We start from the raw sequence: 144,179 nt of genomic DNA, 5'->3' as shown, positions 1-144,179 counted from the left end.
AATATCACAGGTCACTGGTACAGAGTTTCCAAAACCTCACCGGCCTCTTCTTTATGTGCACAGAGATTACCAAACGTCAATTGTCTCTTACTCATTTGTACAGACCTTTCCAAACCTTGTCGATCTCTTCTTCATCTGTACATAGCATTTCAACTCTTACAAGTCTCTTCTTCATTTGTACAACGTTTTCCAAACCTCGCAAGTCTCTACATCATGTGTACAGAACATTCTAAACCTCACATGTCGCTTGTCCATGTGCCCAGCTTTCTAAGGCCTGGGACATAGTTGTTTTAAGCTCGCTGAGGCGGGCTGAGCCGCGCTGAGCAGATGCACAAAGCCCCTGCATCTGTCATCAGCGCGGCTCTAGTTTCTGCCTCCGCATGCGCGCTGATGCGGGCGGAGGCTGAGAAACTTTCCCGAGACAGGCAGTTTTGAAATTTGCCGCTCGGGGAAGCGGAGGAGCGGTCACGTGACCGCTCCCATCCAATGGGAGCGGGAGACTAGCCCCGCCTCCCATCCCGCCTCCTGGCACGCCTCCGCTCTGCCCCTGCCCCGCCCCCAGAGCGCGCTCACTGCCTCACCTGCAAGGACAGGGAAAAGCCCCATTTTGGAGCAGGCGAGGCAGAGCAGGAGCGCGGCTCAGCGCTGTTTGCTCCTCTATGCCCCAGGCCTAAACCTCACAGGTCCCTTCTTTTTTTCAGTGGATCCATCCACATCCATTCAGTCTTTCCTGTCTCATGGCTGGCAATTTACAAACATGAAAAAGTTGGCATTCTTCTGATTCCCATTGAAGCTATCAAGTTGTGACAAGTCTAAATTAATTAGCTTAATTTGCTAATACTACCTTATTGCTGCAGCTCTAAAGTGAGCTGTGGATTTGTCACCATTCCAACAGGTTCCTGAACTATTCCCTAACTAATTTTTAAATCACTTTCTACCTAAAACAAAGTGACAACCCATTAAACTTTTCTTTTCTCTTTTGTGCGGGTTTGACAGCAGCACACGCGCTGGTGTCTGAGCCAATTTAATTTACACTCCTAAATTAGGCATTGCAAGAAAATATTAAACGGCACGTACCATGAATCCTAAAGACAATGGGGTTTTAATGATGACTCATAACAATCCATGTACTGCAATAGCATTGCTGCTAGCCTACAGACTGTGCTGCCAATCATAAGACATCATACAATCATGTGCTATTCAATATTTCTGCTGCTCTTAATCACTTCCAATTAGGGCTCTGTATCCTTTCTTTTCCTTCTTGGAGGAAAAAGGAGTCAAGAAAATATAATTTCAAACTTTGAGCTAAAAATTCAATTTTCTCTGTAAGGTCATGGCACGGATGTACTCTATTGTATGTATTATTCCCTTTGTATTTTAGGCTAGCATGTACAAATGTGGTAGTTTTGCCCTAGATATCATGGGCACCACTGGATGTTCTGGGTTTTTACTGTACTATACAAAATCAGGATCATTATTTAAAAATACAGAATTCCCAATTCCACTACACATTGGGGTCTATTTATCAGTCTCCCAGCTGCAAAACTGGGGCAAAAGTAGTGAAAACAGCATATGATAATTCAAACCCATTTGAAAAAAAGGGGGTACAGTATTCCTCTCTGATAAGACTAGTGCTGTTGTTTCTGTATTGTGCATGTTTTGTACAGTAGCTGTGAGACTTTGATAAATAACTATCAAAGGGAAAAGCAGAACCGAAAGAGACAATAAGGGTCATTTGATGATCACAGAGTAATCATAGTGATAGGCAGCACTTGTCTGTAAGATACTGTAGGGCTACAAATGCATGTTGTCACAAAGTAACCTCAGCTCATGTCTTGCTACCTTCTGCTGTCAAGATCTGTCATTTTTAAATGACTCCCAAAGTTTTTAAATATCAGGGTAAATCCCATTCAAATGTATAATAATTACCAGCTGACAGACAACCCTTTAAAATGATATCACCTTTGCCTTGGATTGAAAGGTTAAGGCTACCAAAGTGTTCATGATCATTGGGATTGATTGAGCCAGACCTTGTGGTTCATTATCAAAGTCTTTAAAATGCAAAACAGGGAGGGGGGAGATTTGTGCAATAGACCTGCATCAGCTCTATGAAAACAAAAGAAGAGGAAGAAGTCGCAGAATGGGTTCATCGGCCCTAGGAGGGCTACGTGCCTCAGAAAGATGTCATTTGGGTGGCTGTCCCCATCCGCCTCCCACGAGGCTATTCACTAGGCTTGCAGGGGAGTGTAACACAGGTGGGCCTTTGGGTTTAAATACCCGGGTCCCTGTAGAAACAAAAATATCAACACTCTAAATGTCTCTTTCAGGCATACCTGCTTCTCGTTCCTGCATCAATGGAACCCGCAACCTCATCCGTTGAAGAGGAGCCAGCTTTCCCAATGCCTTCTCTGGCTCATGATGATGGATGTCTCCACAACAGCCCTCCCAGACCCACTCTTCACCTCCCGGGACCCCTGATGCTAGATCCCCCAGGGAGCACAGCACCCGCCGACCCTTCCAGCCCTTGAATCTGCTGCAAACTGTAGCCTCAGCCATATTCTGTGAGCCCCCTGCAGGATTAGGTGCCTCCATCCCTCCATCGCTATCTGGCTCACGGACCCGCACCACATTGAAGCCCCCTGTTTCCCAACATAAGCAGGCCTGACATGCGTGTGTCTCCCGAGCCCTCCCCCCACATGTTGCCATTTCCTCCCGGCCTCATCTGTCAATTCCGATATCCCTGTCACTTACAATTTTGGTGACACAAACGCAAAACGCCAAGGCCCTTGCCCCCTTCCCCGGTCCAGCCCGCAGGAGTCCCCCTCACCTCATTGTGATGGAATTCTGGCCTGCACGAGGACCCCGCAGCATCTTGATGCCAGTCCTCTCCTCCGCTGCTGCCAATCACCCTCCACTCTACTGCCCCACTGCCATACCCTTTCCCACACCCACCGTCATGCCCTCACCCACCCCCATCCTGTCCACATCAACTGGGCAAGCATGGGCTCCCCCCACCAGGTCCTACCTTCCCCTCATTTCACCTGCCCCATGTGGTACATGCCCCAGTACTCCGAAGCCACCTGGGGTTGCCCTCCAGCGGGTTACGTGTGGGCAGCTCCCAACTCCTCCTACCACTGCAGGCCACACTTGGGCCATGCTGTAAATACAATGTATGATTCTGGGTCCCAGGGTTCAAGTGAGAGGGAGAGTTCAGAGATAGATTTGGGTAGCCTATCAGAGTGAGGACACCTTAATGTTTAGGTTAATGAGGAAACTGTTAGCATCCATTAACCAGTCTGTAAAAACATTTAAAGCTAGCAAAGACAGGGAGGCGCAAAGACAGCCAGCAACAGCCATGCACACAGGGACAAGGGGGTCATTATGGCCTGGAGTGGCATATACACATATGTGTGCGCAACCAGCTTCCTTTGCTCACACCTGTCCAGCAAAAGCATGTGAGCCATAATAAAAGGCAAATATATCGACAAGTTTGAGATGTCTAAAGAGGGTATGGATGATAAAAGGTGAGCACATATGACGAGCGAAAGAAGACCAACAGGTGAGTGTAGATATAAGACAATGGATAGCTGGTTATGGGGCTTCTTTGTATTTGGGAGCTGTCTATTAGAAAATTTGAAAAAATGGAGAAGGGCAGCGCGTTGCCAGAAAAACAGGAGGAGGCTCACAATAAAATTAATTCTTTATTCTTGCCGGGGATGCTGTACTAATACCCTATACAGTGGAATGGTCCAAGCGGAGACTTATACTTTATTAAAAGGACTCAATCTATTTCTGATGCGCTGGTCATCTATATCTATTAGAAAATGTACCTGACCAAGGGGTCAACCTTATGAAATACATGTAGTAAGTTTATAGAATACATAAACAGAGTGACAGAAATATGACAAACAATTTAGACGTAAATTACCAGGGAACGACATCTTAAACTTTGGTTCCAAAGTATAAGGGATCTGTCTGTATACCAAGATGACCGATGGACCAGGTCATATCATGCCCCAACTAAGATGGCTGCTGACAAGAAGTCAGCCTCTCTCTGGTCCTCTATTACTAGCAGCTGCTCCCAGCCTTTAAATAGCAGGCAGTTGCTCCCTGTCATTGCTCATGCAACGTGTCCAGTACCTTGTTCCTGCTTTGCTCTGCCTTTGTGCCTGTGTTTACCTTGGCTGTATTCAGATTCCTGCTTGGACGTGACTACCCTTGCCTGCCACCTGCCTTGACCCCGGAACTGGACTTGATTCCCCTTGCCTGCCATCTGCCTTGAACCTGGAACTGAGTGACCTTATTAAATATGAGAATATCATGAGACGTCCTCTGCGGAATATGATAAAAAGTACATGGGTGTATCGGTGGGACCAAATCGCACATGATGGTTACAGACATGTGAGGTCTAGCAGGTCCTAAGAGACAGATATTAATATTTCCCTATGGGGGTCTGCAGAAGTTTATGCTCAGCCAACTTCTTGGTGGAAGAGGCGGAGCCTAAATAGCAGGGTCGACAAATCAGATGCAGGATTACGCCTGCAGGCAGGAGGGAAGCTAGAACCAATCAAGCAACTAGAGCTTGACGGGGGTAGAGCCTGCGCCTGATCCTCACAATATGTGCCCAAACAAAGGTTCCTCGAACGCTGCCTTGGGGGCTTCTGCAGCCGCTGCCGATACCCTTGGACACACCTATCCATGCAATTCGGGTAGGTGAACAAAGTTCAATAATAGTGCTCTAATGACCGTGATGGTTATACATCTATGATGCAATAAATGCTTGATTGAAGATGGCTAGGTGCAGGCATAAAGGTGAGTAATGTGGTATATATGGGTGAGCATGAGTGTCTGTACCCAAATATAATGTCCTGGTGAGTGTGGGTGATGGAGATATATGAGCCCCACCCCCTCACTACCAATGTGGACTGGGTTTGACAACTGCCTGGTAACACCAATAAAATACCCCCAAGTACAATTAAAGTACCAACTCACGTGACCATGCCCTTGTAGCCTTCCAGGGTGCGTGCTTCTGCAGGTAGGAAAGGATATGGTAGCCACAGATGCAGGTGATGCAGAGCACAGCAAAGGTACAGGATACACTGGAACAGCAGCAGTAAAATAAAAGTCCTTTATTATAACTTCATGGTGCAGACAGGGATGGGTGCAAAAAGCCTCCTTCTCTTACGCGTTTCACTCTCTGACGAAGCGCCTTATAGGCGTGAAACGCGTAAGAGAAGGAGGCTTTTTGCACCCATCCCTGTCTGCACCATGAAGTTATAATAAAGGACTTTTATTTTACTGCTGCTGTTCCAGTGTATCCTGTACCTTTGCTGTGCTCTGCATCACCTGCATCTGTGGCTACCATATCCATGCACTTCATTGTGGAGCTTGTTCCTCTCACGATATGACAACCATTCTCGTTGTCATCGAACGCTTCTCAAAACAGGCTGATTTTGTGCCCTTAAAGAAACTTCCCTCTTCATCTGAACTCGCACACATCGTCCTCAAGGAGGTATTTCGTCTGTATAGTCTGCCATTACAGATTCTATCAGACAGGGTGTCTCAGTTCATATCAACATTTTGGAAGTCGTTCTGCAGGCGATTGATCTTAATTTCACAAACTAATGGGCAAACTAAATGCACCAACCAATCCCTGGAACAATACCTCAGGTGCTTCGTCAATGAATGACAGAATGATTGGGCAGAGCTCCTACCACTGGCGGAGTTTGCCTGCAACTGCCTATCACATGAGTCCCTGGGCTGTTCTCCCTTCTTCACAGCATTGGGTTACCATCACCGTACCTTTCCCATCCACTCCCCTGCAGTGTGTGTTTCAGCAGCTGATACCATGGACAGACTCTGCAGAACCTTTGGAAGGGGATTCAGGCTACTCTTTGCTTGGCTACAAAATAACAGAAAAATTCAGCTGACAAACACCGGTAGGCCATCAGATCCTTACGCCATTGGAGATAAGGTATGTATGTCTCTCTATGCAAAACATCCGTTTACTCCAGCCTGCCGTAAAACACACATAATCCCTCCCCCCTGCATAATAACCATAGAATTTCTCCCCCCCCCCCAAATATCTACACAATTTGTACACTCTCCGGCACAATACCAACACAATTTCTGCTGTTTCGAAACATGATAACATGAACTGTTTTTTTGCTGTATAGTAGCTTCATCCTACTCCTTTTATTTTTTTATTAAAGAAATAAAAATACAAGACGAGGCTCAAGCTGTCCCAAAGATTTCTTCTGCTGTGTGTTAGTCTCCAGGATTTATTTCTTCAGAAATCTGGTGCTGTTTTCAGACCAGGTTTGCAGGTGGTAGACCTTAATTTAAAAAATACCCATTAGATAACTTATTTTAGCTTTAGGTATGGTGTTCTTTAAAACAAATCCTGCAGGGATTTATTCACAGAGATATACATTGGAGTCTCAGTACTGTACTTTATATCTCAATATTCTGTTGTCTTGCTAGTGGTAAAACGCACTTGTAGAATAAAGAAAGCTATATTTCAATTTATTGTGATGTTGAACTTATATCATTGCTAACAAAGTATCCGGACGTTCCTCCTTCTCTTACCGTGCACCCCAAAACTGGAACAACCTACCAGAGACTCTCACATCCACCACCAGTTTAAGTTCTTTCAAATCTAAGGCTGTCACATTTTAATCTGGTCTGTAACTGTTACATACGCCTATAATATATATTATCTTTAACTGTGCACGCAATGTCTTGTATATAATGTATACACTGTTCATTTATGTAACTATTTGTAACCATGTATTATTTGTCTTAACTCTATGCCCAGGACATACTTGAAAACGAGAGGTAACTCTCAATGTATTACTTCCTGGTAAAATATTTTATAAATAAATAAATAAGTAATTACCCTTATTGACTAAGAAGAATATAAAGGCGCAGAGGTCAGATCTGCATAGCACAGGAAGCAGCTGCATTGAGGTATTTTTTCTTTTGAAGTAGTATTCAATTATAGATGCCTAGAAAACTCACTCAAGTTGCAGCCCTCACATGCATTGATGCCAGCGTCTACTTCTATTTATAAATCTACCTCTTAGTTCCGGTTTTAAAATTAATTAGGATCACGGTATCCCAAATACATTTAGTGATTTTTTTTTATATAATGAGCAGTCAAAGGCAATACGATATTCAAAGGAAAGAGCAGTGAAATCAGCGATAAAGCTATTGATATAAAACAGTGACAATATAAGTGACAGAAGTTAATAAAATAAACTTTAAACTTAAAGTAGGGGCTGCCTAGGCAAAATATGGTTAACACAGAACAATACAAACAATAAATACAAAGAACCGGCACCTCCAAGGTGAGAATGTATAAATCTAACCCAAATGTAAAGTCCAATACGAATGGCAGGCAATCCTGAGGGGAATCTTCAATGAAGTCACATGGAAGGACAAATAAACAAGTAAAACAAAAACAAAAGAGACAAAAGAAAAATATCATAGTGTAACTCAAATAACAAAACAAAAGACTACAAACAAAACACTGAAAAGATTGGCAAAAGGATAATTACAGATTTAATGCAATTTATAAAAATATGTTAATGAAACAACAAACAAATGTCCTTTGGGCTAATGACGCTAATGAAGCTATATCATCCGGAAGGAGTAAAATTAGAATCCTACTTACAGTAAAGCTGAAAAGTAAAACCCATAGAACAGCTGTCCTGGAAATCAGACCGGAACCTCTGCAAAGAGATGGAACAGCACAACCTCCAAGATTCCACACTGCTGGGACAACCACTGCTGCCACACACGCAGACCTTCAAGGTAGGTGAGAGGTGCCACAAGGAGGAACCGAAACTCCACGCTGCTGGGAGAATCACTGACGCCGCACACACAGACCCACTGGTCGCGTAGTGTGCCGGTGACGTCACAAAACAGCGCGAGGGCAGGGGGAGCGCCTGAACAGGCAATGGAGCTCAGAGAGCTAAGAGGCAAAGTCTGATAAGGGAATGGTATAAAATAAAGGGATACGGGGATGAATAGTGTTTAGTATATGATTTTTTAAACACTATTCATCCCCGTATCCCTTTATTTTATACCATTCCCAAAATTCATAAGAATCTACAAACTCCACCAGGTAGACCCATCATATCTGGAATTGGTTCACTTACCTCCAATTTATCACAATTTATTGATTTTTATTTGCAACCTCACGTTTCACTTTTAAAGTCCTATCTGCGTGATACCACCCACGTGCTACAAAAATTGTGCGATTTGGAGTGGCACCCGGGGTATGTGTGGGTCACCGCTGATGTAACATCTCTGTACACGGTGATTGACCATACCCTCGGGTGTCTAGCCATACGTCACACGCTAGATATGGACAGTAGTATGTCACCAGCTTTAAAAGATTTCATCTTAGATTCCATTCATTTTATTTTAACACATAATTATTTTTTGTTTAATTCCAAGTTTTATTTGCAGATTTGTTGCACGGCCATGGGGACCAGGTTTGCACCAAGTTATGCCAACTTATTTATGGGGCAATGGGAGGAGAGTTCTATTTGGAACAATTGCCCCCTTGGTGCAAACCTGGTGCTCTGGCTTCGCTACATAAATGATATTCTGTTTGTGTGGAACGGCAGCATTGACTCATTAAATTATTTTATTTCTCATCTCAATAACAATCAGATGAATCTTAAATTCACTTGTCATTTTGATTCTAGTTCAATCGACTTTTTGGACTTGAATATCAATTCTACAGATAACTATATACACACCAAAACATATTTTAAGTCTGTGCAGGCCAACAATTATGTGTTGGCTAATAGCCAGCACAACCCCCAGTGGTTGCGTAATATTCCCAAAGGCCAGTTCATTCGCCTGAGGCGCAACTGCTCAAGTGATGAGGTGTTTGCTTCTCAGGCGAGTGAACTTAAAAATACATTTTTGAATAGACAATACCCCGAGGAGTTACTCTCCCAAACCCTGTTACAAGTACAGGATATTGAGAGATCTAGCCTTTTGGAGTATAAAAAGGATATGGTTGATCCTAATTTGAAAAATACTGTGTCTTTCATCACACAATACAACTCCATGGCACCCGATATTAGGCGAGTCTTGTATAAATACTGGCCAATTCTTTTGAGAGATCCAGCTTTGGCCCAAATTCTTCCCCCTAAACCTTCAATTGTCTTAAAAAATTTACAATCCAGGCTGGCCCCTAGCTGCCCCAATTTAAATAAGACACTAGGTGTGGAACCCCGCCAAAAAGGTTTTTTTATTTGTACGAATTGTACAGCCTGCAAATATAGTTCTAATCGAGCTACTTTTATTTCCAATGTTACTGGTCGGTTATATAATATTCGCTCTTATATTGACTGCCACTCTGTGTTTGTCATCTACCTACTACAGTGCCCCTGTGGGCTACAATACGTTGGCCGCACGGGGAGGTCCTATCAGAGACGCATTTATGAACATGTGTACAACATTAGGAAAGGGTTAACTACCCATAGTGTATCACATCATTTTTTAATCCATCACCAGCAAAACCCCAAAGGCCTCAAATGTCAAGCAATTGAAATATATCCGGGCAATTGGAGAGGGGGAGATAAAATAAATGGTATCAGCAAACGTGAGTCATATTTGATATATGAACTAAAAACGCTATCTCCCAATGGTCTTAACATCGATTTTGACCTCTCAGCTTTCTTGGTTAAATAATTATAAAAACTAGTAAGTATATATTCTAAATAATATGTGTCTCACATTTAAACATTTATACCTTTCCGCTGTTTGTTGGTACTGGCAGTTTTAGTAGTTTGTATATTTCATCCACAGATTGAATATGTTCAGAGTCTTTGTTAATACATTCATTTTCAAATACTGTTCCTTTAAGATAGGTTTGATAAGCCCTGATGGGTTCTATGAGGTCTCAGCTTTATTGTTTTTAATTGTTTTACTATTGTTGTTATTACTTTCACCTATGTCTTTATGTATATTAGTTTGATGTTGTCTTTGTAGTTTTATCACTGTTAAGATTGGCTTGTATTGATTTTTATACTATTATGCTATTATTCCAGTTATTGGTTTTAATTAGTGCTGTAGTATATATATGCCAGAATGTTTTCATTCCCATCATTTCCCTGATGAAGTGACTTCCGTCACGAAATGCGTAGGGTGGTTTTTCTTTGGCTTCTGACACTTATCATCCTCCCCCATTTGAACGTTGCCCTTATCAGACTTTGCCTCTTAGCTCTCTGAGCTCCATTGCCTGTCCAGGCGCTCCCCCTGCCCTCGTGCTATTTTGTGACATCACCGGCACACCACGCGACCAGAGGGTCTGTGTGTATGGAGTCGGTGATTCTCCCAGCAGCGTGGAGTTTCAGTTCCTCATTGTGGCACCTCTCACCTACCTTGAAGGTCTGCGTGTGTGGCAGCAGTGGTCGTCCCGGCAGTGTGGAATCTTGGAGGTCGTGCTGTTCCATCTCTTTGCAGAGGTTACGGTCTGATTTCCAGGACAGCTGTTCTATGGGTTTTACTTTTCAGCTTTGCTGTAAGTAGGATTCTAATTTTACTCCTACCAGATGATATAGCTTCATTAGCGTCATTAGCCCAATGGACACTTGTTTGTTGTTTTATTAACATATTTTTATTAATTGCATTAAATCTGTAATTATCCTTTTGCCAATCTTTTCAGTGTTTTGTTTGTAGTCTTTTGTTTTGTTATTTGAGTTACACTATGATCTTTTTCTTTTGTCTCTTTTGTTTTTGTTTTACATGTTTGTTTGTCCTTCCATGAGACTTCATTGAAGATTCCCCTCAGGATTGCCTGCCATTCGTATTGGACTTTACATTTGGTTAGATTTATACACTCACCTTGGAGGCGCCGGTTCTTTGTATTTATGAATAAGATATTCAAGTTACATTATTGCTCTAAGTAGTTCTGATGAAAACAACAAAAAAACAAATAAAGATGCCCAAAGCTACTTCCAATGTGACAAAAATACACAGTGCATACCTATAAATTCTCTTGAAAAGGGGTAATTTAGTTTAACCCTTTTTTGGGAGGTTAGTGGCCCCTAACCCCCTAAGATTTAAGCTCACCCCTCCCCACTTTCCAAGTTGGCAGGTCAGTTTCATTTTGCTGGGTTACGACAGATCCAATGCAGATCATTCTTCCTGTAATTATACAGGTAAATAAGAATTTTAACTCGGGTTGGGTTAGCAGCTGCTAACGGTCATGCCTTGAAGTGAAAGCAAGCTTAAGACGATTTGCCCATAGGGTTAAACAAAATGACCATTTTCAAGAGAATATATAGGTATTGCACTGTGTATTTTTGTCACATTGGAAGTAGCTTTTGGCATCTTTGTTTGTTTTTTGTTGTATATGTAACGTGCTTCCCCCACCCAATTGCAGATAGGGGCCATTGCAAGGTGTGTGGTGCATATACCTGTGGGCAACAGGAGGGCTGAGTTGTCCGCCGATGGTAGTGGGGACACAAGAACAGGCTTCTGGGGTTCATACCCCACATATATGCTTAGCAGTGCAGCGCCTCCATCTGCAGTAGGCTCCAGGAACTGAAGGTGATCTCCCACGGTACAACTTATTACCTCTTCCCCCCAGTAAGGTCACGCACCAGGCAGGAGGTATATTGCAAAACAGGAACGGGTTTATTACTACCCTCTGCAGTAACAGTTACACAGCAGTCTTCTGCCTGATACAGTCTGTCAGCTCAGCTCTCACTGAAGATGGTCCCTGGACCGCCAGGGACCGCCACACTATCTGTGTGTTTAGTTCTGATGAAAACCATATTCAAAATGGTATCTCTGATTAACCTAAACATAAATGTTTGCATACAAACAAAAAAACAAAAAATAGTGGTGCCTATCGGTCCCTTACTGTATTGAATTTGGTGTCGACCATAAGTGTTAGAAGTCAATATGTGCTGTAAAAATTAAAATAAATAAAATAAAATAAATTTATATAATAAAAAATAATGAATTAAATAAAATAAAGTAGAACAATACAATACAATGGATAGTCCAATCCCAAACACTGTCCTTCAGAGTCTTTGCTGCCTGTATCAAGGGACCACCAATCCCTTAATGGTATCTATGGAAAAAACAAAAGAACAACAGGCGCACTCATAGTCTAGTAGGTATCAAACTTTATGTGGACTGGTAAAATATAAAATTTGCGCACTCACAAACATCACAGAATTGAAAGCATGTATGAGTCTATGCTCAATCGCCAACCAAGTTGACTGTGGGGTCTCAGCAGTGTGTCATGTATTCCTCCAAGGGTTTCACCATGTGTTGTAGGAACCGGTACCTGGGTAGATGGCTTCCGTGTACTGAGTGCCCCGTGCACTTCCCCGCTTCCTGTGAGGTCCCAGCAGTGTGACAGATATTAATCCGGGGGCTCCACCATGTGTTGCATGAGCCGGTACCTGGGTAGATGGACTCCATGTACCGAGTGCTCACTGCACCTAGCCGCTAACGTGTCTCTGCTCTTCAGGATCTCGCGTGAACTGCAGCGTCACAGGGAAGCTCCTGAATGGACCGTCACTCCACCCAGTGGTGACTCGATGAATAGTTTGGCATAAATTCAAGACTGTGCTATTGCTAAAATTCTGTATGAATGATCGTGCAAAAAATAAAACGGTAATAATCAGGGGTACTAGCACATGTACTTCAAAACACACCCTACGCGTTTCGTCCTTAAGACTTCATCAGGGGGTATATATAAAAACAATGGTCTGCACACCTTTTTATAGGAGAATTCTCCAATCAAAGCTAGACATGTATTAATTACATAGTAGGTACCAGGTGAAGATTTCAAAATTAGGATTTAACCCATTAACTGCTGGCATACATAGAGCGCCTTAGAAATAACATAATCTGAATACAATATTGCAGTGAACTAAAACCATCAAAAATATGGGACATGAGATGAATGAATCAATCGGAGATGATAAATGTTTGCATATTCGTTGTTTAAAAAAAATGTTTAAAAACAAATGTGTCATACAATAAAATAAAAGATGAAAACAAAATGATGCACTAGTTATGCTAAAATAATTCTTGTGTATCCCTCATTGGTTATGCAACAGTATGAATTCAGGTGACTGATGCCTGTAGTATGTGACAGAATGGCTGCATAGGCACTCACAATGAAAGGATACAAGCTGCTTTGAACAGGCTATTACAAATGAAAGCTCCTGTTAGAAGGAAATGAAAATGTGAAATTGAAAGGTTTCAAATGCATCCATCTTAGTGGAAATGTATTCTTTGAAAATGGGCTGCTCGTGACTTGCTCGGTTTGTATAAAATAATATGACATTGGTCGTGGCTGCTATTTAATCTGAGAAAGGGAAAGGAAATGCAAAGCAAAAATCTGTATGTATGAAATCACACTGCTCATGATAAAATATGCAGAGGTGTGCTCTGCCTAAAGCACAACGTAGCTTGCAGTATGTATCAAGCAAAAGACATTGAAAAGCAGAGTGCCAGTCTCAGGCTATCGTCTGCTTGTTTATCACTTCTCACTACATTTTATGCGAATGTGATGTTTATAGTATTCACATCAGACCTGGCAGTTAAATTAGGGAGCAATTCCCAACCCCACCTACCCACCCCCCACCCCACCTATTTGTTTTTATTATTATTGGAACCAGAATATCCTCCACAGCTGAATCGCGCTATTTTGACCTCCAGGGACCATTCCGTCTCCGAGATACTTACTGGTGAAGTTACTGGTATTTCTTCCTGGGTTTTTTTTGGGGGGGGGGGGTGAGGGTTTTAAATGGCTTTCCAATATGAAGCCACAACCAATGATGTTTTACGGCTTCCTATTGGCCAGAGATTTGGCAGCCATTTTATTTCCCCTGTAGGGAGATTTAAGCTTATTAGGTAAATATCTCAGGAACTGGGGGATCCCTGGAGCTGAATCTAGTGGTGTTTTGCTCGGGTGACTCCCCAGTTCCTGTCATACAAAAAATTAGGTGTACAAACAAAACTAGTAGGGGAAAAATCTGCTACACACACAGACAGAAGTTGTAGCAGGAGTTGAAAAGGTTTGATTCATTATTATATTTGTCATAGAAACACTACATTTGGTAGCATATAAAGTCCAGCTGGCCCACCTGTCCTGACAATTTTTGCTGAGCTGCTGTGAAGCTTTAGATCCCATGTAATCCATAGCTTTGTTCTCCAATATTTAGGATATTCTTCTGTATTTCTAAAGCAGTTTTGAATCTTTTACTGCACTAACATCCACCACCTCTCCTGGGAGGATATTCAATAAATCCCCTGCCCTTTCAGAGAGTAATGATACCTTACATTTACGCTGAGCCTCATTGATAGCAAAAACTATTCTAGACGACATGACGATACAACCTTGTTTGTTTTGCTTTTCAACATAGACATCACAGATTACATTTATAATTGTGATCTACGGGACAATATCTATGATATATGTTTTCTTTTGTGTTACAGCACAGGAACATAAGGCTACGATTATACCAGCTCCGGCTGGGGGCGCGCGCGCAATCTGGTGATGTCAGCAATGCGATCCGGCAGAGCGGCATATGCACTGCAGGCAGGAGGCAGCCGGAGGAGACAGGGAAGCGTGACGGAGGCGTGGCCGTGAGCGGTACGTACTCATTGGCTGAACCGCTCACGTGACGTGGCCGTCGCCGTCGCCTGAAGAAAACAAATTCCCAAGTTTACTCTCCTGTCTGTCGCCTTGCTGTTCATTTCTGCGCATGCATCGTGCGTATGTACACTATAATTGTCTTGTTGCAATTTGATTTTGAGCTGCGCTGTGGCCCGCCAGCCGCTTTTGGCGTAATCACGGCCTAACCCTGTTTTCTTTGCATTTTTCTGTCTTCCAAATATGTATCTCTATCAGTTCTAGGAAGATGTTAGTAATTCTCCAAACCAAAACTAATATAATGAACCTGTCAGCTGTTGCTGCTGGTCACCCCTGGATAATTTGTCTTTATTTTATTATCTCTTCATTATACCTGTTCGTACTTGGAAACAGATGGGGAAGTCACATCTGTTTTACTTCTTTTTACATTGTTTCCTTGAGAAAACATTGTGTATACAGGATACGACATCAAAACTTTATGTAGAAGTGTAGGACCAGTCCTGGGATTTAACTCTATGTATCCTATGTATACTGGCATTTTCAGCATTGATTTTCCATATGCAAAAACATAGCATCCTGACTCTTGCGTTCTCCTCAAGGATGTCTTCTCTCTACCCCTTATGTGTCTAATGCTCTTTCCCACCTTAAACCTTTCTCACTGACTGCCCCACACCTCTGGAATGCCCTTCCCCTCAATATCCGACTAGCACCCTCTCTATCCACCTTTAAGACCCATCGTAAAATCCACCTCCTTAACGAAGCATACGAGTAGCTCCGTCGCTGATACTTTACACCTCATACATCGACCATGACCCCTTGCAGACACACTTACCTGAACACCTCCCTACTCTGTACATTATTCCTACTTACCAAATAGATTGTAAGCTCTTCGGGGCTGGGACTCCTTTTCCTAAATGTAACATTTATGTCAGAAGCACTTCTTCCCATGATGTATTATTTGTGTATGTTATTAATATGATTATGTCACGTGTATTACTGCTGTGAAGCGCTGTGTACATTAATGGTGCTATAGAAATAAAGATATACATACATACAAAAAGCAGAACTAATAATTATTACTACAGCAACAATAATAACAGCATAACAATAATAATATACATTACTATTCCTACTAGGATTAGGCTTCCACTGCTCCTAAACTGAGGTCAAATGTATCCTGTGTTATATTCTGCAGTTCACTGCAACAATGTATGAAACCTCTGGGTGCCCAGGATGTAGTCACTACACCATGGGGTCTGGAACTCCGGGTGCCCCTTGATGTTCTGGTTACTGCCTTGTGCTTGTTATCCAGGGGGGATCACGGCCTGTGCCCCCACGGAGCACAGAGCCGAATCTGAAATGCAGGGAAATGGAAGCGGAGGAGGACACCTGCTCTTCCATTTCCCGGATTAAGCGACGCCGCAATCACGTGACCGCTATTTGCAAGCGGGTCTGTGGCATCCAAAGGGCTAATATGTTGTGTACCAGTCTTGGCTGCCGGGGGTGATTACATTGAGAACAGAGGGAGTTATGGAAGGAGACGCTTTAGGGCTTGACCCCGCTGCCTACTACAGCGTCCGCCACACCACGGACGAGAGCCCTCCCCTCAATGGCGCCGGGCCCGCTGGGAGGGGGGGCCGCAGCGCTGAGGCGAGAGCTGCTCCTGCTCTCAATTGAATTGAGAGCAGGACTCGCGTCGAGCGATACGGCACGCCCCCCGGCGGTTCAGCCAATGAGAGCGAACCTGCCGGGTGACGTCATGGCCGCGCCCCCGTCACTCCCCCGCCACGCCCCCCGGTCTCTCTTCATGCAGCTCCCTGCAGACCAGGTAATCGGCTGCACGCGCCGCCAATCTCGCGGGCACGCGTTGCAGCTGAGTTACCGGGGCCTTAGCCTTAGACATATTAGAATACAATGGGTGCTGCAGATTGAATTTTGATCGTAAATTGACAGACCGAAATCACAAATGATATTGCTCTTGCGTGCATCTATCTATTAACCTCGGTGTGCGCCTTATGCGTCAAAAATGTTTTTAGTCAAGTATATTGATGCAAATAAATAGGATGTGTATGGCACAGATGTAAAATGGAATGTACTAAAAAATATTGTATCTGTGTCCCAATAAAAATATATGAACCTGTGTCAAAATCATCCACCAATTTGAGCCTAAACGCCTGTTTATATTGTTAGCTCAGAATAAAATTGGTATGCATCAACCAAAAATATGTTTGACGCAACATGAATGTATCATTATATAGGTTAACAAAATGTCTTATTTTCACAGTAGGGCTTATATAAACAATATTTACACCAATCATTTATAGTTACTGATACTGTACTAGTTATAAATAAAATAGTCATTTTAAACAACGAACTACAGTATGTGTCATTATGTATTAAGTCACATAAGGTTTATACATCCATTGCACAGTTTATGAAGATTTGTACTGCTTTAAAAAACTATAATCTTGCAGCACAAAAAAAAATACAACCATGGTCTTAGTACATAGATAAATTCCCTCCCTTCTTTCCTTCCAACGACTTTCTAAGCAGCAATTTCTCCCAATGTTTTTTTTTTTCATATACATTTTGAAGTGATGGTTCCCATGGACCTGAAACATGCTATTTTGTAGCTGGGGATACCACAGATTCCTTAAATATCCAACTATGGAAAATAAAAAGGGTCAGAATCTGTGTTCAAGATACTTACGTCAGATGCACAAACTCAAATAACAATCTTCATGCATTTGACAGCACGGCAAACTAACACCAGAGAACACTCTTACAGTGCTCAGTGGAACAGATGGATTCCTAATGAATACAACACTTCTGCTATTGCTTTCAGTAGGATAAATGAGTGACTTTGATAAATAATTGCTACTGTATGGTGTCAGGTTATCTTCTTGAGCCTTATGTGATGCGGTAAGATTGTAAGCTCTGCAGTACAGCTGCAGTCCTGCCTTCATACAGCAGCAGTGTGTTCTAAATAAAAGAAGCATATTTCAGACTGCAGGTTCATCGCTCTCTCTTTCTCCTTTGAGCGTGCTCTTTCTTCAGCTATGACACCGAGTGCATTAGAGATCCCCACAGGACCGCAGTGCCGCTCTGAAGACAGTTTATTTTGAGACATGGCAGAATTAGAGGCCAATGATGGATCTAGTATGTGAGAGAGAAATAGGGCAGCTTGGATGCAGTTGCTGTGGCAACAAATGGCATTGTTTCTCCTAAAGAAAAAAAAAACCCTCATCTAAGGGCAGAGTTCAGTTCCACCACACTGGTACATTGTGTGCGGAGATTCATCCAGCAGAAAAGAGGTTAAAAATGTAACAGAACCTAGTCATTATTTTATTATTCCCCGTGTAAAAAAAATATAGATCAATGGGTGGGAGTTTTCCCTCTCTGAATTTGTTCAATAACTAGATAAACATGTAACTTCAATTTGCGTACAGGTCTTTGGGGGGAGCAGTTTCTAAACGGCAAGATTCAGAACATCTTAAATTGCTTTTCCAATTAAACTGGGAAAACAGGGAGGATAGAAACACAGAGATCTGCGATAAAAAATTAATGGAACAGAAATTGTACTAAACACAATTTTGTGGGAAATCTAGAGATGCGGAGAACAAGAGTGCAGTGTTGCGCTGTGGTATTATTTAATTTATTACTGTGCAATCACACTCCTGTCTGTAGAGAAAAAGGATAAAGGATGCTTTCAAAATGGGTCATTCTCAGCATCCTATTTTGTCACCAGCTGCAATGAATTCAAAGAAAGAGCTGTAAAGCATGTTATGGGATCTGTGTATTTAAAAATGTCTGGTTGTGGCTGCTTCAAGAGCAATACGCTTTTGTATCATGTTTTTTATGTAACCCTCCTTGCCCGGCTTCTAGAGAGAATACATTGGTGTGTTGTGTATGGGTTACCTTGACTCAGGTAGCTGGATTCAGGTGGCAGGGCGATGAGGTAGCCAGGTTGTGGAATAATAGCCACCAGGAACTTGCACAAATGTCTTTTATCCATGTCCTGAAGCACAGGGACCACTCATACGCATTTTTACAATGTTGCACTGTATTTTATATCAGACATACATGAATATGGTTCTTCCATTAGTGCTTAACACTCGAATGGAGGTACATTTACTTAGTTGCTCTACGTAGATATGGGACCATATGGAAAATATCATCAGTATTAATTCGATCTCAATAGGGCCCAACGGGTGTCCCGATGGGCCTTTTTCACATGACCGATACCTTTTGGCCTGTTTGTGAACTGCCACTTCCATACAAACTGATAAGGAATCTTAGTGCAGGTCCGCGGTTAGGCGCAGAAGCTCTCTTTTCAGAGGCACTCTGTGGCATGCCATATTCCCTTTCCTGTAATATTCAGGACTCCATTTTTTCTTTTGGGATCCTCACTTAAAAGGTACTCTCACTATCTACAACATAATAAACAGGGGGGCCTGGTCTGTACTATTACTTTATAAATATTACGTATCTACTCTTCCGAGGCTCCTCTCCTCTTGTCCTCCTGGAACCTAAACTTCTCGAACTTTGCCCTCCCCTTATATACGATCTGTGATGTCATGACCCCATGACAACACAGGGTGGTGTCCGGAAAACCCTAACCCTACAATAACCCTATAGAGTGGGGTTACATTTACATTTTAGCTAGATTGTTGGCTAGACAGGCTTACATCACTTTAGACTTTTCTGTCCTTTTGACGGAAAGAGGAAGAAAGATGACAGAGACACACAAATAAGAAACATACCTTAGAACCAGTGTATCCTAATTCCTGCTGACACCTTCTAAATTAAGCTGATATATGACAATGTGCAAAACATCTAGAAAGTTCCAGGACAGAGAGGAGTCTAATTATACAAGTCTCCCGGCTGCAAAACTGGGGCAAAACCATGAAAACCAGAGCAAACACACTTCCAGATTTGTCAAAGAAAAGGAATCCTATTGAACGCTATGGGAGTTTTCCTTTGCTTAATGTTGTGCAATTCATTCTAAGGGCCTTCTTTTATATCTGCCGAAGCAGCCGTTCGGGATGTTTGTGGTGGAAAATCCCCATAGACTTCAATGGTGATTTGTGACCGAAAACGGCTTTAACAGCCGCTTTGGCAGATATAAAATAAGGGCCTAAGAGGTAAAGGCTGAAAATAACTTTATTTTCTTCAGTTTAATGCCTGTACTGCCTTGATATATTAAGCTCTGAAAGGATGGCACCCTGAAGATTTCAGCAGAAAATAAACTACCATAATAAAAGAGGCTAAAGGTTGCTTCCTCTTTGCCACTAATTGCAGCATTATAAAATCAGGTATGGTTATGTTGGTTAGCTTAGTCCAAGTCTCCGCCCAGGACATTTCTGAGTGATGTGTTACACTGCAGTGAATGTCACGTGGGTAAAGAGGGGGTCAGTCTACTGTATGTATTCCTGTAACGTGTGATCTGTGTTCCTAGGGACAGAGAGAGATAACATTCTCCCCGAAGCACATGATTTCAGCTGGCACTGCTGCTAGATCAGAGGAAGAGACAGGCAAGGGCAAGAACTCAGGAAACACCCAAAGGCATTATTTTTAGCCATTGCACCTTCATAAGATGACTGAGGTTTCCCTAAAGATGGGGCATCTTCATTAGCGTTTAAAAAATATTCAAATAAATACCGACGTGAAAGACTTTAGCTCTATCCACACATTGTTTTTATGTTGCATTTCATCCTGACTGCAACATTCATTGTGTAACTGCACGGTATTTTTCTATGTTGGATAAAAATCAGGGCAATAAAACGTTTTGCTGGTCCTGCTAAATTTAAATCTTTTTTCAAACCTGCTTTATTACTCAATCGGGATGAGTGCAACTTTGTAAATGCTGTTGCATTCTTTTCTCATTTATGTAGAAATGTCTAATTAGCCTTTGATGGAGGCTGTATATCAATAATATTTTTGTATTGTTATTATTGTTATTTTTTTTATTATCATCATTATTATCATTTATTTAGTTGGTAGGTAATGTTTATTTAATTTTTTTGCCTTCCATTAATACAGTGGTTTACATTAAGAGAATATACTTGATATAAAAAAACAACAACAACAACAGATTACAGTACATATACTGTACTTGTAATATTTAGTATTGTGCTTTTCGCTGTTAACCTTTCTTGTCAAGGTTTACAAAGTTTTAAAACACATTTTAAATTGGGGGAAAACAGTGGTACTAGTAGAGAAGGTGTTGCATGGGTGATTGCTATTATTTTTGTAGCAATTCCAATACATGGAATGGAATTGGGGCTTCAAGAGCCTCCCGGCACCTGCAGCTAGGGACAAGGGAGACTGAAAGACAGGCCTGTGATAGCACAGCTGCAAATGAGCAGGATGGAGAAGAGAGAGAGAGATAGGGAAGCTGGTGGATATTGCTTTTTATCATTTGTCCTTTACAGATAAAATTGTCGTGCTTTGCCAGAGAAATACTCAGAAGTGGTTTGCTGTTGTAATCCATCTTTCTAAAAAAAAAAGCTAATCCAGGACTGTTTATCTGTGGTCCTCACATTCCTTAAAGACCCCTGATCAGGATTTTTTTTCTTTCTCCTCAGTATACTGTCAGTTTTCCATTATATTTATTTTTTTATTGTAATTTTTTTTATTATTCGTTTGATGTCATTTTTATACAGCACACAGCATGCATGCAGCACCTTACAATACAAATATGCAGACCCTTTACAATGCAGGAAAATAATTGCAGTAAAGACAGTTGTAGAAAAGACAATAACATTCAGTACTAGAGGGGCCTGCAATCTATTGCTTTGCATATGGAGATATATTTGCTTTGCAATGTCTGCCTTTGGCAGTGAAGGTTTTGCTAAATAAGTGGGTGCTTGAAGAAGCAGAACACAAAGCAATTTACACAGCATTATTCTGCAAACCTCACTGATCTGCAGTCAGCTCGCTGATTCTTAATATCAGCAGTGCAATGCGTTGTAGGGCCTTTGGCATTGAAAGGGTTAAGCAAGTAAGTATTCAAGGTTGCTTACATCCAGCACATAACATGCATCTTGTCATCGTTGTTGTTCCTGCCACCCCCCACCCCAGCATAGTCTTTTGTCAATGGATGATGAATTTTCTTGGCATGGCTGGTCTGCCTAACACTGAAAAGGTTATTGATTAATTGTACTACACTTTAGCGTATGCTGGAATCTTCTGAACACACAACACAATGCATACAGCGGCATACAGCGGCCCCCCTTACAGTAGCGTAGCGACCTTAGCCTTTCTTAACCAGCCTGTTTTCTGAAGGTTGTTGTGCTGAAATATTTAATTAGAGGAGCTCTCTGCCGCCTCATGTCTCCGTGTGTTTTCCTGATTCCTTTTTAATTAAAGTAATGAGACGTCAAAACACAAAACAATTTACAGTAACGCATTGCAGAATCTTCCACTGCTATTTTTTTTTTCGTTGCCAGATCTGCATGTGTGCACCAATCTATTCTAATTATGTATGTGTGTATATAAATACTGTATATATATATAGATATATATATATATATATATATAGAGAGAGAGAGAGAGAGAGAGAGAGAGACCATCCTGAATTATGTGATTAATTCTAATTTCTTCATTATGGGAGATATTTATTGTGCCATTTTTTTTTATATCTGTGGTGATCTATTTGAGACACCATTGGGCACTATTCTTCCCAGAATATATATATATATATATTACATTTATTCTCTGGAAAGGAAGTTCTGGGTGTCATATTACTTATTCATACTGCTGACAGAGCGAGTTGTGTCTGAGCACCGGATCTGTTTGGATACTTATTCCGGTTACTTGACACGGAGCATTACGTAGGGAAGGAGGTAAATCCTCTATCGCTTTTCATGCCTCCATTGGCCCTTTGCCAAAGCGCCAAGCGAGGCACAAAACGCATTCGAGGATTTACCTCCTTCCCTACGTAATGCTAAGTGCCAAATACATTGATATTTTTATCAGATTTTTTGCACTTTAGCCCTCCATTATTGTGCTGTGCACCGCTATCTCTCTTCGTTTACATATTTATATTACTTCCTCTTCAAAAGCCATGCAGGCTCAACTTTACAGATTAACAGATGTGCAAAGGAAAACATTGCCAGACGGTTTACAAATCCCTCTGCTCCCTATTATCCAGAGGAGGATGTACCGTCGTTGCAGTAATGTATATATGCAGATACGCAGGCACATCTCCACTCTGCAAATCAGAGGAATTCAAATCAAAGAGGTGAAGGTCAAAAGGTAGGCGAGATAAGATATATGTTGCCTTCTAAAGAAACAGACTCAATTGGGCCTATTTATCAAGTTCAGGATGTCTGTGGTCTGCAGTGTTTTTATATTGCTAGTGTAACATGGTATGTCCATAAGTACCTCTCTTTCCCCCACAGTGTGCCTGCGATGTAAGTCCCTAGTAAGTTCATGTCCTTCATGGGTTAATCTATAGGCCACTGTCCCCCCCTTTTTAGCCCACGTGTCAGTGATGGAAGTAAGGTGGTGACTCTTGTACCAGTGATGGGTACAGTCCATGAGCCCGCCCCTTCCTGAAGCTAGTGAGTGGGTGTTGCAAAGTTAGAGCAGTCTGGTTCTGCTTTTCAAGAGCAAAATACTGGCAATAAGCCAAACGACACTGCACCACTTCGTATGAGACAGTGAAGATTGTGAAAAAACGATTTATTTGCAGCAAAAAAAAACTCTGCAATGAGCGAGATCCTCTACAAGATTAATGCTCTAGAATGGACTTATCATAGATTTGCATAGTGTGTATCTTATATTGCATATATCTCTAATTCTGAGTGAACATATTGGAAGAATTATCTATCCTTAAGTGTTTTTCTCATTTAATTAGTGCATCCCATACCTTTGAGCCCCATTTTCTCCCTGCTGGAAGTTTCTATTGGTTCTGCTTTTCAAGGTATGAGCATGGGCTGTCAGACTCTCCCATGGCGCGGATGAGCTGGCCCACCTCAGGCCTAAGGGCCTGAGGGTCATCAAGACTCAAGGCCCCATACTATCGGGGCAGCACCCTTCTGAAGTCCTGGGTCGTTGGACCCTAACATCTATGCTATAAGAAGAGATGTGCAGCATGTCCAATAAAGCTACCTGTTCACTATACCTCTGCCTGGGTGTCAGTTCCTGGGCAGGAGGGGTAAGGAGTGCAGTGGTGGGGACTGACATCCATACAACAAAGATCCCATCACAGCTGGAGGCGCTGACACCATGAACATCAACCCAGAGACCATCCAAAAGCCTGTCCTGTTGCCCCTTACCACCACGGCAGACTCAGCTCTCCTGAACCAGCAGGTACGCCTCAGCACCACACTAGACAGTAATTCAGTTCTTCTTCCAGAGGGGGTGGGAACATGGTTTACACTAGTCTGTGGTGGCTGTCAATGTTTTCTTTTTTAAACATTAATTGAGTATAACAAAATCACAGAGGACACAGCATTTGATAAATATGATAGATTGATGATGCAACTCCTCCCTGATTCCTCCTTTTGCTCCATGTAATCACTCCCAAAATCTCAAGATGAAGCAGAACAGGATAAAAGTGCATTGGTCACGCTCAGTATTAGGGCTGTCATGGGAAGAGTGAAATGTCTTTGGATCCAGGCTAAGGGTCTGTTTCTGTACTGGTTCACAGTTATACGTTTGTGTGTTTGCTGTTCTTGGCGTTGGACATTGGGGGAACTCACCAGTCATAGTTAAACTTTGCAAGTCAACAGACCCCAGCAGGTCACTTGGAACAGCACAGAGTGCCCACAATGTGGAATGCAACACCCCACACACCTCCGCTTCCAGCCCTCTTGGTCAGAAGTGGAAATGTGCAGCGGAGTGTCTGTCCTGGGAAAATACACAAAACAATTTGTATTTCTTTTACACGCTATATGGCCTGTCACATTTATTTTGCCTGCAGATTGAGAAAAGGGGGTGACAGTGCATGCAAAAGGATTTAGGCAAGTATTATCTATCACTACATATTTACAGTGGGCCCTGATTATGCTGTTCTGATGAGGCTAGGGCTGAAGTTGTTACTGGGATTAATTCATTTTGATCAGTGCACAGTTCCCTCTTGTGGCTAGCACTGTGTACCTCTAGTGAGTTACTGCTAAGTAAAATTCAGGAACATCGCATTTGTGAAGAGAATTTGTTACGAAGCTGGCAGGTTAAAAAAGACATTGCAATTAACAACCAAATGTCAAATAGATTTTGTCTGAGTAGAGGGACCCGCCAGGGGTGCCCGCTGTCTCCTTTGCTGTTTATATTGGCCCTGGAACCACTGTCCGTATACTTCTCAAACATTAATGATTTTGAGGGGATAAAAATGGGAAACTGCGAGAGTAGAATCTCATTATTCGTGGACGATATGTTTCTGTCTGTATCTAATCCAAAACAGTCAGTACCAAATATTATAAAAGCTATAGAGAATTTTGGATCCTTCTCGGGATACACTATCAATTTCAGTAAATCAGAGGTACTTACAAGTCTGCCATGATCTGTCTAAACCTAATGTCAGAAACACCGTCCCTTTCAGATGGGCCCCCAGATATATTAAATAGCTAGGTATAACGATACCAAATAATATGAACAAATTATATCCGCTTAATTTCACCCCTATAATTGGGGAAATTATGGAAACATTTGTATTGTGGAATAAACTACCCCTGTCCTTCTGGGGAAAAGGAAATTTGATTAAAATGTCAATATTCCCCAAGTTACTCTACCCAATGATGATGCTCCCTATCACGCTAAGCAACAAAGAAAGTACATAGTATGTTCACAGTGTTTATATGGGGAGGCCATAAAAAGAGAATAAGCGGCACAAAACTACAAATGGACAAGTTGGAGGGAGGAATACCCATGCCAGATGTGAAGAATTATGGGCAGACCTGCCTATTTACATATATAAGAGATTGGGCTAACCATACATACGGGTTTGTCATCCCAGAAATGGAAAAAGTATATATGGAGGGTTACAACCCGATAGCAATACTACACGCAAAAGAATAAAAACTCCCAACCTACATAAACAATTCATTACTAATACACCACACAAAAAAGTCATGGAGAACGATAAGGAAGCAGCTAGATAGTGAAATATCCCAATTTATCCCAATACAGGGGAACCCAGAATTCCCGGAAGGCTCCACGAGCCAACCCTTCTTTAATTGGAGGGAGCAAGGGATTAATGAACATAACACAACTAATTGAAAAGAAGGGAAAGCAATGCAAATCCTTCCAGGAACTAAAGAACAAATTCAGTATAGACAATAGAGGGTTCTTTGCTTATCTTCAAGCTAGGCATTATATAAATGGGCTTATTACACAGAATCCACGTGGTTTGGAGGACAATGTCCTGGACTCAATACTAAAAATGACAAAAAACAAAAAACGTAATATTAATAAGATCTACAAATTGACAACTGCCAAGGCAGAGGATCCTATCATGGCAGGGACGTGGGCCCAGTGGAAACAAGATGTTCCAGAAATAGGAAATCACTAAATAATAATTATGGGATTCAAAAATATCTTCAAACGCACCCAATCTCTATATTGGAGAGAAACACAAATCAAAATTATACACCGGGCATATATTGCACCTGGAATACAAACTAAGTTTTCAGATAAGTGTGAGGGTGACTGTCCAAAGTGTTTTGGGAAGGATGCCCGCTTTTTCCCTACACTACGACACACTTTATTCGAGTGTGGCCGGTACCGCAAGCCGGGAGATTTCCCGGCTTGCTAGTGGCCGCCCCTCGGCGTGCCGCGCGTCATAGACGCGCGGTCACGCGTCATCGGGAGCGTGCGCCCCCTGCACGCGTGTCCAGGGGCTCCCCGAGGGAGCCCTGGTGTCCCGCGATCGCGGGACAGCGGCAGGGGGTTCCGGGGGACCCGGCGGACCCGGCAGCGGTAGGGAGAGCGCCCCGATCGGAGGGCGCTCTTCCGCTGCTTCGGCGCGCGCCCGTCACACTCGGGCGCGCGCCAGGCTACTGCTGCGGCACAGAACGGGCAAATGCTCGAATAAACTGTGCCGCAGCAGTATGTCTTGGACATGCCCCAAATACAAGACTTCTGGAATAAAATAGGTGATTTTATAGACAATATATACCAAATAAAATATAGCAGAGATCCTATAAGCCTGCCATTGGGAGCAGAACAGGGGGGAGTAGCTGACAAAACAAGATACCCTAGGCTTATTCAAACAATTCTGTTGATAGCCAAGAGATGCATTGCGCTAAAGTGGATAGACAAAGAACCACCAACTTTGGATCTAGTAGTGCGCAAAATGCTGGACCTGTTCAAATTGGACAGGTTGGATGTATGGTTAGAAGGGCCATCTTCAAAAAATAGGATGATTGAGCATTGGAAACAGTTTCTGACAAACACCCAATTTATCAATAGGAAAATCTGGGAGAAAATACTAGAAACTAATATATAAGGTACTCAAGAATTCACCAGGATAAAGTGTTTAAATGAAAGGAACTAGAGAGATATGTCGATTCAGTTAGAGTGACTTTTAGTTGAGATTTAGAATAGGATTTTATTTCTTTTTTGTATTTTCTATGTATGTTTTATGTGGAGTTGGGCCTTCCTCCTATATAACAAAAATGTTAAGGACCGGAGTAAATTGTATCTTCTGAAGGAGGAGAAAGGGCCGAAAGAAAAAGGGAAGAAAATAAAAGATCACAACCAGGTATGAAGCACTTTCAAGATCGAAAGCTAAGCATACTGTAGACAGAGAATTGGGGGCAACAGTAATGGGTATAAATTATACTATGAGTACTGTATAACCAAAAGCTGTATAAGTAGCAAATGTAACAATATAAGATATGATCAATGCTGTACTGTGAAAGTTGATATTCTATGTATCTGTGTGATCAGAATAAATAAAGTTTAAAAAAAAGACATTGCACTTAGGACTGTGGTTGGTTTTTCAAAGTCTCATATCGAAGCCTCCTCAGCAAAAGATTTTATGTATGAAAGAAAAAAAATGATACTGCCTCCTTATGTCTTGAAACATAAGGGAAAGGGTAAGGGAGTGATCAACTGAACCATACTAATTGTGATAATGAATAGTAATTAAACAAATCGATAATTGTGAAATGGGTGCAAACTGTGAACTGAAAAGTGAATCAGTAAAAATGAAGAGTACAAAGTGATTGTACCCCAAAGAAAATTCACTTAAATGCACACCACTAAAATATAACTTTTATTATTATTATTTACTTAAAATATATATTACCGAGAGTGTGTGTAATGAAAATAAAAATGAGTTAAATCAAGTAACACATGCACCAAGATCTCCTCTCATATATAAACACTCCTACATACAATTGAAAATAGGGTGATAGAGGCTAAATTGTGCAAACAGCCAGGGTGAGAAAAAAGGCCACCAAACCAGTGAAACCATAACACTGATAAACAGATTGGAGAACACTGTTTATCACGTGAAGTTGTCATCAGCCTCCGTTATGGGGCTGTTTTAAAACAGTGTTCTCCAGTCAGTTTATCAGTGTTATAGCCTTATATACTACAATATTCTAACAGTTAGGGAAGTGCTCCCTTGATACATTGGTGTTGACAATATGCCACTCATGCATTGATATTGTGCAAGGGGCACACAAAACGTTCTGTCCAGCTGTGGAAATGATCATATCTGTGCTGAACTATATGTATACTTGCATCTACCATCTATTGTAGGATAGTATAGTGAGCACTAACTAACCCTAATGGGATACCCATGTGTTTAGGGATAGTCCCATTTCAACTGTTGGCAATATTTACTCATAACTTGAGCTATTCACTGGTTTGGTGGACTTTTTTCTCACCCTGGCTGTTTGCACCATTTAGCCTCCATCACCCTATTTTCAATTGTATGTAGGAGTGTGTATATATGAGAGGAGATCTTGGTGCATGTGTTACTTGATTTAACTCATTTTTATTTTCATTATACACACTCTCGGTAATATATGTTTTAAGTAAATAATAATAATAAAAGTTATATTTTAATTAGTGGTGTGCATTTAAGTGAAACATTTTTGGGGTACAATCACTTTGTACTCTTCATTTTTACTCCTTATGTCTTAATCTGATAAATCAAGTGTTGCAGTTGGGTAACTATGATAAAGCTCCTCCGTGTGAGCACACCACATTTTTTTGCCGCTCTCAGCCTGCATACACGGTTTTTCTGTGTCTTTTACATAATAACGTCGCACATTTACATGGCTCCTTTCAGTTGCACAGTAGAACTACAGAACCACGGCCATCCTTGAAGCCAGCTCTGGGGTAAAATGATGGCTGTGTGTTTTTGGTGCACTGCTGTGCATGCCAGGCATCAGAACATAAAAACATGCATTATAACAGAACAGAAAAAGTGGTGTAGAAGAAGATACTGTATTACTGATGTAAAGAGCTATGTACATGGATGGCGCTATATAAATAAAGATATACATACATACTGCTGCGGCCAAGTTTATTCGAGCATTTGCCCGTTCTTGGCCGCAGCAGTAGCCTGGCGCGCGCCCGAGGATGACGGGCGCGCGCAGAAGCAGCGGAAGAGCGCCCTCCGATCGGGGCGCTCTCCCTACCGCTGCCGGGTCCCCCGGAACCCCCTGCCGCTGTCCCCCACATCGCAGGACACCAGGGCTCCCTCGGGGAGCCCTGGACGCGCGTGCTGGGGGCGCAGGCTCCCGAAGACGCATGACGCGCGGCACGCCGAGGGGCGGCCACTAGCAAGCCGGGAAATCTCCCGGCTTGCGGATCTGGCCGATGCGCAATAAAGCGTGTCGGTAGTGTACATAGTGTCATATGCACAACATCACGATATGCCAATCGAAAACCTTGCGCACTGAAGTCTATCACTGTCATAATTTTTGCTGCCAATGATAGCTGGGATACGTTACTGGAATATCTGACAGTGAAGGGGTTAATCACGGTGCCAGTGCCCTTGCCACGCTTTCTCTGCTTGCTCCCCGTGCATGAGGCTGCGGCCCAGAGGACTACAGGTGGTGCTATGCTTTGCAGTTGCAATGCTCTGTAGTGCAACTGAGAAATGACGAGGAACCGGCATCCTTGGCCCTGATTTCCCATCATCTCCTCACTCTGCTCCTTGTTACAGCTGCTGGAGGGAAGAGCTGTATAAATGTCAGCGCGTGCGGTTTTTAGGGGTTGCTGTGGTGAGGCTGCTGTACCTGTTCCAGCTTGTTACCCCCACAGAGAATGGGGCTTCACATGAGAGAGGAGCAAATGAGCCTGTGTGTCGAGTGATTAAGTCCCAGGCAGCGGTGACTGTGTGCGGAATAAGTGTCACCAGATCCGAAGGACGGTCCATGTGCAGATTATACGAACAGCCAGTGCTAGTCATTCATAGCGTAAACCAGGGCTCATCAATTATTTTTCCCAAAAGGCTGGAAAATAAAGGATTTAGTAGTAGAAGACCCACGCAGTATTGTTATGTAATTATGCATACATTTAAAGACTGGGTTGTCTAGGTACTTGCCGTGGTTCAGTGTTGGAGAGGTGAGAGTGGTGGTTGTCTGTAAGCCGTGGTCCGGGAGCAGGGAGAGTAGAATGGTCGAGGCACATAGCCGGGGTCAAAGGGTTGGAGAAAGTAGGAATCCGCAGTGAAGCCAAGTTCAGGGCTGGAGACAGGACTGGTCCAAGCAAGCTAGGGTCAAAGCACAAACAAAACAGGAACAAGCGAACAGCAGCGAGCACACGCATAAACAGAAGTTTATTTATTTATAAAATATTTTACCAGGAAGTAATACATTGAGAGTTACCTCTCGTTTTCAAGTATGTCCTGGGCACAGAGTTAAGACAAATAATACATGGTTACAAATACAGTTACATAATGAGCAGGGTATACATTATATACAAGACATTGTGTGCACAGTTAGAGATAATATATATTATGGGCGAATGAAACAGTTACAGACCAGATTAAAGTGTGAGACAGCCTTAGATTTGAAAGAACTTAAACTGGTGGTGGATGTGAGAGTCTCTGGTAGGTTGTTCCAGTTTTGGGGTGCACGGTAAGAGAAGGAGCAATGGCCGGATACTTTGTTGAGTATTGGGACCATGAACAGTCTTTTGGAGTCTGATCTCAGGTGATAAGTTTGTGCTCAGCAATGAGGAAGAGAGGGAGCCCAGTTAAAGAAGGGAAGGGAGCCAATCAAAGGACAGGGGTGTGAGGGAATTCCTCCAATGGCGGAGCACAGAGAGAGAAGTAGAGAATCTGCATCAGGTGTGTGCATTCCGGCGATCAGTTGATTGCTGGTTCAGTGACGAGCGAATGGGGGTGCGCGTCGCGGCCTGATGACTTTGATTTAAGAAGGTTATCATGGAAAACTATGGATTTTAAGTATCATGTTTTTGTGTCATTTGTTTGATCATGTTATTTGTATCTATTATTAGCACCTAGATTAACATCTGATAATATTTTAACTTTGAAATATGTGAAAATCTTAAGGAGTTCACAAACTTTTTCTCACCACTGTACAGATGCAGTGTTTGGTTTCTATCAGCCTCCAAGAATGCTCCGTGAGCAGTCCATTCCTGTTCTGCAGAGAAATGTGTACCTCCCCACATTTTTCTGTCCCCCGCTATGACTTTTAAACTTACCGGTGAATCGCTTGTGAAATTTGAATGTGAGCGGCGCGGAGGGGGATGCCGTGCGGGACCCGCGAGGCAAAAGTGACCTAACACAGGGCTCCATCTGTATGTGTTTATGCAACGGTACGTGTATGCATGAGTGAATGCTTGTATGAGCCTGTGCATATTTACAGCAGAGCAAGCCCTTTGATATTTTGTTTTGCCCATTTATAGCCCTGTAACTTTGACAAATAGACTCGTGTTACAGGCAAGAAAACCCTTTTCCACATCTTAAGTATAGCTTGGCCTTCGGCAGCTATTGCTAATTCTGGGCCTTTCCTCTGTCAGTCCTGTTAGTACAGGCAGTGGAAAGGTTAATTCCTTCAGTTAGCCTGTTAGCATTTCAGCTCTGAGTATTGTAGCAATATTCAGGGGCAGGCTTAAGCAACCTTTGAGCATGTTAATCCAAAGGGTGAATATGGGTTGGAACACCCCCTAATGTGTGTGAGCCAATCGGTATCCAGCTTTGAGTTGTAATGATTCAAAGCTAGAGACACTCCCTGAGGATATTCAAATTGAGACATGTTTCCTAAAATAAGTGGTCAGTTAGGATGAGGAGTGATTCTGAGAGGAGATATTGAGCAGAGCTGACAGGGAATCGTTCTCTCCCTCTTACCTCACCTGGGTAAGGAGGGAGGGGAGTTATGCTGCCATTAGCAGAATGGCAGAGAAGGAAGATCAGGCCTATGCTGTGATGCTGTACTATGCTGTGTACAGTATGCTTCTCTGCCAATAAAGAACCACAGAAAGAAGCTGCTGTGTGTGTATCACTCTTCCTGGTGTGAGAAGGAGAGAGTGTCAGTGGGGGTCCCTCCTCTGGAGACCCCAGACGATCCCTACTGGCTGGAGGCACTGCACCACCCAGGGAGAACAAGAGCAAGGTAACCTGTCCCACACTACCTCCTGTCCCTGTCCTGGTTCTCCCCACAACACCGCAGAGCCCTCAGCCCTCCTGTTTGCCAGCAGGTCACAGCACCGAGACCGTGTACAGTAACCAGAAGGAGTGTACCCCACCCAATCTCATGTAGGGGGGGGCGGGATAACAGGGTTACATAAGCATGCACACAACTGTTATTTTATGTCTTTCACATATTAACCACAAGCATTCACATAGCTCCTTTGAGTTATAAAGTACTACACAACCAAGGGCATCCACGCAGCCAGCTCTGGGGTGGAATCGTGACAGCATGTGGATGGTGCACTGCTCTGCATGACAAGCCCCAGAATGTAAACAATAAATTATACCAGAATGAAAAGAGTGGTGTAGAGGAAGATAGTGTGATATGCAAAATATTATAATATCCTCTTCTTGTATACTGGTCTATCACCTTCATCCTTTTTGCTGCCAGTAGTACCTACAATACATTGCTGGAAGATCTGACAGTAAAGGGAATAATCACACCAATGCCATTCACAGCCAATGCAATTTCCACAGCTAAACACATACAGGAGGTGTTATGCTTTTCAACTGAAAACATTGGCAGCCATGGCGCTGATTTTCATATTCTCACACTCCCTCTGTTCCTTGTTACAGCCGCTGGAGGAGATAGCTGTATAAATGTCTAAACGGAGGCATCATATCAGAATTAAGAGGAATGTAACAAAAGTTGCAAAATGGCAATCAAATTAGCAAAAATAGATAATGAAAAAAGGATTGCATTAGAAAGTAAGATCAACCCTAACAAGTTCTCTAAGTACCCTAAGAACAAAAAAATTAGAAAAGAAAATATAGGACCCTTTCATTGTGAGATGGGCAGGCAAATTATTGGAGATAAGGAAAAAGCAGAGGTATTAAAACATTCTTTGCCTCTGTGTTTACCAAGGAAGGATCAATTACAATAGTAGTACTGCAGGAGGAAGCCACAACTTCTATATTAACGAATAATTGTGTAACAGTGTATGTCCCATTATACCTTTCTTTCCCCCTGTTATCCCTGTTATGCAGTCCTGTTAGCTGCAGGCAGTAACAGGTTAAATCTATGGGCTCTTGACCCCCCTTATGCCCCTCTTATGAGAGATAGAAGTAAGGTGGTGACTCATGGCCTGTGTAAGCCTATCAGGGATAGGTATAGACCATGAGCCCGCCCCTTCTTGAGTCTCCTAGGAGGGCATGACCAAGTTAGTCAGAGTCCTGCTTGAGCTCTTGAAGACAGAAGAGGCAGAGAGCTGTGAGTCTCTCCTATGGCAGGATGAACGTGCTCACCCCCAGCCTCTGGGCTGGGGGAACATCAGATTCAGCCTAAGGCCCTATACTATCAGGGCAAAGCACCATCCAGAGGAATGGAACCTCTGAGATCATGAACCGCTGTGAGGAAGAACTGCAGTGAGTGCCAGCTGAGTATCAATCCTTGGGCAGGGGAAGAAAGAGTGCAATAGTGGGGGCTGACCTCTGAACATCCTGAAGCCCACTACTGCTGGAGGCGCTAAGCACCATGAGAAGAACCAGAGGAAGAACCTAAGCCTGTCCTGATCTCCACACTACCGCAGATCAGATCAGCTCTCCCGACCCTAACAGTTATCGCACGACACACACTAGGTATCATAGGCTGTGTAATCTCCCAGAGGGGAAGGGGGGGGGGGGGGACAGTGCTACAATTGGTTAACTGACAAAGAAGTTCTTGATACTTGAAGTTGGCTTGATACTGTATAATAGAAGGAAATAAGTCACTTGGCCCCAATGGCATACATACATCCTTCTATAAGGACTAAGTGGGCTGTGGGCTATGCACTAAGCTGGGAGTTTTGCGCCGATTGGGAATTTTTGACTCGCCCGTTATAAAGTGAAGCCAAACGCAGGATTCACTAACAAGTGAAGCGCATTGTGGTCCGTGCGGCCAAAAATCTGCCCGATCGCGCGAGCTGATTTTTTTCCCCCTGCTATCGCGCTTAAACTTGTAAAGCGCGATAGCTGATAGGAAAAAAAGCAGCCTGTAAGAACTGCATGGAGACGCTGCGTCTCCATGCACGGCTCTTACAGGCGACCGTACAGTATACATATACATTATAATAATAGTGTACATGTGCAGGGGGTCTCCTGAGCTGAACCGCATTGGTTAGAGCCTCGGGGACCCCCTACTTCATAAGATACAGGCCCTGTTATGGGGTGCCGGTATCCCCTGTGCTTTTGTTTCAAATATTTTTATTAGGCAATTATACAACAACACACATCATACACAAAATACAGCCTAATACCGGAACATTTTGTTTTTGGGGAGGAAAAAAGCTTGACAACCTTAATTGTCGTACAGGAGAGGCCTTCACAGAGGGAAGGCGAGGAAAGAAGGACAAGATGGGGGGGGGGGGGTACCCTCCCCAGCCGCCGGGCATATGGCTTTGACAGTTTTAGCTTTTAGAAACGGGATGTCCTGGTTCTCCTTGCCTGGGTAAACTATTTTCCTGTGTGGCATGTGTGGGTAACCTTTATCTTATAAAGATTAACCAGGGCTCCCATATTCTGTAAAATGTAGTTAATTTTTGCTTAAGGAGAGCCGTTAACTTCTCCATGAGCATCACCTCGTTGATCCTCTTTTTATGGTTCTTTTGGAGGGGGTGGATATTTTCTTCCAAGAGGCCGCTATCTCACATCTTGCCGCTGTAAGAATGAAGGAGATTAATTTCCTAGCTGGACGGTCAATTTCGTTCATTGGCCTGGCCAGTAGGTAGGTCAGTGGATCAATGGGTATCTCAAGGTCGATGACCTCTTTAATTAAACTTTGGACCCCAGACCAATATTTCACAATTTCTGGACAAGTCCACCAGATGTGGGCCATGTCCCCCCGTTGTCCACAGCCTCTCCAACAGAGATCGGATACCAGAGGGTATATTTGTTGCAATCTCACTGGAGTAAGATACCAGCAAAAAAGAATTTCATATATGTTCTCCTTCGTTGTGGTACATATGGAAGTTCCTGAGGCTGCTTCCCAAATTTCTTCCCAGTCCTCTCTGTCAATACTCATGTTCAGATCTGCTGCCCATTTGAGCATGTAATCATGGTTTGGGGGGTCCAACGACTTCTCTAATTCAGCATAGATTTCTGAAATTAGACCTTTTTGGTGGGTATTGACTCTACATAGGCGCTCGAACTTGGTGAGAGAGGGAAATTCTGGTTTTGGGGATATTTTTTGAATAAAATGTCGGATTTGAAGATATTTAAATGTGTCCAATTCTGCAATTTCATATTTAGGCCGTAAATCTTGGCAGCTCAGGAGCCTCCCCAGACTTAAGATCCCCTGTGCTTTTTTTAAATCCTGCAGGGTGATGGTATATTATAATTGGGTGATGGACTGCACTGTACAGTGTATGTTATGTTTGTTTAAAGAGTCAGATTGATCACACCACCCTGTGGTGTAGCAGTTAGAGAATTACACTAGCATATGAAGTATCAGGGGTTCAATTCCTGCATTGTGTAGTATAATAATAATAATAATAATAATAATAATAAATATTATTATATGATATACTTTATATAATACACCATGCTGGAATTGTAAAAATAAGGAAATGTACAGTAAATCTACAGTACATAACAAAAAAAATCAGCTGACATTAAATATTTTCTTTCAAAAAAGCCTACTGTATTTATTTTGGTTACAAATGCGTTATTTACATCAGTTATGCCCGTATATGACGATTGCAGTACAGTGCATGCATCGTAAAGTGGAATAAGGGTAGTGCTTCACTTTAAGTACATTTTCACTTTACATACATGCTCCAGACCCATTGCTTACGTTAATGCGGGGTATGCCTGTGTAACACACTTTCCCGCCCCCCCCCCCCCCCCCCCAATCGCAGATAGGGACCCTGTGGGGAAATCTACAGGTGTTACCAGGTGTGGTGCAATACCTGTTATTCTCACAGGAGTGCTGAGCCTCTGCCAGTGAGAGCCTGGGGTGTATCCTGAAACGTACTTACATGCACAGCGCCTCCACCTGTGCAGGATCCTAGTATATAGAACAGTGTTTCCCAACTCCAGTCCTCAGGGAACCCCAACAGGTCAGGTCTTAAGGATATCCCTGCTCCAGCACAGGTGGGTCAATCAGCGGCTCAGTCATTTTGACACAGCCACCTGTGCTGGAGCAGGGATATCCTTAAGATCTGACCTGTTGGGGTTCCCTGAGGACTGGAGTTGGGAAACACTGATATAGAATAACCCCTGACACAGGACATCATACACAGTAACCACATACACCAAAGTATATGTAGCCATGCATGTAAAATGGTCTGCAGTTGTCTCCCCTAATGGCAGTAAACCTGGTAAGTTACAGGGATGCCAGCAGTAATCATGGAGGTTTGCCCTCACACCCTGGTGAGGTGCCCTATGTATGAGTGGGAGTGGCTACATGCTCTGAGTCCAGAGTTAGTGACATCAGAGCTGTGACAGTTCCTGAAGTATATAAGGCACAGCACTGCCCAAAGTTAGGTTGTTGCTGAGTTGTTGGAGTGCGTTGGGAAGGAAGGATCCACTAGTGCAGTAACTAGTGGTCCATTTCTACATCAGACTTTATAAGAGCCACACTGTGTCCTGGGACCTGGCACAGGGGTGATCTCCCTCCGGGGAGAGGGGATCCCACTCCATTGGAAGGGCGTACCTATCAAAGGGACAGCAAATCAATATGTGCGGCTGAGACAGCTGGCTGTGAAGGGCAGCTTGCCCATACGAGATCAATAAAGATGCCCTGTTCAAAGATACCCCCACTGTGTGAGTGTGAAGTTACTCTCCAGTGGACGGCACCATCAAGAAGAAGTTCTTCATCAGGACCATCTCCCTGCGGACGCATAGAGCCTGATGAGGTAGAGGCGCTGCACGTGATATAGGTAGGACTCGCACACACTACCTCAGCTGCCTGTCTGGATTGACAATCCCCGAATACCATCATGCGGGAGACTCAGGAGTCCTGTTGCATACAGGTGCACCACCAGACACGACCATGTAATGGGGGCTGGTTAGTCCACACGAGCCAATATGAGATTGGGTGGGTCAGACCAAAGGGAATACCCGTTACATATATATAAACAGTTTACTGTATATGTAGAACAGAACCATAACATATCTTCAATAGTACATTAGTGTCACCCTGTAACCCTGACCTCCTAGGGCCATACCAGGTACCCAAGAGTCCCAAGAGTCCCACAATCCCACCCCTTAGGCGTGATCAGCGCCGTACTAGATGAGGTGTATAGTTGGTGCACTTGGTGACTGATACCTGCCGGGGGCTCCTGCACCCGGGTACAGCAGAACAACAGGAAGAGGATCGGTCTGCATCCAGCGCCGAAGCATCAGTGATGGCGTCCTCTGGATGATCTCACCATACAGATAGGCTCTAATCTGTAGTCAGATAGGTCTGGTCCCAGACCTCACTAGTCAGGGCCGCTCAGCACTTCAGCTGTGTTCCTGAACTAACCCACTGCTAAAGGGGCAAAGTTCCTAACTGAAGGGGCTTTCCCTAAAGCAGTCACAAGCTAGGATGAGTCAGGGCCTAGCTGGTAACCTGGCCTAGTGCAGGAGCCACTTGCTCCCTGCACACTGTCATGATAGGCTTGCCAGGCGTGTAATAAAGGGGTCAACCCCCAGTTGGCAGCCCCTACAATCGTGCAGGATATGAGGGGTTAATGGAATCGTATACATGAATTTCTGCAGTCCCCTGCTTCAGCACAAAATGTATTCCCCTTTGTTTTATGTGTTCCCGCCCTGTGACGTGATTTCACCAAACATCTACACTGGGATCAGGCCGGGAGGGAAGGGGTTAACTGTGTTTGAATGTTTATGGCCCTTTGTTCCCCATCCCACCTTTTTGGCCACCATTTGCAGTGACATACAGAATGCCATGTATTCCTATGCAGAGTTTACAGGGCTGTTGCAATTACTGCTGTTTTTGAAATGAGGTTTCGGACCTAAAAACATTATCTCTGATATCACAATACCTGGAGGGCTGAAATTTGGCCACGAGACAGAGACCCCTAAGTCAGGATTGCATGGCAGGTTTCAGCCCTCTCAGATTAACCGAACGGAGTATTTTTGATATATATAAATTGTGATATATTTCTGTATAGTCAGGGCTACTACCCAATTAGCCCACGAAAGTTCCTGGCCATTTGGAATTGTAATGAGCCATCGGGCGCCGGTGTGCCTGCGTGCTTTGTCCAGATCAAGGCTTCACCTCCCAGATTAAGTATGCAGGGGGGAGAGATAGCAGGATCTGGTTGTTTATGTTTATGTTCAAGGGCCACAAATCACATCTCCAGTCAGCGTTTCCTCTGTGAAGAAATACAGATGGTAGACTCAGAGGCACCAGGCTTAAGGGTGGGGTGCACTAAATGGGACTCTGACTGACAGTATGTGCACATGTCCCACCTACCAGGGAGCATGTACCAGCTTGCTCCCACGTGAGCTGGCAAAAGTTAATTGGGTCCAGATAATTGTTCTCCAATACCTGGGTCCCAATGTTAAGGAGTAGAGGCTATAATCTATTTAAGTGACTGTAAGCCCTCTATCCAGGGTCTTCGTTTGTATCCTGTATTGCTGAATGAATTGCTAGCCTGAATCCTGGCTACTTCATGGTCCCCTTCCTAAGTAAGTGTAAATATTCCGTTTGTTATTTGTCCAACATTGTGTGTCCACCTTATTTGAAGGAATAAAATCTCTTTATCATATCACAGTCGTATTCAATTCAACCCAGTAATTAGGTGTATATTATAACCCTGTAAGCTATCGTGACACACACACAACCTCCCCCTACCTTGTCCCAGCACCTACTGACTTCCTGACTCCAGCGCGCGACAATGTATCTCCTTTGCAGCAAGAGAATCTGTAAGCCCTATTGGCTGTAATGCAGCAGGTGATAGAGGTGAAAGGGCAGTCCCCAGAGGCTTCTGGGTACTGTAGTCCCTGGTAGAGCCCTTTACTATTGAGGCCACGTGCGCTACCTGTACTGCTCATGCGCAACCCTGTAATGGCCGCCACTACTCCTCTGACACTCCACTGCTCCAGCACTAATTGTAATGGCCGCCGCTCTCGCATCTGCGCATGCGCGACATCCTGTACAGGCGCAATCTCTCGCGCCAACCCTAACATGGCCGCCGGATACCTTCTGCGCCTGCGCGAGCCGGGTAAACATGGCGGCGCCCTGCAGCTAATGCCGCCGGGAGCCCCCGGCGACGCGATAGTCTCTGCAGCTTCCCGACATGCCAGGGGGTCCCCGCAACAGAGCGGAGGTTAGGGGGCACAGGGGGACCCCGCTACACCTGTATACTGTACTTCAATATTTTGCAAACATGTATAATTTCTTTACCATATATATATTTATATTACCTGTCTCCCGCGAGCTTCATTTGAGTGCCTGAGCAAATACATTGAAATTAAATGGAGCTTACAATCCAAGGGCCTTTGTGGGTCGTATTTATTGAAAAAGATTCAGGGAGCTTGCTTATTAAACAGGGACTGTTGGCCATGATGTGTAAGGCTGGTGCAAAAAAAAAAACCAGCACTGAATTATTGAAAGTATGGTATTTCCCTTTACCCTGGTAAATCTGTTGCTGAGGTTTTGCAGCCAGGAGACTTTCAATAATAAACTGCCTCCTATCCCTAATACATTTAGCCTTCTCTCTCTCCTTGAAAATAAATCTACTGTGATATTAATGTATGATAGAGCTATACCTTTTCAACTATGAAAAATTTATTTATTTCGGAGTGCAAAATATATTAACTGGTTCCCATCAATAATTGTAGTTTATGACTCCACTCCACTGTGTTGCAGGAATCTCCCGTTTATCATTGTGGATTAGTACGCAACTGGGGAATCCCACGATACCAATATTTATTCCATGCTAATGATTTGCAGATGTTGTAAGATATATCTTCTCGAGGAATAAGAAGCTCTGTGAAGAGCTGGATGTTCATTGCTTTTTTTTAAACCCCTTCAGGGCTAACAGGGATTAAACAAGTAGCCAGCAATCACTGTTCAGAGAGGCTCTGGCTGAGTCTTTGTCTTTATTATTAAAATAGTTACAAAACTCAATGTGGTGACACACACCATATTCTCAGTCCAGCTCAGCGAAAGAAAGCCAGCTTCTCCTTCAGCCATTCCTCTGTGAGGTCAGTCGTGTTTCTGATCTCAAATACCTGGTTAAAAATCAAAACAGAGAGAGACACAAGCAATGAGCCACACTTCACATTAACTAGCAATAATAGTAACTTGTACTGTAATACAGTAACAGTCGGTCTAGGACATTTTTACGCAGTCGTTTCACTGCCATTGTTCAGCTGCCGCCACTGCACCACCTGGATAGTTGGCCACAGGAACTGTTCACCGCCGCAGGTAATACGTCCTCTAAGCCCTTACCCTAAAAACCTTAACCCGGTAACTCCTTACCCTAAAAACAGTTTACCCCTTACCCTAAAAATCCTAGCCTGAACTCCTTACCCTAAAAACCTTAAGCCGTTAACCCCTTAACCTAAAAACCTTAACCTGTTAACAACCCCTTACCATAAAGACCTTAACCCCTTAACCTAAAAACACTAACTTTAACTCCTAATTGTGACGTAAATCACCTACCTCAGGGCCAAAATGGCCAGTGGCTAAATGGCGATGGCCAACTGTCTCTCGGTGGCAGAGGCAAACGGCTGCATCTAAGCGGTAGCAGCAGTCGGGAGTCTATTCATTAACGACTCTCGGCAGCAAAACAAGTGCAAAAATACTGCACAGAATATATCAAAGAAAGAAATCTCAATGGTTTTAAAGGAAGTGTTTTTTCCTTGATAAATATGGTATTTTTGGGGGCCCAGTTGGCAACATCCAAGGAGAAAAACTGAAGAAAATAGTATCATTTTCTTCTTGTGTCTCTTGTTGCTAAGGATATTTTCTCTATTTTTTTTCTCCATGCTTATCATCTTGTGATTTGGGGGTGTCAGGATGTGTAGCTAGGGGGAAGTTAGGTGATACATGGATTATAATGTGATGTGTGCGCTGCACAAGGGGTTAGAAAAACATGGCCAGATCATATTAGAAGGTCAGTCACATTTCTCTGCACTGTGAGGTCTCAGCACCTTGGTTAGCTCAGCAGTCTGCACCAGCCTGTTTTTGCTCCCTGCGTACATCATTTGCTGTTCTGGTTTGCAACCTGCGCAGAACACAAAAACACCTTGGAATGGGGAGCAAGAGTAGACATTGGAAACCTCCCTTCCTGACACTCACTCCTTTCTGTAGCTTGTACCCAGTTCTATCTTGAGGGTGCAAGGTGGCCCTAAATAAACAAACTCTAATTTGCGGGAGAGTCTGCTCTGGGAGGTTTAACATCGCTAAAATAGGGAGTGTTTCTAACCAAATGAACGTTATGCTGTTATTGCTGAATTGTCTGCATTGTTCCTGTTTTCTTATTCAATCTTGAGTAAGATTAAATAAGGCCATTTTTAACTCAGGAGACTGGCTGGATCTCACATGGCTGTCTGTGTGTGAGTGTGGATGCAGGGAGAACCATTCTGCTCTATGTCTATCGGTGTATGTATGTGTTTATGCAAAGGTGTGTGTATGCATGAGTTAATGCTTGTAAAAATCTGTGCATATTTACAGGAGTGATGAGTGCAAGCAATATGATATTTGTTTTGCCTATTACTGCTCTGTAACTGGCCCCTGACATCTGTTTCCCCCCTGTGGACAAAGGATACCCCAGCCCCACTAGTATTTATATATAGAAGGAAGGGTTTGTTGCCATTTCCATCTGTATTCTTTGATTTTTATGCAATGGATGACAAAGTAGTTTGGTTAACAATAGCTGTACAGTATGTATAGTAAAGAGGCCTGAAGGAGACTAGAGACTTGGGTAGTGACCATGTGACAGCTGTGCCCATGGCCACGTGTGTGACACAAATCCATCTCTAGAGCAGGCAACTTCACCCAGGTGGAAAAGTCACTCACCCACTGGGCTAGAGAAGATGAAGCAGAGGGGATATGAGATCCTCCCGTCTCCATGTACATACTTATAACTGTACACCAGGAATGTGAACGGAAGTCAAGGAAGATACTGAGTTGAGCACAGCCTGCCTAGTCCATATATAAGAAAAAATGTGCTTCGTGTCCTCCGTACCCCCCATTCCTCCCACGCAAAGCCCCAGACCTACTTACGATAAAGATAGAGCACTTACCATGCAACACCTTCTCTACCTGTTACATATTTGTTTTATAAGTTACAAAGTAAAGTTTTAGCAAAGTACTGTGTTGCCTCAATTGTAATAAGGACGACAAAGGCTTAACTGGAACCTCTCTGAGAAGTGATTGTTGGTTACCAGTTTAGGTGTGAACAAGATCCCTAATCTGGGGATTTCAATCATTTGTCTTTTTTTTCTGGACCCAGACATGACAACATAATGCTGACTGTTCAGATCCTTTCAGTAACAATGTATGATGACTCAATGCAGCATGTCATGTCTAAGGAAAAAAAGTGTCATGTCAAAAATGGCCATGCAACGTGTAATGATGCTAGCCCAACTCTGGTCTGTTTTCTTACACCAAGCATACAGTATAAGAGTCCAATTCAGAGCTGGGTTTTCAATTCCATGGCCTGGTGTTCCATTGTAAATATACATTCTCTGGCCCTCGGCTCTCTCCCACCCTCAACCATTAAGGATATCTAGGCTGGCGTTCTGGGAGTTCATTCTGGAGGTCATCTGGAGAAATATCCTGCAAGACAAAAGCCCCAAACAGTCCTGTGTTTTTCTGTCCTTCTGAGTATTTCCCCTGCAACAGAGGTTCTTATTGTATACGCTGTAAAGATTTCATCTCCATTCATTAGAATGGGGAAGATAGCCTCACAGCATATTAAATAGATACCAGAGAGAGGAGTGGTGGAATCTTAAAACAGAGGAGTATCACCTACCTCATACTCTTCCTCCAGGATCACTAGCTGCTTTTCCTTGTCAATCTTCACTGGAAAGTCAGACAAGAAGATGTATATTTAGGGACCTTGACACATTGATACTGTACCTGAACATCTGTGCATATTTATATGGCTCTGCCATTGCCAGCACTGTCTTACATACCGTTGTGCCCCTAATTCTAACACTGTTGCATGGCATCCTGCTGCAACTCTCCTCTCAAAAGTACACAGAACTCCCTTACACACAACACTAAAGCTCCCTTAATTACAGCGTCTTACACTGCATTTACAGCTCCCTTAATTACAGCATCTTACACTGCCTTTACAGCTCTCTTAATTACAGCATCTTACACTGCATTTACAGCTCTCTTAATTACAGCATCTTACACTGCATTTACAGCTCTCTTAATTACAGCATCTTACACTGCATTTACAGCTCTCTTAATTACAGCATCTTACACTGCATTTACAGCTCTCTTAATTACAGCATCTTACACTGCCTTTACAGCTCTCTTAATTACAGCAACTTACACTGCATTTACAGCTCTCTTAATTACAGCATCTTACACTGCATTTACAGCTCTCTTAATTACAGCATCTTACACTGCATTTACAGCTCTCTTAATTACAGCATCTTACACTGCATTTACAGCTCTCTTAATTACAGCATCTTACACTGCATTTACAGCTCTCTTAATTACAGCATCTTACACTGCCTTTACAGCTCTCTTAATTACAGCATCTTACACTGCATTTACAGCTCTCTTAATTACAGCATCTTACACTGCATTTACAGCTCTCTTAATTACAGCATCTTACACTGCATTTACAGCTCTCTTAATTACAGCATCTTACACTGCATTTACAGCTCTCTTAATTACAGTATCTTAAACTGTGCCCCATTACCAACCTAAGCTCGGAGCTCACAAAATATTTCTTAGGCCGTGATTATACAGAAAACTGCAGACCGTGTGACGCTGTGTGGCTCAATAACAAATTGGTACAATACAATGAATGTGTACATACCTAGCTCGACACACACACAGACTGGAACTGCAGGGCAGGAGACAGGAGAAAAAACATGGGATTTTGTTCTCAGCAGGCGACGGCCGCCTCACGTGAGCGGTTCAGCCAATGAAGGCAAACCGCTCAATGCCACGCCTCCGCCATGCCTCCCTGCCTCCTGCCTGCAGTTCACATGCCGCTTTGTCGGATCACATTTATGACATGGTGGATTGCGCACACGCCCATCCGGAGCTGGTGTAATCGTAGCCCTACTCTTGCCATGAATATGGCAGGATGTCTCTTTCCATGTTCCCCAACAGACAGCACATAGAGTGGCCTGTGTATGCATGTGTGTGACTCTCTGGCACATGCAATCTAAACGTCTGCCACTTACTCAGAATGGCTGCATTGTTTGTCTCTTTACGAAAACGAAATTTCCTTAACTTCTCCTTCAGTTCTGGATCCACATCACACACCACCAGGGAGTCTGACTGCAGAAATGAGTGATGGAAAGAAAGTGGGAGATGGAATGAGAGGGTGGAATATGAAAAGGGCACCTACTGATATTACAGATACAGCTTGTTAGAGGTGAAGGGCCCCAGCTTATGTAAATATGACAGAATCATATTTAGATACTTGCTTTTCCTAAATAGATACAATTTTATTTTATGTATAAAGGGACACTGATTCTTAGTGATTCTCTGAGCATCAGTATATCAAGTACATTCTCTGCTCTCTTGTCCCATGTGAGTAAGCATACAATTTACAGGGAAGTTACCAGAAGATTAAGCAGTTATCAGACTCATGTTATGATGGAATGTATCCAAATCTGTGTCAATTTATGTTTTAACCATATTCCATACACTGTATGTGAAAACTCGACACCAAGTCCAGCTTGGCACAAACTCCTCTGGCTAACGATTTGAGTAAGTTGTTACACCAATGGTTTGGAAACTTTTTTTGGTTTCTTCTGTCACTCTACTACTAAATCTCTAATGCTTGCCAGCATTCTCTCCCTTCTTGACTACTGTAACCTTCTACTGTCCGGCCTTCCTGCCTGTCACTTGTCTCCCCTTCTATCTATCCTAAACGCTGATGCTAGAATCACTTTACTCTCTCCTAAATCTGTCTCAGTGTCTCTCCTGCTGAAATCCCTCTCCTGGCTTCCTATCAATTCCCGTATTACACACAAAATTATCCTCTTCACTTTTAAGGCTATATACACTTCTGCCCCTCCTTAAAACTCAGCCCTAATTTTTCTCTATACACCGTCCCGACTCTTGCGTTCTACTCAAGGATGTCTTCTGTCTATCCCTTTTGTATCTAAAGCCCTCCCCCACCTAAAACCTCTCTCAGTTACTTCCCCATACTTCTGGAATGCCCTTCCCCTCACTATCCGACTAGCACCCTCTCTCCACCTTTAAAGCTGCAGTTCAAAAATGTTCATTCAATATGTGCATCAATACAACCTACACACTGACAAGTGATTAGCTACATTGCTGATCAATCCGTCCTCCTGTAATCGATCGCTGAAATTCGGCTGGGGGTTCCCTAAATGCATTTTGGGTAATCTTAGGCTGCACTGACAGTCAAAGTTCTGTGAGGAAGATCATGTGACCAGGCAGGCACAAGATTCGATCGGTTCACTGCTAGAGAGGGCTGGGCTCAAAAAGGTGATGCTGTTTCATAAGAGGGAGTGTGACTTTGTATATGGTCGCTATCGGAACAAAAATGCCTGTTACATTAGAATACATTAAAAATGTATTTTAAATTGTTTATTTTTAAAAAAATTTAAATGCTACAAGTATTTTTTCATAGTACAGAACTGATTTATTAAAAAAAAAATACACATGGAGGATATTGCTTGAACTGCAGCTTTAAGATCCATCTTAAAATACACCTCTTTAACTAAGCATATGGGTTTCTCCATGGCTGATACTATACACCTCATACATAAACCTTGGCCCCTTATAGATGCACTTGCCAGAACACCCTCCTACTGTCTCTTACATTCTTCCTACTTACCACTTAGATTGTAAGCTCTTCGGAGCAGGGACTCCTTTTTCCTAATGTTTCTTTTGTCTCAAGTGCTTTTTCCGATTATGTGTTATATTATTATGTCACATGTATTAATGCTGTGAAGCGCTATGTACATAGATGGTGCTATATATTTAAAAAAAAAGATATTCATACATTAAGGAACTTATAATTATATTGTGAAATTCTGGGGACCCAACCCTCTCTAATAGCGTGTCTGAAAACAGATGTATTATAAATTCTTCTGTATTTGGTGCAATTTTCAAATGACATGAAAATTGCAAGAACCCCTATAGGGATGCCCACGTGAAAAACACTGTTACACATATGCTCATTATGTTATTACCCAGAATTCCTGGCTGCAGTGGAGGCATTGTATGCTAAGTCCTCGTTCAGGGTGCCTGCTTCGCGACGTGCGCGCGCACGTTCGAAACAAAGTATTTAAAGTCAATATCAGTTGTCAGGGTAGAAGCTACCCTGTCGCCGAAGTATGGAGTTGACGCTTGCTAGTTTGCATAAACAACTCAAGTTGTTTTTTCAAGCTGCAGCAGCGTCACTGGTACTTCGGCAGCCAATGAAATCATTCTTGAAAATGGTTTGAAAAGAGCAACACCCATCCCTAAGCTGAGTTCTGTGGACCCACCTCCTCAACGCTAGCAAAGGTCTGCTGGGGATGATGTGCACACATCGCCCAGCAGACTGACGCACGCACACGCTGACACGTGCCCTCCACCTCCTGTCTCTGCCACCCTGAACGAGGCCTTAGAGATAATGGTGAAAGGCAGAGTTGCAGATCTGTCTGAGACATGTGAATGTGCTCACAAATGTGGTACAGCTATTTTACAAAATTCTTATAGATGTAAAAAAAAAGAACATTTTGTTCTATCTTCACATTTCCCCTGTAGTCCACAACTGATTACAAAATAAATGAGATGCACAAGACACTGCACTCAAGCACTGAAAAAGCACAAAGACAAGATTCCTCTTACCATCCTGCAGGGCGTCTCCTTTGTGACTGTGTTCCTAGTTTTTTATGTGTGTACCTCCTGCCTCAGATGACAGCAGGATGTGAATCTGCACTAAGATACAGCAACTTCTTTTGGGGGATGGGGTGGCTAGGAAGTACAGAAGGAGTGGAGAGGTTGTTTTAGGTTCTGCATGATGATACTCAGCCACCAATGCTGTATCAGGAATGAGCTTTCAAGTGAGGGCCTGAACAGAGAAACTGCTCTTTGAAACTGTTTCACCACCACATCCTGTTATGAAAGTGCTGAGTGAACAGATTGTAATTCAGCTGAAAAGGAACATGAGACAGAGAGCAGGTACTGTATCTGAAGAAGGAATCACACGATGACAGGCACAACAGCATGAACATTTATACCCACTATGGGATCCTGATCTTGACGGAAACTTTAATCTCTAATAAACCATGTTTTGTTTTCATAGTATGTCACATTTTTGGTGTCACACTGGGCAGTTTCACAATAAAAAAACACTCGAGTTTAAGCCATGAAATTCATCCCTAAATCCTCAGTCCACTTACTAATATATATGTATATATATTAGTAAGTGGACTGAGGATTTAGGGATGAATTTCATGGCTTATATATATATATAGCAAATGGAAATATTACTGTATGCTCATTTGCATGTCTTAGACGGGTCTGCAACCCGCCTTTCACCATTATCACCAGGCACACAGCACTTCCACTGCAGCAAGGGATTCTGGGAAATGACATGCAAATGACAATATATATATATTGGTAGATGTGTCAACTTTCAGGGACCAATATAATCAGTGAGATTTGGGGGTTCAGGACTAATTGTGACATGTTTTATGGAAAAGTGCTGATTTTTATCTGTGAGACTTCATTGAATTCTATTAGGCAGCTGATACTAAACATAAGTGAGACTGACGCCAAATTCGTGAGAGATTTCCAACAACATTGCGAGAGGTAACATATCTATATTAACTGGGTGTACTTTAAAGCAAAAGTGGCAAAGTTTTCCCTCTGTGCCCCCCTGCCTGCTCTCCTCCCGTGCTCGTGCCCCCTCCCCAGCTCTGGAGTCAAATGATGCCACAGGTCATGTGATGTCACGGTGCCATGGCAACGCGACATCACGTGACCCCGCGGCGTCATTTGACGGCGAGTTACCATGGAGTCGCGTCGCCGAAGACCAGGTAGGAGAAGTTACAGAGGTCTCGTGCGACCCCCCATCATTTAATGTAAATGCCTTGGGGGAAAGCACGGGACCTCTGCAACCACCGCACCTCCCCTGGAAAATATTGTGTCCCAGAGTTTGCGCACCCCTGCTTTAAAGGAACGATCCTCTGTAAGCTCGCTGGTCAGAAAGCGCATCACACAGCAGATGCTAATGCCAAATATAGACTATGGAGACATAGTATATAGGACAGCACCCCAAAGTCACCGTAGCAAATTAAATACCCTCTACAACTCAATATGGCGCTTTGTCCTACAATGTAATTACAACACACATCACTGTGAAATGTTCCAAAAACTATCTCTTGAGTCCAGGCGCAAAGTACATTTTTCCTATCTTGCCTTCAAATACTTTTTGGGCATGCTACCCGGCTATCTGAACAAGCTCTTCACCCCTACCACACGCAGCAATTACCACCTGAGATCCGACTCCAAAAGACCATTCACGGTCCCCAAAGTTCAACAAAGAATCTGGTCGCTTCTCCTTTTGTTACTGTGCACCTCTCGACTGGAACAACCTACCCAGTTCCCTACCCAGCTCCTCGAGTGGACCATCCCAGTTTCAGTAAATTCGTTGATGGCATGGATAAAATTGATGGGTACCTAAAGATTTTTGAAACACAATGTCAGCGGTACCAGGTGCCAGAATGGAACTGTGTTTTGCGGCTGACACCGTTATTGTCAGGGCCTTCCCTAGAGACCCTCCAGGCTTTCCCAGCCACGGCTGGCAATGACTATCGCCATGTGAAAGCCCTTTTACTCACACAGTATGCCCTCACCCCAGAAGCTTACAGAGGCATGTTTAGGATTGAGGCGAATCGCCACCGGGAATCCTACATGCGTTTGCATCCCGCATGGCATTGCATGGGTTACAGTGGGTGGAGGGATGTGGTGCCACAAAGTATCACACTTCATTGGACTTGTTTTTCAAGGAACAATTTATGCAGGTGTGTCCACCGGACTTAAGGGAATGGGTCTTTGACTGCAAAACAAAGACTTATGTGGCTACTGCAAATAAAGCTCATGAATTTGTCACCAGCCGGGCACTGATACGCAAAAAAGGGATTGCCCCAGAGGCAGCCACTCCGGCCAGGGGAGCCAAAAGCACTCTGCAATGGAAAGCCAAAACTGCAGCAGATGGAAGTGCACCAAAACCAGCAGTGTTTAAGCACGAGCGGAGGTGCTATCAGTGTAACAAGACTGGCTACATAAAGCCAGACTGTCCGGACCATCCCAAGTCCGGGAATCCCCATCAGGGGCAACGCTCTCCAGCTGCAAAGTCAGTCGCCAGCATGCGGGTGGCACACACAGAGGAGCAGAGTGCAGCTGTCCAGTCGGACCAGCGAGGGACGACAATGGAAGAATCTACCTCTGCAGCCTGTGACACAGCCGTGGAGACGGAGGGACATCAAATTGCACCAGTCGAGTTGCAATCTAATGATGTCCAGCAAAAGCATTTGCACCAAGTGACCATCGGAGATCACCAAGCAGCCGGCTTGCTTGAGTCCGGTGCCACTGTTACCCTGGTCTGACCTGATATGGTCTGGCCAGAGGATCTGCTCCCAGGCACCGGGATGCAGGTGACCATGCCAGACAAAGGACCGCGGTCCATCCAGGTTGCCCGGGTCTTTCTTGATTGGGGTGCTGGACGTGGCATAAGGGAGTATGAGGGTATTGCCCGGGTAAGATACTGAGGTGCTCCTCGGTAATGACCTGGGGCATGTTACTTGTGTTTTCATGGCGGAATTGGCTCCTGTTGCAGCGATTACTAGGAGCAAGAGCAAAGGATTTGCACCAGAGGATTTTGCCTCCCCTCTGCATTTGGGACCAACAGTTCCAGGGGTCTCCCAAGAGACCAGGCAGGTAAGCCAGGCGGAGTCGCGACCAGGTTCTGACTTACCTTCCCCTTTACCTGTTCCCGTTCCCCCCGACTTAGAGACTAAGGGTGGGTGGCCAGAATTAGGGACACCGTTTAGGGAAGCGGTGATGTCTGATCCCAGCTTGGAGGGCATGAGACTCAGACGTCCGAGTCTGCCTCGGACAGTGGGTCAGATCGGTTCTTATGGCACCGCGGGCTCTTATATAGAGACCAGGGTTCTACAGTTCCAGATAGGGTTTGGACAGGTATAGACATTTTGTGGTGCCGAGGGAGTATAGGCAGCAACTGTTAAAGGTAGCCCACTCCATACCAATAGTGAGGTATCAGGGAGTCACTCGGACGAGAGTCCGGCTGTTGCAGCATTACTACTGGTCAGGGGCATCAGAGGCTGTGCCAGAGTTCTGCCGCTCCTGTGATGCCTGCAAGTGAGTAGGTAAGGCAGATGATCGTGTGAAGGCTGTAAGGAACCGGGAGTCATGGCGCCCTCAGAGCGCTCCCGCCTTACCTGCTCCGTCCATTGTGCTCCCCGTTCCCGACAGCATGTCCTTCGGACCCACACTTCCTCCCCGCAGCGCTATGCGCAGGCGCGCACCCGGCTTTCTGCCGAAGTCACTGGCGGAGGGTCCTGCCTCAGTATGCGCGCACGTGACGCATGCGCAACACACACAAGCAACAGGTACAATCTCCTACATAGCCTACACCTGTCTCCTGCACCTCTGCCTATCCCTGCTCCTGCCAAGGACACACCTCCGTTCTACATCTTCTCCTATTGGACCCTCACTTCCTTATATGCTCTGCTGTGCCACTGGCACATCGGCTGAGCAAAGTTAATGTTACGTTGCTGTTTTCCTCAACTCTTCCTCCACAGTCTTTCCTTGCCTTGCTGAACCTTGTTTGTTTACCGACATGGCTTGTTCCTTGGACACCGTACTCCTGACCCTGGCTACTCCTGACCATCCGCTTCTCTCCTACACTGACCTCGGCATTCGGACAACGACAACTCTCCACTCTCCAACCCTGACCACGGCTAATAGTACCTCCAATGATCCGGACCTCTCCTACCCTGACCCCGGCAAGTATAACGACGACCTGTACCTCTCCAACCCCAACCCGGCTACCTCGACCAACCTACACTCCAGAAGCGCCCTCGTTGCTGTGGGCGGCGTTTATACCCATTCCCACCTCAGCTCTGAGGTCCCGCCTTGTTTGTGGTGAGCACAGTGTGACAGTATGCTCAGCCCAACAAACATGAACCCCACTGAGGTGGGTGCGTCTTGACTGTGCACGCCAGCCCCTTTACTAGACTAGAAAGATACCTTGAGCAGAATGACCGACGGATGGACCTGTTACAGCAGAATCTTTTGGCTCTCACGGTTCAGGCGCAAACTTCAACTCCATCCGATCCCATCGGCCCTCCACCTACTCTGCTGGCTAACGCTATTTCTTCTGAGCCTAGACTCCCAACTCCTAACCGTTATGTGGGAGATCCCCACGGATGCCGAGGGTTTTTGAACCAATGTTTTATACAATTTGAAATCATGCCTTCTTGTTTTCCTTCCCAAAGATCCAAAGTGGCATACATAGGGGGCTATGCACTAAGCAGTGATAACTAATTTTAAGAGCTCAAAGTGCTTTAAGAACGTGACATTGTGCTCAGCGCGATTCACAGAGCTGTGATAACAGGGACTTTGAACTCTAAAACGGCTTTTTTTCAAGAAAATTTTCTAAGTCCAACAAAGCTCGTACGATGAGCAAAATGCTCAGATTTAAAAACGCACCGAAAAAATCACGCCAGCTAAAGGCAGGTGCAAAAGGAGCAGGACTTAGAAAAATTTCTTTGTTTACATTTTTGCAGGCACACCATACATACAACAGGCCGGCTGGTGTCCCCGGCTGACCCCACGGGTGTCACCGGGTGATCCCCGCGGGAATCCGGGGGTCCCCGCAGGAGTCCGGGGGTCCCTGCGGGCAACCCCACGGGTGTTCGGGTGTCCCCGCGGGCCTTCGGTACCAATAGTGTGCCCCAAAAAAATAAACAATATTTGTAAATAAATACACCCCCCTCACCCTGCTCCCTAAAACATACACTACAGTAATGGGCAAAATTACTGTTATCCACATATGGATAATAGTGCATTTGCCCATTTAAAATACATGAATCACAATAAATACAGTAAATACATATTGCACTCACCCTTTCCAGGCACCCACGATGAAGGCCGTCTTCATCCTCATCCTGCCCATGTCCCTCCAGTGCTACAAAACATATACACGAATAAAGAGCCAATGTAATGTCCCCTAACCCCTTAATCACCTTAGCGGTCATTAACCGCTATAGTAATTAAGGGATTAACCCACCCTCACCAACCACTCGGGAGGCCTAACCACCCTCACCCACTAACCACCGGGTGGCCTACCGACCCTGGCTTGGGGACAATATCCCCTTCCCCCACCCCCGCTACCCACAATAAACATGACTATATTTAATAAACAATACATAACCCACCCACCCCCTGTGCCCCCCCATAAATACATGATTTATTCTTTTACATACAGGGTTAATATCCAAGGCCCACGGGAGTCCCCGGTGGTCCTGGCGGGTGTCCGCAGGCCCCACAGTGTACCAGTACTCCAGGGTATATATATATATATTACACAAAAGAAGAAAGCGCACAACCCATAGTGTAAAAATGTACAGAATATTTAATAAAATAATGAAGAGAGGGAAACAGGCTCACTCACAAACAAAAAGGAATATCAGGCATGTAAGTAATGTATATCACCACCACGGGATCAGCACGGCAAGATCTCCTGCAGCATGAGATGTAACAAACGCTGCCAGCTCGTGTCCCAATGTATCAGACCTCATGGATGGTGTTGAAACTCGTATTAACAGGAGTTCTGAGTAGTCAGTCTCTCCAAACCAGACCGGCTAACAACCGCGCCAACTCTGGGGCTGTGTGCAGCAGGGCTGGAAGCTTGCCACTGCTTCCGACCCTTGTTGATGACGTAATGTCGGCGCTACTTCCTGACGCGTTTCGTCAGGCACTGACTTTCTCAAAGGCTATTGGAACATCAACATAGGCAAACATATATACCTAAAAAGTGGGTTGCTTGACAACAATTAATCAATCAAAAAGCTCTCCCAATTAGTAATAAAAAGCAATAAATTGGATTCGCATAAATCAGCTGTTAGAGCTATAGAAAAAAGAAAACAAATATTAGTAAAGTTATAAAACTAAAGGGAAAGAATTTTTCCCTGCAGATAAAATAAATGTACAAAAAATATAACAAATGCAGGAATTATGAACTAAATAATGAAAACTAAATGCAATAAAATATCATAATACATACTATTAGTGTGTGCAATGACCAAACAATAGCAACAGCAGGAGAAATGCCAGCACTTACATATCAAAGACAACAAGTCTAAATTTATAGTAATAGCACAAACACTTATATCTGTGCTTGCTTCTCCCGCTCAGCCTTATTCGGCACTGTAAAACACCAATACGACAAAAGAGGAGGGGAATTTGGCCAGGGGACAACAGAACTAAGAGAGATAATAGCCCCTGAGCAGATAGGATACAGGAGCCAATATTAAACAATAGTGCTTGTGTCAATGGACTCATTGAATCCCCCAGGCGCTAGAGTCGCGAGCTGGTAGATCCAATAAGTCTCACGTTTACACAACATTTTGAACCGATCACCCCCTAGTGTCAGAGGAGATATATACTCCAATCCTATAGGGGGATATATAGGATTGGAGTATATATCTCCATTGACACAAGCACTATTGTATTTTTGTACATAAGTAGATCTCACTGGGGATACGCATATATCCTTTCGATTTGAGATACACGCTGAGATATATACATAGCATATATCCCAGTACGCAACTTCGTCGCCACCCCACTGTGGGGATTTTACACCTTATTCACTGTGAATAACTTTCACTGTGCATATTCGTAGATGTAATAAAATATTATTATTTTTTGGTCGCATTTGGACCCTTTGGATGTTTTAGAGTACAGCTTATCACATGGTCACATGACAGCCATATATGAGATTATATTCCATCGGCTAATACAGTCCCACTCTCCTATAAATGCCCGCATTGCATGCAATACTTAGGGACCTTTTCTGACCCCTTGAGGATGAAATTCGTATACCTGCATGCTATTTCCCTTATGCACCTTGCTTCTCACCACCATATATTACGATACTTAGGAGTCCCTAGGTTGAGCGGTCTGGTCATTATTCTTTTGCGACCACTTTTTTATGTTACCGGATTTTAAAAACTGGAGAAGTGTATCAAAGAGGATACACCAAAGAAATCCCTTTTGTAGGCGCACCGCAGACCTTTATAATATATACGGTCAGGGGTGAATGTAGTGGGTGAAGTTAACTTTATTTCATACTGATGTGTCAAACGTGTAGTTAAAACAGTATATAGTGTGAATCTATATACTCGAAATAAAAGATAGACACCTATAGTCTATTTGGTCTCTGCCATACCTCTCCTTTTATGTCTATGTATTATATAGATTCACACTATATACTGTTTTAACTACACGTTTGACACATCAGTATGAAATAAAGTTAACTTCACCCACTACATTCACCCCTGACCGTATATATTATAAAGGTCTGCGGTGCGCCTACGAAAGGGATTTCTTTGGTGTATCCTCTTTGATACACTTCTCCAGCTACTCTAAACCATCCCTAGGCAGCACGCCCTGTCCAACAAGGGGTATAAGAGCGAGGCTCCATCCACCATAGCATCCGGATTTTAAAAACAGCTAACCTAGAGCTCATCAGTTTGTGAAACAACCAAACATCATAAAACAGCCCTCAATCAAGAATGTACAATGAGCTATATTTACTACGCAATCTTCTGCCAATAAGGTACCTTGTGGCGCTGGAAGACACTGCCCATCGAAATGAATGAGCCATAAGGTGTCTTCTAGTGCCAGAAGGTATGTTATGGCAAAACACTGCTCAGTAAACATGGCCCAGTGTGTTTTCTAATGTTTTCGTTTTAGATCTCGGTAACTTGGTTCTTTTTTTTTCTGGGCATGTAATCAAGCAAAATAATATAAGATTAAAAGAAAAAATGAGACACTGGTAATGTGTAATGCAGAATACAGTTACATTACATAAAGCAGCGTAATATACTTATATACTAATATTCATCGGTTTATTGCCAGAGCAGGCTGGTATTCATAAGGACTACTACCCATTATATACACTGCCTGATCAGGTCCCTTTGCATTGTCCTTCGCCTGTCAATTAACACCTGCCCAGGCAATCAGAGCGGGCGTCCCAAACTTGGGCGTGGCTTGAAGGTGGCTTGGCCTCTGTTGGTGTCAGTCACTCTCCGCTCTGAGCCAATCATCGTCCTTGTTTTCCCTCTCACTGCTGTCTCCCCACAGTGGGAGGAGCTTTCAGTGTGGCGTGCGTGGTGACGCAACCACGTAGGACGTGGCGTGCGACGTGTTTGCGGCGGTGGCCGCGGTTGCCTGTGTGGCTGTCCCGGGGAGAGCGGCTGCCGGAGAGGGGCGGAGGAGGCGGGCACACGGGCGGTGAGTTGTGCGGGAAGGGAGGGGAGAGCGGCGCAGGCTTCACTGGGGAGCATGGGCCGCAGGGAGAGCCGGTGATGAACCGGGGTGGGGATCAGGGCGTAGAGAGGCCTAGCAACCGGAGAGAGGCCTCTAGCAACCAGTGGGGTCCTTAGCAACCTGAAAGAGTTGAAACGAGGTCCTTAACAACCATGGGGTCTCTAGCAACCTTGGGGAGTCTAAATGGTGTCCTTACCAACCATGTGGATCCCTAGCAACCTGCGAGGGGGATTTGAATCCCTAGCAACCATAGGGGTCCTTGGCAACCAGGGTGTATGGAGAAAAGTGTAATTGACCGTGTAAGGATTGAGGAGTCCTTGGAATCTAGGTATTCACTAAGTAGGATGCCTTGGTAAGCGGGAAGTTGTCAGGGTGAAGGTCTCTTATCAATCAGGACGGGGGGAGGGAGGGGGTATTAATAGCGTTACCATGACAGTCTAGTTGTGGGTTGATTTTATATAGTGTGAGCGACCTAAATTTGAGATTGGATAGGAGTCCTGAAGCAACTGTTTGAGGGGAGTCATTCTGGAGTGATAAGAGAGTGGTCCTAGAAAGTGGGGGGTAAGAGGAAATAGTGCCTTAGCAATACCGTGGGCTGTAAAAGTGGTGTCCTAGCAAGCAGGGAGTGGCCCCAACAGGGTGCTTTCAGCATATAGGGAAGGGTGAGCATTGGCATCCCATGGGAGGGAGCAGGACAGTGCTGGGGGTTAGTGGGCAGAATTCTAAACTCTGGATTCAGTGTTCCTATGGTAACCAACAACTGAGTTTCCATAGTAACCTGCACTGCATGGGCTTCATCAGGTACCAATAGAGACTTGTAAAATGATAACCCAACTCCTGCTGTAAGGCAAAGTGTCCAGTGTGTTTTCTTAGTATATAAAAAGTCGGCATGCTCATTTTACATTGTGTAAATAGTGCACAGTGATGCCTTGCATGATTTGACAGATCCCTTGCATGATTTGACAGATCCCTTTAGTAAGAAGCTTCACATCACATCTCCTGCACAGTCATAATAATTACACCAAATGTAGAAAAAACAAGCTATTTTCTTTTAATGTATATTTGTAACTGTTTTGTAAATGTCAGATTATAATAGACTAGTTGGTCAAGGAATTAGCAGCCATTTTTAGCCAGCGATTAACTCACCATGTTTGCATTACTAAGAGAGTACATCCTAATTAATGTTTACTAAATAAATCTATACATTTATTTTAAACTGTATCTGGTAGTAATCTGTAACAGGTGATTGATTATGTGCAGCAAACAGAAAAATTATTATATAGTATATAATATTAGGACCGTGATCTGTCAATTGTAGATAGTAATCCCAGTAAATTTTCAGTTTATGAGTTGGGTGACCCAGTTTGCATTTTGCTGTCAGCTCTTCTTGTGACTTTGGGCAACTCCTTTAATCTCACTTGTGCCCTACTCCAGGCACCAATATTTAGATTGTGAGTTTAGAAGGGCAGGGGCGTGTGCCTGCAAAATTCTTTGTGCAGTGCTGCATATAATGTCAGCACTTTAAAATAAAAACTATTTTATGCCGCAGGTTGTTCTGTTACTTGAAGTTTACAACAAAAGTCTGTTTAAGTTTTTTTACCATCACACTTTAGGAACATGTAGGTCTGATTGTGTTTACTTAGAAATACTGTGGATATGGAGTTGTCTATTCTTTGCGCATAGGAATATTTTTTTCATTTTTTGCAGAGAAACATTTTGTCTCCATTGTATATCTGTTTCATTCACTGTATTAATTGCCTTTTTTTTCATATTTTTTATTTTTTTTATAGGTATATTGTCAATAGCAGTGAGGCGGGATATATAGAAGGTTATCATCTCGCATGTCCATTAGACAGAGTTAAAAGTTTGTCCCCATGTGACATCGGCTCTCGTTCTCCTTTTCCTTTTCCACCCCACTATATGGCACCTTAAGGGATCAGACGCCATGTGATAGGATTCCTTCATCCTGCCTTGCCCCCTGACAGCTGGGTGCAAAATCTTGTGGCTCGACTTTTCCCATCCTTCCCCCAGCACCATGAAATTCCGGGATCAGGTGAGCACACTCTCAGATTGGTTCAAGGGCTGGAACGAGTGCGAGCAGACGGTGGCCCTGCTGTCCCTCCTAAAGCGGATCACACGGACCCAGGCACGCTTCCTGCAGCTCTGCTTGGAGCACTCCCTTGCCGACTGCACAGAAATACACATCCTTGAAACAGAGGCCAATAGTGCTGGTGAGTGACCCTTTTCTTGTATCGCTGATCTGCCGAGTGCTTCCATGTCTGTAACTTCAAAAGGTGGTAGGGGCTAATACAGTGAGGGAATACAAAAGTGCTTGGGATAAACACCAGGATATCCTAAATATGAAAGAAAGCCAAGGATCAAATAGGGTTCGAGGTTTTACAGCAGAATGGAAATGTGCAGGTTAGGTGGACCAAGTGGTTCTTATCTGCCATAATATTCTATGTTTCATAACATGTCTATCTGTGCACTAGCAGAATGGATCAACACCGACACCAACCGCAATCCAAAGATGTTAACCTCCTTGTTCTGGCCTCTGCAAGACATTGCACAGCTTTGTATATTCGTATTTATCTGAATGTATTGCACGCTCCTCAGCTAACAATACTTTGCTGGCTACTCGGCCATTGAAGAGTTTAAAGTGTACCACCAGGACTTTATCTATTTCTGCTTACTCTGCTATTAGAGCTTTTTCAAGAACTGCTGCCCAAGACACTTGTATAAGCTTCCTGTCGCTTTAAGAAATCAGGATGCTTTAATTCATAAAGGAATGAAAAACCTTCCTTTTTAAACAAAGCATAGCAGACAGAATACTCTGGCAGCCAGCTTTTTTGCTTCCGATTGTGTTTCCCGCCCTTTATTGGTCTTCCTCGTAGTTCCCCTATGTTTTCGGTAGGTTTGGGATGAGTGTCCTCCCTCCGTTCCTACACACGCTCTAGTACAGAGTTTTCTTGGTTAGTAGTGCCTTAGAAAAAGCTAAAAATAAAATTAGTTCACGTTGATTTAGTGGCACGTGCTTCACTGCTTGACAGTTGCTAAGGTTGTATTATATAAAATGTGTTTTTAAGACCTGTCATTGAAATCAGTTAATGTCTTACACCTGTGTCTGAAATTGAAACACATACCATTGTATTTTTATCAAGCTCCATGTGAACGCATTCATTTCAATCTGTCAAATGTAAGAAGGTTCCTAATTAAGTTTCTTAAATTTGATGTTCTGTTACGCCATCTCTTTTGGATGTGAAAATGTTTACAGGAACAGAATTTGATATATTCCTATATACCCTGATGGAGACAGTAATAATGGTTTTATAAAAGGTACTGTCACATCTATGTTTTTGTTTGACCACACAGGGCATCCTCTCTAATGTGTTTTTTACATCCCGCTCCCTGCATATGTCGCTGTAACCTTGCTCTGCTTGCTGTAGTAGAAGTTGCCTGAACCTAAATAAAACTGGTAAAGTAAATAACCCAGCAGTATCTCGTTGAGTAGCATTGTCACTGGGTACCTTGTAACCAGACCCTGCTGCAGTTAAGCCTTCCTCAGATCCTCTTGTTAAACCTGATGTGTGTTTGTAAAGTGCTGTTAGCCCTCTTGAAGGGAGGAGGGCAACGCAAACACAGCAGAAATCAGACTGCTGAAGAGCAAAGTGACACATGCTTGTATCTGGCAGCGATGACATGACTTCACTCCACATGTGTCAGCAGGAGTAAGAGCCTTTCCTCCGTACAGCGCTTGAAGGCCCCAGGATTAAGACGGGAAGTATTGTGCACAGCTTGCGAGAGTGGAAAATTATGTAATGTTATGGAGCTTTTGGAACTGATAGGTTTCTTAATGTTAGACTTTCAGCTGCAGTTTAAGCCTTAAACACCATTGTTGATTTGTGTTGCATCCTTTACTGGTACCGTTTACCGCCGCAATTTTGATGCATTAGTGTCCCTCTGCTTGATGTTTAAATATGTTTTTCCTTTCCACAGTGATGATTACCTTTCATTATTAGGCTGCCACACTTTGCATACCTGCTTGGGATTATTAATTTTCCATCTTTTGGAGATGTAATGCCTTTGTGTATGTGATTAACCTAAATGTTTATTGTGACTTCTAAATGGCGCTTAAAATTAGGAGTTTAAGCAGATTGCGTTTTTGTTTTTTTTCTTTTCCCTACTACAGACTGTCCCTCTGCAGCGTTTTTATTTTTTTATTCCATTGGAGACGCGCACTAGCTGTGTACAACAGTCCTGTGTCAGGCTGCATGATATCTTCATTTTTCTAATGTCCACTTGTCATAAGATCTGCCTTGCACATACTTGTGGGGCTGAAGTTCTACACCTCTTATTACTTTCAATGTGTGAGAAGAGCTGCATCTTCACTGCAGCTTAGGCCGAGTCCATAGAAGGACAGTCAGCGCTGAGCCGTGCGGACGCTCCGCGATGAGCCCCGTCATCCTCAATGAGGATGTCTTGAGAGGGGGCTCCCGCGAGCGTCCGCAGGCGTGCTGAGGCGCAGGGATTTTCAGCCAACAGCAGAACCTGTTTCTGAGCGCGATGTCGGCTGAAAACCTCCAATCAGAGCGAAGCAGCGTCAACGGCGCCGTGACGTCGGCGCTTCGCGGGCTATTGGCCGAGTGACGGCAGTGCCCCGCCTCCCGATTGCGCACACTGGCTCGTCTGCTAGTTCATGCAATCGCTCCTGATTGCGCAGACGAGCCTCAGCGTCAACGCGGAGGAGCGCGGCTCCCCCCTCTATGGACGCAGCCTTAGAGCATTCAGACAGAGATTAGATCTCACAGCCCGGGCAGATACAAGATACACGCAGCATGCGAAAATGATAGCACAACTGTTGGAGTCTTGCTGAACGGAAGAAATATAACAGACAAAGGGCGACCATAGTGTTCGTTCAACTAGTAGAAGATCCTATTTTTTAATTGAAAGAACGATTTCCCCTTTTCAAACAAACCATCCGAACGTTAGAATGATAATAAGTATCTCTATACACTCTTGCATAAGATAAGTATGACCATACTGGCTGTCTCTAGTTAACAGTTTTCTGCTTTGAAAATGCAATATTATAACCCTTTGCCGTGTACAACATGTAATAATCTGACACTTTGTGACGTGTTAGAGGCAATCCAAGCCGTGTTTGTTTTGTTTGTTTGTTTTTTTTAAAATACAGGATTGATGCAGGGGCTCTCCGGAGCTGAACCCCACTCATTTCACTCCCGAGGACCCCCTGCTTCTGTTAATACTTCGTAGAGGGTGCCGGTAGCTACTCCAGGGTTCACAATATGGCTGATTTCCAAAGCTCCCGGACCCTGCAGGCCAATAGGAAGCCGTGACGTAATCCGGTGTGGCTTCCTATTGGCCCACTTGACAAGGGCTTTAAACGTCAGAGCGGTGCCAGAGAGGTACTTCAGGGGTCGGTATCTCTGGAATCGGGGGTTCCCTGGAGCTGAGCTTAATGCGCTTCAGTTCCAGTGACCCCCTGCTTCAAACCTGTATTTAAAAAAAAAAAACGGCTTGGATTGCTCTGCCATGGCGATGTGTCGCTGAAGATAAGGTAAGGCCTGGGCCAGGGTGGTGCTGAGTGTGCAACGTGCTCATGCTGGGCGCAATGAGACACATTGAGGCAATGTGTGTGGCCAGCGTGAGCAAGTGCCTGCGACTACTCGGCGCTTAAATGCTTGCAGAGCAAGCAAATTTGATTTTGCCGCGTGTCACGTGAGCGGTTCGCGCAATGAGAGCAAACCAGCTCCGTGACGTCGTAGCCGCGCCCCCAGATGAGCGCGCACCTAGCCTGCCACTAATCGCCGAGCACAGCGCGCCAGCGCGCCCGCTTTCTGCCTGGCCGCAGCTTAAGTGAAGTTGTAGAGGCCTTGCGCCATCTCCCGGGAAGAGCGCGGGGCCTCTGCAACTGCTGCGCACCCCTGACCTAGAGTACTACACATGTATAGGGACTGTTATGCATGAGTTCAGTGTGGTTCCTTTTTGTCTATTCTTTATAAAGCCATGTTAAGCCCCTACTGTATTTCATTATATCCTTTTCAGAACTTGTTTTGTTCTTCTTCTTCTTTTTCCCTCTTTCCCTATGTTTTGGTGACTTGCAGCACTGTGTGGGCTTGTAACTGTAAATGGGCTTTGGCACCATTTGCTTCTGCATCTATAGTTTCGGTATGTTCAATGAAAAGCAAATGACTGGATCTGTTTTCTCACCCAAACCCCCTGTTAAGTAAGGGAATAAGCATGGTAACACATTTAATCATGTACGGTATTCACATGAATAGCAGTCAGTGTGGCATTAATTGCGTTAACCTGCTCACTGTTGACTGGGGGCCTCTTTCTCACTGTCTTCTCCACAGCTTCAATTTCCTGGGATAAAAATAGCATGGTATGTGCATGAGGGAGTGTGTTAAACCCCATAGCATCTGGTTGTAGCTGACCTAGTCATTTCAGGAGTCACAGTGAAGCAATTTTACGCCTCAACTTCTTTAGAGGGAGAATAGATCCCCATTCGATAGAGGTAGCTTTCCAGCAAGTGAGTGAAGCAGCTTCATGGCCTGGTTAACTGTTCCTCATCTAGAAAGTGAACCCCACACTGTCCAGGCAGCATCTCTGATTAACACTCAATTTCTTAGCCAAAGGAATGTATTTTTCAATAAAGCAAATGACACATAATCAGCAAAATACAGCAGTTTGCAGTCACACAATTTTGTGTTAGAAATAATTGGTATACACACTGTAATTGAACATTGTTGTTCATTAATTGGATCTATGCCTATGGGTGCCAGGGCTGCATCTTATTAAAAATCCAGGGGACTGCATGCAAAAGCTTTGTTAATTTGATATAAAGTCCGTTGGGGTTTTCCAGGCTAACTCTGTATCCTGGAAGTGATTTGATCATTGCGGAGAATCCCTTGCCCTGCCAGACAAGTGTAGTTTAGTGGTGAGGTCAGCTCTGTTTTTATTTCTAGCGCAAATCTACCTGTAATTATGGAAGCGGTGGAAAGGACAGCTTAGGTCATTCTCGCCTTTGCATGCTGCGGCTCAGGCCAAAGCACAGGAAATGTAAGATCAGGATTCCATTCTAGATGCGGCTGCATTTATGTTTAAGTACTGTATAACTGTTACAAGCTTAGTTAATGATTTTGTTTATTGTCCAGATACAGATCCTGATGGTAGAACAGGTGACGCCATATTAGATTTTATGTGCTGGCTGCCAGTATCATTCTTGGTGCATTGGATTTTGTGTGCTGGCTGTGTGTAGCCACCTCCCATTTTACAAATGAATGGGCCAGCAAGAGATCTTGCGGATGTAACTGTATGCAGAGCTTTACAAACACCAAAGGTCTCCATGTGAGCAGAGCTTTGCCCACCTCACAGGTCTCTTCTTCCCGTGTACTTATGAGCACACAGCGCACAACGATATGAGAGAGATGTAATCATGTGTACAACCGCTTTACCTAAGAACCATCTCGTTTTTTGAAAAGGTATCTCAATCTACAACCAATTCACACTTCTCTGTGACAAGTAAATTTGCTCGAAGCTTGCACTTGAATATTAAGTGTGGCGCAATCGGTGCCCATCACTTACCTGCGGTATCTACTCCATCTTGATGGACACAAACCTTGGTACATACATTGAACTCCTCCTGTGCTATTGATGGTTTTACTCCTCTGCAAGGTTTTTTTTTTTTTTAATTTAATAACCAGCCTTCAGGGAAAGCTCCCTGCCACAGGCAACTCACTCTGTACTGTTGGCACCGTTCACTGTGACCCAGTCTGATAACCCCTGCTGGTTTCACAAGCAGAATTTTCTTGCTTGTTTTACATTTCTCAGCTGTGGACAGCACATAACAGCAAAACGTTCCAGCATGACATAAAAGCCGAAACAGCAAACAATCTGTTTGTCTTTTAGACATCAGCATTGCCTTGCTCCTGTTTAATTATTGACCGGAATCTGTTGACTGGGAGAATCAAATCCATAGAGACAGTGTAGCGTGTGTAATAATTTGAGTGAAGCAGAGCGAAAATATAATTATCAAGACATACTTAACAGTCGTATTAACGAGACAAAGAGAACGTGTGTATTCAATGTGCATGTATACTCATATACATTTGTAATTGGCTGTCTGTAAATTTAATGGGGGGTGGGAGGGGGCGCAGTTCCCACGGATCATCCTACTGTACGTCCGGAATGTACCATGTTTTATTCCCCTTTCACTAACTAGCAGAGGGCAATATATATTCAGTGTAAAAGCATATCGACTGGTTAGTGCCATGGAAGGTTATCAACAATATATTCCTGCCTTCTAACAATCAACAACCATGTAATATCACTAAGGAGGATATTACTCTGACATATCCCACTAACATTGCAAATGCATTCAATGATTACTTTGTGGGGTTTGCTACTAACTTATTAGCAAAACGCAACCCAAACCACAAGCATGAATCTCATTCTGAGAATACCCCTTTAGCTCCACCCTCTCCCAACACTGCTCACAATTTTCAATTTATCCCAGTATCCAGAGAGGAGATTACACAAGCGCTCCTCAAACTAAAACTAAGCAGCCAATGTGGACCTGACTGAGGCCGTGCTTATAGTGATGGCGATGCGAATTCGACCCAGAACAAAAGCATTGCCGCCGCCGCGTGCGCTTATAGTGCACGCGACGGTGACAAGCGATGGAGCGCCGCCACCGTCGCAAAAACCCGCCGCCGGCAAAATTTGATTTTTCAAGGCCCGTCGCGTCACGTGACGGCCCTTGAACAAATCAAATTGCGGGAATCCCGCGATGCGGCCGACCGGCGAAACATAACTTTCGCTGGTGGCGACGGGTGATGTCACCCATTGTTTCGCCGTCGGCGGCACTATAGACAAAGCCTTACTGCAATCCAAGTTCCTAAGACTTGGTGCCCCAGCCATTGCCAATTGCTTCCATAATCAACTCTATTCTGGCTGTAGGCCATATCCCTAAGACCTGGAAAACTGCCAGAGTTGCCCAAATCTCCAAAAGTGGGGACAAAAACACTCTGTCAAACTACAAGCCAATCTCTCTTCTCCCAATACTATCCAAAGTCATGGGAAAATGTGTTCACTCCCAATAAAGCGATTTCTATACCAAGACAAATTTCCCTAGCCAATTCCAATCTGGCTTTCACCCCAAACACTCCACAGTAACTACTCTCCTAAAAGTTTGCAATGAGATACAGTGTTGATTGGAACTAGGAAAACTCACTGGTGCAATATTCCTAGATTTTGCAAAGGCTTTTGATACTGTTGATCATGCTATCCTGCTTAACAAACTCCAGTGCTCTGGAATAGGGAAGCATGCTTTAAACTGGTTTCATTCCTACCTATCAGGTAGATCCCAACATGTGTCCATCTTGGCCTCTAACTTCAACCCCTTGGATATCACCTATGGTGTCCCGCAAGGCTCTGTTCTGGGACCCCTACTCTTCAGTGTTCATCAATGATCTTCCTACAGCTTGTAAGGGAGCTTCAATAAACATGTATGCAGATGACGTAATTTTATACACACACAGCATTAGCCTCTCCGACCTTGAATACATCAATCTGACTTTTTGAGACTTGAAAATTGGATTTCCCAAAACAAACTGTTTCTAAACACTGACAAGACTGTAACAATGGTATTTGGGACCAAGGCTATATTTTTAAAGCTTCCAATGACTGAGCTCCAGATCAGAACCAATGCTAATAGCACCCTAACTCCTGTTTACTAGTTTTAAATACTTGGGTATATGGTTTGAGTCCCATTAAACATTCGGTGCACATTGATACCCTGACATCCAAAACCTATGCCAAACTACAGTAGGTGTACTTTACAGGAACAAATCGTCCCTAAGTCTGCTGGTCAGAAAGCGTATCGCACAGCAGATGCTAATGCCTATTATCGATTATGGAGACCTAGTATACGGCTCGGCACCCCAAACCCACTTTAGCAAACTTGATACCCTCTACAATTCAATCTGCCATTTTGTTCTCCAATGCAACTACAACACACATCACTGCAAAATGCTCAAAGAACTAGCTTGGTCATCACTTGAGTCTAGGCGCAAAGTTCATCTCTTCTGTCTTGCCTTCAAATACTTCCTGGGCAAGCTACCCGTCTATCTGAACAAGCTCCTCACCCCTACCACACGCAGCACTTATCATCTGAGATCTGACTCCAAAGACTGTTCATGGTCCCAAGGTTTAGCAAAGTATCCGGCCGTTCCTCCTTCTCTCACCGTGCACCCCAAAACTGGAACAATCTACCGGAGACTCTCACAGCCACCCCCAGTTTGTTATTTCAAAACTAAAGCTGTCTCACATTTTAATCTGGTCTGTAACTGTTACATGCGCCTATAATATATATTATCTCTAACTGTGCATGCTAAGTCTTGTATATAATGTATAGCCTGTTCACTTATGTAACTGTATTTGTAACCATGTATTGTTTGTCATCTTAACTCTATGCCCAGGACATACTTGAAAACGAGAGGCAACTCTCAATGTATTACTTCCTGGTAAAATATTTTATAAATAATTGTTAGTGTGCAGAAAATAACACACACGGAGTTAAAATGATACCTTTTAGCGCTTAGGAAACTTTTCTCACCCAGGCTCCTGATGTTTCAGTCTAACCTGGAGTGGTCTTCAGGGAAGAGATTTTATTGGATTTTTGGTGTACTGATTGCTGAAATATTTTGCATCACATTAAAAATACTGAGTAATGGAAATTTAATTACATGTCCAAGCGCTGTCATTGTGATAGCTCAATAATTGTAAATACAATAGTACGTGTAATATTTAGCAGTATTTCATTTTTCAATCAGTTTTATTGTTGCTTGCAACTCTGTCATTGTTTTAGTGCCCAGCGGTGTCCCAAAGTAACCAGTGATTCTCTCTCTCTTTCTCTCTCTTTCTCTCTCTTTCTCTCTCCAGCTCTCATCAGCCAATGGCACCAGGAATCAAAGGAGAAGGTGATCTCCCTACTCCTCTCTCACCTGCCGCTGCTGCAGCCCCGGAACACAGAGGCCAAGTCAGAGTACATGAAGCTGCTGCAGAAGGTGCTTGCTTACACCACAGAGAGCAACTCTTTCATTGAAGAGAGCCGGCAGCTGCTGTCCTATGCCCTTATCCATCCGGCCACCACACTTGATGACCGCAACTCGCTAGCGCTATGGCTCAACCACCTGGAGGAGCGGCTGTCTACAGGCTTTGGCCGACACGGGAGGTCCGATGGCACCACCACTCTCACACGTCGGGGTTCAGACGAGTGGCAGAGCCCAGCTGAACCCGGGATGGGGGAAGCGTTGCATGGCTGGCAGGAAAAGCCTCTCAGAGAAAATGGACTCATGCCCTTCCATTCTTCCAGCTCTGTGCCATCAGCAATTCACAGTGTCGGGGGCAGCACAGGTAGGGAGGATGACAACCTGGTATCTACATTAAAGGGTGCCAGGGAGGGCGTAGCACTACGCTGGCATCGTAATCTGTTACCCATGGAATGGGCGAGCAAGGGAGTGAGCTTCACTGTTCTGCCAGATACGAAAATGGGCAGACTAGATTGGCCATACCGTTCTCACCTGCCATCAATTTCTATGTTCTAAAAAAATATTACAAACCTCCAATAGGATACTCTGGAAACACATGCTGATCTGCCACACATACCTGTAATGTATCATATTTTCTTACCGCTGAATAGGGATTTGATCAGTGAGGTCCACATGGTGGTCACTGTGTCAACCTTTTCTCTGACGGCAAAGGCGTGTTGAGATGAATTTACTTATTTGGGAAATAGGAAATCAACTTTGCTCCATGCTCTATATAACTCTGTAAAGTCAAAACTATATTGAAACTTACAACTCTTTTTTGTTTGTTTTTTGTCCCATGATTTTCCTAAATGTAAGGTGCAGCTTTGCACCTTGGCATTTACACAACTATGCAAATAAAAATGCCAAGAATAAGTTTAATATTTTAATTCGAAAATAGTTTTTGGATCATGTATGAGACACTGCATGGAAGTGTTTGCACATGATCAGCGATTTAGTCATTATTTCTTATACCCCTCAGATCAAATCAGAGGTTAGCAGATCTTTATTTACTGCTTGTTCTTTTAAAGGAGTGTTACAAATCTAATGCCCACCCCCCACCCCTTTTCAGCACAGGTGGGAAGCTGTCGTCTCCGGAGCTGAACCGTGTTCATTCTGGCACAGCGACCCCATGCTTCCCAAAATACTTTCCTCCATAGGTGATGCCGGTACCTCTTGGTTCTTAAATCTACAGCGGCACACCGGCCAAAAGGAAGCCACGATGGAGGACATCACTGCTTCCTATTGGCCCTCATGCCACGGGAGATTTACAACTCCATTTTGTTCCCTCAGCAGGTGATGGTACCGACGGCACCTTTGGAGGTAAGTGACTCAGGAACCAAGGGATCGCCTTAGCTGAAATTGACATGGTTCTGCTCCGGAGAGCCCCTGCTTCCCACACAAATAAAAAGAAAAAACAACTATAAGCTGAGCCACATCTTTAAACTTTATATAAAGTCGTAAACAAAACACATCCTAATGTAAACCTTTCACTGCTAATGTAATGCAAAGTGACTCTTAGCTTCCTTGTTATGATGCAGAACTTCAGGTATTTTTATCAGTTCATTTAAAAAAAAAATATAGCAGATGTTCTTTTTGCTGCCTAATGATTCTGTGCCTGTAGCGTGAGTGCTGAGGAAATAAATCTGTGTGCTGGATGTTTTGCTTTCTTGTGCCTTGTTTTGGGGAGTCATTGCCTTTAACATCACTGAACAGGCTGGAGGGATGTTTAGAATTCTTCTCCCTTTAGCTCCCCAGGCTGAGCCTTGCTGCGAGATAATAAGCAAAAATTGTTGGTTTGAGGTTATTCTGGCTGCTTATTAATGGGTGATGAGAGCTACTCACTCACTAATCTCATAGCTGTCTGGTTCCTGCTTCATCCTCTACGTTGAGCTGTAGTGGGATGGCTTTCCATCTCAAATGTGTAATTGCCTCAGTTTCCTGACTAAAATATCAAATTACACTCTGTGTGATAGGCGAGGGCCTGTTATAGATGTCGCAGCACCCCATCCCTTAAACACCCCACTTGTCTTCTCTGTCTTGCAGTTCTTTCCTGCCAAATGCACCCCAGCCCCCTGAAACGCTCAATGTCTCTTATCCCCACGAGCCAACAGAACCCCGGTGACTGGATGGGGGCGGACGACGCCGGAGGGCGATCAGTCTTCCTCACCCCCGACCATGCTCCGCTCTCCCCGCAGAGCAGCATCGCATCATCGGGCAGCGAGCAGACAGAGGAGCTGAACTCTGGGCGTAATACATTTCATGAGGATGGGAGTGGCATGAAAGGTGGGTAGTATGGAGAACACAGACTGCACAAACTCTTAATACAGATGCTGCTCTCTACACGGAATAATTCACAGAAACAACATCTCAAGGTGCTCAAGCCAAAGATCATAGATGCCAGAGCAGGTCTGGCACCCCGTCTCTCTCTCACTCTCACGCCCCTGCCTCCCCTGTGAGCTAACATTACCGACCTTGCCACTCCTGGTCTTTTTTTCTTTCCAAATAAATTGGAAAATTCTATTTTGGATATTTTTAAGTTTAATTAATGGGACTTTTAATGGGATTGTCTTGAAAAAATATAATAGTTTTGGCAAAATATTAATTTTTACTGAGGCAATTCTGCCTATCCAAGATATCTGGAAGCTATTCCATCTTTGAAGATCTGCTTTAATTTTTTCAAATAGGGGTGGATAGTTGCTTTTGTATAAATCTTGATATGATTTTACTATATTCCTAAATATTTAATATGTTTGGAATTCCATTTATATTTAAAATGTATTTGTAAATGTGACATCTCAGGTATTGTCAAATGTAAATTTAAAGCTTCTGACTTGTCATTATTGATTTTATATCCAGAAACTTTTCCAAATTTGTTTAGTTGATATTGAAGATTAGGTATGGAGATAAATGGATTAGATAACGACAATATTATATAATCTGCAAAAAGAGATATTTTATATCTCCTATCTGAATTCCTTTTAATATTTATATCTTCTCTAATAGTTAAGGGCATTTCTGTGGATCTTCAGTACTTGTTTGCATGCTTTCTGTTGGACTAGCACCCCTCTTGGTGTAATCTTGGTTCTGGCAGGGGCCCCAGACTTCGCTGCCATTATATCAGTACTGTATTGGTTTAATAATGCAGTCGACTTTAGCGATAGTTTCAGGGGGTATTCATGCCTTGGAACTTGGAATTTATAACATAATGCTTTCATTGTAGACATTTCATGGCTTGGGTGAAGTTTCCTTAGGTAATACCCAAGTATATGTATTTGGTTGTTTGTTCAATGATCTCCCCATTCATGCAGAACTGGTTGGCTTGTATTCTGGGGGTTTCTGGAAAACCATTATTTTGGTCTTTGTCTTTCTTTTGGTTATTGTTAGGCCCCACAAGTTACGATAGTTTCCAATATGTTTAAGCTTTGCTGCAGGCCTTGCTCAGTTGGGGACAATAGGGGAGCACAACGATGTGTATGTGAAAAAATTAAAAATGCAATATAGTGTAACAATGTATATGCAACTGTGATATATATGTGCTGGAGAGATCTTTGAATTCAGAACTCACATTCTTTTAAATAATAAAAGGCATCTCCAAAACAGTGGCAGAATAGAAGAGGTTGTAAACTCTGTTGATCAGTCCTTCCTCAGTATGAAGCAGCGAGTGCTGCTCTCGGACTCTCACCCCCTCCTTCGCTCTGATGAAGCAATCTATGCGAAACGTGTAGAGTCACTGCCATTAGCCTGCTGACCTCACCTGCACATTACCTGCTGCATCCAGGATCCTCTTGCACAAAGACTGAAAGCGCGCCACAAACCGGAAGTGACGCGACAGCTGAGACCCGAGTGAAGGAGATGGTGAGAGCCAGAGAGCAGCACTCGCTTTTTATTATGTGCCCGTATCTGTTTTTAAAATGTAAGTGTATTTCCGTGTGTTGGATTAGATCAAGTTTTCATCGTACTGGCTTGCACTATGTTTGGTTTCTCGTTCCACTTCTATGTTATAACACATACACATCGTCCTGAGTGATATCTTCATACGGAGGGAGGACTGATCAACAGAGTCTACTACCTCTTCTATTCTGCCACCATCAAGTTCAGCCTATGCTAAATTTAGACAACAGATACTTTATCCTATATCTATACTTATCCAATGATATCTCATAAAGGGGAAAATACATTCCTTCCTGACTCCAAGAATTGGCAATCAGATTACTCCCTGGATCAACGTCCTTCTCGTGTTTACTTATTTGGTAGATCCCTGTTTACCTTTCTTTTCTAAAAAGATGTCCAAACTTTTTTTGAAAAAAATCTATTGTATCTGCCATCACAGTCTCAGTGGGTAATGAATTCCCCATTTTAACTGCCCTTACTGTAAAGAACCCTTTCCTTTGTTGCTGGTGAAAATCTCCTTTCCTCCAACCTTAATGGATGACCCGCCTTTGTACTGTCCGTGGGATAATAAATAGTTCTTTTGAAAGCTCCTTGTACTGTCCCTGAATATATTTGTATATAGTTATCATATCCCCACTTAGACGCCTCCTTTTTTTTTTTCCTATCATTTTATTTAAAAGAATATCATAAACATATATATTTCTATTACAGTATCGTGATAAAATATATATAAACAGAAATTATTATACAAAGTATATATAACAGAAAAATGTTTCACTACCTATAGTAGTGAATGTATAACCTTAAATACTTAACACTCGATTAATACAAACACCCCCCCCCCCTTTTTTTTTTTTAAATTATATATCTGTATCTATAGATTGAAGAGGATAGATTGAGAGAAGAGATAGAGGAGGAGAAGGGGGAGGAAGTATGAAAAAGTGAATGAATTGGGGGGAGGAAAGGAGAGAATGAAGTATGGAGGGGTGATGTGGCTGGTCGTATTTGTTATAAACAGATTTTGGATGGAGAAGAGGGAGGAAATTCCAACCCTCCATGTCTCAAATGATATAATATTTCACTTTTATAATGATATTTCTAAATACTCAATTCATCTCTTCTCGGTTTTTTTTCTTTCTTAGTTATGTGGCCATAATTCCCATATTTTATAGAATTGATCCATTTTTTGGTTAAGTTCAACTGATAATTTCTCCATTAACCAATTTTCGTTTATCCTTTTGATTACTGTACGTTAAAATGGGTCATTTTATTTTTTTCCAAGATGTAGCTATAGAGCAGCGTGCTGCAGTTAGGATTAAGGAGATTCGTTTTCTCGTTTGAGTCTGAAAGATATCTATTGGTTTAGCCAGCAAGAAGTTCATTGGATCCAACAGTACTCTCAATTCCGTGGTCTCTTGGATCATATCCTGAACCATAATCCAGAATTTCTGGATCTGTGGACAAGTCCACCATACAGTATATCTTCTCTCAGGTCACATCCTCTCCAACAAAGGTCCGTGGTACCTGGGAATATATGGCTCAGCCTATCTGGGGTTAAGTACCAGTGATATAGAATTTTGTATGTGTTCTCCTTTATTGTTGTACAAATTGATGTTTTTAGCGGCTGATTCCCAAATCTCCTCCGAATCATCTTTGTCTATTTCTATATTAAGGTCTGCTGTCCATTTCAACTTATAATTATGTTCTTTGATCTTTGTTGACGATGTTAGTTCTGTGTATATCCCCGACATCAATCCTCTTTAATATGTGTCTTGTGTACTATTTTTTTCACATTTTGTTAATTTAGAAAAAAATACTTTTTGTGAGATTGTGGATAGAAAATGTGTAATCTGCAGGTAACAGGTTGCAGATCTAGCATTTGGTATTTCTTTTTGAGCTCCTGATATGATAGAATCTTCTCTTCCATTATCAAATCATTTGCTGATTTGATATTTGTCTTTTAATTTTGCGGTGGAAAAACCAGATTGTCAAATATTGGGGTTAAACAAGAAGGATATCTAGATGAATGTTATTTTTGATCCATATCTTCCACGTACACCTCATAGGTCCTAGTCCCATTCCATCCTCCATCATTTCACCCCATCACTGGGACCATAAATCTGTCGAGAGGGAGACGGCTTGCATAGGAGGATTCTATCGTTAACCAACAACAAGTAGTGGGGTCACTATTCCACATCACTATTTGTTTCACTTGGGCTGCATGATGGTATTTAACAATGTCTGGAACACCAATGCCCCCGCTAATTCTCGGGGTCAACATAACCAATCTTGCTACTCTTGGCCAATTTGATTTTGTATATTTTTTTTTAACAAAGATAGGGGAACCATTATCGGGAGAGTCTGGAAGAGGCAGAAGTTTTGAAAGAATATTCATTTTGACAGATGCAATTCTTCCAAACCATGATATTTGGTGTTTGCTCCAGGTCTGCAGGTCTTTTTTTTAACTTTTTTTAATAGATGCCTTTTTTCTAATGTAAATAAATTTAATTTAGCTGGCCTCTCCTCATAAGTTAGATTGTCCATCCCCTTTATTAATTTCGTGACTCTTTTCTGCACTCTAGTTTCATAATGTATTTTCTAAGGAGTGGGGCCCAAAATGGTACTCCGTATTCAAGGTGTGGTCTTACTAATGCTTTGTAAAGGGGCATAATTATGTTTACTTCCCTTCCATCCATTGCCCGTTTAATGCAAGATAAGATCTTGTTTGCCTTTGCAGCTATTGCATGACTTTGGGCACTATTGCTAAGCCTGCTGTCTACAAGCACTCCTAAATCCTTCTCCATCAAGGACTCCCCTAATTTATCCCCATTTCATTTGTAAGTCACCTGTTTATTCTTGCTTGCCAAATACATAACCTTACATTAATCTGTATTAAACCTAATCTGCATTTACTTGCTCAAGTTTCCAGTCTCTCCAAGTCCTTCTGGAGAGAAATTACATCCTGCTCTGATTCTACTACCGTACACAATTTAGTATCATCAGCAAAGATGGAGACATTGCTCTCGATGCCAACCTCAAGGTCATTAATAAACAAGTTAAAAAGCAGGGTTCTCAGTACCGATCCCTGAGGTACTCCACTCGAGACCTGAAAAACTTCCATTTATGACAACCTTCTGTTGCCTATCCTTCAACCAGTTTTCAATCCAAGTGCAGATATTATTACTGAGTCCAATTTGCTTTATTTTGTACACCAACCTCTTGTGTGGAACCGTATCAAAAGCCTTTGCAAAATCGAAGTAGACCACATAAAATGCATTACCCTGGTCTAAATTCCTACTTACCTCCTGAAAGAAACAAATAAGGTTAGTTTGGTCTGATCTATCCTTCATAAATCCATTCTGACTATTACTAATAAATTTTGTTTTCCATTAGGTATTCCCGAATATTATCCCGTATTAAACCTTCAAGTAGCTTCCCCACTATTGAAGTCAGGCTTACAAGTCTGTAATTTCCCAGTTGTCCTCAAGCTCCCTTTTTAAATATAGACACCACATCTGCTTTACACCAATCTTGGGTACTGAGCCTGTGGAAATTGAGTCCTTGAATATTAAATATAATGGTTTGGCTATTACTGAACTTCCTTGAACTCTGGGATGTGTGCCATCGGGGCCTGGTGCTTTATTTACTTGAATTTTATCAAGCCGCCTATGAACTTGTAACTCAGTTAACCAATTGTTAATTAATATAGAGGTTGTGGCTTCCTCCTGCGGCACTACAATTAAAATTGATTCTTCCCTGGTAAACACAGAGGCAAGGAATTTGTTTAATACCTCTACTTTTTCCTTATCTCCAATAATCTCTTCTCTCCCCAGATGTCCCCACCTGGCTGAAGAGCTTACGGCTGCATAAGTACGCCTCCCTCTTCTCTCAAATGAGCTATGAGGAGATGATGACACTGACGGAGCATCACCTGGAGTCACAGGTGAGATGTCATGTGTCCTTCAGATTTTTCTAAGGAATTGGTGTATGAAATAAAAAATACTTACAGGTCCTGTTGAGGCTCTTAAGGCTTGTGACCCTCCAAAGCACCAACATTTTGTTATAGAACTTTTTTCAGTTTTCTCCCTAGAAATCCTGTAACACACACACACACACACACACACACACACACACACACACACACACACTCAACACACACACACACACACACACACTCAACACACTCAACACACTCAACACACTCAACACACACACACACACACACACCTTCAAGATTGTTAAGCCTTTCACTGGCAAAGGGGACAACACACTGCTGGAGACTAACAAGATGTGCAACATCTCAGAACACACAATGAGCTCATTAGAAACCCTATTAGAAAATTGCACTCACACATTTTAATTGACCAAAACAAAACAAAGCTCAATGTGTTTAAAGCTTAACCTTTTTCTTTTTTTTAATGGGTGCTTACTTATTCACCCAATGTAACAATTTTTTGTTTACAATTACCAAATCCTATATTATATTTGGAACAAAGAATAGATTAAGAAAACATATCACGGAGTTTCCGTGCAGATTTAATTAATGTTTTAATGGTGCTAATATAGTCCTTTGCACTGATAAGTGGTATAAATTATCCATTTAAATTCTCGAATTGAATGCCTGTTACATATGATGAATTATCGTTTACTTACCTGTGTCTATTTTGGAATATCTGTATAAAGTGACCCCAGAAGATAACGAAATATAATGCTGTCTGCTTAACATGGGGGATGGACTGTAAAGGTGAGATAGCAGAGGATGTATTGCAGTAGCAGCATTCTTGTAAGCAAACACAGACTTCAAGCCCTTCAGGGCAGTGATAAGTAGTTGGCTATAAATATTTTAAGTGTGAGACTTTTTTTTAAGTAAACTTCCTGCCTCCTCTCCCTCTCTTGGTCTGCCAGAACGTCACCAAAGGAGCCAGGCATAAGATTGCCCTGAGTATACAGAAGCTAAGAGAGAGACAGAGTGTCCTCAAGTCACTGGAGAAGGTAACAGACTTGCACTCAATTACTGTCATAATATTAGTCAGTGATGGGCAACTTGTGACCCAAATGGAGCTTTTGAGGTCATCAGCCATCTAACGTTTGATACTAGAACTTGTGATTGGTTATAAATGAGGTACATGATGGTCATGTGTGCTTCCCTTAATGAAGTGACCTAACAATGCTTGAGACGTTCTGCGCTATACTTTTCATCCCCCTTTCAATGCAGGATTAGAACATTCTTTTGCGGCACAATGCTTTGCAAATCCCAAGATGTGTTTCTTACTATTTATTTAGTTGCTGACGCCATCAGACAATCTGATTGTCCTAGGCTGGTGTCGTCTTCGTGTTTGATCTCTGTGCAGTGTTTGCATGTTAACGAGATATGTGCAGTTCTCACCATGCAGGCCCATGCGGTGGGTTTTAAAGGTATGAAGTGACTTTCACACAGTAACTTGGCAGGAGAAGAGAAGATGCTGCCTTGCGGTGATTCTAGCACTGTGTGAAGCTGCCTCAGGTGCTTTAATATTGTACTGTAATATATCCACAGTAGGGATTCATGTTAATTGCCAATAAAGATTGAGAACAGTATACAGGGTGTCACGTCACGGGGTACCTCACTGCCAGAGATCCCTGATCTATACCCAGACTAGTTAATGTCTGCTGTCGCCAGAGCCTGTATGGTAAGCTCAACCCTACTATATCCCCATATGGGCTTCCCTGAAACATAGATCACAACTAGCCAGACACAGAGAGCTAATACACTTTTAAGTTATTCGCTGGTTACAGCAACCGGTTTATTCAACATCCCAGTACAGATAAAATATGAACAGGCAAATATTCACAAAAATGGGCTAATCACTTCCTTCCAGTATGCACCCAAAGCTTAACGATCCTGGGCTCTGTTATTCCATGTGAGTTGCACAAGCTGAGCCTAAGTTTCAGTCCAGAAGTTCTTTGGCAACTGTTCCCCTTGAAGTGGCTAGCAGCCTCCTGGTTACCTAGCCCGTTGTGGGGCCTGCCTCCTGCCGAAGCTGGATGTTCCAAACTGAAACAAACCCCAAGAACGTCCCAGTGGAGGCCTCCGAATAGTGCTCCAGGTCGTCGACTACTAAGGAAATTAAGTCTGTGAAAAATAGAAGCCCTCCGTGGGTGGTCTCTGGTGTCTGAAACCGTCCCGCAACACTCACGTGGGTCCGGATGTGACAATACACTCCAGCGGAGACTACACACAGACCGCAGGCGCACTACACTGAACATTCCCCCCAAGAGTTCTACTCGCTCCTGAGTACGTAGCTCCACCGAGCACATCAGACCCCTGCACCGGGTCTCCACAAGAACGTCTGCTGAAATCCTGAGACTCCTGATTGGGCAGGCAGGTATAGCCTCCCCAGTCCCATTCAAAATTGTGGAAGGGGTGACCTCAGCCAATCAAGCGCATCCCTTTAAACTCTCCACCAATCAGGAGCGAAGTGGGTGGCTAAAAAGGGCGGGGCATGGCTCAGATGAGGGGGGGGGGCATGGCTACATCAGAAAGCCTGTCATGGGAAAGTGTCATGGGATGGGGTGAGATTTGAATCTGGCCAATCCAGTGAGTGCCGACATGGCCCCTTCTTTGCCGCATCAAGCCAGTTCAGGTATCCAGGTGCCATGCTGTCGGAGCAGAACCTCTCCCTGGTTGCCCAACAATGGGCACAGAATAAACACGTTGCTAATACACCCAAAAATATACATAACCTGCCCATACAATAGGCTCCCCTCCCCGGGTATATAATGCCTGATATTAACACAGTGCTTAGTGTTTAAAAAACCCTTTGCAGGGCATCCGGGTTAACCCCTGAGTGTCCACAATCTCCTGCACAGTGGTATCACTGCATTTAAACTTGTCTGCATATCTACTTCCTGCTTTCAGCATTTAGTGTCGTAGATGTACTTAAAGCATTAGTCTAGACTAGAGTACCTGTATTTTACTACAGTGTATGCTGACAATGTCATATAAAGGGTAATTTTTGTGCCGCTCGGGCCTCTGTTCGCGCAGTAAGGCCTCTCTCCTCTTTTCTCAGTGCCCCAACCCCAATAATATTTCTGATTTCCCGGTCTAGGACATCTTGGAGGGAGGCAACGTGCGCAACGCCCTGCAGGAGCTGCAGCAAATCGTTATCACGCCCATCAAGTACTATCGCCCCAATCAGACTGAGAGCACAGGCACCAACCCACCTCCCCCACAACTGTCCAGCCAGGACCCAGCGGGCAAAGGCTCAGATGAGAAAAAACCTCCAGCTGGCATGTCTGCCGACTGCTTCCAGCAACAGAGCACCCCCTCCTCTGACGTAGAGACGGCCGTGCCACCCATAGCGGAAGGAGACATTCCCGGGCAGCTCACCAGAGTCCTGGGGAAAGGTGAGGGAGCCCCAAGCTTCATATTAAACCCAGAGGAGCCTGCAAACATATTGCTCTGTATGTTGTTAGATTTTTTTTGAGATGCGTTGCAGGCCTCTGGCACTGAAGGCGTTAAATAGGCAGTCCCCCATAGTGACCAAAAAATAAACCACTGTTCTGTGTAATCACGTTTCCAAGAAAGATGCAATCACCCTTTAAGGGTTTACCCCCTCTAGGATGAAAATAAACAAAAAACAGCAGACGCCTTTAAAAAAAAAAAAAAGAAAATGTTTTATATATTTATACAGGTGCGCCGACGAGTATTCTAAAACTTGCCTTGGAAAATCTGGGGCTATCACCAACAAGAGCCAGGTACATGCTGCAAACATTTCAGTGACATTTCTGCAGAGACTAATGGCCCATCGGGTTAACACAGCAGGGGTCCCTGGTAGTCCTATTCAGTTTGAATGGGACTGTCAGGGACCTCCGCTGTTAGATGGGCCATTAGTCTGTCTGCAGAAATGTCACTGAAATGTTGCAGCATGTACCCAGCATGTACCTGGGTCTTGTTGGTGATAGCCCCAGATTTGTTTTAGAATACTCGTCGGCGCTACAGTATAATCATATATAATATATTTTACATTTCCATTGTAAACAAAAGCTTGTTGGGTCCTTACAACCTTTGCCTATTCTCGTTTGAGTATCCAAAAGTATTGTGTAGGGTGCACAGCGGCAAAAACCAGGTCATGTGGCAATAAAATCTGTTTATTCAAGCTGCATTAAAAAACGGTAGAGAGTATAGCCCCCTCTACCGTTTTTTAATGCAGCTTGAATAAACAGAGTTTTTATTGCCACATGACCTGGTTCTTGCTGCTGTGCACCCTACACAATACTTTTGGATACTCTAGGATCATAGACGCGGTTGCACGCCTGAAGACCTGCAGTGGAATAATAGTGAGTACCTTTTTGTTCTATGGAACTCCCTAGGAGAGGAGAATTGAAGACGCCCTCACCAGATGAATCTAGGGATTTATGTGTCTACATATGTGACATTGGAATTTGAGTATTGCATTATAGCTATTTATATTTCCCCTGTATGGTAACCTCCATATATATAATTGACAATAAGGGACCAAGCATTTGAGCTCCTACAGGAACCTATATCTATTCTCGTTTGAGTAGCCTGTTTTCTGTGAAAAAATGTATGTTTTGGGATTTACAAACACATTTTGGCAAAGATCATAAAAATCCTCAAGTGTTTTGTTACTATGGGAGTATTAATCTTTAAGTACTTTTGGATAAATGTTTTAAATAGATATATCTCTATCTCATCACACACACTGGGGCCTATGCAGAGAGCAGCGAATTTTAAAATTGGCGAATTTATTAAAAAGTAGCTTTTTTGGAGAGTTTTATTCTCCATATGCAGAAAAGTGCGAATTCTGCTATGTTTAACATGGATGCGTGTGGCGAGTTTAAATTGGCGAGATGCGCGCTTCAGAAACGTGTAAAAACAAATTTGCGCCTTTTTTTTCCCTTTGCAATGGCCGCGAGCGGCAGCTTCTTGCCAGTTTTTTCTGGCGAGGCAAAAAGGAGACAATCGCGCCATTTTATTGGCGCGAACAGCCGCTAGATGCCGTTCGCGCCTCTCTGCATACGGATATTTTTAAAACTGGCGAGATTGAGGTTCTCGCCAGCCGCGAGGCGAGTTTTACAAATAGAAAAGAAAAATTGGCGCGTTTTTCGGAACTCGCCATTTTCTGCTGCTTTCTGCGCGATTTTCTCCAAAAAATGGCGAATTTCGAAATAGCGCTGCTCTCTGCATAGGCCCCACTGTGTGTATATATACTGTACTGTATGCGTGTATATAAGTGACATACTGTATTGAGGGTTACTTTGGTCTGTTGCTGAATTAATGTGTTATTTCTCCCCCTCAGTGTCCTGTATATTCAGTTGCATGTAAAGTACAGTACTAGAATCCAATGTCGATAATTTTATGGCTGGCTCACCAAATATTTATTTAATAATCGCAAGAATACCAGAATTGAGTAGGAAATAAAGAATTGGAGTTGACCTTTTTGTACGCTGGCAGTTCATTCACTAAAATGTATTTAAAAGAAAAGGGCTATGCGTAACTTACAGGTATTAAAGATTTACTAAATATAGTGATGATCGTTGTGTGTGTGCGCTAATATTGTGTTATGTGAATGAGTGGCGTAATGCATTTGTGGGGGTCAGGAATTGTTCTGTATGTTGCTGCTGCTCTTGGAGAAGAGCCTGACTTTTGTCCCATGGTGTGTTCTCTGTCCCTGTCCAGTGTGCACGCAGCTGCTGGTGTCACGGCCAGACGAGGAGAACATCACATGCTACCTGCAGCTCCTGGAGAAGTGCCTGACACATGAAGTAATTGCATTGGGGGTTTTAGTAAGGGGTGTGGGTGTATGGGTGTATTTAGATATAGATATATATTATAAATATAGCTATCTATATCTCTCCACACACCAACACCATGTGCTGTTCGTGATGGTGGGGGTTCTGTTTGAGCTGGGGTGCTTTCTGCAGAGAGAGAGCAAGCTGAACAGAGGAAGGGGCCCGATCGACTGGAAACTTCGTGCCACTTTTGAGCACGGCTGTCCCTGGCTCCCTTTTTCGTTGCCGCGACCTGAACAGTTGTCTCGTATCTCCCGCACCCCTGTCAGAGGCCCTGCTTTATGCTGTGTGTTTATTGGGTAAGCCAGGATTGGGGACCGGCCTGAGATGTGAATGTGTTCATAAGTGTTCTTCATCATTGCTACACAGTGGACGGTTTTTGTCACTTTTTTTACTCACCATAACTTATTTGGCTTGTTGCCACATCCATCTTCACAATGCAAGATCAGTAGCTATCTTCACACTGATGAAACCCAAAAAGGTCCAAACAGCTGTCTGTGAGGTTTGCTTGTAATGCACTTTGTTAACTCAGTCTTTGCTGTAACAACTGTGGAAAATAGCAGGCATAATCTTAAAGGGATCCATGTTGTTGTGTAACTTTTTGCTTGTTATCCACTTTGAGTGCTAGTCATTACCCAGAATCTCTGGCTGCAGGAGCAGCACCAGGTGCTGTGTCATTATGGGGTATGTCCGGTTTGGGGACCTGAGATGTTTCTCACACACTTATTTATTCGTTGTTTTCTAATCTGATGTGACATTTGTATAGGTTCTGCTTTTGCTGCATAGCTCACAGTAACTTGTGCGTTGTTACAAATGCGCCAGAAATCATTAATGTAATCCTCCTTTTCTCTCTCTCTCCCACAGGCGTACACAGAGACACAGAAGAAAAGACTCCTGTCCTGGAAGCAACAGGTGCTGAAGCTTCTCCGGACGGTTCCCCGCAAGGCATTGCTGGAGATGCAGGGGTACAGGCAACAGAAGGGGTGCAGGTGGGTTGGCGTGTAGGAAACATTGTAGTGTGTGTGTGTGTGTGTGTGTGTGTGTGTGTGTGTGTGTATAAACGTCTCCTTTCTGCCCTTGGCAGGGTGGGTTAATTGACCCTTTCGTTCTCTCTTCTTCTGCAGCTGGGCCTTTGCTTCCAACTCCCTCCCCATAGCTGGATCTGTGGGGGCGTCCTTAGCACGGCGAGGCCAGCGCCCATTTCAGCTGCCCCCCAGGGCTGTGACACCCTCCCGGATAGGCGTAATGAGCCCGGGGTCTATCGGGGGCATCACCCCCCGGCACGCACTTACCAGCCCGAACATCGGGAGCCAGGGGCGGCAGGTGAACATAGGTCGGGGGGACACGAGGGTCACACACACACCGCAAAAATTAACAGGGCGAGCCTGGAAAACAGAAGGAAGGATAGTCTATTGATATGAAGTATCTGTGGGAAGTGTTTGAGAAGAGCTGAGTGAACCTGTTTGTAATAAGTGGGATCAGCATGCATAGCTTACATTATATAAAGTCATTCTTGAAACGCTGACCACACCAAACAAATGACAGAGTTTATAGCGTGGTTATTAAACTGCCGAGCCACTCAGTCAGATGGTAACTACTTATTTATTAAATGGGCTTTCCATTCCCCTCCTTTTTTTTTTTTTTTTTTTAAGTTAGGTGGGGATCTAGTCAGCAGGGTATTCAGTCAATGGCAGTTAACGGTGGTTGGGGGGGGGGGGGGCAATACCCGACATTCTGACATAGTAAATCCGGCATTAGTGTAATTTCTCCCTTTTCCTCAATGTCATTGCACTGGTCTATAAGACTTTTCTTTATTCTCTTCTCTCAGAACCTTTGGTTTGCCAATCCAGGAGGCAGCAACAGCATGCCATGTCAGAGCCACAGCTCCGTGCAGCGCACGCACTCACTACCTGTCCACACATCCCCACAAAGTATCCTCAAGTTTCCCCCTGGTAAGAGAAAACCGTCTTTAAGACGTCGTTTGCTGCATTATGTCCTTGGCTGTGTAATATGGTCATAACAGATGCGATTTTGCTATGTATGTTCAGTCTCCTATATAATACATATCTATAATGGACATTTTGGTACTGCTGAAGTGCAGGAACATTTCCGGTTGTTATGCCTTTTTAATAAAGCAACATGATTTTTTTTATAGATGATGTTTGCAGACACGATTTCAGTCTATGAAGAATCCCCATGTTGGTCCATTTAAAGTGTCAATCTGTAACTAACCTAAATACTCCCATTTTAAGTATTTAGTTATCTTCTAGGCGAGTCTCCAGTTCGTAGTTTATTTAAAGAGAATTCATATCTTTAAGAGTGAAGATATTGCGTTATCTATTTATTGCTGCAGTACTTCTGGGGGTTAGCCAGAAGGAGAGAGGGGGGGGGGGGGTAGGGGACAGACGTCTGATACTGCATCACAAGGAAGGCCACAAAGAAGTTTAGAATATGTGCTGCTTGTAATAAGCCAGCCATTGAGGTGAAGATATGATGATGTGAAGATGGAACCTAACGTACAAATGGTCAGCTTTTTGTCTTGGATGAAGGACTGTGTCCCAGTGTGTGGAAGCAGCAGTGTCACAAGCCGTCCCAGAAAAGGTCTATGTCACAGACACGCCTGGAGTAGGGGAAAAAAAAGAATTTTCATTGGACGAATCAGATGTTTACATAGCTCTGAGTGAATATTGTGTTTCATCAGATCAAGAGGATTTGGATTTCAACCTGGACCTAGTGGACCCCTTAATTAGAGCGATGAAGGAGGTGTTAGAATTAAAAGATCCAGAAGAAGATCTGAAGGAAAAACTGTTCGGGGGTTCAGAGAAAGATCTGTTTTCCCATTCATTCTGTGATGAGGAATATTGAAGCTGAATGGGTCCAGTCGCATAAGAAACTGATCACACCGAAAAGATTTGCGAAGATGTATCCGTTGATAGAAAAGGTGGTCGATGCTGCAATCACTAGAATCGCAAGGAGAACCACGCTACATAGTAGTTGAGCTTGAAAAAGACATGTCCATCAACTTCAACTATGCTAGATTTAGACAGCAGCTACTTATCCTATATTTTTATTTATAGTATTTTGATCCAGAAGAATGCAAACAAAAAAACCCAGTAAAACATTTATCCAATGATGCCTCATAGGGGGGAAATGTAATTCCTTCCCGACTCCAAATAATGGCAATCAGATTTCTCCCTGGATCAACATCCTTGCCATGTTCACTTATTTGATATATCCCTGTATATCATTCCTTTCTAGAAAGATGTCCAACCTCTTTTTGAAAATATCTATTGTATCTGCCATCACAGTCTCCACGGGTAATGAATTCCACATTTTAACTTCTTTTACTGTAAAGAACCCTTTCCTTTGTTGCTTGTGAAATCTCCTTTCGTTCAACCTTAATGGATGAACCCTTTTAGTTTGTACTGCCCTTGGGATGAATAGTTCTTTTGAAAGCTCCTTGTATTGTCCCTGAATATATTAGAATATAGTTATCATATCCCCTCTTACATGCTTCTTTTCTAATGTAAACAAATCTAAATTAGCTAGCCTCTCGTCAGAAATCAGATTTACCATCACCTTAATGTGCTGGCTCTTCTATGCACTTTACCTAGTTCCATAATGTCTTTTATTTTATGGAGTGGTGTCCAAAACTATACACTATATTCAAGGTGTGGTCTTTATAATGCTTTATAGAGGGACATCATTATGTTTACTTCCCTTCCATTCAGTCCCCGTTTAATGCAAGATGAGATCGTATTTGCCTTTGCAGCTACTGCATGACATTTGGCACTGCTGCTAAGCCTTCTATCTACAAGCACTCCTAAATCTTTCTCTATCAAGGATTCACAGAAAAAATAGGGGAGCAAGGTGTTAACACTTTCCAGCTAAAAACATACAAATAGTGAAAAACCACAACAGGGCTAATCACCTCTGGTAAGGGACCAATGGAACTGATGTGATAATGATAATAATATTAATGAACTTACACGGCCTTGTGTAAGTGCAGATGTTGATTGGTATCTGTAGTGTATACCCCAGTCTGTTCAGAAGAAGGGGTAGGGGGTAAAATAGAATAATGTTATGATATCAGAATACTTACACGGCCCAGTGTTAGTAAAGGTGTGGTATAATGGTCTGTGGGGTTCAGCTTAACCCTTCCAGGATGTCGACAAAATTAGGGCACCAGCGTGTGTTCTTAAATCAAAACTGCAGCCGGGACTCTCCCCTCTTTAGTGCCTGGGATCAGGCAACTTTTTCCTTCTCCCCGGTTCAGCAGTTAAAGGGTAAGTGAGGCACGGTTTCAGTATGGGTTTTTTTTACAAGACATTTATTAGTATAAAACATCTGCATAACCGGACATACACATTACACTCACATAAAACGACACTCGGGCTCGCCGCTGTGCCACAGTGTTAGCTTCTAGCCGCAAAAGCTGCTCTGCCTCCGCGTCCGGAGTGCAGGGAGATGACGCGCCTCTGCTCAGTAGCAACTGCGACTGTCAGTGTATCCACCGGCTTCGGAAGCCTCCGTTGGACAAAAACAGGTAAGGATGGAGCAACGCGTTTCGCCGTAACACATGGCTTCCTCAGGCTCATAAAATGTATGTTAAAACAATTTAAAAATCCCACTGGTTTGGATAGCCAATTGTTGATCTGTGTTTTCATCTCTTTCTTATATACACTTTTTTTTTTCCCCTCATCATTTTCCTCATTTTATCTTCAATTTTTCCTTTTTAGTTATGTACATGTTTATATTGTACAGCCATGTGGGCTTTTTATAAATAATTTTTAGACCATATTGGGTGTTATATTAAAATTGACTGAGATTCATTAAATTGTTAGGTTTTTAAATTTAAGTGTATAAATTCATGTGCTATAGTTGTAGCTTTTTAACATTGATGGTTATGTGTTTAAACTCGTGTGTATATAGAGAACATCTATTGTAGATTAGAGAATGGGCTTTAAGTGGTTAATAACCAATCCACAATGTATATAGAAATAAAGTATTGTGAGTTAGTTTCATTTGTTTTAATAACTGAGTGTTAAATGTAAAGGATTTCAGATATGTTTATTGTATAGAGGTATAACCAGCCCCATTGGGTATAGATATTAGGGTACTATGAGTGTTTTAAGATACTTTTAGCTTTAAGGAGGTATTTGTGGGAACAGCCTTCTTTAATTATGTGATTAGACATTTTTTGAGGGTCTATATATACCGATGGGACCCCTCCGACTACATTTTATGAGCCTGAGGAAGCCGTGTGTTAAGGCGAAATGCGTTGCTCCATCCTTACCTGTTTTTGTCCAACGGAGGCTTCCGAAGCCGGTGGCTACACTGACAGTCGCAGTTGCTACTGAGCAGAGGCGCGTCATCTCCCTGCACTCCGGACGCGGAGGCAGAGCAGCTTTTGCGGCTAGAAGCTAACACTGTGGCACAGCGGCGAGCCCGAGTGTCGTTTTATGTGAGTGTAATGTGTATGTCCGGTTATGCAGATGTTTTATACTAATAAATGTCTTGTAAAAAAACCCATACTGAAACCGTGCCTCACTTACCCTTTAACTGCTGAACCGGGGAGAAGGAAAAAGTTGCCTGATCCCAGGCACTAAAGAGGGGAGAGTCCCGGCTGCAGTTTTGATTTAAGAACACACGCTGGTGCCCTAATTTTGTCGACATCCTGGAAGGGTTAAGCTGAACTCCACAGACCATTATACCACACCTTTACTTACACTGGGCCGTGTAAGTATTCTGATATCATAACATTATTCTATTTTACCCCCTACCCCTTCTTCTGAACAGACTGGGGTATACACTACAGATACCAATCAACATCTGCACTTACAAAAGGCCGTGTAAGTTCATTAATATTATTATCATTATCACATCAGTTCCATTGGTCCCTTACCAGAGGTGATTAGCCCTGTTGTGGTTTTTCACTATTTGTATGTTTTTAGCTGGAAAGTGTTAACACCTTGCTCCCCTATTTTTTTCTGTTTTCCATGTTTCTGTAAGGGATTTGGATGATCCCTCCATTGGATTGAAGCAGAGGGGATTGAAGGTTGTCTCTCGGTATTTTGGAGATCACATTTGCTGGTTTTATTATTTATTTTATTTTAATTTGTTTTTCACCTCTGATTCGTGACTTGGGATAAGCGCCTGTTTTTTTCTGTTTTTACTCCATCAAGGATTCACCTAATTTCCCCCCATTTAATTTGTAAGTCGCCTGTTCTTGTTTCCCAAATACATAACCTTACATTTATCTACAGTATATTAAACCTCATCCCCCATTTACCTGCTCAAGTTTCCAGTCTATCCAAGTCCTGGACAGAAATTACATCCTGCTCTGATGTAACTACCTTACTCAATTTAGTGCCAAAGATGGAGCCTTTGGCAGAAGGAGCGATTTCAAGATCTTTAATATACAAGTTAAAAAGCATGAGTCCCAGTACCGATCCTTGAGGTACTCCACTCACAACTTTAGCCAACCTGAGAAGTTTCCATTTATTACAACTCTCTGTTGTCTATTCTTCAACCAGTTTTCATTACAGGTGCAAATATTTTTACTGAGTCCAATTTCCTTTATTTTGTACACTAACCTCTTGTGTGGAACTGTATCAAAATAATATGCGAATTCTAAGTAGACCACATAAACTGCATTACCCTGGTCTAAATGCCTACTTACCTCCTTATAGAAACTAATGAGGTTAGTTTGTCACGACTTATCCGTCATAAATCCATGCTGACTATTACTACTAATTTTGTTAGGTATTTCTGAATATTATCCCCTATTAAACCTTCTAGTAGCTTCCCCACTATTGAAGTCAGGCTTACAGGTTTGTAATGCCCCGGTTGTGATCTAGCTCCCTTTTTAAATATAGGCACCATATCTACTTTACGCCAATCTTGTGGTACTGAGCCTGTGGGAATGGAGCCCTTGAATATTAAATGTAATGGTTTGGCTATTACTGAACTTAACTCCTTGAGAACTCTTTGATGTATGCCATCGGGGCCAGGTGCCTTATTTACTTAAATTTTTTCAAGCCGCTTATGAACTTCTTCCTTAGTTAACCAATTGTTCATTGATATGGAGGTTGTGGCTTCCTCCTGCGGCACTGCTATTGAAATTGATTCTTTCCTGGTAAACACAGAGGCAATTAATTTGTTTAATACCTCTGCTTTTTCCTTATCTCCAATAATCTGCCTGCACATCTCACACTGAAAGGGTCCTATATTTTATTTTCTAATTTTTTGGTTATTAAGGTACTTAAAGAACTTTTTAGGGTTGATCTTTCTATTGCAATCCTTTTTGCTAATTTGATTGCCCTTTTGCAATTTTTGTTACATTCCTTATAATTCTGATACGATGTCTCCGTCCCTTCTAACTTAAAGAATCAAAACGTCTTCCTCTTCTTGTCCATTTCCTCCCCTACCTGTTTATTTAGCCACATTGGTTTTGACTTATTTCTTTAATAGTTATTACCCAAGGGTATACACTGATAAGTGTGTTTTTCTAACAATGTTTTAAAGACTGCCCATTTATCTTCTACATTTTTCCCTGCAAAAACAATTTCCTTTTGTTATGCTAATCTCATTGCCCCAGTCTGTCTGGATAATTAAAATCACCCATTATGCAAACATGACCTAGTTTTGAGGCCTTCTCCATTTGCAAAAGTATTTTATCTTTCTCAATCTCACCGATATTTGGTGGTTTATAGCATAGCCCTACAAACATTTTCTTTATACTTTTACCTCCACTGCTAATTTCTATCCACAGGTCTCTACATTTTCATCATTCCCTTCATAAACATCTTCCCTTATAATAGGTTTTAGATCCGGTTTAACATATAAGCATACTCCACCTCCTCTTCTATTTGCTCGATCCTTCCGAAAAAGTGAATAACCCTCTAAATTAACTGCCCAGTCATGAATTTCATCCAACCATGTTTCAGTAATGCCTATGATATCATACTGCTCCCTTGCAGCTATTAATTCAAGCTCCCCCATTTTATCTGTCGGGCTTCTTGCATTAGCAAGCATGCATTTGAAACGTTTGCTATACAAGCATTGGGATATTCTGAGCCCTGACTCAATTTTGGGTAATGCTTGTCTGGATCCTCCTACAGTAGGGGTTTTGGTGTTTCCCAGAGGGTAATACATGCTGATAATCCCCTTAAATATGCACCAGAGCACTTTCTTTCAAATCCTAGAAATAGTTGTTTCAAATGTTTTGGTTGTGCGATGTGCAATAGCCTCATTCTGGCTAATACATTTTCACATCCTTATACTGGGGGGGGGGGGGGGACTTCCAGATTCGTGCCCGCATCACCTGTGATACATCCTTTGTTGTTTATGCGCTTAAGTGCCTTTGTGGCCTCTTTTACATGGGGTAGACTAATAGACCCCTTAAGAGGCTCTTTTCTGAGCATAATTCCAGAATCTCTTCAGGGGCTGGACCACAGGACATTAGTGAAACATTGCACTTTATTTAAACATAATGCCTCAGCCATATATATCATAGGTATCAAATGGGTAACCCCGCTTACTCACGATAGAGATAGAGAAGTGTCTAACAGCGAGAATGTTACTGGATTTATATTGTAAATACAGTGATACCTCGTTGTCTTAATGACAATTTATTCTTGGGATGTTTCTTGCCAGCTTGTTAAAATGAATTTTGCATATAATTAATGACTAAAGTGTGTGTGTGTGTGTGTGTGTGTGTGTGTGTGTGTGTGCGTGCGTGCGTGCGCGCGCGTGCGTGCGTCAGTGTCATGATCCTTTTATAGGTTGGATTGTATGTATATATTTCTGGTGTTCTTTCAAATGTTCGCCATTTGAACTGGAGGTATTGCATCTTTTTCATGTTGTGAATTACTATTTTTTCACTTTGTGTGTGCTCTCATATGTTAAATATGTTAACTGAAGTTGTGTTTTAGCTTGTGGAGAAACTAAAGACTGTTCTGCCGGTGGTGAGAGTTTATGTTCCAGTACCTACAGAACAGTTTCCTTTCCTACTGCTGGGAGGAACTATCCCGTTCAGTACCCACTGCCATTGGAGTACAGGAATATAAAATTATGGTAAACTGAATACATTTTCTCTTTTCTTCTCTCTTCAGATTGCCAGGTTCCTGGGGCCGATTTAGAGATAAACCCGAGGCTGGAATCCCTGTGCTTAAGTATGACAGAGCATGCCCTGGAGGGTAAGGCACTGCATCCTGGGAATTACTGGGGAGGGGAGATAAAAAGATTCCAATCTTTTATTTCAAGCTTTTCGTGTGTGTGTGTGTGTGTGTGTGTGTGTGTGTGTGTGTGTGTGTGTGTGTGTGTGTGTGTGTGTGTGTGTGTGTGTGTGTGTGTGTGTGTGTGTGTGTGTGTGTGTGTGTGTTCATCATACTCCCTGGTCGATCTACTTCTGGATTGTAACGATGCTCGTCTCAAGCAGGAAACTGACTTAAAGAACTGACCTGAGCCGAGGGACAGAGTCCTGATAGAGTAGTGAGTCGTAAGCCCAAGGTCAGTGCTGGCAGCAGAGTTACGTAGTCGGTGACAATGCAGAGGTCGAGGCAGGCGAAAGACGGGGGTGGTCGAGGTACTTAGCCGGGTCTGGTAACGAGGAAGATAAAAGTTACGTGCGTTGCATGAACTAAAACTTTGCTCAGCAACTTCCTGCTTACAGGGCTCTCCTTTTTAAAGGAAGCTGCCAGGAGCAAAAATGGAGGATCCTGCCACAGAGGGCGAACTAGAGCAAAATTCCGGTCTGAACTCGGAAAATCCAGGAGGGATTTTGCAAAACCTCATATGGATGAAGGCCCCCCAAATGATCTTTCACCAAAAAGCTTTGGTGACATGGTGTCTCCCTGCTGCACTCCCTTGTTCCTGATCTTGCTTGTATCTTCATGTAATCTAATGGTTGATGTGGCATTCTCTGAAATGTTCTTTATAATTTCAATGTACACTTCAACATTTTGTCTTAATGCATCTAAGACTGCTGGAGTGTAGACAGTCAAATGCTTGTTCATAATCCATGAATCCTAAAATGAGTTGTCGATCGTATTAATTACTTCAGGAAATCACTTCTTGTGCTACTTTGAGGTCCATTATGTTGTATCCACTGCAAAATCCTGCTTGTTCTCTAGGCTGGGCAAAGTTAATGGTCTGTTGTAGCTGATTAGTGAGTGGTGCGTATCTTCATACAAATCTTGTACTGTAAGTGATTGGAAGTAGACTGGTCTGTAGTTCTTGAGGTCTTCTTGTTCTCCTCTGCAAGAAAGGAGACAAACTATGGCATTACTACATTGCACTGACATTGCACTGATATTTTCCTATTCAAGCAGCATGTATGGACTTTTGCAAGGATTCTTTCTACTTCTTTCATGATTTCAGTTGTAATTCCATCTTCCCCAGGAGCCTTTCCATTCTTCATGGATTTTATTGCTTTTGCCACATCTGGACGAGGATTATGGTACATCATTGGTGGTTTCTTCTCGCTTGTTCTCTGTTGGATTATGCCCGGTTTCTGTGTTTGCCTACAATTTCATGTATCTTCAGTAGTCTTCGTTACCATATCAGTTACATTTTATTACATCTTCAGTTATACATTTAAGAATTGTCATGCACAGCTCTTGCGTCTTGGGATTGCTTCAGTTCGTGTCTCCTTATTAATTGTTTTGTCATCAGATATTTTCTTATCCTTTTTTTTTTTTTTCATTAGAGATTCATCCATTTGTTTTCTGTGCTTTCAAGTTCAACCCTCATAAATTATTTTGCAGTTCTAGTTGAAATTCTCTTGTTCTTGAGGTTCTCTACGTTAATTTTGTTTTTGACTTCTTTTTAATCCGTTTTCTCCATTCCAACTTTACAGCATGTATGTAATTTGCAGCAAACCAATCGTTGATCACTCCTTGTGTCTGGTTGGTTAAGGACTATGCAGTCTTGAATCACAGATTTCTTGTTAAGATATAGTCAATTTAATTTCTATTGGTCAATTGGTTCTATTCCATGTTCATTTTCTATTTGGATTGTTCTTGAAGAATGAATTCATGAAGTTTTCCCATTCTGCAAATATTTAGCCACAGGGACATCTTGCCGCCAGCCGTTTCGCCACTATCACAGAGGAGGATGTGTCTTTGCTAATCTCCTGTTCTCCCTCTACCACCTGTCCTCTTGACCCAATTACCTTCCATCTCCTAAAACCTCTTGCTCCTACTATAATCCCTATGCACACACACTTTTTTTATCTCCTCCCTCTACTATGGTACCTTTCCTGCTTCCTTCAAACATGCAAATGTTATACCATTACTCAAAAACGGCAAGCTTGACCATGTCTTTCTACCTATCGGTCTGTCTCCCTCCTGCCCTTTGCCTCTAAACTCCTTGAATGTCTTGTATTCTCTCGCTTGCTCCATTTTCTCAACACTTATTCTCTCCTAGACCCTCTACAATCTGGCTTCCGCACTGCTCACTCGACTGAAACAGCCCTCACTAAAATAACTAATGACCTCCATGCTGCCAAAGACAGAGGTCATTACACTCTGCTCATATTACTCGACCTCTCTACAGCATTTGACACCGTGGATCACCCTCTTGGTATTCATAACAAAGCTTTATCCTGGATCTCCTCTTACCTCTCCCATCGTACTTTCAGTATCTCTTTTGCCAACACCACCTCCTCCTTCTCTATCGATCTCTCTGTGAGGGTACCGCAGGGCTCTGTCCTGGGACCTCTCCTCTTTTCTCTTTACACTCTCTAGGTGACCTAATCACATCTCTTGGGCTCAAATATCACCTCTATGCTGATGACACACAAATGTACTTTTTCACCCCCTGACCTTACACCTGCTGTACAGACTAAAGTTTCTGAATGTCTCTCTGCTACAGTATATCATCCTGGATGGCCCTCCACCGACTTAAACTTAACATGGCAAAAACAGAGCTCCTCATACTTCCTCCCAAACCTGGCCCTACTACCTTCTTCCACATTACTGTTGGAAGTACTATCATTCACCCAGTTGCCCAAGCACGCTGCCTAGGGGTCACACTCTACTCCTCTCTCACATTCAAAAGGTAACTAAAACTTATCGTGTATTTTTTTCCGTCGCAGTATTACAAAGATACGCCCTGCTGCTCGACTGCAAAAACTGACATAGACCCTCATTCTCTCCCATCCTGCCTCTCGCCTGTCTCCCCTACAATCTATCCTAAATGCTGCTTCCAGAATCACTCTACTCTTTCCGAAATCTGTCTCATCGTCTCTCCTGCTGAAATCACTCTCCTGGCTTCCTATCAAATCCGTATCTCACACTCCATTCTCCTCACTTTTTAAAGCTTTACACTCTTCTGCTCCTCCTTACATCTCAGCCCTAATCTCTCGCCATCCCGACTCTTGCGTTCTGCTCAAGGATGTTGTCTCTACCACTTTTGTATCTAAAGCCCTCTCCCACCTTAAACCTTTCTCACTGACTGCCCCACACCTCTGGAATGCCATTCCTCTCAATATCCGACAAGCACCCTCTCTATCCACCTTTAAGACCCAACTCAAAACACACCCGCTTAAGGAAGCATATGAGTAGCTCTGAGTGATAGTTTTACACTGCATACATAAACCTTGGCCCCTTGCAGATGCGCTTACCAGAATGCCCTCCTACTGTCTCTGTAAGTCCTTCCTACCAACCAATTAGATTGTAAGCTCTTCGGAGCAGGGACTCCTTTTCCTAAATGTTACTTTTAGTCTGAAGCACTTCTCCCCTTTGTGTTATTTATATTATTTATCTATTTGTTTATAAAAATGTTTTACCAGGAAGTAATAAATTGAGAGTAATACCTCTCGTTTTCAAGTATGTCCTGAGTATAGAGTTAAGATGATAATACATGGTTACATAAGTGAACAGGGTATACATTATATACAAGACATTGCATGCACAGTTAGAGATAATATATATTATAGGCGTATGCAACAGTTACAGACCAGATTAAAATGTGAGACAACTTTAGTTTTGAAAGAACTTAGACTGGTGGTGGCTGTGCGTCTATTGTTGATAACCTTCCAGAAGTTAGCTGAGTTTGATGTATTCTGGAGGAGATTGTCAGAGTAATATTGTGCTTTTGCATGTCTTGTTTGCCTTGTGCACATGTTCCGCAGGCATCTGTAGTGATTGAGATCCTTGGTAGTGCCAGTTACTTTGTAGCTTTTCCACAAGGCATCCCTGAACTGGTAGAGTGCTACAAGGTCAGTTGTAACCCACGGTAGGTGGGCCCCGTACTCTTATTCTGTAGTGGAGCATGGGTATCACAGAGTTTTAAGAACTCGGATTGGAAATAGTCGAGCGCATAATCGAGGTCGGGAATTAAGTCGATTCTGTACCAAGGGCAGTTGGTAAGGTCATCCAGAAACTGTTGTGGGTTAAAGTTTCTAAATGTTCTAGTGAGGAGAACTTTAGGGCTTGATTGGGGTGGTTTAATTTTCCTTACACAGTACACTATTGCATGGTCACTGAAAATATCAGGAAGGATGCCAGAGGATTGGATTCTGCTGGGATTTGAGGAGAGAATCCAGTCTAGCAAGGAATGGTTGTGAGATTTCAGGTTTGTCCGTGTGGGATGGGAAATGAGTTGCGTTAGGTTAAGTGACTTGAGTGGTATCTCTGGATTTTGTTGTTTTTAGGGTCGAGCCAATTGAAGTATAAATCCCCAAGAACTAGCAGCTCACTCTTCTCATTCAGTGAAGAAATGGAGCCAAGACATGTGATTGTTACGTGTATTACTGCTGTGAAGCGCTATGTACATTAATGGCGCTATATAAATAAAGACATACATACATACCCCTAAAAAACCTTGCACCCTAAAAAAAAAACCTGCCCCTTAAAAGGTAGAGAGGCGGAAGTTGTTAAATGTCAGCAAAGGAAATTTACAAAATGAAATTTACTGGTTGCATAAGTATACAGCCCTTTAAGTCGGTACTTGGTAGAAACACGTTTTGCAGCAATTACTGCTATGAGTCTTTTTGGATAGGTCTTGACTTGCTTTGCTTAGTAGGATGGTGACCTGTGCCTATTCTTCAAGGGAAAATTGATCCAATTCCAATAAGTTTGTTGGAGATCGTAGATGACCTGCAATCTTCAAGTCTTGCCATTAATGTTTGGATTCAAGTCAGGACTTTGACGAGGCCACTCAAGAACATTAATTCTCTTGTTCAACCGCTCCAGTTTGGCTTTATGCTTCGGGTCATTGTCCTGCTGAAATGTTAATTTCCTCTCCAGTTTTTGAGTCTTGGCTGACTCAAACAGGTTTTCCTCAAGGATTCACCTGTAGTTTGCACCATCCATTCTCCCCTCTATCCTGACCAGCTTCCCAGTCCCTGCTGAAGAGAAGCATCACCATAATATGCTGTTGCCACCAACATGTTTGGTAGTTGGGATTGTGTTGACTGGGGGATGTGCAGTGTTGGACTTGCACCAGACACAACACTTGGAATTTAGACCAAAAGGTTATATTTTTGTCATGTCTAACCACAAAACCTTTTTCCACATGTCTGCAATATCATTTATAAGATTTTTTGCAAACTCCATACGTGAACTAAGATGAGTCTTTTTGAGTAATGGCTTCTTTCTTGCCACCCAGCCATACATGCCAGCTCTGTGCAGGGAACTGTTTTTTGTTGATGTGTGACATAGAACATCTCAGACATAGAACTTTGCAGGTCTCTCGGTCATTGTTGGTTTCAAAGTGACATCCCGTTTCCTGCTTGCCTAGCTGCTTAGTTTGGGAGTGTGACATTATCTGGGTGGTATAATGCATCTTCCACTTCTTAATAAGGAACTTCACTGTGCTGAGAGGGATAATCCGCGCCTTTTTGAAATGTTCTTGTACCCTTGTACTCTGTGCCTCTCGACCTCTTTATCCCTGACTTGTTTTGAAATCTCGTTTTTCTTTATGGTTGCTTTGTTGGATCACTGAGTTGCAGCTTGAAAGTCCTTTATATACCTGAGGGAAATTATGTACAAGTTAAACCACTTTGATTACACACAGGCAGAAACCATTTAATTAATGTTGTGACCTTTCAAACATTTAATTTGCACCTAACCTGATTTAGGACTGCAGTAGCAATAAGACTGACTACTTATGCAATGTATATGTATACGTGCACGCGCGCACGCGTATAGACACGTGCGCGCACATGCACGCACGTATACACGCACACACCTCAACAAATTATGCAAAATGCCACTTGCCAGACAAAGTGACTCGCCCCCCTAAAAAGTGTTTTCTTAATGGCACTGGATAGTGGCGAAAATGTGACTGAGCGTGTGCTGCCTTTCTCAGCCCCCCCCCCTTCCTCCTCCTCTAACTCCCCCCCCTCCACCTCCTCTGGCTTCAGTGCAGCAGAGGAAGAAGAAGAAGGTGGGTGGTGGCGGAAGAGGATTACACACACTCATTCACTCACTCATACATACTCATACACAGACACACACACACACACACTCGTATATACCCACGCACACACTGCTCGCATAGCATCCCCGAGGTCTAGAGGGACCAGAACTCGGCCAGAAGTGGAAGTTGACTTGGGTAAGCCTATTGAAGCGGCGCCATTCCCCCTGTAAACACTGTTTAGGTGAGTTTCAGCTCTATTTCGTGTATTAGCAGTGCCTGTTTGCTTTGGCCGAAATAAACTTGCTCTATTTAACCCCTTCGTTCTGTCTGTTATGTTCCTGAGTGAATTGTCCTGGTCTCTCGTGACCGGTGAAGAAGCGTCAAACGATAGATGCTCCTTTTGGGACTCCAGATCTTACAGACCTGGAAGAACATATCCCCGGTGTTTTTTCAGTCCATTCAATCATTTCATACTTGGGGACGGAACAAGCTGATCCTTTACGAAGAATCCCACTTTCTGAAAATCAGTAGAGTTTGTCCCTGACGTGTTCTTCAGTAGTGTGTGTGTGTGTGTGTGTGTGTGTGTGTGTGTGTGTGTGTGTGTGTGTGTGTGTGTGTGTGTGTGTGTGTGTGTGTGTGTGTGTCCTATCTATCTATCTTAGCCTTGGTAGAAGCAGTTCTCAAGATGTGCGAGCAAGAAGTTATTCAGGTGCTTCCTCTGTACCAGGAAAGGAAGGGAGTCTATTCCAATATTTTTATGGTCTTCTGGTGACTTTCATCCAGTGCTAGATTTAAAATTCGTCAACCAATTTTTAAGGCTCAGTCCCTTCCAAATGGAATCCCTAAGGTCCATACTCTTCAACCTAGAGATTCTAGCATCGATAAATTTAAAGGTCGCCTATCTGCATATCCCTTTGAGTGTTCCATCAATGGTACTTAAGATTTTGTGTGGTGAAGGCTCGTTACCAGTTTGTCACAGTTCACGTCGGACTAGCTACAGCTCCAACAACATTCACCAAAGTTCTAGCAGTCGTCATAGCCCATCTCCGGAAGCTTGGCATCTTCATTCTTCCTTATTTAGACATTCTAATCGGAGCCCATTCCTTTTCAGAAGCAAGGTCTCGTGAAGATCATTCTGCAAAAACTCCAGCTTTTTTGTATGGCTCATAAATATGAAAAAGAGCTTGCTAGTCCCGTCAATTAACATAAGGTTTCTGGGATTGCAGTTAAATGGGCAAAGTTTTCTTATCTCGGTGAAGAGCCCTAAAAATTTTCAGAGCAGTGAAAGAACTTCATCAGAGCCATCCAATTTCAGCATGCCAGTGTAGAAAGTTGCTAGGTCTCTTCCCTCGGCTATAGAAGCAGTGCCATGGGCACAATTCCAGATCAGAGCTATTCAGACCTATTTTTCTTTTTTTTTTAATAAATTGGCACAGATTCACAAAATCATGCACACTAGATTACTCGATCTTTCTTCGCTCTAGAGAATTTAAGAATTGCGCAACGCCTTCCAAATCTCATGAAAAGTTGAGCTCTAGAGATCGGAACTTGGCACATCCTCTTCACCGATGATAGCTTAAAAAGTTTGGGTGCATTGGTCTGTTGCAAAGATCTTGCTCCCGATTGTAAATGTCCTGGAGATCAGAGCAATTTTCAGGGCTATAATCCACTTTCCTCGCCTTCAATGAATGCCTCTCCGAGTCATTTCAGACCAATGCCAAGGCAGTGGCTTACATGAACAAACAGAGAGGCACAATGAGTTCAGAGGCATTGAAAGAAGTTTCAAGGATTTTGTCTTGAGCAGAAAATAGTTTTCCTCACAAACGCTCTGCATATGTCAGGGAAATAAAAAATCTCTGCGGATTTCTTAAGTCATCCCAAGATCCAACCAGGAGAGTAGGCTCTAAAGCCAGAGGTGTTCAATCAAGACACCTCCAGTTGGGGATCCAGCAATAGACCTAATGGCGACAGAAGAAAATGTAAGACTCTGAGGACTGGGCTTCCTGGGATGCTTTAGGGTATGTAAAACAGAGAAAAGACCATTCTTTGAAAAAGATGCACACCTCTACATCAATGTTAATTTATCCCATTAGTTGGTTATTGATCTGCTGTAAAAATAAAACTTAACTTTTAATACATCTCAAAAATGAACAGATCCTCCTAGTAATTACCATAAAATTATGCACATGAAATATAAATTGTATCAGTGAAAATTCGTAACAATCTTGGTGAGTTAAGTTTTACATTTATTAACAGTAAAACAAAATGTATGATAAAATACAGCGTCTTAGGGCAAAAGAAAGATGTCTAGAGGCTTCCACCCAGTATGCTGGTAATCTTAGATGCCAAATAACACCCCAAAAGGGGTACATAGGCTATGTCTAGTGAATCAGGTGTTGACTGATTTAACTAATTGTGGTTCAAAATATTGACCATATACTGACTGAATAAATAGGTGGTTGTCTAGAAGGGTTAATTTCCCTGAAGTAGCTATTACCCTCAGTGTTAGCTTGCTTAATTGCCCAATACTGCTATTGAGGATAGTACTCTTAGTAGATCCAATATGAGATAATGGGCTCCCTTGATTGCCTGAGAATAATACTACCATATAGAGTACAGTGACCATATACTACCGGAATGATCAGATAGCTACTTTAGAGATGAATTCTCTAGTTTAACTATTATCCTCAATGTTAACTGACTTCGTTGCTCAATGCTGCTTTGGGAATAGTATGACTGCTGCCGATTTATAAACTGCTTGTAATTCAGGCCGATTCTACTAGGCCAATAAGGCTCTTGCCTCATCAGAAGACTTGTAAAGTTGCTAAATTGTCTTCACGGACTACTTTCATTAGGCACTATCATTTAGATGTCAGCCTCTGAAGAGGCTAGGTCTGGAAGAAAGGTTTTGCAAGCCATCATTTCTGACTTCCCACCCTTTGTGTATAGTCAAGGAAGACGATGGAGAAAGGTATTACCGTTATTTATCTTTCTCCTTCCATGAAAGTACATAGTTTTTTCACATCCTAAAGAGTTTTTTGGAAGGCCATATTTGTGCTCTACAATAGTTTGTGGAAAGTCTTGCCGCTTGACTGAATGTAGGACTGGGGATCTTGGGTGGGAGGACCCCTTTTTAAACTGCTTTGGCAAAGGCGGTCCTACCACACAAGAAGAGGGGCATAAACCCCATAGTGTGTACGGTCATGGAAGGACTAAAAGTGTGTGTCTGTGTGTGTGTGTCTGTGTCCTTTAAATGTTATACCCTTGAGCACAGAAGGTGAGAGAAGGTTCACAGTCTCTGCATTCCATGCTGCACACATATAAACATGTGTACGGCGAATTTTGCTTAAGGGAGAAACTTTTATATATAAAATTAGAGAGTTCTATCAATGCATCTTCAAGTAAGATTGTATCTGTTGTGTATGCTGTTTTATGTTACTACTTAACAGGACTGGATTGCACATTTAGATGAGTTCTTAAAGGGGCAATCCGTGACACTTTTTTTTTTTTTTATTATTCAAGGCAGGGGTTTCTTGAGCTGGACCCCATTAATTTCAGCTCTGGGGACTCCCTGCTTTTGGAGATGCTTACCTCCGTAGTAGGTTTTGGTAGCCCTTCTGGCTCACATCCAGTGTTCACATTATGGTGTATTTTCAACGCTGGATAATGGTAAATAAAGTTGCACACCAAATCCAATAACAAAAATACTTGCAATGTCCGGTGCTCCTGGTTCAGGGATATCTGCCTAAAGAGTCCAGTGTATAGGATAGAAGTTATGATCCAGGGCACATCGGCTTTTTTCAAAATTGAATGTGTCTTTTGTGCTACATTAAATTTTGAAAAAAACCGATGTGCCCTTGATCATCACTTCTTATCGTATTTTCAACACTCCCGTGTCCTGCGGGCCAATAGTAGCCATGATGTCACCCGGCCCGGCTTCCTATTGGCCCATGTGACGCGGGAGCTTTAAACTGCAGAGGGATACCGGCACCCTTTTCGGAGGCAAGTCTCTCTAGATGCAGGTGGTGGCCGGAGCTGGGGTTCAGCTCTGGAGAACCCCTGCTTCAATCTTGTATATAAAAAAAAAAACAGCCGGCATGGATTGCTCCTTTAAAACTTTTGGCTGGAGCCTGTGGCCTTCAAACGCTTTCCCATCAGCACTTCTGTTGTTTCTGACTTTGACTCTTGTTTCCTTTGTAACAGAAGGGACAGACAAGACTTCGACAATCTGATCGTGCCATCTCCCCCACTCTTCAGGAGAGACGAAGACTGTTGCCCTCCATATGTCCATGGTCCGGTGGAGGTTGAGTACCAAATCTTTCTCCTCGTCAAACTCACAGAAGCCATCACTACATCACCCACCCAACGTATTCTAATACTCGTTTACTCTATCATACTTTTTAACTATGGTTTAATATCCAAATACACAACAGCACTGCTGCAGTTTAAACATTCAAGCTGAGAAAGGAGCCCTTTCTGTCTGTATATCATTACGGAGGGAAGGATGTGTTGGGGGACCGGGATTAGAGTGTGCCCCGACGCATGCCCTTTCTCCCTTGTGCTTCACCACCTGCCCTTGTATGGTCACAGTAACACACAAACTTGTAGTGATGGGGGGGGGAAGCCTTTCAGGATAGTGGGAGGAGGTTTTGTAGTAAGAATTGTGGAGAGACTTGAGGGTGTCTGAGCTGGACTGTCCTCAGTCCCTTCTCTGCACCGTGGAAGTCCCACAGATGCCCTGGAACATATGATTTCAGATGCTGTCATGGGGTAGGGGTGTGATGTTTTTCAAAAGATTGTGGCGCCTGGTGCTCACAAAAAGAAGCACACTAAGCTAAAGGAGCAGGATTCTTCCACCACAGTGACAAGAGACGGACTGATGCAATGTAGCAAATTGAGAAACCGGAAGCTCCCGTTAGTGCACTTGTTTTATCCACATGGAAATAACATCACAAGCAGGAGTCTAGGTGGGGGATGAAATCAGTTCAGGCAACTGCACATGTCGGATGGGGGCAGAGGGCTAAATACTACAGCACCACGTGCAGTCTAAACATCCAGCAACAAAGTACTTATACCTTTACAAGGACAGCTTACAAGTAGGAAGACGAGGATAAAGAGCAGTGTGCTTCGGAGGTTCCTCAGGAAGGAAAGGAGTAGACGTGTGGTATGCAAGTGCTTTCCCGCTAACGATAAATCGGGCAGTCTGCATTCTGTACAAAGTGATGGTGTGTGGACAAAACTTGTAGCAATGGGGTCTTGTGGTCCTCTAAAATCTGCTAATTTCCAGAAACACTGCCCATAACCCTCAGTGGCAAAGCATTTGGTACAGTGTTGAAGTGATGCTACAACGCAATGTTGGCTCGGTCAAGTACAGCAGCAAAGCACCAACCAAGACATGCAAAAAGACAAGTGCTGGCACGAAGCGTTAGGAAGGAGAGTGATCAGGGTGGGAAGTCTCTTACAAACTCTGTCCTTGCTGCTGCTGCTGCTGCTGCTGCATTCTCCCTCACCAACTGCTGCTAAATCCTACATTTGATGCTCTTGTTACCAAAATTGACAGTTTCATCCCCATAAACTGGCACATCCTTGCCTTGTGTCCGATGTTCCCTCCCTCCTGCTTGGGAATTTTGGGTCTTGATCCTGGGAGCTGCCCCAGTGCCACACGCAGAGCGTGGAGGTAAAGAGCCGGGCAGTGCCTGCCAAGACCCCCTGTGACCTTCTCCAAAGTATTTACAGAATAGCGCTAACTATTTATTTCTAACATAGAAACACGGCTCCTTTTCAGATAGAAAAATGTTATTTTAGATACATTTTATTATGAATAACTTTTGTTATGACTATGGCTGGTAACCATGAGTACAATATTATTAAAAGAAAATACAGAAAAAAAAAACTTGTGTATTTTTTTTTTTTTTTTTTGCTTTCTATCTCTCAGCAGAGAGAGGTCAGGAGCAGATACGAGCCTGGAAGAGCGGGCATTGTAATGTAATGTACAGGAGAGAGATGTGAGTCAGGGAGGCCTGTAAAATAATGTTGCAGTAATCAATAGGGGTGAGACCACAAGGGCACGCATGAGTGTTTTTAGTGGAACATAGGAAGGGGTTTATATTAGCAATGTTGCCAATTAAGGGCTGTTCTATAGTGTGCGTGCTCGCTACGCCGCGCGCGCAGCAGTTTTAGTTGGCTGAGGTTAGTCAGCCTTTCTATAATTGTGCCGCGCGCACAGCAGTGTGCGTGGAACCGACCGACGGGAAGATTAAGTGTGTGTGTGTGTGTGTGTGTGTGTGTGTGTGTGTGTGTGTGTGTGTTAATAAACAATTTATTACAGTATTTCTTTATTTCAAAACTTATTTTATTTAACACACACACATACACACACACACACACACATACAGTACCTCACTCGCTCACAGCATACACACAAAAAGCGTGCGGCACGTGTGTTTGCACAGGCGCGCACGGCCGCACACACTATAGAACAGCCCTAAAAAATGGCAAAATTTAGTAACAGCATTTGTGTGTGGAGAAAGAAATCAAAGGTAACCCCTACGTCAGTGTTTCTCAACCAGGATCCCTCGATCCTCTACCAAGGGAGTCACAGCCACCTGAGGAGACACTGACAGCTGTTCAGTGGATGCATCTAGTGACATCTGTAGATGTAGAGGTCACGATCCACCTGTCATCTCCAAACCCTGAACAGAGGAAAGGAGGATCGCAGCCTCTGTTTTTCCAGAATATGATGAGGTCCATCTTGACAAAGTTGAGCTTAACGCGACGAAAGACTAGATTTATTGATCATTATGTGCTGTAAGCCTGTATGTTTTTTTGTTTGTTTTATCTCGCCACACCGTCGCCATTTAAATACCTCAAGTTTTCATTGCAGGCTTTGTGTACCCTTCCTGACTCACTAAACTTTGATACTGACCATGCTTATAAATCAGAAATGTTTAACATGTTTGCATGGAGTGCTTTGGCGCATGCAGCGTGTCGGTTATAAAAGATACAAAGAAAGGAGCCTGGGGAGACAGCAATGCTACTCAAGTACCAGGGCCGCAAACTGCAGAGAGGAAGAGCAGCGAGACAATAGACACACAACTAGAGATGGGCGAACCAGTCCAAATCAGTTTCCTGGATTTTAACGAGTTTTCCATTCAAAATCCGTTCCGTGGCCGACGCATTGTTCGTTTCAATTCGTGCGGATTAATCCAAAACCGCCATTTTATACAATCCACTGACTGATCTGTCGGATTGTTGATGTATAAAAAAAAAACCGCAAAATAGAATCATCATTTTTGAGACTGATCCGTGGCGGATCTAAATCCACAAAACAAATTTGCCCATCCCTTCTTACAACCAAATGCTAGTTAATATTTCGCGTTTTGAACCGTAAAAAGCGGGAGACCTTGCTCAAGAGAGAACCTTTGTCATTGACAGAATCATTGACTATTAAATAGCATTTTGTTATATGCTAGCCTATTGTCTAATTTCTGTAGTAATAAACAGTAAGTGCAGTAACCGTGTACCTTCAATGGTGGCCTGTTTTTAATGGCATATTATTGGTCTGATGGAAGTAGGAGACACTGCAAGGAGATGGGTAAGGAGTGGGTGTGAGGGAGCAGGGCAGATGACTTTGACATGGGAAGATGTGATGTAGTGAAGACAGTGACGTAGGAGGAGATAAGAAGAGATGTGTAGATTCTGCAAAGAATTGAGTAGGAGGTGGGGGTGTTATGGATCAGGGATAGCAAGCAGAGATATGTTTACGTGATTTGTCAGCTCTGCGCTCCTCTCTGAAAACCATCCTACACAGTCTGAGGACAAGCACCCTGTGTGTGTCTATAGTCCAGGGGTGAGCAAACTTTTTAGGCCGAGCCCCCCTTTCCATCCATGAAATTTCTCAGGGCCCCCGCCCCTGCCTGATGTAATCAAAATCACATGGGAAAAAAATCCTTTATTAAACGGTATACAATGTAAATACAAATACGTCTAAATACTTACATATTTCAACATTTTAAAAACAGTTAAACATTACAATTGAAGTGTTTTGTTTTTTTTTTTAGTAACAAGGCTTGCGCCGGCTCATTTTAACTATTGCTGGCATTATGGTGCCGGCGTCGCTGCATGCACGCATTTGCGTGCACATGCCCGGCAACCACTCTTCTGTATTTTCTTATGGGAGCTACCCCGCACCTACAGGCGGAGAGGCGCATTGACGCAGCAGCGTTTTGAAAATACAACAAATTTTGTACTTTCAGGCGGCTGCCACGTGACAGCGCACGTGAGCTGGTTCAGCCAACAAGGGCGAACCAGCTTCGTGACGCCCCCACCACACGTCTACAATCTCCTGCAGCCAAGTTCACAAATTGCTTGGGCTGCAGGAGTGCGCATGGCTGCGCAGGGACCATAATCCCAGCTTTATTCTCACTGGCTAAAGAGCATTTCACTTATCATAACATCTGGAGCTGTAACATGTTTATGAGATGTCCCATGCAGGCAGTATACTAGTATTGGATCACCATCTGTTTATTTTATTGTTGTTTGGTATCAATTAATATTTGTTTTTTTCTGGTGGACTGTCAATATCACAAAGAACATCCGTTTGGGTTCATTCATCCACCCCTTTGCCACCTGCCTGCCCTCTTCCCCCCTTTTTTGTTCCTTCTCCCATTTGCCTTTTTTTCTCCCCCTGCTCTTTAGCTTGCCTTCCCCAGTGTCATCCACACTCCTACAGTACCTACCAGTATTTATTTATTTTTCCGTTTTTAATGTGTTTTTTTACTTGTTTTTTTAGTATTTTTTTTATTGCATTCAAAGTAACATTTAGATAGCGGCAGCTTACCCTTTCATATGTCAGCTGTGCAGGGGGTCACAGCAAATCAGGGTGCCAGCGGAGAGCAGGACCAGAGCGTTATTGCAGGGCAGACACTGGGAGGGGCATTCGACGACACAGTGCTGGTTCGTGCCCCACCCATGCCGTCCTACTGCAGTACTGGCCTCTTCTGATGATTTTCTTGTGCAGCCGCCGTACCTCCACCACGCGCGCACCCCAAGTTCAGCCAGCTACCCGCCCCGCCCGCATCAACATTTTCGGCTGCCTGCACTGCGCAAAGAATTTTTGGCCGCCTGCACTGCCCACCCGTCCGCGCACGGCATGTTGTGCTGTCTGCCCGCCTGCGCACAACAGCTTTTGCCACCCTCTGCCTGCACCAGCCACACACAATCTAGTACCAAAATCATGTATTTAGCATCTAAGGAGGCACAGTTGAGAGAGTTATGTGTTTGGAGATTTACTTCCATTCTGTCACTTTCCTCCAGCCTTCTTGTGGTCTGCTAGCCTCATACTGAACATTAACCCCTTTTGTGCAGGAATACAACACACCCGTAACACACCAGGTCATACTCGGTCTCTGTTGTGGGGCTTCCAAAGTTCAACAAGTAGCAACGAGGCGGTCGCCTGGGCAAAAAAGAATACAGTGGCAATCGTTTACCTATTTGTTGCCAGAGGTGCCTGCAACACATTTCACAGCAGTAAATGTCTGAATAGGCAGAGCCAGGTACAAACGTTTCAAAATCATTTTAATGACACTTGCAGTTGTCTGTCTCCACATTTGGTTTCCACTATTCAGGTCTGTCTCTCTTAAACTCTTTACATTTAGTAGTCAATTTGTCATTTGTATTTGTAGTTACAGGCACATACATGTCCATATATTCTAAAAAAAAATATATACAAAACTTAAAAATCTTTCATGGGGTCTTGGAAAAAACAGAGCTAAGTTGTATAGTGTACAATGGCTTTTATTGGACTAAACGGTTCTACATATATCTGGTGTACATAGCTTTTATGAATGGCATCTAGTGCCCACTGCTTTCTATTCATACTTGGTAATGGCTGATCCCTCTTTAGACATGGTGCTTGGCAGTTTTATTAAAAAATAAACCTAGTCTTTTCATTCCAAGCACAGATTTTGTGCATAGATAGAAGGGGGCACATGCTGCCATCAGACGAACCGGCTGCCTGTGAAAAGAGCGGCTTCCACATACATTGACAAATGCAGCTTTGGAAAGACACATCAGATTTAATCCGATTTTAACATAACATTTGCAAGGTTGGGGAAGATGTTGAAAGCAAAGAGTGTTTTTGCACACGCGCCGTTTTATTGTTGTGTGTTTGTCTGTCCCAGGGGAGAGATGCTGTTCAAGTAGCTGTGATTACAAGTTGTGCTTAGATACAGTAGGTCTCTATGGATTCATAATGTGCTGCTGTTTGCGCAGCATGCTGTACAGAGGGGAAATTGTTGACCTGAAGTAGCGCTTGATTACTGTTATAAATCTATTATGACTTCATTTAGCCATTATGCCCCATTATGCTTTGCTTGCATGCTCTTATTTCATTCTCAAAGGTACCACATTCACAGATCTCAGGCATGGCACGCTGATTGGCATGTACTGTATTTGTCTACTTGTCTATACCCTTCACCCTGCTTTTTTATATTCCGTTTATCCAAATTCCATCGAGTAGTTAAGCATACATTTTAAATATGGTCATATTCTTAGAGACTCATTTGTAATAAGTCCGTGAAGTTCACATTAATATGTGATGCAATGTACTATAGGGTGTAGTTCAGTCTGTGATACCTTTAATAAACCAACATTATATATATATATTTATAGATGGATTTAATGCACAAGCTTTCTGGACCATATAATTCTCTACTTTAGAAGTTCTGTCCATATGTAAGACAGTACATCTAAAGAGACAAGTAGTGTGCAAATGATAGCTATGAAGATTAAAAAAAGTAATGAGTATCACAATCTGGAACAAATCGTCTTTGTTTTATTCACCTTTCTGCTAGTTTCCTCAATTGTTAATGCCTTACACATTCAGCAAGTGATCCCACACATGACATAATGTTCTATACATAAGTAGAACAGTTTGTTACCAGGATATCGAAATCTGTTTTGGGAGGAGGTTTAATTTACTGTGGAGGAACCCTCCCTGTATTACATAACAAAAACAAAGGATAGTGGTGGGTACTCCCAGCCACGTTTTGAAGAGTTTATTTTATGATAGGGTGGTTCGTTTTTGACAGCATCCTGTTATTGACACGTATAGAGGAGTACGTTGGAGATCCAGAGCAATGATATCACCTGTGGAACACCCAGGCACACGTGTGCTGGATACTTCTTCTGTCACACCCACTGCATAACAACTACAGCACTGCATTCCAATATATATCCAATTAAAACATGCTGCAGAGCACAGACTTATTTCTAGACGATAAATGCTCAAAATATTTATATTGCGGATGCCAAATGAGCAAAGCCCTGGGGAATGAAGATGAACATGCAAAGTAGATTTCAGATATCGCCTATATTATGTAATGAAGGTTGTTGCATAGTTAAAAGTAGCCAAGATGGACTTTTAGAAGTGTAGATTGTGATGCCTTTTAATAAAATATGAGCGTTCTTCATGGATGTAATCACTGTGTGTAAGGAGTTTTCCCAACCTCACTGGTCTTTCTGTGTATTCATGGGTACACGAAGAGAGGTATGTGATGTTGAAAAACCTCTGTTCATGATGTTACGACTTGGATCTATGGAGATTACTCGTGTTGGTTTAGGAACACTATGTTAATGTAGAAACTAGTATAATTTTCATTGCTCACAAAACGTGAAATATATCAATTTAAAATATGTAAATGTGCTGCACATATATAAAAAAAGAATTGTTTTAAGAATTACAAAAGACATGCATATGAGGTCAAATGCCTTTACACGCAGAAATAGCTCTAGTCGTATTATTTTTGACGTGTTAAATATGATTAAGTTTATTCACTGATAAAAACATTTTATATATTTTTTTTTTTTTTTTTAATAAAACATACTTTTAAGAACAAAGATTATTTTCTCTCAGTATATAGCATGCATGCCATGATGGAGATATGGAATACTTTCAGAATTTCCTGGTGGAACCCCAGCCGAGATATACAATGCACCTAAAAATACTCTGTTGTACTGTGTGTGTGTGTTCAGAATTGTTGTATTTATAACCATTTGTGTGAACTGTGGGCATAAGCTAAGGACAGGCATGCAAGGGCCAGTGCTGAACAGGTTGAATTACTTTTTGCACATATACCATGCCTTTGCTTCAAAGCAAAGTGGACAAACAAGGTCTGACAATGCTAAGCCTAATAATAATAATGATGCTGAGTCCCTGCGCATCACAGCCCTCTATGGGGCATTAATGCTTGGATAAGGTATAAGAAGCATGTTCTAACATCAGTAGTTAGCTAGCACAGAACTAAGACCAGGCAGGGTTTATATGCAATGCGGCCAGGCACTTGATATTGTGTCTGTAAATAAACCATCATCTATAAATTGGAGGAGTCCTTGTCTCGTGTTGTTACAACATATTGGTGACCCCGGACACAATCTTCTGCTGGACTGAGGATTAATAAACATTTTAAAGAGCAAGACAGCAGAGTTTTAATTAACCAACCCCCAACGAGGGATAAACAGCCCCGTGAAGGAAGGACTCAATCCACAGAAAGAAGGATGTTCTCTTTGAAGGAGTAAGACCAAAGGTGTCCATCAACAGATTTGGTGAATATTACAGTCCAGTATATCAGGGAAGGGAGCGATTTATATTTCTGAGTATTATGACATATTTACCAGCTGTTGGTTGGGCAGTCAATCTGATTTATTGGGGTTGTATCGCCTGTAAAAATGGTTGACGCCAGAGCAGGGAAGCCTGATCAGCTCATCCAGGGAAAACCAACAGGAGTATGGAATTACATTGTTAAATTGGGTAGTCAATTTGATACATTAGGGTGCCCATAATATCTGGAGCGGAAGTCTGATAAGCTCAACCTGGGGCGTCTGAAACCACTATGGGATTTGTTTTTGAGATACCACAAAGTTGAACTTTGTCCTTGATATGGCAACATTTGTGTCTTGCATGTTCAGACAGTTAATAAAAAGACTAAATATAAAAAGGGAAAATTAGCCAATGTGCTGGAATTGTTAACAGGGGCAACTTAAAAATAAAGAGTTTAAGCAGAAACTGGAAAAAAAATGTTCCTAAAATAGTTGAGATCAGGTGTAGGATTGAAATCCAAATGGATGAGACAGACGAAGAGATGCAGAAGCGTAGTAACATAAGCAATTTGAGAACGTAATATTTTCACATACAGTATGTGCTAAATTTCTGTTTCTCAAAGTGTTTTAGTTTATTTTTTTTATATAAGGGTGAACGTAAATATACGTGTTACGTGTCTAAAGATGTTGCATGTCCTCAATGTGTTAAAATAAGAGTATAAAACGGTGGTATTATATTATTAATTAAGATAAGATTGTTTGCAAACAATTCGGTTCAATGGTTTAGTTCTAAGAATGTGCACAAAAATTGAACTGGATTCGTTTTCTGTCTAACCGTTTAATATTTGTCCATTTGTTAACTCTTGTTTTCTTCTTAAGGAATTTCCAGGGCATCGGACAAATTTTGGTTTAATTTCCAGTTTGTTCCCTGAGGTGAATAATGTGTTAACCTTAAATTATATAAAATGTGAAATTAATCTTTGTGACGGAAATATTGTATTTTGTTTACAGTTTATTTTCAACTTAATATGAAATTCCTAATTTGTTTTTGGAGGAGAAACATGTCATAATTAAAATGTATTATTTAGGAATATTAAATTTCGCAAAACGTTAAAACAAAAAGAAAATATTTTCCGTGCTGTGAAGTGTTTTGTGTCTTGTCCTCCGTGATGTTATGTTTCTGTGTTTTACATATATAAAGGAAAGTCAGAGATTTTGTGATGAGCAACTAGGTATTAAGAGAGAGCTATGAAGTATTTTCTCTATCCTTTCCCCCACTAGGGTTGCCAGGTGGCTTCTCCAAAAATACTGGACACAATGGTGAAAAGTGCGAGACACATGCTTGAGACACAGACACACACACCTCTCTCTGCTCTCTCCTTTGTCCCACTCTCAGGCTCCTGACACCTCCTCCTGATTGGCTGGCTGCTGCTGTGTAATGCAGCCAATCATGATGGAGCAAGATGCACAGCCCCCATACAGCCCTGCTGTGTCTGTGCTTGGGGAAATCCCGGTGCCGGTCAGGTCACTGTCTAGAGAGGTAATACCGGACACATACATCTCCAGTATTACCTCTATTTTTATACTGGACAGTGTCCAAATACAGGACAGTCCGATTCAATATTGGACACCTGGCAACCCTAGCCCCCACCCTATTCATATTAGAGAACTAATATAAATGGCAGGGGGAGATGGGGCTGTATAAGAAGTTGCTGAGAACATTGTGACATCAGTAAAAAGGAGAAATAGTCTGAGGGAATCGACCATTAATAATAAAATATATACATCTTTAATAATGGAATAAGGTGCCAGACCTTAATAAACAAATAAAAAATCAGTCATCACTATATAATCTCTTACACATGTTGCCGGTATTAGTTAAATTTGGTCCTAGAAGACCGGAGAATTATTGGATATACAATCTTAAGATCATTATTCCATTTGGACTTAATGAAGATATTGACATTATATCACTCCTATTATAACGGTTGGTTGATTTCTATATGTCTCTCTGACAATTTCGGTGTACCCTTCTGATGCTCTTCGCCTGCCCGTTTCTTCTGTCTCATCTAGATGCAACACATACGTATACTAGGTTTCCAACTAGCGCTATATATTAGTATATATTTTTGGGGATATATGCCAGCACTTCTCAGCTGTGGCTATTTATTCCTTTAGTCCATATGGCCCAATATTTTGGGTTTTCTATATATATATTCTTTTATATCATGTGTTTATGCCTTTGCACTTGTTTACCTGTATGTCTGCTCCATTAATGTGCTAATCTAATTCCTCCATGTATAAACCATCCAATCTCTCCTCTAATTCTTTCAATTGGGTCCTAACAAGTTTTCTTCATTCACTTACAATATTGCAAAGTTGAATACTTTCTTTTTGTTGCTACAACCTGCAACAGATGTTATGTATCTGTACATGTTACATTTACATTATGCTAATTTTAACTAATGTTTTTGGGGTTTTCTCGCTGTCTCCTTTTTTCTAGCATTGATTAAGGATCAATTTTGATCATATAATGATATATAAGATCCCCTCCCCTTTTTTTTATAGGTAGTTGTATAACTTTGCGTGTGTGTGTGGTCATGTGTGTGTGGGGTCATGTGAAAAAGAAAGTAGACCCTCTTTGAATTATATGGTTTTACATATCAAGACATAATAACAATCATCTGTTCCTTAGGTCTTAAAATTAGGTAAATACAACCTCAGATGATCAACAACACATCATATTACACCATGTCATGATTTATTTAACAAAAATAAAACCAAAATGGAGAAGCCATGTGTGAAAAACTAAGCACCAATAGGAATCATCATGGGGACCAACCAATGCGTCTGCATAATTTCTGCAACACGCCACCTGCATTTCTCAGTTCCACCTCTGAGAAGGGGTATTTAAATCTAACTTGCCGGCATTAGGTACAACTCCTCCCCTTTGAAAAAAGCGCTCCCTTTTGGCGCGAAACGATAGTCAGGGCTCTGGCGACGTCTTGATGATAACGTCCACTGCAGTAGATGTATGCCCACTAAGTCACAGATGCCAAGAACAAGTTGTATAATCTCTCTTACTATATGAGATTTCGATGTGATTGTAACACTTAGTCTTTAATACTATATACTCTTTCCTGCTCTATTTTGTTTGCAGCCACCGGACTCTCAAATGGAGAGGGCTGATACTGCAGCACGGTTGCATTAGCAGGGTAAGATAGCTTGGTTTTCAGTATATAAACACATTCTCTATGCCAAATGATGGTGTAGCCAATAGTTACAGATACAATATATGTGATTTAAAATTATGGGTTACAACTTGTATAACTACTTCACCACTTCACGGGTGACGTTGTGATAATATCAGGAGTACTAACACTCTCTGTACACTTTGATACATTTATGTACAAGTATGAACAAGTTACTAAATTTGTTTCTCTTGCTGACCAGTTAGCCACAAACTGACACAGCTGACTGATTAGTTTATTACTATGTGGTGTCTTTCCACAGAGCTCATATGTGTAATAAGTATATGAGCTGAGAGCCTATAGAAAGTATTTGGTGTATTATTAAACCCATATTTAACGTGACACCCTACTGAGGGCGGTATACACTGCTATTTTTATCTAATATACGTAGCCATCTCCATAGATCTGTGCATTTTGCGAACTCATTGGATTTACTTATTGGGTATTCCTCCCTGTGTAAACCAAGTCGGCATTCTATCTCATCGTGAGATATTTAAATAATTTAATTTGTATCACTTATTATGCACCTAGATGAGTTGACTAATAAAACTTTTTTATTTTTTGGGGTTTTACCCTTCTTACAATCAAATTCTGAACGCTCAGTTTGTTTTAAGATAATTCATTGTTCTAAACTTATCATTAATGGTAGAGTGCAAACATTTGGGGTTTCTTTTATGATCACTCTGATCATTGGGTATTGCTAGCGTTTATTCCCCATGCACCCCATTATCTGTACAATCATCTAAATATTTTAATATTTAGGTTGAGCGATTGATCTAATCTTCTCTCCAATTTGGCAGCATATCAGGCTTCATAATTAACCAGTCAAAATCACTAGCCCTGAGTATTAATCTGACATCGTGTATCTGATTAAACGTCTCAATATTCATTTCAATTTTACATGGCGCACAAACTATATACCATACCTTGCCATAAATCTCACAAAATCCGTACTGTCAATCTATATAATTACCCCCAACAAATTCAAAAGCTCAAAAACGATCTAGAAGAATGAGATAGGTATTGTATCTCTGGATAGGTAGGATTACGGCAGTCAAAATTATTCACATTATCCTGGAAAGGAATCTTTTCCGGACACTCCCAGTCCAGGTCCCTAACAAAGATCTGATCGATCTACAGCGCAATATTGCTAGGTTCATATGGTCAAGTAAAAGGTCCAGAATTAAAAGTGTAATACAACAAAGACCTTCAAATCTAGGAGGTCTAGCTGTGCCTAATTTGTGGACGTATCTTCAGGCATCTCACCTGAGCCAGCTACTCCTCTGGAACTCAACAGTGAGTACAAGAGTGTGGGTCAGTATAGGCAGTCCTCGACAAATGCGGTGGCCCGGGGCGACTGCATTTTACCTGCTGGTGATGTGCGGTGGAAGCAGTGGAGTGATCGGGTCCTCGGGCTTTACACGTGCAATAGAATACTTCGGCCGGAGCGGGGGCACACACGTGTAGCGGTCTCGGCGCGCATGCTCAGGGAAGGAGGGTGTCCGGCCTGCAGGGGTCGGGGATGAGTGGCGTCCGGCGGGTGAACAATCACCGGATTCCACTCACCCGATCCTGTCTCCCCGCCTGCATGGGCACCCGAGGGCAATGTCAACTGCGCACGCCAACCTTGTTCCCCTGTGCCCACCTCCCGCCCCGGGCAGTAGCCACGGGGGCAGGGGTGGGAACCAAACACGACAACCCGCCCACCAGACCTCGCTCCCCCGAGCCTACCACACGCCTGGTGGCAGCGGCCGCCGTGATCGGGGGCAGAGGGAGGAGGGGGAACCCAGTTTTCACAATATTGTTTTCTAATTCATGATTTTTGGTGTATGTGGGGTTTGTCACATTCTGTCATATGTCACAATTGTGTGGTGACAGGACTTATTTATATTATCTAGGAGAGCACTTTTGTCTTTTTTTCCCCCGCTTGATCTGACTCTGCTCTGGAAGTTGCCCTCTCTTATGATGGCCTTTCTTCTCCCACAATCTGCACCCTTTCTCTTCTCTGCTGTTACCGTATCCTTCCTATTCCTTCCTCTCTTGCTTTTCGCTTCTTTTGAGGCTCACACTGTCCAGATCTTCTCTCCTCTCCCTGTCCACGTGGCTGTCATCTATCACCCACCTGCCTCTACTCATCCCCCTTCTGCCTTTCTCTCTCACTTTGAATCCTGGCTCGTTTTCTTTCTCTCCTCAGACTCCCCTGTTCTTCTCCTTGGGAGTTCAACTGCCACATTGATGACACTTCTCTCCCTTGGACTTCCCACTTTCTCTCTCTAACTTCTTCTTTTGGCCTTCAACAGTGGACTGCAGCCAGCACCGACATGGATGGACCTAGACCTGGTTTTCACTAAAAACTTTTCTTTCTCTGATTTTTCTATTTCCCCCCTTTCCTCTCTCTGACCATCACCTCATCTCATTTTCTCTCTCGCTTCTCCCCCTCTCCATCTCCACCTACCCTTTGTTTCAGCAGAAACCTGCGCTCTATTAACCCACCAGCCTTTGATTCCACTTTACGCTCCTCCCTCTCCTCTCTCAGTTCTGCTCCAGATAACCTGGTCAGGAACTACAACTCTGCCTTATCCTCCTCTCTTGATCTACATGCCCCACTTTCTCTCTGTCGTCCTCGCCCTTCTAACCCCAGACCTTGGCTAAATTCCCACACGCGCATGCTGTGTTCCTCCACTCATTCCTCTGAACGCCTCTGGAGGAAATCTCACACTCTCACAGACTTCCTCCACTACAAATTTATGCTATCCTGTTTCAACTCTGCCCTCCTTCAGGCTAAACAAACCTACTTTTCTTCACTAATCAACACGCATAAGTCTAATCCACGCTGACTTTTCTCTGTCTTTGACTCTACTCAAACCACCCTCAGCTGCCACTTCTTCTTCCTCCATCTCACCTAAGGACTTTGCTGACTATTTAAAGGAAAAGGTGGAATCCATAAGTCAGAACATCCCCTTTGTTTCCTCCTCCTACCCTACACCGCTTCCTAACTCTCCTCCTGCCTTCCTTGACTCTTCACACTGTCACAGAGGAAGATGTGTCACTACTGATCTACTCTTCTCCCTCTACCACCTGCCCTCTTGACCCCATTCCCTCCCATCTCCTAGAACCTCTTGCTCCTACTATAATCCCTACGCTCACACACATTTTTAACTCCTCCCTCTACTCTGGTACCTTTCCCTCCTCCTTCAAACATGCAACAGTTATATCATTACTCAAAAACAGCAAGCTTGGCCCTACCTGTCTTTGTAACTATCAACCGGTCTCCCTCCTGCCTTTTGCCTCTAAACTCCTTGAACGTCTTGTATTCTCTTGCTTGCTCCACTTTCTCAACACTCATTCTCTCCTAGACCCTCTACAATCTGGCTTCCGCACTGCTCACTCGACTGAAACAGCCCTCACTAAAATAACTAATGACCTCCATGCTGCCAAAGACAGAGGTCATTACACTCTGCTCATATTACTCGACCTCTCTGCAGCATTTGACACCGTGGACCACCCTCTTCTCCTTCACATTCTCCATACTCTTGGTATTCGTAACAAAACTCTATCCTGGATCTCATCTTACCTCTCTCATCGTTCTTTCAGTGTCTCTTCTGATAACACCTCCTCCTCTATCGATCTCTCTGTGGCGGTACCCCAGGGCTCTGTCCTGGGACCTCTCCTCTTTTCTCTGTACACACTTTCTCTACGTGACCTAATCAAATCTCTTGGGTTTAAATATCACCTCTATGCTGAAGACACACAAATTTACTTTTCAACCTCTGACCTTACACCTGCTCTACAAACCAAAGTTTCTGAATGTCTCTCTGCGATATGATCCTGGATGGCCCTCCGACGACTTAAACTTAACATAGCAAAAACAGAGCTCCTCATACTTCCTCCCAAACCTGGCCCTACTACCTCCTTCCACATTACTGTTGGAAGTACTATCATTCACCCAGTAACCCAAGCACACTGCCTAGGGGTCACACTTGACACCTCTCTCACATTTTCCTCTCACATTCAAAATGTTTCTAAAACCTGTCGCTTTTTCCTCCGCAATATCACAAAGATATGCCCGTTCCTCTGTTGCTCGACTGCTTAAATTTTGACTCGAGCCCTCATTCTCTCCCGTCTCGATTACTGTAACCTCCTGCTGTCCGACCTTCCTGCCTCTCACCTGTTTCCGCTACAATCTATCCTAAACGCTGCTGCCAGAATAACTCTACTCTCCTAAATCTGTCTCAGCGTTTCCCCTGTGAAATCATTCTCCTGGCTTCCTATCAAATCTCGCACTCAATTCTCCTCACTTTTAACGCTTTACACTCTTCTGCCCCTCCTTACATCTCAGCCCTAATTTCTCGCTATGCTCCATCCCAACTCTTGCGTTCTGCTCAATGAAGTTTTCTCTCTAACACCTTTGTATCTAAAGCCCTCTTCCGCCTTAAACCCTTCTCATTGACTGCCCCACACCTCTGGAATGCCTTTCCCCTCAATATCCGACTAGCGCCCTCTCTATCCACCTTTAAGACCCACCTTAACACACACACTTGCTTAAAGAAGCATACGATTATCAACGTGGATAATACTATACACATGATACATGAAGCTTGGCCCCCTGCAGACGCATTTGCCAGAATGCCCTCCTACTGTCTCTGTAAGTTCTCCATACCTACCAATTAGATTGTAAGCTCCTCGGAGCAGGGACTCCTCTTCCAAAATGTTACTTTTATGTATGAAGCACTTATTCCCATGACCTGTTATTGGTATTATTTGTTATTTATAGGATTGTCACGTGTATTACTACTGTGAAGCGCTATGTACAGTAATGGCGCTATATAAATAAAGACATACATACATACATTTAGTGTAGAGGTGTAATCTTAAGAATAATAGGATTTATTTCCCTATACCCACCCCCCTGTTACCCACCCCCCTGTTAGCTGTTGTGTTTTAACCCCCACTGTTGTTCCTTTCCTCCCTCCCCAGCTGGTTGTCCTTTACATTTTTTGTTTAAAAATGTGATTTTGAATATATGTGATGTACAGTTCTTTGTCCTAAAAACAATTGTTGATGTAATGTAATGGCTCAAAGCTTTTTATTTTTATTTTTAATAATAATAAATCAGTTCCGTAGTGTTGGATAATACTACCTTTTTTTATGCAACTCTTTGCTTTCTATAGCAGGTTTTAACACACCTCCCCAGCAGTGCAAGATCTTTGTAATCCATTCCTGTTTGTAATAATTTGTTGCCAATATTCCCAGGGCTTGAGCTGCAAACTGTAACTATAGATAATGTTATCTGAGAATCTTATCTAAGAATACATTGTAGCTGCTGAGTTACACTGACTGAAGGATTGATTGAAACTGAAAGGCGGCCATTAAATGAACCCTGGGAAGCAGAATCTTTGCTGATCGATCGCGGGAGAAAAAAATCAATCAGCAGCCTAGGTAAATAGTTTTCAATAAAGGTAATCAAAGGTTTGTTTTAAAAGTGCCGCTTGGATTGCCTCTTTTAAAAGAATATTTTGCGCTTCCAGACTGCTCAATTTAGAAATCAAACAGGCCTCCTAGAATAAAATAAGCGAAACAATGTAACAAGTTTGCACCCTCATGGTAACATGGGTGATACATAAGATAAGAAATGTTTGCTTGAATGGATGGGTTAAGTTAACAGATTCTACCCCACTCTCGAAGACCAGGATCAAGGACAAGGATAAGTATGTACGTGTGGCCCATGCCAGGGCGAAAGAGGGAATTGTGATATTCAGAATCATTTGTGTGGACAGTGGGCCTAAGTACAGGCGTGCAAGTTACGGGTAAATTACTTTTTACACATACACTATGCCCTGAGGAGTCTATAAAGCAACGTGGACAAAAATGTTCTGACAATAAGGCATGCCCCCACCTCCCTCCCCACAAACAGATACAGAGTGGTAAAGACGTCAGGTTGCCCAGGACCCAACACAGTTGAACACACAAGGACAGGAGATTAGATCATTCAAAAGGAGAATAAAGGCAAGTGGGAGTGTGAATAGCAGTTTTTGAATACCTAGATAAGCTATAAAAAAATATACTACATCCGTAGTTAGTTAGTACAGAACTAAGATCAGACAGGGTTTATACTCCATGCTGCCGGCGTCTAATATTTTGACTGGAATGCATAATTTCAATAAATCATTACCTTCTATAAGAGTCCTCATCTTGTCTTTTTCCAACATATATATATATATATATATTTTGTCTTACTATCATAAATATCATGTTTACAATAGAATATTTGTAAAATATAATAATTTTTTTTTTATTGTTTATTTACAAATCAATCATGGTTTAATACAATATAGCATTAAAAGGGTTACAGTGGCTTTAAACAATATTATTTATTTATAAAATGTTTTACCAGGAAGTAATACATTGAGAGTTACCTTTCGTTTTCAAGTATGTCCTGGGCATAGAGCTAAGACAAATAATACATGGTTACAAATAAAGTTACATAAGTGAACAGGGTATACATTATATACAAGACATAGCATGCACAGTTAGAGATAATAAATATTATAGGCGCATGTAACAGTTACAGACCAGATTAAAATGTGAGACAGCTTTAGTTTTGAAAGAACTTAAACTGGTGGTGGCTGTGAGAGTCTCCGGTATATTGTTCCAGTTTTGGGGTGCACGGTAAGAGAAGGAGGAGCGTCCGGATACTTTGCTGAACCTTGGGACCATGAACAGTCTTTTGGAGTCAGATCTCAGATGATAAGTTCTGCATGTGGTAGGGGTGAGGAGCTTGTTCAGATAGATGGGTAGCTTGCCCAGGAAGTATTTGAAGGCAAGACAGGAAAGATGAACTTTGTGCCTAGACTCTAGTGATGACCAATCTAGTTCTTTGAGCATTTCGCAGTGATGTGTGTTGTAGTTGCATTGGAGAACAAAACGGCATATTAAATTGTAGAGGGTGTCAAGTTTGCTAAGGTGGGTTTGGGTTGCCGAGCCGTATACTATGTCCCCATAATTGATAATTGGCATTAGCATCTGCTGTGCGGTATGCTTTCTGACCAGCAGACTTAGGGAGGATTTGTTCCTGTAAAGTACACCTAGTTTGGCATAGGTTTTGGATGTCAGGGTATCAATGTGCATCCCGAATATTAAATGGGAGTCAAACCATATGTCCAAGTATTTAAAACTTGTAACAGGAGTTAGGGTGGTTTTAGCGTTGGTTCTGATCTGGAGCTCAGTCATTGGAAGCTTTAAAAATGTAGCCTTGGTCCCAAAAACCATTGTTATAGTCTTGTCAGTGTTTATAAACAGTTTGTTTTGGGAAATCCAATTTTCAAGTCTCAAAAAGTCAGATTGAAGTATGTGTTCAAAGTCGGAGAGGCTATGGCTGTGTACATATAAGATTGTGTCATCTGCATACATATGTATTGAAGCTCCCTTACAAACTGTAGGAAGATAATTGATGAACACTGAGAAGAGTAGGGGCCCCAGAAGAGAGCCTTGCGGGACACCACAGGTGATATCCAAGGGGTTGGAGTTAGAGCCTGAGATGGACACATGTTGGAATCTACCTGATAGGTAGGAATGAAACGAGTTTAAAGCATGCTTCCCTATTCCAGAGCTCTGGAGTTTGTTAAGCAAGATAACATGTCAAGGTCAACAGTACCAAAGGCCTTTGCAAAATCTAGGAATATTGCACCAGTGAGTTGTCCCCGTTCCATTCCACACTGGATATTCATTGCAAACTTTTAGCAGGGTAGTTACGGTGGAGTGTTTGGGGCGAAAGCCATATTGGAATTGGCTAGGGAAAATTGTCTTGGTATAGCAATCGCTTAATTGGGAGTGAACACATTTTTCCATGACTTTGGATAGTATTGGGAGAAGGGAGATTGGCCTGTAGTTTGAGACAAAGTTTTTGTCCCCACTTTTGAAGATTGGGACAACTCTAGCAGTTTTCCAGGTCTTAGGGATATGGCCTGCAGACAGAATAGAGTTGACTATAGAAGCAATTGGTTTGGCAATGGCTGGGGCACCAAGTCTTAGGAACTTAGATTGCAGTAAGTCAGGGCCACATTGGCTGCTTAGTTTTAATTTGAGGAGAGCTTGTGTAATCTCTGTAACACTTGCGCTCTCCACGAACAAGACGGGACCCCGGTACTGAGGTGGGAAAGTACAAGACTGCGTACCCACAGCAGCGGGAGCACACCTGGAGGGTGGATAGTCAGCATAGCCAGGTCTGGGTTGGGGAGAGTGGGTTAGTATGAGTACTTGCCAAAGTCCAGGGGCGGAGCCAGTGGAGTAGTCAGTGTTCGTTGTGCCGTGTTCTAGGTTAGGAGCCAGGAGAGTGGTAGATTGTCCATAAGCCGAGGCCTGGGATGGAGAGGTGCGGGTAGTCAGGTACAAGCTTTTTCCAGAGGAGGTCCAATAGTCAAGCCGGGGTCTTTAACCAGAGGGGGTCCTATAGTCAAGCCAGGTCGGTACACAGGAAAGCAACAGATAACACAGCAAGGCACAAGCGAGGCAAGGCAAAACAAACGCAGGAACACAAGGTCACAAGAGTTATGCTCAGAAATCAGAAAGTGAAAGTATTAAGTAGCACTCATCCTAAGACCAATGAGACTGGGGGCAGAACAGAGGCACAGGAGACAAGGGGCACTCAGGATACTTGCCACGCAGCTGGGGCGCGGTGCACGGCGTCACGTGAGCCTGCTGCACGCGAGAGAAGCGCAACGCATCTGGGGGCGGAGCTAGGCTCCATGGCATGGGTAGAAGAGCTCTGTAAACAGCGGGGGTGCGCGCACGATCAGCAACCAGCGCAGAGGGCTGTGAAGAAGCAGGTAAGGAGGGAACACGCCGCAAAGGACGTGTTCCCCGATTCCTTACAATCTCCTCTTCGAATACTGGGACAAATTGAATATTGTGTGCAGTGTTGGGAGAGGGTGGGGCTACAGGGGTACTCATAGACTGAGATTCATGTTTGTGGTTTGGGTTGCGTTTCGCTAATAAGTTACTAGCACACCCCACAAAGTAATATTATATTACTTGGTTGTTTATGGTTAGAAGGCTGGAATATATTGTTGATAACCTTCCAGAAGCTAGCTGGGTTTGAGGTATTCTGGAGGAGATTGTCAGAGTTATATTGTGCTTTTGCATGTCTTGTTTGCCTTGTGCACATGTTCCGCAGGCATCTGTAGTGATTGAGATCCTTGGTAGTGCCAGTTACTTTGTAGCTTTTCCACAAGGCATCCCTGATCTGGTAGAGTGCTATAAGGTCAGTTGTAACCCACGGTAGGTGGGCCCCCCGTACTCTTATTCTGCAATTCGTGGAGCATGGGTGTCACAGAGTTTTAAGAACTCGGATTGGAAATAGTCGAGCGCAGAATCAGGATCGGGAATTAAGTCGATTCTGTACCAAGGGCAGTTGGTAAGGTCAGCCAGAAACTGTTGTGGGTTAAAGTTTCTAAATGTTCTAGTGAGATGGAAACTTTAGGGCTTGATTGGGGCGGTTTAATTTTCCTTACACAGTACACTACTGCATGGTCACAGAAAATGTCCAGAAGGATGCCAGAGGATTGGATTCTGCTGGGATTTGAGGAGAGAATCCAGTCTAGCAAGGAATGGTTGTGCGATTTCAGGTTTATCCGTGTGGGTTGGGAAATGAGTTGCGATAGGTTAAGTGACTTGAGTTGTATTTGGATTTTGTGGTTTTTAGGGTCGAGCCAATTGACATTGAAATCCCCAAGAACTAGCAGCTCACTCTTCTCATTCAGAGAGGAAATGGAGCCAAGAAACTGGGTGATATCAGTCAGGGACTGTAGAAGGGCTTTAGGGGGGTGGTAGATGCCAGCAACCAAGATGGGCTTAGAAAAGGGGAGGCAGATTTTGCCAACTAGGATTTCAAAAGACGTGGGCTTGTGGGGCAATTTAACAGTGTAAATTGTAAGGTGTCTGCAATATAATATAACACCCCTCCTCCTGTCTTTGACCTATCTCTCCTAGAAATGGAGTATCCCTGAATGGCAATATTTGCATCAGGGGTTTTAGGGGATAGCCATGTATCTGTGAGAACGATGGCTTTGGGTTTATGCATAAGGCACTATGCCCTTAGTTCATCCAGTTTGGGCAACAGGCTCCGGATATTTATATGGGTGACAGACTTTTTGGAATTTGAAGGGGTTATTCTCAGGGGTATGAGACAGAGTTGAAAAGGGAGGGCCTGGGTTAAGTTCAATATCAACTGCAAAAGAGAGTAATAGTATGAGTAGAAATTTGAGTTGTTTGCAAGTTGTAAATTAAACCCTTATTAAATTCTCAGATGCTTTTTCAAAATGTCTCCCATGAAACCTGGGTTAAAACAAATACACATTTGTAGTACTGTTTGTTTTCATTGGTTATGATGAAGTAATATTGCTGAAATGAAGATACTGTTGATATTACTGAAATGGACTGGGGGGGGGGGGGGTCTCTGGAGAAGGATTGAAAGCAATGTTCTGTTTCCAGTTTGTCCGTTATGTTTTCAGTATCCATTTTGTGTGTAAGATGTGTGTGTGGTGTAGATGGGAGTTTCGCTTCTAAGTAGATTTACGACTGTGCCTGAAGTAACACCCACATTCCTAGTGAAAGATTGTACCAGGTACCTATTCAGAGATGTTTTAAGCCAGTTCTAACCAGGTTGTAATGATCTGTAAAATGATTGGTTTAAGAATTAAGGAGTGGTTAGTATAATCCCCCTGGTAACCAATTTTGAACAAAGGAACCAGAAATGTATAAAAACCCTGTTTGTATACTCTTTTTACAGAGAATCTATTTGACTTTTGTGTATGATCATACTTTACAATAAACTACTTATTATCATACAAACCCCGTTTGTCAGTTTGCGAACAGCGACAGTTATTTCTGGCATTTTATATATTTTGGCTCTATATAACCACTAAAAAGGTACATTCATACTCCTCCATGCTGTTCACCTTCAATAAATATTAATTTTATTACCACCTCTGCTTAGCCCCAGTCTATTTGGCATTTGCTGTGCTCCGTTTTTCTCTCTATTTGGGAACTTCCTCTGTTAACACTTCGACTGGACGCACGCACTCAAGGACAGTACACACCAGTCATGTGAGTACAATCTTTTTCTCATGAAGATTGAAGTGATGAGAATTATACTCTAGGGTTATTGCCTATTAATGAGGTATACCGAATCACTAATGTTTTAACATAACAGTTGTTGGCTCTGGTGTAGCTCCACTTACAGGCATTTTTTAATCCACTAATGAGTTCTTCTACCAAGTCTAACTAACTGGTGTGTGCTACATATCTGTCAATTATCCATTTGAGACTTTTATTCATTTATGGTGATGTCATCCCCAACTCAGATGCACTGATGTTTGAGATTTATTCTCTATAGTGATTCATGTACAATACATAGGTTATATTCCACAGTCCTCAGATTATATTCCACAGTCCTCAGATTATTAGGCAACACCTCATAGAACTATTTTCAAGAATTCTAAACTTTTTGATTAGACAAAGCTTTTTAGACCTAATTTTCAAAAGGTTTACATAATATTACTGCTTTAATAAAATGAATTCCCTTTTATTTAAAATGGCTAGTAATAAAAAAAATAGAATAGTATTCCTGATAATGGTAAAAAAAAAAGTAGTGTTCTCCTGGTTTGTACAGTAAGTGAAAAAGTAGTGGTACTCCTGGTGGCGCCCTAGTACCAGGATATTACAATTTCTGACATAGGCTGTGTTTTGTCATCAGATGTCAGAGTTACAGAACTTCCTCTTCACTCTTCAGAAGTGTCTCCTTATAGTGGCACTCCCACAGATATTCCTTCATGGCCCGGGGCAAGGGTAGCTGTCCGATGCCCTCGTATGTGATGCAGGTATTGAGTGAGGCCCGGCACAGCTCCTGCAGACTCAGGGGGAAGTTGCGGATCCGAGGCTGTGACAGAAGCGGCTCAAAGAATGTGCAGGATGTGGGGTCATTATAATGTTCCAGGAGGCTGCGGACAGAGGGCGCTCGGAAGCTGCCCCAGTGAAAGCTGAAGCATTGGTCCCGGTACTGAACTCGGGCGTGGCGGGAGCGCCCCCTCCTGCGAAAAGTGACGGAAAAGGCGCAGCCATCCTGGGATGAGTTTCGCAGGAGGAAGGAACCATCTGGGCAGCCCTGTAGCAGAAGCTCAGCCTGGTGCTGGTCCAGTGCCCCCCAGTAGCAGGGCATCCTAGTGACCGCCAAAAGATCTGGTACCAGCGGGTGCATAAAATGGAACAGCATGCAAGTAACGTATTCCTCCTCGTCCCCAGCATCCTCCCCACAGGTTCGAACAGCTGCTGGAGGGGACATGTCCCCAGTTGCCAGTCAATCTCAGTACACAGAAGAATCCTCTTTTATGTCCAGTTGAAGCATTATTCTCCAGCAGATCTGCATAAAACCAGGCACATTCAAGTTAGATTTGCATTCCAACTCCCATCTGGATTAGATCTGTTTCCTTTCTCCCACCCAGGGTAGATCTGCATCCCAACTCAACCTTCAGCTCGCACATTTTCTGTCTCTGTTGCTAACTTGTCTTCGTCTTCTGTTGATATGTCTGTTGGTGTACCCCAGAGCTGTTCTGCAACTTCTCCTTTTCTTTCTCCACAGACTATCACTTGGTTACCTCATCAACTCTTTTGGCCTTAGGTATCGTCTCAATGCCACCTTAAATTTAATATGTCTAAAACTAAACTCACATTTCCTCCTAATCTGGACAAATATCCAGTCTTTCCATCATAGTAAATTGTACTGCCATCTAACCTGCGCCAAAGCACGTTGCCTAGGAGTGACATTTCACTCCTCCCTTTCCTTCTCCATTCATGGAATGCCTAACATTTGTCTCTTCTTCCTCCATAATATTACCAAAGTCTGCCCTTTCCTCTGACAATCTTTTGCTAAAACTCTAATGCATGCCCTTATCCTCTCCCATCTGGACTATTGTAACATACTGCTAACAGCCATCCCTGCCTCACAAATTCTCCTTTGCAATCTATCCAAAATTCTACTGCTAGAATAATTTCACTTTCTCCCAGAACAGTCTATGCTCATCTCCCTAAATCCCTCTCCTGGCTTTCCATCTAATTTCGGATCACCTACAAAGTTCTCCTCCTTACTTTTAAGACTTTACACTCAAATGTTCCTCCATACATATCAGCTTTGATCTCTTGTTATGCCCCTGCTTAGCTTATGCGCTCTACACATAACTGCCTCCTCTCCACCCCTTTCACCGCTACTGCTCTCTCTCGCCTTAAACCTTTCCCCCCTCACTGCTCCTTAACTGTGGAACTCTCTCACATTCAGTATATGACAAGCACCTTCTATCCCCACATTTAAACAGACCTTAAAACTCACCTCCTAAATGAAGCATTTCAATAGTCCAGGCTAATAACGTATGTATGTATGTAGCACTATTCATGTACATATCGCTTCACAGCATTAATACATATGAAATAATAATATAACACATAGTGGGAATAAGTGAGTAACAATAGGAAAGGGAATCCCTGCCCCGAGGAGCTTACAATCTTAGGCTAAGTCCCCGCTAGCGCTGAGTGGGCGGCGCTTGCGGCGTGTAATTACATATATAGATATATGTAAGTCCCCGCTCACACGGTGCGTGCAGCGCTCGTGCACACACGCACGTCTGCGATCGGCGCTTACCAAAACAAAAACCCTATGCTTACCCGCATGCTCAGCTGGCCCGCAATGCCCCCCCTCCTCCCCTGCGCGCGTGTACAAGCCGGACACCCGGCGCTCATGCTTGGAGCGCTCTCCAAGCATGAGCACGCTCAGCGCCAGCGGGGACTTAGCCTAAGTTTCTCAAAGTTGCTGCAACCAGCCATTGTAGCCATTATTCCCTCACCTGCTTTCTCTGTAAGTCTCCCAACACACCACTTAGATTGTAAACTCTCCAGGGCAGGGATTTCCTTTCCTCTATTGTCTGATATTGTTTGCACTTATTGTATTAAAAATGTCCTGTACTGTATTATCTCTTTTGTAAAGCGCTGAGCACATTGTGAGTGCTATATAATTATAGCCATGGCTGGTCCAGCTATCTTTCTGCCCCTCGTGTCACGTAAGTCCCAGTAGATACAGGCAGTGACAGGCTATCCTTTGGGTTTACACCCCCCCCCCCCTCCCCTCATGCTAACTTCATAAGTGACGGGGAGTGAAGGTGACACAGGAATCTGTGTGCAGCCAATACTGGTGCAGACCCGTGCCTGCCCCTTCTGAATCTCAGGAAGGACGTGTCCAAATTGTAGCTTGAAGTTCAGCCCCTTAGGGGCGAGACATGGAGTTCGACCTTCCCCTCCGTGGGGTGAGGAAGTGCTACTCCAGCTCCTCCATATAAATAAGAGGATAGTGTTATTACACCACACTCAAGAAAAAAAGACTAAGGGCAGCACTCCAAAAGACTCAGTTAGTAGATCCTGAAAGCCTTACAAGGTACAGTAGAAACAAAAACATTCCCAATTTGGTAAAAAAATAAATAGCATTATATTCGGCAACATTGCAATATTTCTGGCCACTCAGGGACTTTCATCAGGTACATATGGAGTGCTGCCCTTATTTTTCCTTGCCTAGTTGAACAGTAACGCCACGCTCTATTAAAGGCATGCACCAATGACAACATTTTTCTACCTGTACAGTTGATTTCTTGTGAAGTATTTTTTAATTGTATCAATTGTGTTTGGAATAAACCACCCTCACCAATAATTAGCTGATTCAGCAGTGTTCACAGACCTTGTCTGAATAATTATTATGATGACTGCATTGTACCCAGGGCATCCATCGTCATAGCAATACAAAAATATATATATATACAGAGAGGGCGTAAGTGCAGGGAGCACTGATTAATAAATATCAGAATAGTAATCATTGTTAGTAATCATTGTTAAAACCACAAGCTGTGATCCTCTTCTAGTGCTTCGGTCTGTGTTCTGTGCAGTGCTTTTTAGACATATTTACCTTTAATATCGTCAATCATTGGATAAAAATAAACATGGGTGTCACCAGGAGAATAAGATTGAGAACTAGTGTAAGAGAAGTAAAAGAGATCTCTGTTCCCTTCTGCAGCAATGCCTCCCTGGCAGCTGTTGATCTTGTCACATCTAAGAATGTGAGCAGGGTGGGTCTGGCTAGTGCGGATGTGGGAGACTCCCAGGAATACCCCGCTGGGGTGTTTTTGTTTATCTCTAGTGATCCCTTTTGTTCTCAATTTGTAATTTTTCCATCAATATGTCATTAATTGGTCCAGAGCCCCAAATCTCACAGAAATTATTTTGATTGGAGGTAACATTTCTTTATTTATGCCTCCCTGATTGTGAATTACAGTCCTAGTGCCTCAAAAAGTGTTCTATGTAGTCACACACACACACACACACACACACACACGTTATGGTGGGTAAAAAAACCTTTCACCATTATCACCCAGCATACAGTGCTTCCACTGCAGCAAGGGATGCTGGGAAATGACATGCAAATGAGCACACAGTGCCACCTTTTGCTTCAAAATCATATAAAATGGTCCCCTATAAGGTTATGCTTGCTGCATTTCACAGCTTTGAGCACAGCCTGGGTTAAGATGCATATACTGTATGTATGTATGTGTGTGTACACACACACACACACACACACACACACACACACACACACACACACACACACACACACACACCATATGTGAATACACATGAATGAGTATATATATAAATAACAAAATATTTGCTTAGTTCCAGCAAACTGGGGGTCGCCGCGCTGACAGAGACTCTGCACTCTCTGCCACAACATTACATTCGCGGGGCCTCTGTAACTGCTTCTTACCTTCTTTCCGGCTTCTCCTGACGACGCGTTGCCATGACTACCTAGTGTAAAATTATGTTGCGACGTCAAATGGCAATGCATTGCCATGGAAACGTGACATCACTTGACGCGGCAGAGATGAGATGCCCGGAGTGCAGGTAAGAGGCAGGGAGGGGCGCGACGTAAAACGTTTGCGCACCCCTGGCATAGAGGATAGTAGAAAGAGGGGGGGATATGATAGAAACTTTTAAATATATAGCAGGATTCAACAATGTGCAGGAAGGAAGCATATTCCAAAGAAAGAGGAGCGCTAGAACACGTTCCGAAGCTGGAGCGGGGCCAGCCAAGTGAAAATGTGAGGAAGGGAGAGTGGTAGATTTATGGAATAGCCTCCCAACCAACCTGGTAGGGGCCGAAACAATAAGGGAATTCAAACATGCTTGGAATAGACATAAGCCTATCCTAAATATGAAAGAAAGTCACAAATCGGTGCTGAGGTTTTACAGCAGATAGGAACATCAGCAGACAAGGAGGACCAAGTGGTTATCTGTTGTCAAATGCTATGTTTCTATGCGACACAATATACAAAACGCAGGCTGAGCGGCACTTGGGAAATAAGAGTAAGAGAACTCTGTCATTTTCTACAGCCATATCTCCTGACCGCTCTCCATTCCTTATACCTTGGCAAGCTTAGCAGGACTGTCCTGGTTAGTACTAGTGTGGAGATCCCATTCCCCAGATTGCTGTAGGTTTTTATCTCCATTTATAATTTTCCTTAGCAGCTGCATTTATTTTGTATTTAATATATATATATACTCTGTCTGTACTTATATGTCAACATTACCCGAGCAAAGGCAATAGTCTAACAAGGGGCATCTCTTAGGGAGGGACTCGTGAGTTCGGGAAACTTCATGGACTACTTACAACTCTCTTGTTGCTTCAGTACAAGGGTTTGTAGCAAGCCACAAACTGAAGATGATAAACCATACCCCTGACATTATAGCCCATACTCACATAGTGGAAGAGCAGCTGACTATCGGCGCCTCTCTCTGCTGAATTCCCGTGCCTGTCTGTGCAAGCTTTCTTCTCATCTGTTCACCCTAGCCTGTTCCTTTTCTCTCTGTCTCACCTCCGACACATCATGAAGTGACAGCACAAGAGGGAACTGCTCCTCCCACGCATCTCCATCTAGAGGCACACCTGTGTTACAGTTGCAGGCCTGCGTACGCAGCACTTGCACACATTCAGCCACATGGGTACATCACCATCAAAAACACACCTGCATTCCACACCCAGCCACTTGATGCATTTCAGGCCAGTGACGTTTTACTGATTAGCCGTGGACTGCTGCTTCATTAGGTGAATTTTGCAATAGGCCACCATGGTATCTCCTACAGGGGTGAGCAAACTTTTTATGCCGAGCCCCCCTTTTCATCCATGAAATTTCTCGGGCCCCCTCTGCCTGATGTAATCAAAATCACATGAAAAAAATTTTTTTTTATTAAATGGTATACAATGTAAATACAAATATATCGAAATACTTATATATTTCAACAGCTCGCGCTTGCAAAATTAGGCTGCGTCCACACTGCCGCTGAGAGCGGTGACATCACCAACTCTCTGAGCATGAGCACAGGGTGTCCTGCATAATTTTGCAAGCGTGGATCGGGGCTATTTTTCTGTTTGTGTGTGTATTGACTGCTGCTGAGCGCGCTTCAAAGTCAATTTTGTTTGTCTCCCCAAGCGCCAAGCTTGGGAAAGCGTACGTGCACAAAGGCAATCCTTTGGGGGGGGGGGTGCATTCATCCACCTCTTTGCTACCTCCCTTCCCTCTCTCCCTCCCCCCCTTTATTTTCCCTTCCCGCTCCCTTTTTAGTCTCCCTGCTCTTTGGCTTGCTGTCCCCAATGTCATCCACATTCCTACCTACAGTATTGTTTTTTTTTTTTTTTTGTGTGTTCAGTTTTTTTTATTATTATTTCTGTACATTCATAGTATGATTGATATAGTGGCAGCCTACCCTTTCACTTGCAGAGGATCGCAGCGAAGCAGGTTGCCAGCGGAGGAGAGCAGGAACCCAGCGGTATTGTAGGGCAGACACCGGGAGGGGTGTTTGACATCACAGCACTGGGGCGTGCTCCTCCCCCGTACCTCCAAAGCCCCTGAGCGTGCGCTCACACACCATCACGTGCCCACCACCTGCACTATCCTGTTCGGCCGCCCGCGCACAGCTTCTTCGCCTGCCCGCACACAGCTTCTTCACCTGCCCGCGCACAACTTTTTCGCCCTCCCGCACACAGTGTCTGCCAGCCCGCACACACCAGGTTTCGCCGCACGTTGCCTGCACCCCCCTAAATCTTGCGCTCCGCCCAGTTTGCGCACCGCTGCATTCAATCATAACACCCCACACATACACACAAAACCACAACACAAACACAGCACACATAAGCACACATAATCACAACCAACACACACTCAACAACACACAGACAGACACAACACTCACACACTTTCACCTGGGGAGTACTAAGCATGCTCCGGTGTGGAAACAGACAGGAGGAGGAGGAGGGGATGTCTGTGTGCAGAGAGAAGCCCCGCCCCCGCAGCACAGAGAAAGAAGCGGACAGAGAAGCCCCGCCCCTTCAGCAAGCCACAGAGAAGCAGCAACATGGACGGAGCTTGCCCGTCCGTGCACAGCTCTGCCCGCCCCCAGGTTTCCTCGCACCCCCCCCCTAAATAATCTTGCGCACCCCCCAGTTTGCGCACTGCTGGGTCCTACAGCACAGTCACTGCAACACACAAAACCAGACCTCAAGCTCTTCAGGCAAAGGACTTCCTAAAGTATTTTTTTTTCTGTGCCTGATACAATGCATGCTTGTAGTGTAGTGATGTGAATAGTGTAGTATAAACCTAATCAGATATTTAAGTTCAATCTCAATGTGTTACACAATATTAGCTAGAAAAACAAAACCGCTCCTGACTGGTAAATGACAGCCAGACCTTTCCCTATAATGTTGTCATGATCAAGCAGAACTCAACCTTATGATCAATTGCCTGTGTTTTATTCTTATCAGATTTCAGACTAGATCTTATGATCAATCAGACCTCTGACTGAATCAATACCCTCTTTGTCTTATAACTGTACATATTTCCTGTTGAAGATATTCAATCTATTCTTAAAACATACCCAAATCCATGTGCCACCAGTCTCCAGCACATCGTCACTGCCCTTGTAGCAAGATATTTTTTGTTTGCCGTTATGAGCGAATTCCCTCTTGTTCATTGTACAGGCATACCCCGCATTAACTTACGCAATTGGACCAGAGCATGTATGTAAAGCGAAAATGTACTTAAAGTGAAGCACTACCTTTTTTCCACTTATCGATGCATGTACTGTACTGCAAACATCATATACGTGCATAACTGATGTAAATAACGCATTTGTAACAGGCTCTATAGTCTCCCCGCTTGCGCACAGCTTCAGTACAGGAAGGGAGACGGTATTGCTGTTCAGGACGTGCTGACAGGCGCATGCGTGAGCTGCCGTTTGCCTATTGGGCGATATGTCCTTACTCGTGAGTGTACTTAAAGGGAGTGTCCTTAAACCAGGGTATGCCAGTACAGCATTTTACACGAAAAGTCCCTTCTAAGATCTTTGTATTGTCCATATATATTTACAGTAGTCGACAAATCACCAAAAAATCTACTAGCCACCTAGTACCACACGTGTGCTGCTTGGGCCAATAGGAGCTCGCCACGATGTTAAATCCACTCGCCCGGGGCGTGCAAATGTATAGGTTTGTCGAACACTGTATATTTATAATTATACGTTGTTAGACACCCCATACCTGCCTCCAAATAAATATTTTCTGCTTCAAACAATCCTTTACCTTGCTAAATCCATTCTTAGATAGGTATTACAGGCATACCCCGGTTTAAGGACACTCACTTTAAGTACACTCGCGAGTAAAGACATATCGCCCAATAGGCAAACATCAGCTCGCGCAGACGCCTATCAGCACGTCCTGAACAGCAATACCGGCTCCCTACCTGCACCGAAGCTGTGCGCAAGCGGGGAGACTATAGAGCCTGTTACACATGCGTTATTTACATCAGTTGTGCACGTATATGACGATTGCAGTACAGTACATGCATCGATAAAGGGAAGCACTACCTTTTTTCCCACTTAAGTACATTTTCGCATTACATACATGCTCCGGTCCCATTGCGTACGTTAATGCGGGGTATGCCTGTATATTGCATTGCCTTTATTAATATTATTGTACTTTTTGCAGCTAGGCTTTCAAGTCTAAAATTTGCAGAGCTGTATATAAAAATATGAATCAACCGTTTAAAACATCAGATAACTTTGACGAAATTACAGCTTTAATATATGTTGCTAAGCAGGACTGCAGCTTCAACCCTGTGTTTCCAGAGGGCCTAATACACGAATGCATTGCAAGTGGCATATACAATATATCCTGAATGCAAAGCAATGTATTGAAGGGGTTAAACAGTGCCATGTGACCAGCGCCTCAAACAGACAGACTGTTCAGGAAAACCTTTTATTGAACTAGCAAAGAAAATGTATATTACAGTTCATTATTTACAGGGTGAAAAAAAAAAAAAAAAGGTAAGAAATAAAAATAAAGTCGAGGAAGACGTGTCAGTCGCTTTCGCTGCCACTAGATCCAGACGCCTGCTCACTGCCGCTCTGATCATCATTGTCCTGGTTGGAACGCTCACTGCCGCTGCCAAAGGGACTGCTGCTGGCACTGTGCCTACCCTTCTCTTCCTCCTCTTCACTTCCACTGTCGTCCTCCTGCCCGCTGTCGTTTTGTCGGTCCTTATCACTGTCGTCATCGTCGCTACCAAAGATCTCCTCCTTGTCTCTTGCAGCTCGGTCATCTTCGCTGCTCTCTTTCTCCTCCACCTCCGCCAGTTCATGCTCGCTCTCGCTGCCCGAGGGCTCTATATCGCTCCCTTCCTTCTCACTGTCGCTGCCCTTCTCTCCGTCTTCAGCATCTGAAGCGTTTAAGGCAAAGAGGATTTAAAGGTGGAAGGAGGGACAGGGGCAAGAGAGAAACAAAGGGAGCGTGAGAGAGGAGAGAGAGCAGAGAGAGCACGAGAGAGAGAGGAGAGCGCGAGCGGAGACAAAGGGAGCGCGAGAGAGCGCGCGAGAGGAGAGAGCGCGCGAGAGGAGAGAGCGCGCGAGAGGAGAGAGCGCGCGAGAGGATAGAGAGCGCGAGAGAGAGCGAGAGAGGAGAGCGAGCGAGAGAGGAGAGAGGGAGAGAGAGGAGAGAGGGAGAGAGCGGAGAGAGAACGAGAGCAGGAGAGAGAGCAGGAGAGAGAGAGTGCGAGCAGAGAGGGAAGCGAGAGAAGTGAAAATAACTATACAAGAAGTGGAGGACAGATGAGTAGACAAGGGAGACAAAAGAAAGGAAGATTGGGGATAGAAAAATATGAGAAGATGGGAGACACGATCAAAAGGCAAACAGAAGAAAATGAAGAAAAGACGAGGAGACATATGGGGGAGGGGGAGTGGGAGTTGAAAGTCAAAGGAAAGTGTGGAATTAAGGAAGAAATTTGCTCCTTTTGCCCCCAGTATCCCCCTGTACCTGAGCCTTGAATGTCCTTATCCACTTCTATTTCCTCCTCTTCCTCCTCCGGCTCGTGATTCTCCAGCTGAGCTCTGCGAGCCTCCTGCAGAGGTCCAAGAGATAGGACAGTAGTGAGACCCCAACTCATGTAGTTCCCCAAAAGATAACAGTGAGTTCCCCAACTCAAACAGACCCTCTGCCTCCATGTCTCTGTATCCCCCACCCCCATACCTGAGCCTCCAGCTCCTTCTCGTTCATGTCTCTGTGCTTCACAACAAGCACTGCGTTGGTGCTAGACTGCACACCCGCCTTCACCCTCCTCTTACTCAGACGCACTCTGCAGGGAGTGAAAGAGAATCAGGCTCAGATGTGCACCTTTAACGCTTCCGCATACCCAAGAGAGAGAGAGTGAGTGTGTGCGAGTGTGTATTTACTGAGCCCAAACTTCAGGAAAGGTCTTTCCTGGCCTTTATTTCTTTGCTCTTGGAGTTGCTGAGTGCAAGCTTTGTTTCTGGATTCCTGCAGTATGTCTTTGGGGGTTTCCTCACCTGGTTTCCAACTCATTGTAGTACACACCATCTCCCTCCCGGAAGATAAAGAAGTAGTTCTCCTCGTAGCCCTTACTGGCCTTGTTCTTCACATTCCAGTTGTACTCCCTTGCGATCTTGTAATCGTATCTGCAAAGGAAATGCATTGCGTTATGCTTCTCTGCTCTGAGATGGCGCGAGGGAAACATGAAGGGGGTCCTGTGGCTGCCAAACTTACATTTCATCCGCCATGTAATCCAGCCCCTCGTCCTGATCCCTCTTGCGTTTCCTCATGGTCTCCTCGTGTGGCAGGAAATACGCCACAAACTGATTGCCTTCCTCATCCATCATACCCCTGAAGTACAAATACAAGAGAACTGACAGGATGCAATATCAGGAGAGAATTATCCAGGGGCATTTTAAAACAAGTCCAAAGTAGCAGGCAAAGAAAAAAAAGTTTGGTTTTTTTTAAACAACTTATCAATGTTATAATAAAGTCAGGGAACAAGATGAGACAAAGCCTCACCTGATCATGGCCTGTGACATCATATCAAGCCCGGCGGAGCCCGGCGCATCCTTGGGGGCAGGGTCCGAGTCGAAAATAACCTGAGCACACGGGTTGATCCACATCTGCGTATACAGAGAGATGTTTGCACACTGCCTCTAACCATCCCCCTGCTGTGGCCTGCACACGCTCTGCAATGTGTTGCAGGCCCTTCTGACAGCAGAGGAGCTAATAACGGAAGTATATGAATGAAGATGTAATTGGTCGTAGGCACTGAATCTAGAAATGTACCTTGAAGTCTGGGAATGCAGGCATGACTTCCACAGGAGTAACACGAGGCTTGCTGTAATGCTGCGCAATCTGAGGAGGGAACGTTAAATGAGGTCAGCGTTTAATGTCTAACCACCATCCCTCTCCCTTCTCTCGTTTCCCTGCATCATGTCTCGCTTACAGGCTTCTGAGCATCTTCGAAGGTCTTCTCGATTGCGGAGATCTGACTGTCCCTGTCCTTGTATATATCATCCTCGGTGAACTGCTGCTTAACGGACACTCCGATCCTGTGCAAGAGAGGGACACTCAGAGATTACACACCAAGCACTCGAACACAGTGACACAGATAGCGCACCCGTTCGGTCCCTCAAAAAACTTACGAGAAGACACTAAATTAATGAAGTGGGTGGAAGATTTGACTTATGAGAAAAGGCTATCCAAATTAGGTGTATTTACATTAGAAAAGAAGCATTTAAAAAGTGGGCTATGATAACAATTACAAATATATCCAAGATTAATACAAGGGTTGGAAGGGAATTTTTCATCCAAGGACTGTACAAATGACAAGGGGTCATTACTTGAGATTAGAGGAAAAGAGATTTCACCAGCAGCATAGAAAAGGTATATGTACCCAGAGACTGTGATGGGTATATCTTTAAAGCAGCAATATTACATTCCCTGGCTCCCTCCCTCCTTTTCCCTTTTTTTTCTTCTTATTTTAATATGTTAAGCATGCGACAATGTATAATTCTACATTCTTACCTAACCATCATTTGGTGCTCCTGTTATAAATCTGTCAAAAAATCCTGATTGTGTGCCTAACTAAATGGCTGCCTTTCCGTTCCAATCAATCCTTCAGGTCAGTGTAAACCAACAACTACAATGTATCCTGATATTACTATGGCCACATTGACTATTGTTACAGTTTATAGGTCATACTGTTGGAAATATTGGCAACAAATTATCAGAAACAGGAAAGTTACAAAGATCTTTCACTGCTGGGGAGGTGTGCTATAGAAATCAAAGGATGCTAAGTATATTTAAAAAAATTATTAAAAATGGCATTAAGAGTTGATTAATAATAAAAAAAAATATGTATTATCTAATACTACAGAACTGATTTATTAAAAAAAACCATAAGATTTCACATGTTTTGCCGCTTTAAGAAAAGGCTATACACTTTTTAGAAAGAGAATTGTACAGAGATATGCCAAGTAATCATAAAAGCATGGAGAAAATGGGAACGTTTCTCTCTCTTTATAAGACATAATTAGCAAAACTGGTCAACTAGGACTTGTCTTTTGCCTTCCAAAAGGAAGCAACTTATCCACGTGTAGGACATTTGTATTTCCTCCTCATCTACTATGAAACTTACTTGACTTCTGGTTTCTCATTGGATATGCCATATCGATTGAATTCAGTGGAGATGTACTCTGTCTTTCTCATCCACGGCACCACTTTGGCATGCTGCTGAGACCTGAGGGAGAAAAGGGGAGACAGTTTAGGAGAGGAATATATAACAACACATCAGGAGAACAGGTAAGACAACATCACAGTGCTGATCCTTACCCCTCATTCTTTTGTCCTCAACAGTACATGCCCCAGAATCTGCTACCTCTTACCCACGCTGTTGAACCCATAAATAAACCAGTAATATCCCACGATGCATTTAGAGCTATGCTCAGTGGCGTAGCTAGAGCCCGGGCACTCGAGCTCTTTGGGGGCCCGCTCAAGTCCGCCGACAGACGGGGGGAGGGCGCGAGCTGGGACATTTGGCCCAGCTGCCTAGCCGAGGCGGAAGAGAGCAGGCAACCGAAGCTGGGGGCGGAACGGAGGCAGAAAGCTGCTGAACTCTGCCCGCCTCTGCTCTCCATGACTTCAGGGGGAGGAGTTATTATGTGCTGCTGTGGGAAGATATGGTGTGCGTGTGTGTGTGTGTGTTTTAGTCTGTCAGTATGCTGTGTGTGTTTGTGTGTAAATTTGTCAGTTACAGTTTGCACTGTCAGTATGCTGTGTTTGCCTCAGTGTCTGTCAGTGTGCTGGGGGGGGGGGGGGGGTGCAGTTTGTGAAACTTGCAAAACCACAAAGTTACTCCCCTGCGTTTACGCATATTTACATTATCAGACGCTTCAACAGTCGCTCGGCCAGACCTCCACTCCTGAGGCGCCCAGTCAGAGGCCCTCTCCACTCCCCCTTCCCGCTCCTCATCCTCCCAGTCAACCCCCCTCTCCCACGCCTCATCCTCGGAAGGTTATTGTAGCGTGTGCGTGGGTGGAGAGGTTATTGTAGCGTGTGCTTGGGGCGGGGGGAGAGGTTATTGTAGCATGTGCGTGCGGAGAGATTATTGTAGCGGGTGCTTGGGGTGGGGGGGGAGAGGTTATTGTAGCGGGTGCGTGGGGGGGGAGAGATTATTGTAGCGGGTGCGTGGGGGGGAGAGGTTTTTGTAGCGTGTGCGTGGGGGGGGAGAAGTTATTGTAGCGTGTGCGTGGGGGGGGAGAGCGGTTATTGTAGCGTGTGCGAGGGGGGGGAGAGCGGTTATTGTAGCGAGTGCGTGGGGGGGGAGCGGTCATTGTAGCGTGTGTGTGTGGGGGGGAGAGGTCATTGTAGCGTGTGTGTGTGGGGGGAGAGGACATTGTAGCGTGTGTGTGGGGGGGAGGGTCATTGTAGCGTGTAAGTGGGGGGGAAGGTCACTGTAGCGTGTGTGTGGGGGGAGAGGTCATTGTAGCGTGTGTGTGTGGGGGGGAGAGGACATTGTAGCGTGTGTGTGGGGGGGAGGGTCATTGTAGCGTGTAAGTGGGGGGGAAGGTCATTGTAGCGTGTGTGTGGGGGGGAGAGGTCATTGTAGCGTGTGTGTGGGGGGGAGAGGTCATTGTAGCGTGTGTGGGGGGGAGAGATCATTGTAGCGTGTGTGTGTGGGGGGGAGAGGTCATTGTAGCGTGTGTGTGTGGGGGGGAGAGGTCATTGTAGCGTGTGTGGGGGAGAGGTCATTGTAGTGAGTGTGTGGGGAGGAGAGGTCATTGTAGCGTGTGTGTGGGGGGGGGGGGGGGAGAGGTCATTGTAGCGTGTGTGTAGGGGGGAGAGGTCATTGTAGCGTGTGTGTAGGGGGGAGAGGTCATTGTAGTGTGTGTGGGCGGGGGGGAGGAGGTTATTCTAGTGTGCATGTAGGTGGTTATTCTAATTTGTGTATTGTGGGAGGAATTGTATGTGTGTATGGGGAAATTGTCTGTGTGTTTGGCCAGGGCGAAATGAATGTGAGGAGGGGAGGATTGAGGGAGCTGGATTGAGTGTGGAGGGAGGGTTACTGTGTGATAGCGGAGGAGGGGGAGAGGGGGGAAAGAAATACATGAGAAGAGTGAGGTGTAAAAGAGGGGCGGGGGGCTCGCAGTGCCGCTAACACTCTGATGTGGGGGGGGGGGGGCGATGGAAACTCATGAATCTACGGAATATATTAATTCATAATGGGGCTCTGAAAGAAAATATTGCCCAGGGCCCCACGCATGTCTAGCTACGCCACTGGCTATGCTCATATTATAATGCAGCCTTCTGCAAATATTCCTAAATGTAGAGATTTCGGTTTTTAAAATCCCTGACTGTCACTTTGAGCAGTTTTTCTAGAGCACAAAAATAAACAGTTTCTGTAAGGATATATGTGCGTGCGCGCGCGCGCGCACACACACACACACACACACACACACATCGGAGGAATAAGCGAGAACCACAGCGCTTCTTGTGGGGTGAGGAATGAAGAGACTGAAGGTACCTCTTGGAGCTGCTGGGAGCCTGAATTTCTTCTTCAAGGAGCTTTTCATCAGCTATATCCAGGAGCACTGCAAACAGAGAAAAAGCAGGATGTCTGACAGAGCCTCACATAAACATCCTGTCTATCTATAGCTCATCTGCCTCTCTCTCACCGTTGGCGTCAATGCGGTACGTATCGGGGTTAATCAGATCGATGGTGACCCCCAGGTCCGGCTCAGTTAGCAGGTCATGCTTGTGCTGTTTCTCCAGAGAGGTGGCTTTGTACTGCACAAACCTGAGGGGAGAGAGGGAGTCTGATAAGGGGAGACATCAAAGGGGCCACCAAATACCTAAAACTTGGAGCCGCGCAGTAAGGGATTTGAAGTCAAAGAAGGAAATACTCTTACAGTGCCAAACAGGCGAGGTCAGAGGTCCCTCCCTCCTACTGTACCAGTTTATGTTACCCGTCATTATTGTTACCGTCTTCACACCAGCATTATGCTTTGCAATATGTTGGTGCATTATAAAAAATTGATGATGATAATAATTTGCCATGAACACGTGGAGTGCCAGAAGAACAAGCAGCAGACTTTTTGCAATCCACTGCAGCACTGGGAGTAGTGGATTCAGGGAACAGTTTCCCAGTGAAAACTGGTAGAATAAGCCAAGAGGATGTTCTAATTATGAATGAAGCGAATGAATTTAATTGCTTTCAGAACAGATAGTAAAATGAGCAGAGGGTGGGTAAGTGGTTTTTATCTGCAGTAAAAATATGTGCTTCTGTGTTAGCAGTTACTGTACACATAGTAGTACTGTGGGAAAATTGGGCAATAAAGTTCCAGATAAACCTTTTCTAATAGGGGCTGCATGCCTCTGCCCTTACAAATAATACCTCCATCCTATCCTCACCTGTTCTGGTCGAAGGGGTAGGTTATAAACTTGGGATCAAAAGGGATATCTGGAAGGCTGTTGCAGTATTTCACTCGACAAACGACTCCAGACCTGCGAACGAGACACAGGAGAGAAGTGAGCAGAGTAGATGGAGGAATTCCACAGACAGCGCACTCCCCTCCTCAAGATACTCACCGCTCTGGGACCGTTCTGTGAGAGCTAGACCTGGAAAAGAGAACAAATTATTATCTAGATGGGTTGGGAAGACAATAGAAACAAACAAGTACAGAATCAAGAATAGAGGAGAGAGAGAAAGACTAACCAGAAAAGGGAGGAGAGAGAGAGATGAGGTGGAGGAAGAAGACAGCGTGAAAATAGCTACTGAGTATTAGGGAGGGGGGGGCAATTAGTTATCTAGAGGTGAAAGGGTCAAAGTAGTAAGGTAGGAGGGGAGTCCTCCTAGGCCCACGTAGCGCTATCTTAGCATTGTTACTCTTTTGTCACAGTAGTATTTTCAGGAGGTCCACGGGAAGTTATTGCCGTGAACTAAGGGGCTCAAAGATTAGTGGGCCCATAGGTCCCTGGGTATAAAGTAGAGGCATGTCTGACCAGGCATGCATGACCCTGCTATGATCATGTAAATCAGGGCAGGAGGGGGGCTTATTGTACGTCTGACCTATGGTAAGGTGGATCATGGGCACCCGTGGGAATCGCTTGCATAGGTTTTGAAAACAAATTAAAACTGTGTTCGTTTTACCCAAACTTGGTGTTTGTGGTTATTGAGGCTGCACTAGTAAAGATGAGAATGGATTGGAGAGAAAAAAAAGGGGAGGGGGGGAAGAAATATGGAAAGAGAGCGAGACGAGAAGACAAAAAGATTAGAAGAGAGACATTTGAAGATTAGAGTGCCGTGCCTTTTCTGAACTAACAAGAATACAATTTTCTGAATTTGCTGTGCATCATTAAGGCCATCATTAGGGTATTGGGTACTCTGCACTGATCCAAGTGTCAACATCAGCTGCCAGCATTTACATGAAACCTATTTACAATTCAACTTGTGATGGTTGAAAAACTGTCTGGAGCTTATTTGAACTGAACCTAAGCACAACTTTCGCCTTATGCCAATAAAAGGGTCTTTTAGAAGAACCTGTAAAATAGCTGTACTGTAAACTAGTATACTTGTGGTAACTTTACCAGTAACACAAGGCCAAAACTTTTGTGGCTTAGGAAAAGACACAGAGGGTCTTGACATGACATATTTACTTCAATGGGGTTTGTAGGTGCCTGTGGCTTAGTAAATGTGGTTCTTTCTCTCACTTCCCACCAAGAATTCAAATGATAAACTCTTCAGGTCAGGGGATAATAAATGTCCAACATGTAAACAGTGTATACTATGAGCATTATGTAATTATACATAACCATATTACACAATACACTGTACAAACATGGAACAGAAAACAGAAATAATAATCTAGCACTATGATATATATAAAATATTATATCTATACATATGTTTAATGCTGCAAAATTCACATTACACTGTTATACTCTAATTCTGACAGAGTGCAAGTGCTTTATAAAAAAACGATCGTATTACACGAACTAGATAAATATATCTGTGTATATACAGATACAGTACTTTAAACATTTACGTGACCATGTGCACTATGTATCATTTACAGATATACATCACGTATTCAGATACACTGTGCACTGCTCCAAGACTGCAACACACACGATCTATATATAATATATGGCAACGGCTATATAGCTAAATATATTATATACAGCGACTATGTAATATGCAATATATAAATATATGTACACATTAATATATCGCCCTGCCTTGTGTGAACATGACGTCACTGCTCTGCCCCTTACGTCACTGCTCTACCCCTTACGTCACTGCCCTCACCGGTGGCCGTCCTCCCGCTGTGCCTGAGTCTGGATAGTGGGCGCCATGTTCCCAGCAGCTAGGGGCCGGCACCGGGATCTCAGATCCAAACGCCTAGCACTGGTAGGAAACGAACATGGAGGGGTCCTTAGAAGGTCCCGCCTACAGGTCTGTCGTAGTAATTGCCTGCTGAGCAACATGGCAACAGAAAGGTCACCTCAGGGCCTGAGAGGGAGGCTAGCTACCTCGGAGCATCACGGGAGATGTAGTTTTGGGGGAATATGCAGGTACAGTTCCTGCTGGCGACTCATGGCAATAGCAAGACCGTGTCCCGAGGCAGAATCGAAAAGTCGACCCACTAAGAACAACATTTAAAAGGACCATGTGGGTGCTACTTGTTGTTCCTGTAATTAGATGTCTTACTGATTCCAGTGACTAGTTCATCAGTAAAAGTGTAGTAACAGAGGTAGGAGAGGGAGTAGGTGGTATGATACTTTTTATTGGACAAACAAGATATGTAACAACCAGTTGGGGGGATTATTATAATTTTTTTGTGAGAGAGAAGCACGTGCTGCTTGGCGGATCGCCAGCGCTCAAAATCCCGTCACCGCATTGTGACTGGGTGACGGGATTTGTCGAGGGGCACGGCCGCGCAGGGGGCCCAGGCGGCCAGGCCCCCTTACTCACGGGGCCCGGGACACCCCGACAGACACCCTACCCCCCCCCCCCCTGTTGGTGGCCCTGCATGCACAGATAATATAGGCGTATGTAACAGTTACAGACCAGATTAAAATGTGAGACAGCCTTAGTTTTGAAAGAACTTTGTATTGTATGGCAGAAATACAGAACCAAAAATATTATATACAGTATATGTTTCTGTATTTTTGCCTACCTGATGAATGATCCAGAGAGGTTTGAAAGCTTGTAACATATCAACTACTTGTTGGTCCAATAAAAGGTATCATTTGCTGTACTCCTCTGTAGCACTGAACGCGATCTAGCTGGCAGAGGAATAGGAAAGGACTTCTCCTCTTTCGTCCCCATTTTCAGTGATCGCAATGTGCCAGAGGGGCTGTAACACTCTTGGGCAGAATAAACCTTGTTATGAGAATGACAACAGACACCCCAGAATACGTCAAATTGATCTGCAGGAGGAAGAGAGCACGAAAGAGAGAGAGAGAACAAAGTAGCATGTGAGGGTGAGCACAGGGCAAGTAAAGAGTACCCCTACTTTATTTTCATACCCAAGAATATGACTACTTTTTAATTACACGCTTATAACTTTCTTTTAAAGAGTAGATGTAAGCTACACAGAAAATACGGAAAACCCACACTCCCTTTTATATGTAGCTGGTGCTCAAAATATATGGTCCCCTAGAAATCAGATAAAAAGAATCATGTTCCTATCCTACAAGGGTTCCAGCTGCAGGTGAAACAAATTATAATTAAGTGTTCGGGGTTTTCTGCACATTCTTAGTGAGTTGGACTGCCCCTCCTCCCCTTGCTAGTTGGCATAGTCCTTGCCTTATTTCCTGTTTGTCCAGGCAAGCATGCTCTCTTTCAGCCAGCAGCCATATTGGAGCACTCACATTACTCATCTCCTCTGGTAAAGCTATTGTAATTTACCTATCCCTGATACTAAGCTATCCCCTTTACCTAGCATCATCCTATCTCCCTTTCCTCACCATTGTTCCTATCCCTCAGTACCTTTTCCCCTTTTTATTTGTATTGTTGTTGCCAAATAAACACTTCAGCAAATAAGACCTGGTTACTTGACCAAAAAAAGACTTGGGCTGTGGTCGGTTTATTTGCATCCTTACCTCAGCCCTGCGGGTCCGCTTCCTGATTTGAGATGAGTACCGTCACAGTGAGAGAGAATGGGGCTATAACATAAAAACAATCTGAAAGTTCAGAGGGGAGGGTTCTCCTAGGGTGCTGAATATCCTTGCACCAGCCCTGCTAACAGTGTCTACCCGATCCGCAATGTGCCAAACTCGAGCACCCAGGAGACAACAAACTGTTCGGTTCATGCGGTCACGGCTACAGATTGCCCTTGCTACCCTCCTAATTATGGTGCCCCCTACCACCACAACCTTCCTTTGTCTGAGTCCCCTATGTACGGAGGAACATTTCCCCTGGCTACTAGAGGAATCAGTTTCCCCCAGCCTTGTCAGTTCTGCACTGACTCCCCAATATCTTCACTCAATCTGCAAATCGATTGGGATGGGTCAGCTCAAACCTTCCCTGCCTCTTCCTCCTCCCCTTGCTTACCCTTCTAACTGTTACCCAGCTACCTACCTCTTCTTGGTCCTGAGTCACAGCTCTTACAGTATTTATATCCTATAAAGTTTGTAGTTATGCATTTTTACACCTTTAAAAAGCTGTTATACATTCATATTGGTAATGAAAATGCTGCTGTCTTGCGCTCATGGTATTTTGCTCACATAGAGTCTTATTGGTGTGTAGTAATGCCGTGAATGAGGAATGTAAAAGTGCGGAGGGTCACCTTGCATATGGCGGGGGACTGGAGACAAAAAAATCAATAATCTTACCTCCGTTTGTAGTCACCCCTCTCCCGTGATGCTATGTTAGGCAAATGTCCTTCAGTAGCCGTGCCAGTCCTGGCGGTTGCGTGCAGGCAACTCCTGCGGCTGTAGTGAAGACTCCCACGTTCCCTCGAAGCCGCGCTTCCTGGATCAGATGTCATCAAGTGAAGAAATAGTATGTGAATGCGGTGGTATCCGGAGCAGCAGCAATGGTTGGCAAAAAGAACTCGATTCAACCAGGATCAAAAATAGAAGGCTTTAATAACACAAAACTAGAACAAGAGCATCCATATCGCACGTTGTTGTTCTAGTTTTGTGTAATTAAAGCCTTCTATTTTTGATCCTGGTTGAATTGAGTTCTTTTTGCCAACCACTGCTGCTGCTCCGGATACCACCGCATTCATATGCTATTTCTTCACA

General features: G+C 43.4%; 4 protein-coding genes across 8 annotated transcripts; 1 reads left to right on the top strand and 3 right to left on the bottom strand.

The window, feature by feature from the left end:
* Positions 1-40,287: 40,287 nt before the first annotated feature.
* On the bottom strand, positions 40,288-47,425 carry GMFG (glia maturation factor gamma). 2 transcript variants are annotated; one of them, XM_075608237.1, is made up of 7 exons: positions 47,215-47,425; positions 44,583-44,679; positions 43,184-43,233; positions 42,938-43,044; positions 42,226-42,308; positions 41,358-41,431; positions 40,288-40,433 (listed from the first exon to the last, which is right to left on the bottom strand). In XM_075608237.1, exons 1-7 carry the CDS (start codon positions 47,215-47,217, stop codon positions 40,362-40,364), a joined length of 486 nt encoding a protein of 161 aa, XP_075464352.1. In that variant the 5' UTR covers positions 47,218-47,425; the 3' UTR covers positions 40,288-40,361. The 2 variants fall into 2 exon arrangements, with proteins under 2 accessions (XP_075464352.1, XP_075464353.1); XM_075608238.1 differs by having other exon boundaries at positions 42,938-42,987; positions 47,215-47,416.
* An 8,342-nt stretch (positions 47,426-55,767) lies between these two features.
* SAMD4B (sterile alpha motif domain containing 4B) lies at positions 55,768-102,013 on the top strand. Of its 4 annotated transcripts, none has more exons than XM_075608235.1 (13): positions 55,768-55,911; positions 57,979-58,178; positions 66,910-67,383; positions 69,102-69,341; positions 74,783-74,892; positions 75,855-75,941; positions 78,038-78,335; positions 80,632-80,717; positions 81,609-81,733; positions 81,869-82,067; positions 82,573-82,696; positions 89,861-89,944; positions 100,317-102,012. In XM_075608235.1, exons 2-13 carry the CDS (start codon positions 57,983-57,985, stop codon positions 100,343-100,345), a joined length of 2,052 nt encoding a protein of 683 aa, XP_075464350.1. In that variant the 5' UTR covers positions 55,768-55,911; positions 57,979-57,982; the 3' UTR covers positions 100,346-102,012. The 4 variants fall into 4 exon arrangements, 3 of the variants coding, with proteins under 3 accessions (XP_075464350.1, XP_075464348.1, XP_075464349.1); XM_075608233.1 differs by having other exon boundaries at positions 55,777-55,911; positions 57,738-58,178; XM_075608234.1 differs by having other exon boundaries at positions 55,803-55,911; positions 57,881-58,178.
* Positions 102,014-118,286: 16,273 nt separating this feature from the next.
* On the bottom strand, positions 118,287-128,967 carry LOC142499205 (suppressor of cytokine signaling 4-like). Its single transcript, XM_075608232.1, has 2 exons — positions 128,805-128,967; positions 118,287-124,376 (listed from the first exon to the last, which is right to left on the bottom strand). Exon 2 carries the CDS (start codon positions 124,296-124,298, stop codon positions 123,723-123,725), a length of 576 nt encoding a protein of 191 aa, XP_075464347.1. The 5' UTR covers positions 124,299-124,376; positions 128,805-128,967; the 3' UTR covers positions 118,287-123,722.
* Positions 128,968-132,339: 3,372 nt separating this feature from the next.
* Positions 132,340-141,388, bottom strand: PAF1 (PAF1 component of Paf1/RNA polymerase II complex). The gene is made up of 14 exons (XM_075608231.1): positions 141,235-141,388; positions 139,515-139,544; positions 139,338-139,430; positions 138,602-138,723; positions 138,451-138,517; positions 136,066-136,167; positions 134,872-134,977; positions 134,712-134,780; positions 134,442-134,545; positions 134,154-134,270; positions 133,937-134,065; positions 133,620-133,725; positions 133,407-133,491; positions 132,340-132,813 (listed from the first exon to the last, which is right to left on the bottom strand). The coding sequence occupies exons 1-14, from the start codon at positions 141,279-141,281 to the stop codon at positions 132,455-132,457; spliced, it is 1,536 nt and encodes a 511-aa protein (XP_075464346.1). The 5' UTR covers positions 141,282-141,388; the 3' UTR covers positions 132,340-132,454.
* Between the last annotated feature and the right edge of the window lie 2,791 nt (positions 141,389-144,179).

This window comes from Ascaphus truei, chromosome 7 (assembly GCF_040206685.1).
Source record: "Ascaphus truei isolate aAscTru1 chromosome 7, aAscTru1.hap1, whole genome shotgun sequence".
NCBI classification, from domain to species: domain Eukaryota; kingdom Metazoa; phylum Chordata; class Amphibia; order Anura; family Ascaphidae; genus Ascaphus; species Ascaphus truei.
This window is presented reverse-complemented; position numbering and strand designations above follow the sequence as displayed.

Coding starts and splice junctions, on each gene's coding strand:
- GMFG (XM_075608237.1), bottom strand. Junction 43,234..44,582: donor AAACAATGCAGCCATTCTGA/GTAAGTGGCAGA, acceptor CTGACTTTCCAG/TGAAGATTGACAAGGAAAAG. Junction 43,045..43,183: donor TCCTGGAGGAAGAGTATGAG/GTAGGTGATACT, acceptor CCTCTGTTGCAG/GGGAAATACTCAGAAGGACA.
- SAMD4B (XM_075608235.1), top strand. CDS start 57,983: ATGAAATTCCGGGATCAGGTGAGCACACTCTCAGATTGGTTCAAGGGC. Junction 69,342..74,782: donor GGATGGGAGTGGCATGAAAG/GTGGGTAGTATG, acceptor TTCTCTCCCCAG/ATGTCCCCACCTGGCTGAAG. Junction 89,945..100,316: donor GACAGAGCATGCCCTGGAGG/GTAAGGCACTGC, acceptor CCTTTGTAACAG/AAGGGACAGACAAGACTTCG.
- LOC142499205 (XM_075608232.1), bottom strand. CDS start 124,298: ATGTCCCCTCCAGCAGCTGTTCGAACCTGTGGGGAGGATGCTGGGGAC.
- PAF1 (XM_075608231.1), bottom strand. CDS start 141,281: ATGGCGCCCACTATCCAGACTCAGGCACAGCGGGAGGACGGCCACCG. Junction 136,168..138,450: donor GCTCCCAGCAGCTCCAAGAG/GTACCTTCAGTC, acceptor TTTCTCCCTCAG/GTCTCAGCAGCATGCCAAAG. Junction 134,066..134,153: donor GATTACATGGCGGATGAAAT/GTAAGTTTGGCA, acceptor TTTCCTTTGCAG/ATACGATTACAAGATCGCAA.